Source organism: Erpetoichthys calabaricus, chromosome 8, assembly GCF_900747795.2.
Source record: "Erpetoichthys calabaricus chromosome 8, fErpCal1.3, whole genome shotgun sequence".
Lineage (NCBI taxonomy): Eukaryota > Metazoa > Chordata > Cladistia > Polypteriformes > Polypteridae > Erpetoichthys > Erpetoichthys calabaricus.
The window spans coordinates 163373535-163507420 of NC_041401.2; the positions used below are offsets into that span (position 1 = coordinate 163373535).

The window sequence follows — 133886 nt, forward strand, 5'->3', positions numbered from 1 at the left end:
TCTTTATTGCTTGCATTGGATTTGTACATTAAATAATTAAGATTACAAGACAGTAAACGTAACAACAAAAATCAGAAAATTGCATGATCCCTGTTATGTTCTTTCATGGATCTGCTATTGGAATCCAAAATTTTGTGTTTTAAATTAACCTGCCCAATCCCTAGTAGATCTGGCTAAAGAAAATGAATGTTTTAACAAAAGGAATTCGTTTTCAAAATCTTACACATAAGATATGCTAAGGATAGGTTTTGTTCATTTTGTGAAAACGAGGAGGGATCTGTAACACATTTATTTGGTACCTGTATATAGCATGTACAAAAAATGTTTGGTTAGATGTTCAAAAATAAATGTATCACAAAATCTTAATACTGGTATTACGTTTAAAGAGAGGGGTATTTTATTATTTTTAAGGTTACATTTATTTTTAATTAATCTATTTCCTTATAATAGGTGTAAATAGAATTCCAATTCGGGCTAAATAAAATAATCTGAAGCATAGGTTAACAGGGAGGAGATCTGGAGGTCTGCAGCCAGATTCTACTTGTGCCCATTGGAGTCAATGCCACCTATCTAGACCCACTTGAATTAACTCCACCTACTTGGAGCTCCATCATGGAGGATCCGGGCTGCAGACATTATTTTCTAAAACATTCAGAACAGTTGATATTTGTAAAAATTGTACATTTGCACTGATTTCTTAATACGTCTGGCAATATGTATTATGTAATAATCGTCATATTTTGTGGCTTTGTATTTTTCACATTTGTATGAATTAATGAACTCTAATATCGTATTTTAAAATCTATTAAAGCTAGACTCTATTGAGGGTCAGGAAGATCCGGGAGTCTCCCCTAAATCAGTGTCTTCTCCCGGACCTCCGCAAGCGATTCACAATCTCCTGGAAATCCATCTTCTTGACAATTATTTTAGCAATACCTATGTACAAAAAAAAAAAAAAAGTAATCTTCAGCAATTCCACTATGTCTTTCTCTCGGGGAGTGAAACCATTCGAGTGCGATTGCGTCCAGCATTTTAAAGACGCTTTGTAATGTTTACGACACGCACTACACGTGTGCTTCCTACAATGTTCGTGTACTGGTCACGAAGAAATGGATTTCAATTGCGCATCAGACTGCACAAAGGTTTACCCTTACTTTATACGTTTTAAAAAATAACGTGACATTAGCTCGTTGTACCGTGTCTAAAAGCGACTTTTCCATGGATTAAACGATTGCAGCAGATGAGGTGAGTGAGGGTGACATAAGCTGCCAGGTCGTTACAAAATATGTACTGTACATAAGAGGTAGTTACTTAAATGTGTGTGAATGGGCAGATTGCAGGTATACTTCACAGATGACTGAAATCAAATTAATTCTGCTTTCTTGCTAAAACGATTACTGGGAGAAATAGAAAAACAATAAATGTAATAGTATAAAAATAATCCACTAAGCATTATGAATAAAAAGTGCAGTGAAATTTTGTGAAATGTCTGATTATTTTGCATTTCATCAGAGAGCGCATCATGAAGCAAAGCGCAGGGAGGGCAGTAAGAACAGTTCGATATGTTTCTTAACAACACGGCAGTAGGAAAATCTCAAATTAAAACTGTGCATCAAGCCCTGCAAACAGGTCCACCATTCTACAGGGAAAACTCGGGGGTTTATGGCAGGATTGGCACTCCAGCCACTGTAAAAAAAGGAAAAAAAAGTGTGGTGCTAAGGTGTCACCAGTTAAAAAGAAAGTTAAAAAAGAACGTTAATTGTGGTATGATGAAGAAGTGATTTATTTATTTATACTCTCCTCCCCACCAGAAAACCTCCCTGAATTCAGTTTTTCAAGGTTGAAATACATATTTTAAAAAATAACTGAAGTGCATTTCGCACAATAGTGTTTAACATGTGTGCACGTGTAAATGTGTAGGCAAACTGCAGGGGCTTATTTAAAAATAATCCAGCGTGGTTTAATATAATAAAAGCAAAGAATCCCGTTGCTTTTTCAAGGTAAACAAACACTTTTTTATTACCGCGTTTATAGGACTATAAAGAAATAAAAATACATGATTCGTTTCATTGATTTGAACAATCAGCTGTCAGATTTGCATATTATTATTATTATTATTATTATTATTATTATTATTATTATTATTGTTATTAATAGAATTAATAATAATTCTCTCAAATAATGAGAGAAAGGCTTCATGTTCATGCTCTGAATATAATTGACAGATATGCAGTTGTCCATCCAAAAATCCATCAACTGGCTTATTCTGTGAGAAATTTGTTATACTGTATTAAATTTGGCACAAACTTTATAAACTCCTTCTTTACACAAACAACCATAGATGCTTGGACTAAATGACCAAGCAGTGTGGTAGAGATTAGGAGTTTAGGGACTTTTAAAGTCCTATTAATGCTGGAGGGCATGCATCGTTGGGCTGAATGGCCCTAATTGTTCAAATGTTCAGCGACACAGGGTTGGGGTGTCAATTCCAGTTGCGCTGAATGTGATTTAGGAACTAACTTTAGTTGGGCTAACAGGCTCAGACAAATCCACATCAGAATTGGCTTTATAATACATTTGGTGGAAGTGAATTGGGTTTTAACTATGGATGATGTGCAATTACAATAAAAGTAAAACCTATAGTATTTTCGATTTACTACAAATATTCCTGAAACTGCCTGTGCAAAAGGCTAGAGCAAACAGAACTTCATCCTATACATAACTCCAAGCTGCAGGATCACAATGTAACTTAATAAGATCAAAGCCAAGCACAGGCTGTATCTATCAAACATAAGCACACAAGTTCAAACATGAAGAAATCCTAATGGTCAACACAGTGCAACGGGCAATCACAAAACATGTAAATAAAATAAAAAGTAAACACAGGCTTAAAAACACAAGAATGACACTTCTTTAACTTACATGCAGCTAAGCTGGCAGCACCTTCATGATTTCTAGTCAGAGTGGATGTTAATCCTAACGACTTCAGTTGCTGATCTCATTGCCGGAGGATGTCAGATTACACAACATTTTATTGCAGATATTGACTAATTATGCGACTCCATGAAAACGTCCCAGCACAACTTCATATTTTCTAAGTATTGACAACTTGTCCCAATTTGTGACAGCCACCTACTGACTGATGTGAATGCTTTCCAGGAATGTGAGTTCAACCTTAAATATGGCGGATCTCCAGACCCATTTCCATTTTGTCATGGTATGAACAACATGATTTATTAGACAGACGAATGTTTGTTCTGTTTGCTCAATCTAAAACACCCTGATTCCCAATTTCTTGTGGCTGCATTCTGTTTACCGTTCTGGGTGGGCATTCATTTGTTGTCAGCCCTCATACACACAGACCCACCACAGTGACTTACAACAAAACTGAACCAGTTTGATTTAGTCAGGGCAAACTGCAGACTCGTCTGACTGGAGACATCAAAGTTCATGACTGGTGGTCACAGGAGCTGTGGAAGAATAATTTTAGGGTAATATAGCATTCATCTTAAAGAAATAGCATAAAGAGTTAATAAATATGGGAAACCAAATAAAGGTCAAGTGAACAACAAAATGTACACTGAAATATAAGATTTGGTGTAGGAAAAATACTGAGATGGTCAAGTAAATAAAGAATGTACCAGAAGAAAGGTTGATGCAATATACAAAATGTACTGAAGGATGACTAACAAATTAGCAGATGTACTATAAGCAAAGAGAATGGACAATTGTTATATGCAAAGAAATTTCAAGGGTGGTGGCGCAACTCATAAGAAGAAGAACCTGAATATAATATAACAGACTTTTATTTTGTATAAATCATTTGAGTGTAAACCAACCAGAGTAAAATGTATGCATTGATTGACACTATGTAAATTAAACTGTTTATAAAATGAGCCTCTATACTTTATTTCTGTGATCATTTTGACCGTGCTGTAACAGACTGCTTTTGAAGAATGCACCCTCCAAGCCATTTTGCCTAGGACTAATTAAAAGATACAATGAACAGCATTTCTTCTGCCTGATTACTGATTTGTCTTGTTAGATGATGTTTCTTTCTTTAATAAGATGTTAAATTTCTACCACAAAGCATGCCACAACTGCCCCTAGCTTTCAAAGACCATGTAAATGAGATCTGCAAGTGTAAATCAGTGTAAAAAGTTTGTCGAAAGTCATAGTGGCAGGCTCATGTGTGTGTGTGTGTATGTAAGAAAAAGCTGAAAACCAATGAGTGCCCACCTGAATATGAAATGCATATAATGTGTAAAGAAGGAGTCTGGAATTTAAAACTACACAAACAGAAAAGAAGTTTGCCTGATGTTTGTTGTACCATCCCATAATGGAAAAAAGATGACTGTGACAGAGCTTGCCACACCTGTAGAATTTGCGTACAGGCATCTGCACTTACAGGCTGAATGTTAATTGACTGTTTGAACACAATTAACTTGCAATACTTTGGAAAATTGAAAGTTTGCTGAAATGTTGTCAAAGAGTTGTGTAATTTGTCATCCTACGAGGTTCCTAGTTTTGTAATCTGACATTTTCAAAGAAATGAGATCCAGCAACTGTAGTTATTACATTTAACATCCTTTCTAACTAGAAATCGTGCAATTTACCAACAGCCTAATATGCAGTTGGCTTAATATTTAGCTATCAAAACAATCTTCTAACATAAAAGTAAAACTGCACAAAGGAAGGCAGATATTAAATCAGTGAACTAGACTCAAGAAAAGCTTCATTGATAAGTCTGAAAGTTGCCTTTCTTCTTCACTTGTTCCTACTTTCTGTCACATTTTACAATTCTCGACAAACCGTTGCTTTATTTTATTAAGAGACAGAAGAATGGCCTAGAAATTCAGACAACATTGGTAGTAAGTAGCCCTAAAAAGGACTGCTGGCTATTGCATAGCTGAAACCATAATTTCCTTCCCCATCTGCCCTCCAGCACTGCTGCCACCACTCAGTATTCCACTGCTCCATCCATACAGCTCTAATCTTCTCTTTAATGCTGATCTGCCATAGTACATTAATATTGCCAGCAATGCCTCAAACCGCTCACATGGGTTTAGAGGCGACACCTTCTGCACTCATTTTCCATGAGCCAATCCAAGCCAAGATCCCTTCCTGAGAATCCATGGCAGCCATGCCACACAAGCCAATCAAATGAATCAGACAAGAGGGTCTCATAATTGCTGTTCTTGAAGGGCTTGATCCCTCAGCCCTCTTGAGCATCACCACAAAAGCCAGACTTATTACTGACTGCTCCACTTGACTCTGCACCTTCTGATACCCTACAAAGACCTGATCAACATCTGTCTCAGGCTGGGCCTACTGACTTTACAAAATATATATGTTAAGAAAAGGAGTCTCTCGCATGATAAAAGAACGTACGAGGCCTCCAAAAATAACAATGAAGCAGGTCAGGACCTTCAGTGGACAGTGCAAAAGGTTTTCACCAGAGTCCAGCTAGTCCACAAACTGCTAGATGCATGACTCTAGCCTAGCAGTCCTCAAAATGTGAGAACTTCAAAATGCTCTTAAAAATCAGAAATATATAGAAATTCCTCAGAAGAGGTAGAAAACCGACAGATACTGAGCAATAAAAAAATAAGCATAGGTCGGCAAATTTTCTTTTTTCTATAAGATCACCTAATTTCACTCAAATCAATCGAAGGGTTTTTGAGATTTTGAGAGATTTTTCTGTTGTGAGGATGGATACTTACTGCTTGAGATGTACCACACTGCCAAATTACAGCTTTCTAACTAAACAAGAATTTTTTTTTTTATTTTGATAAGTGAGTGAGTTAGTGAACGTGTCAGTCAGTAAATTTTGTATTTGTATATATACATTATGCATTTTATTTTATTTATTGATTATTTAATTTTAAGTCTTTGGACTTTGATTTCCAGATTAATGTATTTGGATTTTGTTGTGGATTACCTTTCAGGCAAATCCTTTTGTCCCCTTTTATTTATTTGTTTGTTTGTTTTTCTTTTTTGTGCATTTTGTTATATTTTTTGAGAGTTGTAATTAATTTTTTTTTATAAAGATTATTTTGTTATGCATTTCTTTACAGGCCAGGGGTTTACAGTAATACCCTCCCTTATTTGGCATTTGGATTATATTTTGGGACATTCTATAGTTTTGAACTTTTGAAGCCAAAGCAAACAGATGTAGTTGCATTTGTCTGGTTTCCAAAACATCCACGGCTTCTGCAATGAGTGTGACTCATTGATGTGTATGTGTCTTCATTTTGAAAGTTTTTGTAAAAATTCAAAACAAAACAGTTTATACAACAATAAAGAGAAAAATCTGTATTATCAAATAACAGTTCTTATATACAGTAAGATGTTTCTATTCAAGGCTTGTATATCACATGTTTCTTTGAGTTTCTCCTCTAAATTCTTTATATAAAATACAATTACTGTATATGTTCATGCATCAAACTTGCAGATGCGATACCTGAACTTTCAGAAAACCATACGCCATTGTTACCTCAGTGAAAACAAGGCGGATCATAGTTATGTTTCTAGCTACGTAAAGACTTTCTCAAATACTGGAGTTCAGATAAAGGTGAGCCCCAAGGAAGTTCCATTACAAGTTAGCTTTAGGGATTAAACAGAAACATCCATTATCTATTTAGTTCTGAGAAACTCACATTCTAAACAAATTAAGCAATCTGTCATGAGCATTTTAAAATTAACATTAAACATTCTAAAATTGTCTCTTACAACAAAATTTGTTCTATTATTAGTATTATTGTAAATGTAAATGGTTAACATGAGTATGTCTTTTTTTTAGAATTTCTGTTGAGATTAGGCCAAGGTGGCATGAGGCCTTCGAAACACCCAGAGAGGCAGGTTAGAATCCCACCAGTCTTCCCAGTGGAGGTTGACCAAAAAAGGAAGCCTAACTTCCACGTTTGTGGCTGTCTTTGGTCTATAACAGGCAAAAATGTGCTTCATTCTAAAAGTTAAAAACTGTAATGTTTCAAATACACTGAAAATGCTCCAAAAAGGAGAGGATCTCTGTCAGCTACTAGCCTGTATACAGCTAAGCCACAAGAAATCTTTATAAAGGAGGAGGTATTGAATGAAAAGGAAAAATACAACAAAGGTTCAAAAGAGCAATAAATAATCTAAACCTAAAAGGCAATCTAAGGCAAATGAGTTCCAAATCAAAGTTCACAAGATAATCCAAGTTGAGAACCAAAGCAAAAGTCAAAGAAAACAATGATACTCACAAGAACTACCAAAATCCAATTAGAACATATTTAAATGAATCATTGAGGGACTTCACTTCCCAGCCTGCCTTTATAGGGCTGGGGTGGTGCCTTAACTGTAATGGACAGGTGGCCCTCCTCTTGGGGATACACTAAAAAATTACAAGGAATGCGAGAGAATTGCATGACACACATAACTACTAAATGGTAACCAAATAGAATAATAGAATAAAATGCCTAATTAAACAAATCATAAATGAATTAAACAATATTATAAAAAATAATGGAAAACAATCAGCTATAATAAAAAAAGAACACAGGAAATAAAAAGAAGCACTTTAAACATGAGCTAGGGAGGAGTCTTGACTTGGCCATAACAATTGTATGAATGTACACTGTAAAGCAATAGTACTGTTTTTCTGTACTTGTGAATTGTGACATGATCCTAATGCCTAAGTAAGTGTACCATATAATTCTGTGCAGCTGTGCATTTTCCTTTGCTTTTTTAATTTTATTTCATTGAAAAAAGTGTCTAATTCCCTGTTTCTATAGAGTTATAGAACAGACATTGGTTTAAATAGTAAGGGAAAACTTGTATTGATGGAACCCACCATAAATAGGTCTATAGGGTCCTTATTATCACATGTACAGTGAAATTTTTGCATTAATGTGCTAATCAACATGTGACCAATCGTTGTTCTCCAGCACCACGATTAGTGAGTAGAACTACCTTACTTCAAAACATTTGTCTTCCTTATCTGAAAGGACATGTGTAACTGGCTTCAGTTTGCACAGCTGGTGTCCCTGTGGTGAACCATCTTCATTTGTCACCAGAGATGTAAACCTCAGGTCTTTATTGCAGAGAAGAGCAGAAAACAGCCACCTTAGCTCTGTCAAAAGAGAGCTCACGTGGTTAACTGGGATTTGGATCGCAAGTGTGTGTGTTCTGTGCAGCAAACTCATTCCACTTAAGATCAGCTGCATACGTACAGTTCATTTATAAGAAAGAAAAGTAAATTTCACATGGAAAAAGAAAACAAATTGAAAGAAAAGAAAACAAGAAAACACAAAGCCTTGACCAGTGGACCTTCATAAATAGAAAGTGCTGATTAGAATGTTAAGAAGGAACAGTACATAAAGGGGTTGCACTGGTTAAGTGGTCAACTGTGGCAAATAATGAACAGAAGGGCAAAAGCCTACTGTGTTTTATTGAACTCAAAATATTCAAGGAACTAAAAAAAATATATTCATCTCACTTACAGAAAGTGCATTACTTTTCCTACAAAAATTAAAATGCACTACAGCAAAGGTCTCCAAAGTCAGTCCTGGACTGCCACTGTGGCCAAAGGCTTTCATTCTCTTTTCTTAATTAGTGACCAGTTTTTGATGCTAATTACCTCTTTTGCCTTAATTTTAATTGACTGTCTACTTAAGATTAGATCCTATAATTATTTTTTTTCCTTAATTAGCAACGAAACAATAATGAGATAAAAAATGAGCCAACAAATGACCAGCTAACCTCTGTCCATCATACAATATCTGAAAATTAACAAAGGTGAAGGACCCAGTAATGCTGATTTGCACAGATTCATAAAACCTTTTGATGGTGCTCTTTAAAAAATAAAATAAAATCAACAGTTTGCTGTGGCAGAATGAGAGAGCCAACAGACCATGGAACTAAATAATGGGGTTAATTAGTAACAAGAACTGGCTTCTAATTAAGAAACTGGTTGGAGTGAAATTGGTCGGAATTTGAGGCCCCACCTTAACTGGTCATCTGTTGGATTGCTTCACATCTCAGTTCTGTTTGGATGCCATTTAATGAAAACATGAAGCAACTCAAAGGAATGAGTCTTCAAAAACAATTTAATTAAAATAAAGGGAAAAGAGATCAATTAGCAGCAAAAACTGATAGAAAAGGTTAGAATGAATACCTGCAGCTACAGTAGTGCTCGAGGATTGGAATTGGAGACCCTTGCAATACAGCATCCTCTGAGCTATTAGAAAATGCTTGAAAATGATTTCAAAGATAGGCAGAGGTTGGCTTCCAATAAAGAAACTGAAAAAAGGGTCTACATCGTTTTACTGGAGCAAATCTGTGAAACACAAACCTGTTATTTCCAGGACTATTCCCTCTTTGGGACTGCCTGAAAAAAGTGATTTCAAGATTTGGGGAGGGGAAAAAACTTGGTATTTTTTGGATAATTTTAAATTTTGTTAATCGTTTTTCACTGTAAGTACTTATGTAATAATTTCAGGCAATATGATTTTTTACAAAAATCACATTCATGTTTCTTCTTCTAAAGCTTTTCCTACTTTCATATGGGGTCTCTATATTTTAGTAGCCTCCTCCATTGTCGTCTGTTGTACACTTCTTGACTGATACCCTTTAGTCCCTTAGATCCTCCTTCACACAGTCCACATTTATGCCATTGGAGTAAAAACCTGTTAGGTCTCATGTTTAAGGTGACACAATGAACTAATGGTGGCACTACGTGTCCAGATCTCCAGTGCACTAAATACTGCATAATCATTTTTTCTGTCTTCCTATTGTCATACACGCAGGCATGGGGAGTATCTCACAGCTATGGAGAAGGGAAACACCAGGGGCCTCATGTATAAACGGTGCGTACGCACAGAAATGTTGCGTACGAACCTTTCCACACTCAAATCGCGATGTATAAAACCTAAACTTGGCGTAAAGCCACGCACATTTCCACGGTAACTCATACCTTGGCGTACGCAATTTCTCCGCTCGGTTTTACAGACTGGCGGCACCCAGCGTCAAAGCAGTGCTACTGTTCCTGTGTGGTTACTCTTTCTTAGATCCACATCCACGGCGGCCGCTTTATCAAATACACTGAAATTAACCGCATATCATTCATAAATTTAATGCATCTGATTGTAATTAACCTGTAACAATATAATGGTCCACAGAATGGTCAAACTACTGTTCCTGTGTGCTCATCCTTTCTTTCTTAGCTCCACATTCCTGACGCGGCTTTATAAATACACTGAAATTAACTGCATATTGTTTATTAGTGTAATGCATCTGATTGTAATTAACCTGTAGCAATATAATGGGCCAGGGAATAGCCATAGTATTCCAAATACCATAACTGCTTTTGCGTTGTTACGCTCACTGCATCTTGTTCTTCTTTTTGCTGCTCCCGTTAAGGGTTGCCACTGCGGATCATCTTTTTCCATATTACTCTCACTGCACCACTCGAAGTATTTATATCACTGTATCTGAGTGTGAATCACAGCAGCAGATGATCGGAAAGAGAATTATCGGTATACAGTTTCAAGTACACACTACCTCAACCACGGCAAAAAGCGTCAAAGCCTTTCCTGTACGGACCTCGTGTTTCAGAAACAGTTTCATCCCAAGAACTATAAACGCACTCAATCAGTCCATCAAGTGCTCCTTGTAGAACTGTTTGTACTTATAAGTACAATCACCTCACTGTATACTTACACTACAGTTATAATATTGCACAACCTGTGCTACTTTATAAAGTGCGTATGATGACAATATCATTTTTAAGATGAAATGCAGCAAAATATGTTGCTTATAGTATACAGATAAAACTTTAACTTCATTTAAATAATCTGTATTGTTAATAATTAAACATGTGAGGACACGGTGCCGCAGCGTATAGCTAGTTCAAGGATAGCTCCTGCCTTGCGCTGTATTCTTGCTGGTGCTGACGCGACACTGGAAGGATAGACGAACAGAATAATTAAACATGTACTACGAAGATATTTCAATGTTCCTTAAAAGTTTTGAAGAATCGGCGTTCTAAGCTTACAAATGGCTTAACGTCTATTACAGAGATGATTGTGTGGCGATTGGAGAAAGAAAAGTATAGACAGGAATTGGAGGTTAGTACGTTTGAAAGAGACAGTACTTCTGTAATAAATTATTTCATCGAAGGTCGCACATGGCGCAGCAAGCCTCTTGTGTGAGATATGAACAATCACTGCGCCACCGTGTTCCCATGTTTAATAACATGCTTTCATTCCTATCATCATGAAAATGATATCACGTATACATCTCAGTATTTTAATTATTCAGAGAGCTGTAATATCTCGCATGTAATGCATTCTGTGTCCTGTCGGAGAAAGAGAAAGAACGGAAGCACGTAGTGATTCACACACATAGAGCACATAGAAGATCAAACACAGAACAAAGCATTTAACATGCTACTTGAGAAACTAGTAAAATAAACGATTTTAAGATGAAGTTTATGATGTTCTACTTTAATGGCAAAATAAACTACGTGATTAAAGTGGAAATTTCGAGATTAAAGTTGACATTTCGTGCTTTTTTCACACTGTGTGCCTATGTTTTTTGTTTGTACCCTAATATGCTTTCATATGACACTCAGACGGTGGGCTACGACTTGCCTTTTCACGGCGACTTTGATATGTGATTTCTTTTTTATTTCGGGCACTGTGCGACTTTGTGAATTTGATCTTTCGAGTTTTTCCGACACTCTGTCACTCGATCAACTTTCTTTTGTTGATTATACCACTGTTTAAACCAACAAATAGTATGTTTTTCCTTTGCCTCCACTTGGTATTCACTGAAATTCTTATATTTTCCCCTGTGCTTTTCCCATTGTCTTTTCACAGAAGGCTATTTATATTGATTTGCATATTCAAAGAGGCGTAATTCTGGGAGGAGTTGGGGCGGGACAGAAGGCGCGTGCATGTGCGCTACTTTTCACGCTGATCGGGATTTATGTAGTGGAAGAACGTGAAAGTATGCGTGCACACAGATTCCTGCATCTGGATTTTTCTGTGCGTACGCACAATCCCGCTTTTGTGCTTACGCCATGTTATAGTGTGAGTTCTACGCACGGCGTTATACATGAGGCCCCAGGAGAAGAGTACAGGTATCGCACAGTTGTTAACACAGTTGCAGCTTCTGCCCATAAAGTGGAGGAGAAGTCCTGGTGGCATAACCTGATGCCACTTCTGCCTCATTGTTGCTAGCCCCACCCGTTTTGGTCCCATGGATTTACAGTATAAACCAGCCCACCATCAGAAGTCGCCATTCATTGTGAACCTGGCTTTGATGAAGGACAGAGCTCCAACCAAGGACACTTAAATCAGTCTCTTCAGATCCTGTTTTTTTCATTCTCCTTCTCTTTGCTTTGCAAACCTTGGGCAATGAACAGGGTTTCTGTGAACCCTCAACCCTTTTCCAGTTTGTTTGTTTGTGGGTTTTTTTCTCTTAAAACATCACACAATACTCCAGGACGATAAAGTGAAAACAAGAATTTAGGAATTGTTACAAATTTATTAAAAATAAAAATCTGAAATATCCCATTCACACTTGCATTCAGGCCATTTTTTATGAAACTTGACATTTTGCTCAGGTGCATCCCATTCTGTTGGTCATCACTAAGTTGTTTCTGCACCTTGTTTGGAGTCCACCTGTGGTTAATGCAGTTATTGGACATGATTAAGAAAGTCACACAGTTGACAGTATGTATCAGAGCAAAAACTAAGCCTTGAATTGAAGGAATTGTCTGCAGAGCTTGGAGTCAGAATTGGATTGAGGCACAGATCTGGGGAAGGCTACAAGAAAACTGGAAGAATAAATGTTTCCCAAAACCACAGCAGCTTATATAATTCTGAACTGGAATAAGTTTGGAACAACCATGACTCTACCTTGAGCAACTAGAGGAGAAGGGCCATGGTGAGAAAGATGACCAAGCTCCTGTTGGTTACTCTGGCTGAGCTGATGGGAAAAGCTTCCAAAAGGACAACCACCATTGTATCACTCTGCCAGTCTGGGTTTTTTGGAAGAGTGGCCAGATGACACATAAAAGCCCGGTTGAAGTTTGCAAAATGGCAACTAAAGAACTCAAAGACTATGAGAAACAAGATTCTCTGGACTGATGAAACCAAGATTGAACTGTTTAGCCTCAGTTCTAAGTGTCATGTCTGGAGGAACCCAGTCACCACTCATTACCTGTGTAATATCATCCCAATGGTGAATCATCATGGTGGCAGATTCATGCTGTGGGGTTGTTTTTCAGTAGCAGGGACTAAAGACTAGACACTGTTGAAGGAAAACTGAACAGAACAAAGTACAGACATATCCTTAATGAAGATCTGCTCCAGAGTGCTCTGGACCTCAGACTAGGCCAGAGGTTCACCTTCCAACAGGACAATGATCCTAGGCTCAAAGTAAAGACAACATGGGACTGGCTTAAGTAAACTCTGAGAACATCCTTGAGTGGCCTGACAAGAGACCAGACTTAATTTTTATCAAAGCTCTCCAGAGAGAGTCTTGAAAATAGCTGTCCACTGACAGTCTCCATCCAGCCTGACAGAGTTTGAGAGGATCTTCAGTGATGAATGGAAGAAAATCCCCAAATCCAGAAGCATGAAGTTTGTTTCATCAGACCCAAGAAGACTCCAAGCTGGAATCACCGCCAAAGATACCTCAATGAAATACTGAGTTAGATATCTGAACACCTTTGTGTATGGGATATCTCAGATTTTTAGTTTTAATAAATTTGCAAAAATGCCATTCATTCTTAACTGAGTGTAGTATGATAAGAGAAAACAGAATTTAAAAGATTTTAGCACAAGACTGCAACATATAAAAATGTGTTAAAGTGAAGGGGTCGGAATCCTTTCTGAAGGTGCTTTATAGTGACTGCTGTTGTATTGTGCTATCGACACATGTCTTTGGGAGACATGCAAGTAAGAATTTCACTGTACTGTGTGACATGACAGTTAAACTGAACTTAAAATTAAATTATTTTATGGGACAATATTTACTAGATGTTCAAAACACAAAGGCAAATTTAATAACTTTAATAAATATAATAATCATAAACAGGATTTTGATTTTTTTCTTAATTTAAGTGGAGAATCATCTTTGGATGCTAGATGCTAGATAATTGTACATTTAGTATCTTCTCAGAAATATATTTGACCATGTTCCTTGTTTTTTTGCTAGTCCAGTCCATAATTTGGATTTGTTCTGAGACTCTGAAAGTCTCATCTGTTAGAGCAGGGATCTTAAACTACAGTCCTGGAGGGACATAGTGGCTACAGGTTTTCATTCTAACCCTTTTCTTAATTAGTGACTTGTTTTTGCTGCTAATTAACTGTTTTTGAATTAATTTTAATCAACTTGCTCTTGAAGACTTAGACCCAATAATTGTTTTGTTTTCCTTAATAGCAGCCAAACAATAACGAGATACGAAATTAACCAAAACAGGACCAGCAAACTGTGACCATCATACAATAAAAAAATAAAAAGGGTGGAGGTCTCAGGAAGGTTGATTTGATCAGGTCCCAAAAACATTTTTACAGTGCTCTTAGAAAAGTAAAGAAAAAATCAACAATTTTAGAAATGTATGCCATTGCACAATGTGAGCAGCAATAAGCCATGGAATTAAAGTATGGGTTTAATTAACAACAAGACTTGGTGCCTAATTAAGCAACTGGTTGGAGTGAAATTGGCTGGAGTTTGGGGACCTGACTTCTGTTGGCTTCCTCACTTCACATTTCATTTATGTTTAAGGAAAGAAATCAAGAAATTCAGAGGAATGATAATTACTTCCAAAAACAGGTTGCTAATTAAGAAAAGGGTTGGAATGAAAACCTGCAGCCACTTTGGCCCTCCAGGACTGGAGTTTGAGATCCCTGTGTTAGAGTATACTGTACATTTCAGCAATGTAGCACAATGATTTGAGCTGCTGCCACCACAGCCTTGCGTTCAGTTCAAAGTCTGTGAGTTGTTGTTTTTGATTTTTTTCTTTTTTTGTTCTGATTACTTTAATTTCATTGTACACCCCAAAGATAAACAATGAAGATTAACCACCACAGTCTAAATACTGACAATCCATATTAAAATAGAAGAGAAATAAGATGAATTAAGAGAACATCCATTACTAAGAGGATTAATTACAAAAACAGTTGTCATGAAGTGATTAGTGATGTACAGCATATGCTCAGCTTAGTCATTAGAACTTGAACTTTATTGCCAGCCAACAAAGTTGCTAGGAATTTCTTTTGTTGTTATATCTAAAGTAAATAACATAACAAGGTGCATAGAATTAAACAACATAATATACAGTGCATCCGGAAAGTATTCACAGCGCATCCCTTTTTCCACATTTTGTTAAGTTACAGCCTTATTCCAAAATGGATTAAATTCATTTTTTCCCTCAGAATACTACACACAACACCCCATAATGACAACATGAAAAAAGTTTACTTGAGATTTATTCAAATTTATTAAAAATAAAAAAATTGAGAAAGCACATGTACATAAGTATTCACAGCCTTTGCCATGAAGCTCAAAATTGAGCTCAGGTGCATCCTGTTTCCCCTGATCATCCTTGAGATGTTTCTGCAGCTTAATTGGAGTCCACCTGTGGTAAATTCAGTTGACTGGACATGATTTGGAAAGGCACACACCTGTCTATATAAGGTCCTACAGTTGACAGTTCATGTCAGAGCACAAACCAAGCATGAAGTCAAAGGAATTGTCTGTAGACCTCTGAGACAGGATTGTCTCGAGGCACAAATCTGGGGAAGGCTACAGAAAAATTTCTGCTGCTTTGAAGGTCCCAATGAGCACAGTGGCCTCCATCATCCGTAAGTGGAAGGAGTGCCTTCCGTCTGGCCACTCTACCATACAGGCCTGATTGGTGGATTGCTGCAGAGATGGTTGTTTTTCTGGAAGGTTCTCCTTTCTCCACAGAGGACCTCTGGAGCTCTGACAGACTGACCATCGGGTTCTTGGTCACCTCCCTGACTAAGGCCCTTCTCCCCTGATCACTCAGTTTAGATGGCCAGCCAGCTCTAGGAAGATTCCTGGTGGTTTCAAACTTCTTCCACTTACGGATGATGGAGGTCACTGTGTTCATTGGGACCTTCAAAACAGCAGAAATTTTTCTGTAACCTTCCCCAGATTTGTGCCTCAAGACAATCCTGTCTTGGAGGTCTACAGACAATTCCTTTGACTTCATGCTTGGTTTGTGCTCTGACATGAACTGTCAACTGTGGGACCTTATATACTGTATACTACATGACACCATCACCACCACATTACATACAGTAAACACAGATGTGTAAAACAATACACTAAAGTATAACTGCACTCCCACCCAGTAATATGTCAGGTAAGTCCTATATAAATAAACATAATTTATATTGAATTGAGGAGAATGGAAATCAGGAAGAGGAATAAGTTAGATGTTTTGTTTAACCAGGGTGACTGTTTCCGTGTCTAGTAGTTCTTGTTGCTAATGACCAGTTAACATGTCCTTGATATTAATAACCGAAAGAGCTTGTTGCCTGGGTGTGTGTAGTCAATTCCTGACCTGTGATGTATACAGGACCTCAATGGAGTCTAATTTCAGTCCCACAATCTTTTCTACTGTCTGAATAACACGCTGCTGCCTTGCAGCTCCACTGATCTGGGTTCAATTTCTTTGTCCTTTCTCTGTCTGGATAGCAATTGCTGACTCTCACTCTGTCCATATGGGTTTTCCCAGGAAGCACTTCTTTATACAAAGAGTTGTGGGATTCTGGAATAAACTACTGAGACATCTAGTTGAAGCAGAAACCTTCACATCCTTTAAGAAGCCGCTGGATGAGATGTTGGGACAGCTTAGCTGTTAACTAAACAACCTGGCTTGATGGACTGAATGGTCTCCTCTCATTTTCAGATTTCTTATGTTTCTCCAGTACTAGGGTGTTGTACCGTGTTAACCATTATGAATGTAGTGAGAAGTCAACTAAAAAAGATTGCAATATGCAAGCTTTTGAGACAACTCAGGCCCCAAAATGTAATCTCTTGCCTGAAGAATGGGTCTGAGTTGCCTCAAAAGCTTGCATATTGTAATCTTTTTTAGTTAGCCAATAAAATGTGTCATTTTACTTGATTTCTAATTATGTTTCTCCAGATACTCAAGTTGATGTTAGTTATGCTTGATGTGTTGGAATAAAAAATGCAATGCATTTTATTACAACATGCATTGCAAAATACATCCCAATAGATGTTGCACTGCAAACATTAACACTAAGGGCTATACTGATTTCTTAGATTTCAACCCATCTTAGACAGGTAGCACTGCTAGTTGTTAATAATTTGTCTGTAGTCAAGAAACTGTTAAACAATTGTAATTATTGCGTTTGATAAGGTAATTTTATAAAGATATGAGAAGCCATTGGTGCACTAATATAATGTTTATGTTTGGAGGTTAGTAAACTTGTTAAACGTTTTATGTAACCAGTCTTCTGTTTCTTTAATTTGTGACTGAAATTGATTAATTATGGACCATAAATGATAAGATGTTTTGGATATCACTTATGCAGTATGCCCAATGTTCTTACTCAACTTTATTTGTATTTGGAAATCAAATAGCTGACTATACATCTACATTCAAAAGAATAAATCAATGAACTGAACTGTATTAATTATACCACATCATTCCATTCAATCAAATAGTTTTGATTTAATATATACAGATGGCTTTATGTCAGCACAATGTGTGATTGTTGGTAGAACTAAGCTCAAACATACAGTAAGTACTCCATTTGTTTGGCTTTTATTGATCAGAACTGATGTATTTTTGTTAGCCTAAGCACATTTATTTTACCCACATGTTGATGACGTTAGAGATTTCAAAAAAACTTATTTCCTATACAATTTATTGAAAGTTATCCAGAGATGATGAGTATAATTAATATTCAAATTATATATACTGCATCAGTACAAACAATTAAGAATATGGAAAACATTTTTAATTTTTTTTGAATGACTGCTGTTTTGTGTTAACTGAATATTACTACATCATGTTATATAGATGGCAAGAAAAAGGATACTTTTGTGATGTAGCGTGGGCAACAAACTTACCTGTGTACACTCTTAATGGGTCTTTAATGGCCTTTTTTAATTCTTTACTTGGTTGTGTGGAACTACTGCTTCACAAAGCACCATTTCTTTCTGGGAAGGGTTCTTTGCATATGGCATTGGTTCTTTATGCTTTGAAAAAATGTCCTTATATGTATAAAAAATGAAATCCTGAATGTATGGTACGCTACCTAGCAGGACACTAACAGACTAAAGAAACTCTAACCTGTTATTGTATGCAGCAAGAATCCTTGTAAAATCTGGACTTATTGGTATTTCACAAATAACGGAATTCGGAAAAAATCAATTTACGATAAGTCTTTTAACTTTTATTCCAACTGTACAAAGGTGTGGAGATCCCATGGACCACAATGGAACAAAAGCAGCGGATCTTTAGACAAACATCCGCCACAGGATAGTCACGTTACGTACACAAAGTATTTGTTTTAAGTTACATCAGCTTAATTTAACTGTGCACAGTGGAAAAGGGAATATGTTTTGAATATTAAACTAGTGTTAATTTTCTGTATGATTAACCTAAAATAGGTGAATAATGACAATGTTCACTGAGGCTGTAACGCTTATATCAAAATATAATAATTTAATAGTTTTAATAGTTTTATTTCAACATGATTAAATTCTGTTAATGTGTCTTCTAAGAAATTATGTCAACGTATATAGAAAAAGCTAGGTAAAATCAACACACATTATTATATTATTTTAACTTACTTTGGGTACTGTACACAACCCGTTAGCTAATGTTTAAGTATCGAAGGTGACTATTCATAACATATTACTTATAAATTTAGGGTAGGGTAAACATAGAGTCTACCTGTTGCAATCTTTCGTTTAATAGCAAATGAACATTTCATATGCGAATTAATTTTCCCTCGTGTGCAGCTTTATTCTCCTTATTTAATTGCCTCCGCCCAGTGCTGAGCCGCTGTACACATGGAGCCTGAGGCTCTGAGGTTTTCTGTGAATTCTGCGCCGTCCAATCAGCTATCCGTTCTTCGCCGGGACACACTCTGCGTGTCTGCGCGGCCGACTTGGGGGAACCGATTTAGGAACAACTTCATTTCCACCATGTCGCGCCTAGTTGCCTTGTTGCTCCTCGCTTTGCCGGCGATTGCCCCCCAACAATCTGCGGAGCCACCGCTGGAGCCCTACGACCAGCTCTATGATCGTGGGGTAGAGGCGTACTACCGGGGCGACTGGAAGTCCGTCATTCTGAACATCGAGCGGGCGCTGCGAAATAAGGGGGCAATCCGCCGGGCAAGAGCTGAATGTCGTCTCAGCTGCGCCAACCAGACTCAATTCGGGGAGCCACTGCCGGACTTTGGTGTGCCTCTGCCTGGCCAGGGGCCGGTTCACGATCTGGCCTTTTTCGATAAAATCCTCCGAAGGGCCGACTGTTTGCAAAATTGTGAGTCGGGGAAACTTGGAGAATTGTCGATGCATAAAGTGAGCGAAGAGACTGAACTGGAATTCCAGAAGAGGAGTCCGTACAACTACCTACAAGTGGCGTATTTCAAGGTAAAATTGTTCAGTAAGTTGTGCGGCTGAGCTCTCGGTGGGGTTTCTCCTCAGAATGTGTGGTGGGACAAGGGATCGGCTGTGGCGTCCCGAATGTGTGGCAAGAGGTACGTGTGCGAACGATCATTTCGCTATAAAGTGTCATTGTGCCATATATATGGAAACAACTCAACCTAATTTCATGTGACTTCATTCATACATATTTGAATGCCATATTGACGATTACTGAATCGTAATTTGTATACAAAAAGTTTGACCCATAGATTTTCGCATTACAGTATGGCAGGGAAGTGCGAGCATAGTGAAGGCTCTCAGAGTTCTGTGATGCACGAACTCAATCCATCCGTTTTCTATTCCACTAAGTCAGTGCAAGACACTTTCTAGTAGCATCATATGCAAACCTGGATACCTTTTCACTTTTTCCTGCATTGTTAGCTAATGTACGCGACGGTTCAGTACGTACGAACTGAGCGAAATGAGCATTGCTGGACCAGTTTGGGTTTTAACCAAAGGGGATGCTCTAATAACCAGCGGGAAGCCCATCTTGACTTTAAGTGGTGGACATAACATATCTAATTTCTGGAAACAGAAGTAACAGACCCCCAGTATTGCACATGTACTTACAATTTGCGATGGCAAGAAGCTGCCGGTGGAGGCGTTGAAGTGATCGGGTAACACCCCAGCCCCCCGCTGCAAGACTTGTTGCCACGTAGTCTGCACGTATGACTTCAGGGAGTAACTGTACATTTAGAAAAGATAAAAATAGTGTTTTTAACCTCTTGCTACTGCTTAAAACCGCTGAAACGAAAGCTGAACTTCTTAATCTGTAGTGGATCTCGCATAACGTCCGAAAGTTTCAAAAGCGCCTAACACGAAGAGGGTAGCCTATATCGGGAAGCCCAAAGACACCAGAAGAAAGCACAGACGAAGCTGCACAGCATTTGCCTTTTGCCGGGACGTGTACACGAATGACTAATGGAAGTTAACAGTACTGTCTAATTGGGAAATCAAACATATTGTGCCAGTGCCGGAGTATTTTAACACGTAGTAACTATATCCACGGACCAGTTCTATTAAACTTTATTTGCTATTGTTATGCCATACTGTGATGCAGTAGTCAAAATGACTGAAATATACAGTATAATAGTAGACAGAATTAATGTTTAAATGTCGAGCACCTGCTTTTGAAATGTATATAGAAGGCACAAGTGGTGGAAGGTCCAGGTCATCATCAGATCTGAGTTTGCCTGAAGGGCATTGGATCCCCCAGTAATTTATTTTCTGTGAAAACTCTGTTATTTGTAGTTTTGTGTTACTTCTCGCAGCTGTGAATTATTCATATCTCAATTAAAATGTTAACAAGACTTTATAATGTCATGATCTGTTTATGTTAATCACTGAGATTTCTTGTGCTTTACTGTGTGTTTAACATAATTTGTATATAGAAATGTTGCATAGTTTAATAATTTATTTTTAATGCATTGTAGTTGTATACAGTATATGTTTTAGAATTCTGTGAGAATTCAATTGGGAAATAAGTAATCAACCTGATTAAGCTGCAGCAGATCTCCTCTCTGCTATTAGATCGATAAGCTTGACAAGGCTGTGGCGGCAGCACACACCTTCTTTGTGGCAAACCCCACGCACATGGAAATGAAGCAGAACCTGGAATACTACAGGATGATGGCCGGCGTGCAGGAGGCTGACTTCAAGGATCTGGAGGCAAAAGCACACATGGTAAGGAGATGTGCGACATGAATGGCTTTAATGTCCTTTTCGTTATCATTATCTGCTACCACCCTAAGACTGCATTAGACGCCCACTTGTTATTAATTGCACTTAATCATATATCACATTACACGACTTTTCAAGCGATTTTCAGTTGTAGCCTTAATTTACATAGTTGGTGGTGCACTCTGTGAAGCTTGTCATTTAATGTTGAATGCCCAGTGACTGAGACCAACTGGTTTGCAACTCACTACAATAAATGATCCTAGAGCTCTCAGGTTGTGCATGCAGGAGAGCTGACAACCAATGAATACTCATCCAGGAGTATAATTCATGGAATGTATGAGGAATAAGTAAGCTTGCAAACTGATGAAAGGCTCATCTTTCTGGTGTCTCATGTTTTGGAAAAAAGAAAAAATACCAGTTAACCCTTCGTACAGTGCCGGCTCCGTCAGATAGCATGGGGGCTTTGGACCTCACAAACGGAAGAGAAGCTCGTCTGCCAGACATCTCATGTTTTATATTCCACAACAGAATGGAAAATGAAATAAAGGGTTGAGATTACAGCTGAAATCATTGTAGCTGACAACCCTTCGTACAGCACCAGCTCTGTCAGGCAGCATGGTTTTGACTGTCAGAAAAATGGGCGAGCACAACTGTGTTGAACATGTATAGGCACTGGCTGGTGGCCACAATGTTTCTGATGCCTGTGTATGTCTTTGTTTTGGTATCAAACAGGGGCCCAGCATATTACTTTGCCTGGGGGCCTATGAAGCTTTTAAGGCAGCCCTGATGCTGGTAGCATGCGATCGCTAAATGTGACATCAGTAGGCTTGCTTTGCGATTTTCTTTTTTAGATCTTTTATTGAATGTATTGAAACCACATTACATTCCATACAATCAAGTCAAACTTAACAAAACTAAATACGAATCAACTCCATGAGAAAGAGAGGAAGGCCAAAAACCAGAGCAAAACTGTTAAGAGTAGTAAAGAGAGAAAGGAGTCTTTTCTCCCAATATAAATGCTTATTCTAAAATGTTATTGATTAGGTCCTGCCAGGTTTTAAAAAAAAGTTTTGAAAGGATTCTCTAAGTGAGAATTAGATTTTTTCCAGTTTCAAATAGTATTTAACATCAGTTACCCACTGACTTAAAAGAGGTGGGATAGGATTCTTCCAGTTGAGCAGGATAAGTCTGTTTGTCCGTCTCCACTTTAAGCTCATCTAGGAGTCCACCAAACACAGCTATTAATGGATTTGAGTGATTGTGACACCAAGACTGGCTTATAGGCATTTAAACATTTTCGCCCAGAATAATTTTACTTTGCACACACCATGTGGCCCAGTGAAGTTGGGGCTCGATTGCAAAGTTTGCAGGTTGTATCTTGCCCTGGAAACATTTTGGACAATTTTAAACGAGATAGATGTGCTCGATAAAAGATTTTAAATTGAGCGATTGAATGTTTTGCACATTTGAAGATCCCTGTGATTTTCAGTTATTTAAATTGACATGGTCCGGTGACAAGATCAGCAGTCTCGGTCGGCTAATCTGACATACCACATGGCTGAAAGTTGCATAATGTGATTTTACAGTCCAGTTGTACTATGGTGTTCATCCTCTATTATGGGTTGGGACATTATTAATGCAAAGAGGGCAGAAAATTACATTACAACAGTCAAGATGTAGTTCTGCCCATTCCTATGTCTCTTAAAATAATTTCATGTTGAAGGCAGTGCTATGATCATAATCTTGACAATACCAAAATGAAGGTAAATAGTTTTGTGAGTGAGCTATACTAAAGCACGTTAACACAGATTGCAAATTAAAATCAAGTATGGATGGCAAGATAGCATTCTTTGTTCCTTGTAGGTTAGTACACAGTAACACAGATTGCAATTAATATTAGTAATTCTTACCCAGGGACACTGTATAAATTAACTAGAGATCAAAAACAATGTGTTTTATTATATGGGAATAAAATTAACCATCAAAAATAGGTCATGTCATTTTCTAACCAGCTTAATCCAGACCAGAGTCACAGAGAGGCTGGAGCTTATCCCAGCTAGCATAGGGTACAAGGCAGGAGCAAACCCTGGAAAAGGCGACAATCCATAGCAGGATAAACACACACACGCACACGCACACACACATCTACACACCAGGTCCAGTTTTGTGTTGTTCATCTATCCTGCATATCTTTGGACAGTGGGAGGAACCTGGAGCACCCATTTTGATCCCACACAGACACGAGGAGAACAGGCAGACTCCACACAGGGAAGATTGTGATGCAAACCCTGGTCTCTTGACTGTGAGACAGCAGTGGTACCAATGGTGCCACCACGCCTCCCATACAGAAACAGATGCCTCATGATATTCAGTGAAGAATGAAATGTTAATTTACATTTGTGTATTCAGGGAATAGCACCTAATCCTGTACAGATGACAGCAGTCAAAGCTCCTGATGTTGACACGTTTTAGCATTGAGATAATTTACTAAATCGCTTACAAAACACCACTAGTAGGTGCCTCCCAGCCAATTGCTGTGAGCCTGACAGAGAATCGCGTCTGTTCAATGGGGTGATAAAAGTATGGTCAGGTGTTCTCACCTATGCCCTAGTTTATGGCTCTGTAATTTAACGGAGTGTGTACTACAATGGTGAATTCCTATGGTAAATTTATTTCCACCATTATGTTACCTTTATTTTGAGAGGAGCTACTTCATGTAAAATATGTTTCAGAGTTGTAGCTGTTTTAGAAGCTTACATACACTATTATTTATTTTAGCTAAGTAGCAACATATCAGTGAGCCATAAAGTACTGTTATTGTTTAGATGTTGTAGCATATTTATTGTCAAAAGTAGAAGCTCGTTGATATTAGATGACAAGGCCACAAGTTTCAGTCAAAGATAAGATGATTAGTATAATGCATAGTACAGCAATGAGAGCTCTAGGATCATTTAATTACTGCAAAAACACACCTAGTCAAATGGGGATCGAAAATAAATTGTGGAGGTTGTTCAAATTTCTTTCTATTCATATTGTGGAGGGTGCCGGAATGACAGGTCTCAAAAATAAAAGTTGGGGCGCAAACTGCATTGTCCCATTTAATTTAACAAAAAAGTTTAAACAAAAATAAATACCTCTTGGTGTTTAGGTGTCTCACTTCCCCTCATCTGCTGCATTTGTGAAGACATGTTAGTAAAAGCATAGGAGACATGCTTAGATAGATAGATAGATAGATAGATAGATAGATAGATAGATAGATAGATAGATAGATAGATAGATAGATAGATAGATAGATAGATAGATAGATAGATAACTTTATTAATCCTAAGGGGAAATTCACATACTCCAGCAGCAGCATACCGATACAAAAAACGATATTAAATTAAAGAGTAATAAAAATGCAGGTAAAAACTGACAATAACTTTGTATAATGTTAATGTTTACCCCCCACCGGGTGGAATTGAAGAGTCACATAGTTCGGGGGAGGAACGATCTCCTCAGTCTGTCAGTGGAGCAGGACAGTGACAGCAGTCTGTCGCTGAAGCTGCTCCTCTGTCTGGAGATGACACTGTTTAGTGGATGCAGTGGATTCTCCATAATTGATAGGTGCCTGCTGAGTGCCCGTCTCTCTGCTACAGATGTCAAGCTGTCCAGCTCCATGCCAACAATAGAGCCTGCCTTCCTCACCAGTTTGTCCAGGCATGAGGCGTACTTCTTCTTAATGCTGCCTCCCCAGCACACCACCGTGTAGAAGAGAGCGCTCGCCACAACCGTCTGATAGAACATCTGCAGCATCTTATTGCAGATGTTGAAGGATGCCAGTCTTCTAAGGATGTATAGCCGGCTCTGTCCTCTCTTGCACATAGAATCAGTATTGGCAGTCCAGTCCAATTTATCATCCAGCTGCACTCCCAGATATTTATAGATCTGCACCCTCTGCACACAGTCACCTCTGACGATCACGGGGTCCATGAGGGGTCTGGGCCTCCTAAAATCCACCACCAGCTCCTTAGTTTTGCTGGTGTTCAGGTGTAGAGTCACCTTCAAAGATGGCATGTATAAAACTGGACAGGAGGTGAGAGAAGTGCCTCGAAAATATTAACAGAGTCTGAGAAGCAGGCTTTACGGGAACACACTCAAGAAAAGGAGTGTCGGTAAAGAGGCATTGACATACACGTGAATGCAGAGGGAAGGCGCTGAAGGTACACGAGGGGAAAGAGGTAGCAAAACATGTTTTAATTATGCTGTTACCTGTCTGTGACAGATGCTATGGCTAGTTTTGTAAGTTAAAAAAAAAATGAGTGTCGAAGAAATGGAATTTTTCCTGCTCAAGTGTGCCACCCACCTCCACCTTACTCTGCTCATTCGAAGACAGAGGAAATCTGTATTCCATTCTTTCCACCAGTTCCTTGCCAGCAGCTACTCATCAGGGCTGACTGGGAGATGCGTCTGAAGTGCTCTCTAAGTGCGGTGTCTGCACGTGCCAATAACTCCCCCACCGCCACTAGCTGAGCTTCTTTTATGTCGTCTTCTCCAAGTGGGGCAATGTCATCATTGCTTCACCACACCAGGGTCTGCATGAGTTTTACATGTTCTCCTGGTGTTTACAGATTGATTGGTAGATTTAGAACCAGTAGCCAGAGAAATAGTTGAAATGACAAACCTGAAGTCTGAAGCTCGACAGACAGAAGAACATCAAGGAATTAAAGCAACAAAGGAAAAAAAAAGAAAAAACGTACATTGAGAACAAAAAGAATTTTGTGACTCAAAAAAAATGAAAGGATCACTGCTTAAGTACCCAATTTTTCACACCAAATTAACCAATAACTAATACACATTTGTTTGTGCTTTTTTTTTCTTTATCCACTGAGAAATGGTACATGTTGTCAGTGCAGCCATACTTAACCCAGAAATAATTTATTTGACCCCCAGTCACACAAAGGATTTTACTAATTGGGACCGCTGAAACCGCCAGACAAAGACAGATCACATGACATGCGGGTTCTGATTCCGTGCATTTTGCAGTGCGGAAATATTTAATGAAAAACAATAATGAATTTAAAAACCTTACAAATCATAACAGTAAAAGGATGTAGTGCAACCAAAACAGCAAGCAGTTGGTGGGAGTGGTGGCCCATGAATTTGGCCATGGAATTTGGGGAATTTTAAAATAGATGCCAGATTAGCAAAGTAATTGGATTATAGGGAGGTGGATTAGTGAAGGACCCCCTGCATTATGTTGCAATTGGTGGCTTTTGATCTTTCTCTCTAATTCTTTATCATTTACGTCAGGTTTACACTTTTGGCTTTGTTATTTATTACAGTACCTTTTGTAAAGTTCTTTTACTCAAGATCTTTCCCTTTGCAAGTATTTCTTTATATACTTTGTTTTTTTCATTCCTTATTTTTTCATTCTTCATAAGCTTCTGTTTCTTATCGGTTTTTGCTTTATACTCAATTATTGCTAAATAAATATATCTAACTGAAACATTTATTGGTGTTTGGGGGCATTTTTTATATAGTTTTGGCCTTCCTTCTCATCTTTTCAGATGAGATTTATTATCATAGCATTCTGAAAAAACCCACTCAATCCAGTTCCTACATCATTAAAAAAATAAATTGAAGAGCCTCTCCCGTTAGACGAGTAGCAATCCCAGTAGAAGCAATAAAATGATCATGCAGGGAAACGGAGAAGGGATGTGAGGAGTCCATAGGGCCTCATCTGTTATCATGTATAAAGAGTAAAAAGGCAAGACAGATTATTCATGACTAGCATAACAAAATCCTGCTAGCAGATTTGTAGTCTATAGAAAGAGAAGTCCTAAACTTCCAAGCTTGCTATTCTGCTTCATCGATTCCTGATATATAGCTACTTTAAAACCTTTGCTAGTGTTCTATTCCCTAATGTTACTTACAGCTGCTCCCATCTTCACAATTTTTTGATGAGCCCACCTCCTAGGGCAGCTTTAATACTAAGACCTTGGTATCAGTCAGAAATGCTTGACTAGTCCACCAGCCTCCTAAGTCAGTCCTTGTGCTTCTTCTAGCCGTGTTGGTTGTCACAGGTGGCAGACCCCATTTACGAATGATGCATGCCTATTTCTGAACCATTGCATGGTTTCCCTCTTGACTTTCCTGTTCCATTTTCAGGAAGCATTCAAGGAAGGTGTGGCATTTTACACAAATGATGAATTTCTGGAGGCAATTCCACATTTGGAGGCAGCAGTAGAGGAGTACTTCAGTGCAGACCAGGAGTGCCGCTCCTTATGTGAGGGGGCCTATGACTATGATGGTTACAATTACTTGGAGTACAATGCTGACCTCTTTCAGGCCATAACAGGTGAGCCAAAATGCATGTTGTCTTAAGGTCATTGTTGACCCTGAGCTGTTACATATTCACTTGTTTTCCTTTCTGCCCACTTAGATCACTACACCCAAGTGCTAAACTGTAAACAGAGCTGTGCTGTGGAGCTTGCCAGCAGACCTGGTCAAGAAAAACACATCGAGGACTTTCTGCCTGGTCACTTCAATTATCTGCAGTTTGCCTACTACAACAGTGAGTCCCATTTGGGTGTCCAGGTAGCTGTGTGATGTGCTTCATCATTGTCACAACCTTTTTAATTTTTTGGATAAAGTGTTTATTGAAAGTCACAAAAAGCTAACATGGTAAAAAATAGAAATAAATTTACCTTAACAAATTAACAACCCAATGACCTGCATTCCACACTCCTCCAACCAAAAGCCCAAACCAGCTCTGCAGGATCCAAAGTTCTAAATGACCATGAAAGAAAAGTCTGTGTGGATCAAAAAGTCATCAACAGCACTGTATCAACTTCATCAAGGAGGTAAAAAGTTGAAGATTAGGGCTGGAGTCATGATCAAGAGCCAACCACAGATGCACTGCATATATCATTTCTGACCATTTATCAATGTAGAGGCCAGAATCAGATTTATAAAACTTGCATATGCATTAAAAGAGGCTTGAACTGTGCATATTCAACTTTCACAGCAAAAGTCAGATTTATAAAAGTAAACTTGGCGGGAGAACTTGCAAATATCTTATGGCAGCTTTAACGAATATGTATGCAACATTTCAAGGAAAGTGTAAAATGACGACACCTATGATAAAGTAGGTGAATGCAGCCAAACCAGGTAAATACCGACTCACATATATAATGAATCATATCACCAAACTGTTTTTATAATGTGTGTTGATGTGACAGACATATTAAACCTCAAATATGATGAATATATTGTAACATAAAGACTCTATTTTAGTTTGCTTTAAAGAGGGTCAATGCTGCGTATTTGCACTGAAGAACTTACTTGGGTTTTCCTTAGTTTATATTTGCTACCTGTTGTCACTTCTCAGGTTGTCAATGATTGCATTAAGTAAAAACACAGACGTGATTCACTCCCTGTGTACAGAAAGCCCTAAATCACATACCCTACAGCATATTCATAGCATAATTCTTTGAGACAGCATAGTTTGTTTTGCACTGCTTGAAAACTATGCAAATATACATACAGTACAGCTAGTCATCAACTTACGACCTATGAGTCTTATGACCATTCGACTTACGATCACTACCATGTCTCATGGGCAAACAACAGTTTTTGCCACGCCAGCTTCATATGCCGTGACTCGTTCATCTTGACCTCAGTTTATTACCTGTGGTAATAAATATTACAAGCCATATGAAACAGAGCAGAGGAAATTAGGAGCCCACTTATTTTAAAGTGACATTACATTGTATAAGAATAAAAAGGAAGAGGAAGGTATAGTGAAGGAAGAGTTTAGTTATTGGAATGCTTTATAGCCAATGTTATCAAATATGTCATCCAGAGTATGAATACCCTACAAGCCCAGGGCTGGAAAATAATGGCTTCATCTCCAGTGCATAGCATCAGGTTAACCATTGCCATATCTTGAGCTTTTGAGCTCCTAGGGTAGGAACAGTGATGAAGACCTTCTTTTCTCCTTCTGTCTGATTTGACAAGGCTGGACATTTGCATTTTATTCTTTTGTAGATGAAAACTATAAGAAGGCAATCGAGAATGCTAAGACGTATCTTCTGTTCCACCCCAGAGATGAAGTGATGAATCAGAACCTGGCTTACTATTCAGCTGTGCTAGGAGAGGAGATTGCTGCCAACATTTCGGCCAGAAAGGTGGGGGAAATTGCAAGACTTGACATTGTGTGGAAGGAGAAGTGGAGAGCAAGTGTTTATCACAGGAGCGAGAAAGCCAGTAGTGATGACTTCTGTCTTCCTCTGTTTTCCGCAGAATGTGGAGATGTATATTCGACAGTCTCTCTTGGAGAAAGAACTTTTGTTCTATGCATATGACGTCTTCGGCATCACATTTGTTGATCCAGTGAGTCATTAATTTTTTTTTGTCTGTCTTCCACCTGTCATAAAAAAATGTCACCCGAGGGCTGCAAATTTGACACCAAATTGTTGCATACAGAAAGTGGAAAGGGAAGGGAAACTTATGGTATCAGAGGTGCATGTTATCACTACTTTTGGATGTGTCTCATGGTAGACAGGTTAATAATATGTAAGATAGTTCTAATAATGTATTAAGTGGAAGAGATTTTGGGGAATTCTGTCTTGTTCTCTTTCTTTCTTATCTGAGTCCAGTTGAGTGCCCAACGAGTCTCATGGCAGCCCATACATGACTAGTTTTGAGGCTGAAAAAATTATGTTGGGCAGCTCTGGTTAGAGAGGAGAAGGAAAATTAGGTTAGGATAGGAAGAAATATAAAATAGAAGATAACATTTTTGTTAACCTTTTAAGACTTGTAGTGATGCTAGGAATGTAAAAGGTTATGCAGAAGCCAACAGTGTATTTTCTCTTTTAATTAGGACACATGGACCCCTGAAGAAATAATGCCACAGAGACTTCGAGAAAAACAGAAGTAAGAATTTCCAGATTTAAAGTCTGTTGGTATGAGCAGTAATGGCTTTAGTATGCCATACTCTAAGCCTCTGTATTGTTCTCAACCGTAAGGTTTAGCCATCTACTATGTGACTTCTGGTTCCCTGGTGAAAATGGAGGCATATGGAAAGCGATGTTGCTTAGTTGATGAGCTTTATTTCTTGGTATTCCTAAATCATGTCTGTTTTGGTATTTACCAGGATTTTGCTATGTATATTCTTGTTTAAACCTTTCCCGTAAAACAAAGATCCTTTACTCCAAAATCAGTCATTCCAGAGATGAAAATGGTAATAATCCAGACACATGAGAAACTGAAACCAAAGGGATAATCTGTCACTGAGAGTTTGATCAGTAGTGCAGGTTTCCACTTGGAAACATACCTATAGGGGCGTTTTGGGTAAAGAGGCTGTTGGTATTATGATCTCCGAAATGTATATATTTTTGTGATTGTTTTAGTGATTATTTGGAATTGTTAGATCTCTAGTATTGAGTTTTGAGAAACAAAGAATCTGAGGTTATTTTTTGTGTTTGTTCTCCTAACAAAGTTGAATTTTTGTTTACTGTCTTCTGTGATGCCATTTTGTTTTCGCCACAGGCACTGAGCATTGTGCTGGCTGTTGCCATTAAAACCCATCTTGGAATTCCCGACACACACTCTTTGTTAATGTCAAACAAGCAATGGTGTGAAGTTCAGTCTAATTAATTCTGGGGTATCTGAGTTTGATGACTTATAACCCTTTACTTAGCAACTAACTATCAACTTTTCTTTTGAATTCTTGGTTTTGAAACTCTGTTCGTTTTTTTGACTCTGTGTTTTGATTGCCTTTTGGGCTCTGACAAAAGATTCTTTCTGAGTCCTGGACTTGATATTTGGTGCGTATTTTAGTTTTCACACCTTCTGGTCATTTTAATTTTTTGACCTCTGACTCTCTTAAGCAGAACAATCAAGTCATGCACTGATTTTACGAAATTTCCATTTACATTTAATCACTAAAGAGACACTTTTGTGCAAAGCGAATTACAAAAGAGGTCAACATAATTGAGTAAACCTCAGTCTGGGAGACTGTTTAGAAATAAATGTTAAAGGAGAATGTTTCGAAATTAACCATCACGTACAAAGAGCTCTAAACCAGACTAGTTAAATCTTTCCTTAGGGACAAAGACCTATCATCAAAGCCATAATCAATTAGGCAGATATTCGCTTGCAAAAAGTGTAACCCCAACAAATATCATGATGTGGATTATTAGGGAGTGGGACTGTGGATGACTAACAGGTCTAACCAATCATTCAGTCATTCAAAAAAATGAATCAGAGTTTGTTATTGATGTTCAGAATGTGTTGGACACCAGTCTGACCCATCATGTTTTATCTTTTAATCAATATAAGTTTTTAATTTCTTCTTTGAAATATTTCATCATTAGTAAGGTTTTTCACGAGTGGAGCCATGAAGTTAACAGTAAACAAAGCTTGTTATAGGATGTTTTAGACACTTTTCAGCATGTGTTGCGATGACATTGGCTTTGTTAAAGAGGACAGTGTTCTTGCAATTGGACTTTAAGGCCACTTATTGATATACATTAACTTCTAGAGAATACCATTGGTCTTGAATGATCGGTCTCCTTTCGCCTTTTGATTCTGATTAGGATTTTGGTTTTGACAAAATATCTTGCAACATTCCATCCATCAGATACTTGCCTGTTCCTGATAATACTGTTGAAAAAAATGTCCCCATAACTCATCTTTGTTGCAGACAAATTCTAATTTGATTTGACTTCACCTCCAGTCCATTATGAATACAAATGATTAGATATTCTGACACTGGCAAGTGGCTACTTGTCTCATTGGATTAGCACATGTAAGTAAGACTTTCACTGTACTCTGCACACGTGACAATAAAGATCCTATGAACATTGCCTCCAGACCTGACCACTGGACCTTGTACTATAGCCATTTGTTTAAGACCAGGCCCAAAACTTGAAAGCATTTTGATGTGTTCTCAGAGGCCACCAGATGGCAAAAGTGGCAAAGTGTTTCAAATCCAGAAGCTTACCTTTTACCCAGTCCCAGAGGTCAGAAGTATGAGTGCAAGAGTAGCGGAGACAAGGGTGTGTTTTGTGGCACCATTGCATCGTCCTGTATAAGAGAGGTTGGGAGCACGCGCTGATGGCCACATTACTGCACCCACCACACAACGAACTTAAGGCTTGGACCCGAGTGCAGTGGGTGACACCTCAGCACCACACCGGAACAGTATGTACTGTAGTTATACAGTAAGATGATGACGTATTGCATTAGTTTATCTATACATTGGATTGATGATTTGTTTTATATATTTGTGTTTTGTGCAATATATTTTTACTACTGCTGTATATGTTGTGATGGTGGTGATATGTATGGATGTAACACCAAAAGAAATTCCTAACAACTGTGTTACCTGGCAATAACAAATAAACCAAAATAACCTGAGACAAATACAAATAAATAAGTCTAGTGTTAGGGGAAAGTGAAACAAGACAGTATTATGACTGTTGCTTTGAGTAATTTTAAGTACATTTTAGGGTATTGTTTTGGAATCTAGATTGTTTTGGAAGTTGTTTTATTTAACTAGTGATTTAAAATTTATTCTTTATATTGTTTTGGTTGGTATTTGATGAAGTCCTCTAATGTTATGTCACCCTGGTCACTGTGGATGCTATGGTGAGGTTGTGCACTGCTCAGTTCCTTAATGGATGCCAGGCAAAGGTGAGGCTGTTTTGTTTAAACTCCATCTTAAAATTAATGAAATAAATGACAAATATGAATTTTTTTAAGAACTTGAAGTTTCAAACTTCAGGTTCTTGTCCTGCCCTTTTTACCAAAGTTTGAAGGATTGTCTGGACCCTCAATATTTTTTGGTTTTAATTTCTTAATCGTCAAGTTCTTCCATTCCTTTAATGTACAAAAAATATTTTTTTGATTGTTGTATTGTATTACCTACGATAACACGAAAAATTCCAACTAACCACTTAGGTTCTTTTCTTAATGGTGGATAGGAAGAAATGTCAAAACCGGCTATGTAACTGTTACCTGTAACCTGTCTCACTGTCCTTATTGTCCCCCAGGGACCTCTAATGGCAGGCTGATTGCTGACTGGGACTGTCTTTTACTTTCACTTCTTTGCTTCAGTCCAGTTCACAATCAAAAGAGAACTTCACAAAGCATCCTTTGTAGAACACAGCTAGAAAAGGAATGACAATCCAACACTCAGCAGTGCTAATAATCAATAATCAAACAGAGGCATTGAGATTAATCTTTTACTTAAGAGCTACATTTATTTGCTTAGTAATCAATTGCAGCTAATATAAGCCATACTAGTATTATACAACCTGGGAGGGTTCATGCAGCCTTCATTCAGTCCCAGATGGCAGTTTCTTAGTTATTGATTATAATTCCTTAATCGAAAGATGAAAAGAAAGATTTTTTACCAGATACAGAGCTTGTTGAAAAATGTCCAGCAGCTAAGCAGGAAGCAGAAAAGGCAGCCACTCTCATCCCTTCTCCCCCAAAGTGAATGCCTGGCTTTCTTTGGCTAGAAGAGCAGGCAGATTCTTAAAACACAGTAATGTTACAAAGACATTATCACTGTCACATTGTGGGAATCACAAGTTACATTAAGCTGCAAACAGACTAGCTGCACAAAACATCCCCCATACAACTGCCACACGTCATCACCATAGTTTTGTAATTCTCCAGTTTATTCACATTTTGGTGAATAAATGTAATGTGACTCGGGCAACTCTTCTCAACTTAGGGGTTGATCCTTCTTTCTCTTTTACTTACCACAAGGGTGAGATTTCTTTTTTAACTCTTTGAAGTAATGTTGATGTGGATTTAGCTGGCATCAAGGCAGGAAGGACCTTCTTGCTTACTTACCTTCAAAAAAGAGCATCATTTTCCAGTCTGATCACTTTTCAAAGGGTATGAGGAGGACAATGTGGTGCCATCACTCCCTTCTACCAAGAGAAAGAACACGTTCTGTAATTCAGTCGTGTTCTGAGGTGGCTGGGGATTGGGGTTTTGTTTTCTGTCACTGTTACTGGTTATGTTTTGTATTGGCAAACCCAGAAGGAGCAGTAGTCTGTCAGTATAATGCCAGAAAATGAAAATTTACATAAGTTGTGCCATATTGGACAAAAGGATGTAGAAGATGCCTGAAACCAGTATATACTGCAATATATACCTGCAGAAGAAAAAACATTGATTTCAGTGTTTCAGTTTTCTGATGAATGTTGTCCTCCTTTCTTGACTTTACCCACAATTATAGTTCATGGCATGTCTGATAAAGTTAACAAGAGAAGAACAGATAATCTGTGTTTTATTCTTTTCTAATTAATGCTGTATGAAGCAACTTTGGATTTGAGAAAGGTGCTATATAAATATATCTTATGACATAAAAGTTTTTTTTTTAATTTTTATGATTTTTTTGTAATCATTCCATACAAATACAAATTTTACAAAAAATAGGATTGAAAACAAATCAACCCCCACCCCTGAGAAAGAGAGCATGGCCAACGGAATAAAACTTAAAGCTAGTAAAAATAAATAAATTGATGAGTTTAATAGGCAGATAAATGAGGAGAATCTGCTTCCTCAGTGCTTTAAGAGCTTATTCTAAAATATTATTGACTAGCAAAATACCCGCGCTTCGCAGCGGAGAAGTAGTGTGTTAAAGAGGTTATGTAAACATATATATACATATACATATATATACATATCTACATATACACATATCTACATATACATATATATACATACATATACACATCCACATATACATATACAAATTTACACATCTACATATATATATACACATATATATACATATGTACATATATAAATATAGACATACATATATACATACATACATACATTCACATATATATATATACTAGCAAAATACCCGCGCTTCGCAGCGGAGAAGTAGTGTGTTAAAGAGGTTATGAAAAAGTAAAGGAAACATTTTAAAAATAACGTAACATGATTGTCAATGTAATTGTGTTGTCATTGTTATGAGTGTTGCTGTCATATATATATACATATACACATATACACACACATATACACACATATACAGATATATTATATATACATATACACATATATTTTTTATATATATATATATATATATATATATATATATATATATATATATATATATATATATATATATATATATATATATATATATATATACACATACATACATACATACATACATATACACACATAGATGCACTTACAATAACATAGAAATCAATATAAACAACATTAACATCATTATCATATGAGAATATGAAGTAATATATAAGAAGCACATTTCATATAAATATAAATAATTAAACAGTAAAATCTTCTTGTATAATTTGCTACCGTGGCTTTTCGTTGGTCTGTCCAGGATATTTAAATCACCTGTAGCTTGCAAACTGTTTCACCTATTGACTTGAAATGTGGTACACATATAATACGTCACGTCTGCTATCCGCTTTATGGGTGATGATTGTATTACTCTTTTTATGTTTATTTTATTTTAGAATCAACTCCTATCTGCGCACACCAGGGCGGCCGTGGGCAGATGCGTATGGTGTATTCACTCCATGTTATCGTGCATTGCGCTGTCACTGGTATTTTGATAAAAGAATTTGAACAATATATAAGAAGCGTATAAATGATTAAACAGTAAAACATTAACTTTTAAGAAGTAAAATTACATTGAGTACTACTGAAGTGCCTTCGGGTATACCTCATTTTTTCTTTGCCCATTACATGCTTAAATGTATACATTTTTTGGTGTACCTACCCGAGAACACGCGACATATAACCGACCGTGGGAGAAGCATGGATTTTAAAGAAGCGTTGAGTTCATCTGCTGGTCTCCCTCGTGGAATAACTGGTAATGTTTCACTAAAATCTACAGCGAGTAAAACGACATTACCTCCTTTTTTTTTTGTACGATCTCTGAGATGTTGCTTTTTTCGGTTGAAGGCTTCATAAGCTCTTTTATGTTCCATGGTGTACTTAATAAGTACTAATTATCCCAAACCATCATCTTTGAATGTTGCAAGACTTTCGCCTTGTATGTAGATCGGGGTAATTACATTCATTGCATTCCTAGTCTGAATCACAATCTGATTGTATGGGTGGTTACCTGGCACTGTAGGGTTGCCACCCGTCCTTTAAAATACGGAATCGTGCCGCGTTTGACAATGAAATTGCGCGTCCCGTTTTGAATCAATACTGGACGGGATTTATCCCGTATTTTTGTAATCATTTTTTTTTTAAAGCAGCGTCTCATGCAAATCATCCCACACGCATTTTATGAAGATGCCTCCTTTCCTACTTTTGATTGGGTAATACTTGATGTCATCGTTAGTTTGATTGGTGTTTTTAACTGTCCAGTGAGGAGGGCGTGTCTTTTAAGTACAGTCTGCAAAGTGTTGGCACTGAGATGTGGCGTCAGCGCCATACTTGAAGCCCCTAACGTTGCGGTCAGCAAGTCGGCTAACATCCGCCATGTGCCGTCTTTCAGTTGCGAGAAGCAGATCATAGAATGGTTGAAACTGTTGCCCCTAACGTTGCGCCACGGCGTGTGGTTCGTTTATACCTCGTGTCTTCTCATTAAACTTTTATCTCGCGAATATGTTATTGCAATCCGCAGCGGGAGCGTTTCTATAAACTTTATTTAAACTTACGTTTTACACCGTGGTTTGTTTCCCTTATGAACATGCTTGTATGCTTAACTCGCTCCGTTCTCAATTGTTTAATTAATTTTTTGCTCTTCGCTGTTTGCGGCTGTTCCTCCATTTCCCCCTACTTCGTTCTTTTATCTCGCGAATATGTTATTGCAATCCTTAACGGGAGCGTTTCAATAAACTGATTGAAAATAGTTTTGCATTTACCTTTTTAGTAAAAGGCGAGCTTTCAAGCCTGAGAAATCACCCCGTAAATGCACACATTTAATTGGACATGTGTTAATATGTATGGTTACACAGTATTAAAAGACAGTGAACAACGTCAGTTACCTTTGTTCCCGCGTTTGATAAAAGGTGAGCTTTTAAGCCTGAGAAATCACCCCGTAAATGCACACGTTTAATTGGACATGTGTTAATATGTATGCTTACACAGTATTAAAAGACAGTCAAAAATTAACGTCATTTACCTTCGTTCCCGCGTGCGACTCGTGCTGTAAATCTCTTCCTTGTTTTTAGTTCACGTGATTACGTAGGAGGCATGATGACGCGATACGTGACTCCGCCTCCTCCATTACAGTGTATGGACAAAAATATGTTCCAGTTATGACCATTACGCTTTGAATTTCGAAATGAAACCTGCCTAACTTTTGTAAGTAAGCTGTAAGGAATGAGCCTGCCAAATTTCAGCCTTCTACCTACACGGGAAGTTGGAGAATTAGTGATGAGTCAGTCAGTCAGTGAGTGAGTCAGTCAGTGAGGGCTTTGCCTTTTATTAGTATAGACTAGCAAAATACCCACGCTTCGCAGCGGAGAAGTAGTGTGTTAAAGAGGTTATGAAAAAGTAAAGGAAACATTTTAAAAATAACGTAACATGATTGTCAATGTAATTGTGTTGTCATTGTTATGAGTGTTGCTGTCATATATATATACATATACACATATACACACACATATACACACATATACAGATATATTATATATACATATACACATATATTTTTTATATATATATTTTTATATATATATATATATATATATATATATATATATATATATATATATATATATATATATATATATATACATATATATTTATACATAAAAATATATATACACATACATACATACATACATACATATACACACATAGATGCACTTACAATAACATAGAAATCAATATAAACAACATTAACATCATTATCATATGAGAATATGAAGTAATATATAAGAAGCACATTTCATATAAATATAAATTATTAAACAGTAAAATCTTCTTCTATAATTTGCTACCGTGGCTTTTCGTTGGTCTGTCCAGGATTTTAAATCACCTGTAGCTTGGAAACCGTTTCACCTATTGACTTGAAATCTGGTACACATATAATACGTCACGTCTGCTATCCGCTTTATTGGTGATGATTGTATTACTCTTTTTATGTTTATTTTATTTTAGAATCAACTCCTATCTGCGCACACCAGGGCGGCCGTGGGCAGATGCGTATGGTGTATTCACTCCATGTTATCGTGCATTGCGCTGTCACTGGTATTTTGATAAAAGAATTTGAACAATATATAAGAAGCGTATAAATTATTAAACAGTAAAACATTAACATTTAAGAAGTAAAGTTACATTGAGTACTACTGCAGTGCCTTCGGGTATACCTCATTTTTTGTTTGCCCATTACATGCTTAAATGTATAAATTTTTTGGTGTACCTACCCGAGAACACGCGACATATAACCGACCGTGGGAGAAGCATGGATTTTAAACACGCGTTGAGTTCATCTGCTGGTCTACCTTGTGGAATAACAGGTAATGTTTGACTAAAATCTACAGCGAGTAAAACGACATTACCTCGTTTTTTTTTTTTACGATCTCTGAGATCTTGCTTTTTTCGGTTCAAGGCTTCATAAGCTCTTTTATGTTCCATGGTGTACTTAATAAGTACTAATTATCCCAAACCATCATCTTTGAATGTTGCAAGACTTTCGCCTTGTATGTAGATCGGGGTAATTACATTCATTGCATTCCTAGTCTGAATCACAATCTGATTGTATGGGTGGTTACCTGGCACTGTAGGGTTGCCACCCGTCCTTTAAAATACGGAATCGTGCCGCGTTTGAGAATGAAATTGCGTGTCCCGTTTTGAATCAATACTGGACGGGATTTATCCCGTATTTTTGTAATCATTTTTTTTTTAAAGCAGCGTCTCATGCAAATCATCCCACACGCATTTTATGAAGATGCCTCCTTTCCTACTTTTGATTGGGTAATACTTGATGTCATCGTTAGTTTGATTGGTGTTTTTAACTGTCCAGTGAGGAGGGCGTGTCTTTTAAGTACAGTCTGCAAAGTGTTGGCACTGAGATGTGGCGTCAGCGCCATACTTGAAGCCCCTAACGTTGCGGTCAGCAAGTCGGCTAACATCCGCCATGTGCCGTCTTTCAGTTGCGAGAAGCAGATCATAGAATGGTTGAAACTGTTGCCCCTAACGTTGCGCCACGGCGTGTGGTTCGTTTATACCTCGTGTCTTCTCATTAAACTTTTATCTCGCGAATATGTTATTGCAATCCGCAGCGGGAGCGTTTCTATAAACTTTATTTAAACTTATGTTTTACACCGTGGTTTGTTTCCCTTATGAACATGCTTGTATGCTTAACTCGCTCCGTTCTCAATTGTTTAATTAATTTTTTGCTCTTCGCTGTTTGCGGCTGTTCCTCCATTTCCCCCTACTTCGTTCTTTTATCTCGCGAATATGTTATTGCAATCCTTAACGGGAGCGTTTCAATAAACTGATTGAAAATAGTTTTGCATTTACCTTTTTAGTAAAAGGCGAGCTTTTAAGCCTGAGAAATCACCCCGTAAATGCACACGTTTAATTGGACATGTGTTAATATGTATGGTTACACAGTATTAAAAGACAGTGAACAACGTCAGTTACCTTTGTTCCCGCGTTTGATAAAAGGTGAGCTTTTAAGCCTGAGAAATCACCCCGTAAATGCACACGTTTAATTGGACATGTGTTAATATGTATGCTTACACAGTATTAAAAGACAGTCAAAAATTAACGTCATTTACCTTCGTTCCCGCGTGCGACTCGTGCTGTAAATCTCTTCCTTGTTTTTAGTTCACGTGATTACGTAGGAGGCGTGATGACGCGATACGTGACTCCGCCTCCTCCATTACAGTGTATGGACAAAAAATATGTTCCAGTTATGACCATTACGCTTTGAATTTCGAAATGAAACCTGCCTAACTTTTGTAAGTAAGCTGTAAGGAATGAGCCTGCCAAATTTCAGCCTTCTACCTACACGGGAAGTTGGAGAATTAGTGATGAGTCAGTCAGTCAGTGAGTGAGTCAGTCAGTGAGGGCTTTGCCTTTTATTAGTATAGACTAGCAAAATACCCGCGCTTTGCAGCGGAGAAGTAGTGTGTTAAAGAGGTTATGAAAAAGTAAAGGAAACATTTTAAAAATAACGTAACATGATTGTCAATGTAATTGTGTTGTCATTGTTATGAGTGTTGCTGTCATATATATATACATATACACATATACACACACATATACACACATATACAGATATATTATATATACATATACACATATATTTTTTATATATATATTTTTATATATATATATATATATATATATATATATATATATATATATATATACACATACATACATACATACATACATACATACATACATATACACACATAGATGCACTTACAATAACATAGAAATCAATATAAACAACATTAACATCATTATCATATGAGAATATGAAGTCATATATAAGAAGCACATTTCATATAAATATAAATTATTAAACAGTAAAATCTTCTTCTATAATTTGCTACCGTGGCTTTTCGTTGGTCTGTCCAGGATTTTAAATCACCTGTAGCTTGGAAACCGTTTCACCTATTGACTTGAAATCTGGTACACATATAATACGTCACGTCTGCTATCCGCTTTATTGGTGATGATTGTATTACTCTTTTTATGTTTATTTTATTTTAGAATCAACTCCTATCTGCGCACACCAGGGCGGCCGTGGGCAGATGCGTATGGTGTATTCACTCCATGTTATCGTGCATTGCGCTGTCACTGGTATTTTGATAAAAGAATTTGAACAATATATAAGAAGCGTATAAATGATTAAACAGTAAAACATTAACATTTAAGAAGTAAAGTTACATTGAGTACTACTGCAGTGCCTTCGGGTATACCTCATTTTTTGTTTGCCCATTACATGCTTAAATGTATAAATTTTTTGGTGTACCTACCCGAGAACACGTGACATATAACCGACCGTGGGAGAAGCATGGATTTTAAACACGCGTTGAGTTCATCTGCTGGTCTACCTTGTGGAATAACTGGTAATGTTTGACTAAAATCTACAGCGAGTAAAACGACATTACCTCGTTTTTTTTTTTTACGATCTCTGAGATCTTGCTTTTTTCGGTTCAAGGCTTCATAAGCTCTTTTATGTTCCATGGTGTACTTAATAAGTACTAATTATCCCAAACCATCATCTTTGAATGTTGCAAGACTTTCGCCTTGTATGTAGATCTGGGTAATTACATTCATTGCATTCCTAGTCTGAATCACAATCTGATTGTATGGGTGGTTACCTGGCACTGTAGGGTTGCCACCCATCCTTTAAAATACGGAATCGTGCCGCGTTTGAGAATGAAATTGCGTGTCCCGTTTTGAATCAATACTGGACGGGATCTATCCCGTATTTTTTTTATCATTTTTTTTTTAAAGCAGCGTCTCATGCAAATCATCCCACACGCATTTTATGAAGATGCCTCCTTTCCTACTTTTGATTGGGTAATACTTGATGTCATCGTTAGTTTGATTGGTGTTTTTAACTGTCCAGTGAGGAGGGCGTGTCTTTTAAGTACAGTCTGCAAAGTGTTGGCACTGAGATGTGGCATCAGCGCCATAGTTGAAGCCCCTAATGTTGCGGTCAGCAAGTCGGCAAACATCCGCCATGTGCCGTCTTTCAGTTGTGAGAAGCAGATCATAGAATGGTTGAAATTGTTGCCCCTAACGTTGCGCCACGGCGTGTGGTTCGTTTATACCTCGTGTGTTCTCATTAAACTTTTATCTCGCGAATATGTTATTGCAATCCGCAGCGGGAGCGTTTCTATAAACTTAATTTAAACTTACGTTTTACACCGTGCTTTCTTTCCCTTATGAACATGCTTGTATGCTTAACTCGCTCCGTTCTCAATTGTTTAATTAATTTTTTGCTCTTAGCTGTTCGTGGCTCTTCCTCCATTTCCCCCTACTTCGTTCTTTTATCTCGCGAATATGTTATTGCAATCCTTAACGGGAGCGTTTCAATAAACTGATTGAAAATAGTTTTGCATTTACCTTTTTAGTAAAAGGCGAGCTTTTAAGCCTGAGAAATCACCCCGTAAATGCACACGTTTAATTGCACATGTGTTAATATGTATGGTTACACAGTATTAAAAGACAGTGAACAACGTCAGTTACCTTTGTTCCCGCGTTTGATAAAAGGTGAGCTTTTAAGCCTGAGAAATCACCCCGTAAATGCACACGTTTAATTGCACATGTGTTAATATGTATGCTTACACAGTATTAAAAGACAGTCAAAAATTAACGTCATTTACCTTCGTTCCCGCGTGTGACTCGTGCTGTAAATCTCTTCCTTGTTTTTAGTTCACGTGATTAGGTAGGAGGCGTGATGACGCGATACGTGACTCCGCCTCCTCCATTACAGTGTATGGACAAAAAATATGTTCCAGTTATGACCATTACGCTTTGAATTTTGAAATGAAACCTGCCTAACTTTTGTAAGTAAGCTGTAAGGAATGAGCCTGCCAAATTTCAGCCTTCCACCTACACGGGAAGTTGGAGAATTAGTGATGAGTGAGTCAGTGAGTCAGTCAGTCAGTCAGTGAGGGCTTTGCCTTTTATTATTATAGATTAGATCCTGCCAGGTTTTGAAAACGTTCTGCACAGATCCTCTAACTGAGAATTTGATTTTTTCCAATTTCAAATAATATAAAACATCAGTTACCCACTGACTTAAAAGAGGAGAGTAAGGATTCTTCCAGTTTAGCAAAATAAGTCTTCGTGCCAATAATGTAGTAAAGGCAATCACAGTCTGTTTGTCCTTCTCCACTTTAAGCCCATCTGGAAGAACACCAAACACAGCTGTTAATGGGTTAGGAGGGATTGGGACACCAAGGCTGTCTGAAAGACACTTAAAAATTTTTGTCCAGAATGATGTTAATTTGGTGCAGGCCCAAAACATGTGACCCAGTGATGCTGGAACTTGATTGCAGCGTTCACAGGTTGGATCTTGCCCTGGAAACATTTTGGACAATTTTAAGTGAGATAGATGTGCTCGATATATAATTTTGAGTTGAATAATTGTATGCTTTGCACATATGGAGCTCGAATGAATTCTCTGCATTGCTACCTTCCACTCCTTTTCTGATATGTTGAGTGAGAGATCCTTTTCCCATTGTCCTCTTGGATCTTTGATAGGGAGGGACTGTAAAATTATTTTATATATTGCAGAAATGCTGTCTGTTGTGACATAAAAGTTTGATACATACAGTATATCCGGCTAATTAAAAATTTGCCTGATCCACAAAAAGCCATCAGAATGTTTAAAAACGATTTATTATTTTATATCTCTGAATTTGTTTTTGCAATGAATAATTAAAAGAGAATCAAAAGGAGAGGTGAAGAGTGAGTGAAGGAATAAGAGAATAAAAAAGATGACCAATGCCATGTTAGTGGAGATGCTGATGCTTAATAGCAAGCTTAGTGAGAAATGACAATGTTTTGAAATGGTGCGGCTAATTATTTAGATGTTGGGAGATGTCAGAGGGCCTGTTTTAACTCAAAACAAAATCAAATAGCTTGATGTAGATGGTTAAGAGGAGGCTAATTCAACCTTGTAATGTGACTCGGGCAACTCTTCTCACAGGGCAGAGAGGGAGACGGCTGCAAGGATCACAGAGGAAATAGGCAACCTGATGAAGGAGATTGAGACCCTGGTGGAAGAGAAGAACAAAGATTCTTCAGAAATGACCAAGCTCATCCGGGAAGGTAAAGGGATTCTTGAGAATCATTAGCAGACTTGATCAGATTGAGTTAATGAGACCTTGTTCTCCCTGGCCCTGGGTCCTTCATTGTGGTGGTGACTGCATATGTCAAAATGTAGCAAAGGAAATACAGATTAGTTCACGAGCTACCTCATGCCAGAAAGCAAACTCAGTATCTAAGAGACCAAGGTTTAATCCATATCAGGCACTAGAAATGTACAAAAATGAAAATTGTGACTGGGTCGGGGGTAGCCTTTGCTGTATAAAACCAGGCCGGAGTGGCACAAGTGTACAGCTCTACCCTAATAATGTCTTGGTAAGAGGCAGGATCACAGCACCATAAATCCAGAAAGTGGAAGGACCTTACATTCATGTCAAAGGGTGAAGTCAAAGGAGGTGGATGTTTTAATGAAGTTTTAAAAACACAAAATGAGTTCCCCTCAAAGTGCCGAAATGAAGAAAACTGCCTTCATCAGAGGTTCAATGATCTTGTATTTCCACTTCCCTTTATTTTACTGCACTAAATAAACTCTCTTGCCAGGTTTTCCTGACCTGGTTAGATTTCAACAGCTTCTTTTTTTCCCTTTTTGTTTTCCAGGAGGAAGCATACTGTTTGACAACATTGTCATCACAAACACCTCCAAGACACTCAATGGGTCTCAGAGAGTGGTGTTGGATAATGTGGTAACAGAAGATGAATGCCGAGAGCTCCACCAGCTGTCCAACGTGAGTCCTTGTGTGTAGCGTAATAGCTTGAGAGACCTGACAAGCCAAGGCAAGAGTGGCCAAAAATCCTGGGAGGTTTACTAACTTGAAACTACAAATATTGGGCTGATTTGAACTACCTAATATTGCCTACCATGGGGGTTTAAAAGTCTAGGTTTATTGAGTAAAAGACTGCCAGTCTCAGGATTGGAGCTACAAATGCTGAAGTAGCCTGGACCAGTCAAAGTTGCCAGTCCTAAAGGTGGTGTTTCAGATTCTAGAGCAGGGGTCCCTAACTCCTGTCCTGGAGGACCCCAGTGGCTACAGGTTTTCATTCAATCCCTTTTCTTAACTAGTGACCTGTTTTTGCTGCTAATTAACTTCATTTGAATTCATTTTAATTGAGTTGTTTTTTTTAATATTTGTTCCCCCTGATTTTCTTCATTGTTCCTCTGAATTGCTTCATTTCTTTTCTTAAATGGCTCCCAAACAGAAATGAAATTGTGAAGTGAGTGAGCCAACAGAAGACCAACTAAGTCAGGGCCTCAAACTCCAACCAATTACACTCCAACCAGATCCTTAATTAGTTGTCAATTCTTGTTGGTTAATAAACCCATTCTTTAATTCCATAGCTTGCTTCTCTCATTGTTCCATAGCATACATTTTCAAAACTGTTGATTTTCTCTTTTCTAAGAGCACTGTTAAAATGTTTTGGGGACCTGAGCAGATCAACATTCCTGAGACCGTCACCTTTCTTTCTTTTCAGATATTGCATGATGGACACAGTTTGCAAGTCATGTTTTGGTTCATTTTGTATCTCATTATTGTTTGGCTGCTAATTAACGATAAAAAACAATTAAGGGGTCTGAATCTTCAAGAGCAATTCAAATAAAATTAATTCTAAAGAAGTTAATTAGCAGCAAAAACAGGTCACTAATTAAGAAAAGGGTTAGAATGAAAACCTGCATCCTCTGTGGCCCCCCAGGACTGGAGTTGAGGACCCATGTTCTAGAGTTACCAAGATCACACTTGTTGATCTCAGGACTGAGACCCTGGGAGTGCTGAGTTCAGGGTGAAGCTTTGAATTTAGGGATAGCTGTGACCGTCTAGTATTGCCAATCTCACAGGCACTACAGTGAAATCTGGGGATAAAGTGGTCATCCTGGTCACATGGCTCAGCCATGCAGATTGAAATTTAGACCAATGAAATACAGTATGTAACTTCTTATTCTTAACAAAGTATTCTTATACATGACTGATAGATAATCGAGTACAACAGGTGCTTAGTAGACAATGGTATCGATTGCTAGGGGGCGACAGTGTATCTCGTTTAAGTATCCTAATATAAGGCATTAAACAACTTAGAAAATGTATGCCTAGCACAACATTCAGGTGTATTCAATGACTAGTTAACTGATTTAAGTTGGAGCATTTTACATTTTTTACTTACTTCATCAAAGACTCAAAACAGTGAGTCAAATTCAAAAATAATAGTGATAATAGAATGCAATTACATGAATTAGTAGACTACATTAAATGCATTCTTTTTAGAAGAACTTTACAATTGTTGAAACATAACCCAAAAAGACTTGTGGTGGCTTAATAGTTTTCTTAGACAGCAGTGACATAAAAATAATTTTATATCCTATTGTTAATTGTTGGCTGTGTAGGATCTGTGACTAAATGTACAGTGATCCCTCGCTATATCGCGCTTCGCCTTTCGCGGCTTCACTCTATCACGGATTTTATATGTAAGCATATTTAAATATATATCGCGGATTTTTTGCTGGTTCGCGGATTTCTGCGGACAATGGGTCTTTTAATTTCTGGTACATGCTTCCTCAGTTGGTTTGCCCAGTTGATTTCATACAAGGGATGCTATTGGCAGATGGCTGAGAAGCTACCCAGCTTACTTTTCTCTCTCTCTCTCTTGCGCTGACTTTCTCTGATCCTGACGTAGGGGGATTGAGCAGGGGGGCTGTTCGCACACCTAGACGATACGGACGCTCGTCTAAAAATACTGAAAGATTATCTTCACGTTGTTCCCTTCTGTGCAGCTACTTCGTGAAGCGACATGCTGCACGGTGCTTCCCATACTTAAAAGCTCGAAGGGCACGTATTGATTTTTGACTGTTTGTTTTTCTCTGTCTCTCTCTCTCTCTCTCTCTCTCTCTGCTCCTGACTGAGGGGGTGTGAGCTGACGCCTTCAACAGCTTTGTACCGGCGGTGCTTCACATATTTAAAAGCCAAACAGCCCTATTGATTTGTTCCTATTGATTTGTTTGCTTTCCTGTGTAGAGAAAAGCCAAGCAAAATGACACCTTTTATTGGCTAACTAAAAAGATTACAATATGCAAGCTTTCGAGGCAACTCAGGCCCCTTCTTCAGGCAAGATCCTCTCTCTTTCTGACAGTCTGTGCTCCTGACACGCACTCCTTTGAAGAGGAAGATATGTTTGCATTCTTTTAATTGTGAGACAGAACTGTCATTTCTGTCTTGTCATGGAGCACAGTTTAAACTTTTGAAAAAGAGATAAATGTTTGTTTGCAGTGTTTGAATAACGTTCCTGTCTCTATACAACCTCCTGTGTTTCTGCGCAAATCTGTGACCCAAGCATGACAATATAAAAATAACCATATAAACATATGGTTTCTACTTCGCGGATTTTCTTATTTCGCGGGTGGCTCTGGAACGCAACCCCCGCGATGGAGGAGGGATTACTGTACTTCAAATTTCTGAAATATAGTATATTTGAAAGCCTTACCTGATAGATAGTTAAAATCACTGTTGAAGTCTCAAGGTAAATTTGCTGGCTGCTTTTATTAAGTTATATTTATTTAATTACTAGTCATTTAGCCCGTTACAATAACGGGCGCTAGAACAGTAGTGCATAAACATTAGTAAGAACAGTCTATATTAAATGGCAAGGGACTTTGACCTCATTCTTTTTGTTGGTCGTATTTTTCTTTCTTTCAGCTTTTCTTTTGTTGATGTTTACTTGCTGAGCTGACCATTCTTCGTGGGCTGCCGCTGTGTATTGTGTGTCTTTAATTTTCTGTGACAGTAATACTGGCTTGTACGTCCGCTGGCTTGTATGTCCGTAATATACCTTTAATTTTCTCTGGCGGTAATACAGGCGTGTGCATTGGTAATATGCCTTTAATCTCCTCTGACAGTAATACTGGCTTGTATGTGGCTGTAACATGCGTCACTGAATTGTGTACTGTTAATTTCCTCTCGCAGTAATACTGGTTTGTATTTCCGTAAAACGCCTCTAACTTTCTCTGACAGTATTATCGCGCATCGCACCGTGCCCCGTGCATGCGCACTTCACCAGAACCCCTCTGCATGCGCACTTCACCAGAAGACACACACACACGGACACCTGGATGCACAAAGGGATTTTATTAAAGAGGATAAAGCTTGCATAGGCACAAAAGAGGCTCGAAATATATGCATGCTACTTCCCACACAAACGTCAGGATTTATAAAATTAAAGTGGCCGGGGAAACATACTGTACGTATATTTACAGCAACCCTGACCCATGAGTATGCAATATTTCAGATAAACTGGAAAATAACAACACCCTTAGTAAAGTAGAGAAATTCAGTCAAACCAGCAAAATGACAACTCGCATGCATAATAATTCATTTTGCTGAGTTGTTATTATAATGTGCGTTGATGTGACAAATATTACACCTCAAAAACAGTGAATAAGATGTAGACACTTGTTCCCTTTAAAGTTTTTTCACTGAAGAACTTATTTGTTTTTTTTTTGTCAGTTTTGACTACCTGTTGTTGCTTCTCAGGGAACTGCGTGATCACTCCATCATGCCAGCTGTGCTGGAAGCCAATATCCGACCAGTGAGGCACAGCATCCAGTTTTCATATGGTGTGGGTATACACAAAAAAAACAAGTTTTTGCCAACAGAAAGAGTTGTTTTGCAGCAGTGTCAGGTTCTCTTAATGTAATCAAAGCCATATACTGCACTCATATTGTAATAAGGGCACCTAGCGAGAATGAAGCACTTACATTTCATTATTGCACAAGTCATCCAAGATGTGACTGGCAAACATGTCTCCATGACCTCAATCCCTGATTCTTTTATTTTGAGGCAAAGTAGCTTCGACACACGTGATGGTGCTGTAACTGGTGTCTGGCTTGTTGGTACGCTATCTGGCTGAACCCTGAACCCTTGATATGGCTTTTACTATCCATTGTAACATGAGTGGCTTCCCGCTCAGACAATGCTGCCTTACAGAGGAGAGACACTATAATGCCACTCATGTTCTTGCGCTCTCAGTTGAAGAAGATAGACTGATGCTCTTGAATGTAGTTGGTGGGGTCTTGATACATCAGGAGGGAGCCGCTCTACCAGCCAGGGAAGTCTTGCAGCACCATGACTGCATATGTATGAGGCTGATTAGCATGCTCCATAGTTGTTTAATGGCATGTTTACACGTGCATGTGATATATAAATGATAAATTATGTAAAAATGTGCATACACCAGGTTTTATAAATCTGATTTAATTTTTTTTTTTTGGTTAATACATTTTCCTAGTTTTTTGGCATACATATATTTTCACACTCAAATCCATTCAAAGTTTTATAAATTAGTCTCCTGGTCTGAAGCTTTATTGATGAATGATGACACCAGAAAAATAATGTGTAGGTAATGCAGCTGTGTGGTTCTTGCTAGTGTAACATAAATACTGAGGACTTACTTGTTCATGCTGTGTTAACATAGTGGACTTGCATAATTCCTTTCCCCTTACGTTCAATTCTATTTTTTTTTTAATTAACTCAAGTAACAGAAGAACTGCGCTTATGTGCAAGCAGCTTGTGTGCACCTATTCAAGTGTTTTACCAACTTGTTATAAGGATCGGTTTTGTCGACAGCAGTGGCTGTCGGATAAATAAAAAAGGAAATATACAATTATACAAGTTGAAGTAACCTCTCTAAAGGTAGACTTGAAATCGTAAACTAATCTATAAAAGAAGTTGCCCAGACTGTTTTAAAACAGATGAGTTTGCAAATTTGCCAGCATTTTTCAGTGGGAGAAAAAATCTCAAACGATTGAGCAGTGCACTCTATTCAAGATGTCCATCCATACATCCATTATCCAACCCAATATATCCTAACACAAGGTCCCGGGGGTCTGCTGGAGCCAATCCCAGCCAGCACAGGGCGCAAGGCAGAAACAAACCCTGGGCAGGGCCCCAGCCCACCGCATGGCACACACACCAAGCACACACTAGGGACAATTTAGGATCGCTAATGCACCTAACCTGCATGTCTTTGGACTGTGGGAGGAAACTGGAGTACCCGGAGGAAACCCATGCAGACACGGGGAGAACATGCAAACTCCACGCAGGGAGGACCCGGAAAGCGAAACCAGGTCACCTTACTGCAAGGCAACAGCTCTACCGCTGCGCCACCATCCCACCCCTATTCAAGATGTCTCAATGAAAATTAAACTTTCCCAACAAATGTCTTTGGAGTATAAGAGTGGTAAACCAACAAAATCAATCAACTGGAAGCGGAGTTGTTTCACATGGACGGACAGACAGACAGACATTATGATTGCAGTAGGTACTCTTTGTGTTACACGACAATGTCAAATCCTGGAATGAATACAGGAATAGTCAGGGGTCTTGGGCAGCTTCATAGTAGGGGAATCTTATATGGACTTGTGAATAAAAGTGAGAAGGCTGTTCACACCAAATAAAGAAAAGTGTTGTGGTGTATCATAATAAATGTTGCCTTTGATCTGTTTCAGTGCTCATCACTTTCTACAAAATAAAATGCTGTGTACTGAAAACATGTTAGCACACTCTTTGTTCTTTCTCCGGGTGCTTTGCTAACTTGAATTATTTTCTTCTCTTTCTTCTTTTATAGGCAACTGCATTAAAGGGGGATGGCTACAGGGGCAAACCATCCCCTCACACACCCAGCGAGAGCTTCCAGGGTGTCACTGTCCTCAAAGCCCTAAAGGCAGGTATCTGTGTTAAAGTGCCCTTTAAACCTTGATGTGTTGGTGCAGATGTGAGAGTCAATTTTCTGTTCTTTTTCTAGCTTGCTCAGGAGGGTAAAGTACCCATGAAAAGTGCCCAGATGTACTTTGACATTAGCGAGAAGGTCCGAAAGGTCGTGGAGTCCTACTTCCGCCTGGAGACACCACTTTATTTCTCTTACACGCACCTTGTGTGCCGCTCAGCTATAGCAGGTAAGTTAGACATATCCATCTTCTTCTTTTGGCTGCTCCCGTTAGAGGTTGCCACAGAGGATCATCTTCTTCCATATCTTTCTGTCCTCTGCATCTTGCTGTGTTACACCCATCACTTGCACCACATCCATAAACCTTCGCTTAGGCCTTCATCTTTTCATCTTCCCTGGCAGCTCTATCCTTATCATCCCTCTCTCAATATACCCAGCATTTCTCCTCTGCACATGTCCAAACCAACGCAATCTGACCTCTCTGACTTTGTCTCCCAACCGTCCAACCAGAGCTGACCCTGTAATGTACTCATTTCTAATCCTATCCATCCTTGTCACACCCAATGCAAATCTTAGCATCTTTAACTCTGCCACCTCCAGCTCTGTCTCCTGCTTTCTGGTCAGTGCCACTGTCTTCAAACCATATGACATAGCTGGTCTCACTACCATCCTGTAGACCTTCCCTTTCACTCTTGCTGATACCCGTCTGTCACAAATTACTCCTGACACTCTTCTCCACCCATTCCACCCTGCCTGCACTCTCTTTTTCACCTCTCTTCCACAATCCCCATTACTCTGTACTGTTGATCCCAAGTATTTAAACTCATCCACCTTCACCATCTCTACTCCCTGCATCCTCACCATTCCACTGACCTCCCTCATTTACACACATGTATTCTGTCTTGTTCCTACTGACCTTCATTCCTCTCCTCTTTGGAGCATATCTGTACCTCTCCAGGGTCTCCTCAACCTGCTCCCTACTATTGCTACAGATCACAATGTCATCAGCAAACATCATAGTCCACGGGGACTCTTGTCTAATCTCATCTGTCAACCTGTCCATCACCATTGTAAATAAGAAAGGGCTCAGAGCCGATCCCTGGTGTAATCCTACCTCCACCTTGAATGCATCCGTCACTCCTACCGCAGACTTCACTACTGTCACTCTTCCCTCGTACATATCCTGTACAACTCTTACGTACTTCTCTGCCACTCCCGACTTCCTCATACAATACCACAGCTCCTCTCTAGTCACCCTGTCGTATGCTTTCTCCAGGTCCACAAAGACGCAGTGCAACTCCTTCTGGCCTTCTCTAAACTTCTCCATCAACATCCTCAGAGCAAACATTGCATCTGTGGTGCTCTTTCTTGGCATGAAAACATACTGCTGCTCACTAATCATCACCTCACTTCTTAACCTAGCTTCCACTACTCTTTCCCATAACTTCATGCTGTGGCTCATCAATTTTATTCACCTGTAGTTACTGCAGTCCTGCACATCCCCCTTATTCTTAAATATCGGCACCAGTACACTTCTTCTCCACTCCTCAGGCATCCTCTCACTTTCCATTAAACAATCTGGTTAAAAACTCCGCTGCCATCTCTCCTAAACACCTCCATGCTTCCATAGGTATGTCATCTGGACCAACAGCTTTTCCATTCTTCATCCTCTTCATAGCTGTTCTTACTTCCTCCTTGCTAATCCGTTGCACTTCCTGATTCACTATCTCCACATCATCCAATCTCTTCTCTCTAAAATTATCTACATCTTATTATGTGATATCATCTACTGTTAAATTCTGCTCCGCACTTCTAAAAATTTTTTTTATTGAGGATTTGTTCTGTTCTGTGTATTGTATTGTATTGTATTGTATTGACCCCCTTCTTTTGACACCCACTGCATGCCCAACCTACCTGAAAAGGGGTCTCTCTTTGAACTGCCTTTCCTAAGGTTTCTTCCATTTTTTCTCTACTAGGTTTTTTTTGGGGAGTTTTTCCTTGTCTTCTTAGAGAGTCAAGGCTGGGGGGGCTGTCAAGAGACAGGGCCTGTTAAAGCCCATTGCGGCACTTCCTGTGTGATTTTGGGCTATACAAAAATAAACTGTATTGTATTGTATTGTATTGTATTCTCTCTCTCATTCTCTTCATTCATCAGCCTCTCAAAGTACTCTTTCCATCTGCTCAACACACCCTCCTCGCTTGTGAGTATGTTTCCATCTTTATCCTTTATCACCCTAACCTGCTACACATCTTTCCCAGCTCGGTCCCTGTGTCTAGCCAATCGGTACAGGTCCTTTTCTCCCTCCTTAGTGTCCAACCTCTCATACAACTCATCACACGCCTTTTCTTTAACCTTTGCCACCTCTCTCTTCACCTTGCGCCTTATCTCCTTGTACTCTTGTCTACTTTCTGCATCTCTCTGACTATCCCACTTTTTCTTTGCCATCCTCTTCCTCTGTATACTCTCCTGTATTTCCTCATTCCACCACTAGGCTTCCTTTTCCTCCTTCCTCTTTCCAGATGTCACGCCAAGCACCCTTCTTGCTGTCACCCTTACTACATCTGCTGTAGTTTCCCAACTGTCTGGTAAACTCTTCACTGCCACCCAGTGCCTGTCTCACCTCCTCCCTAAACTCAACCTTGCAGTCTTCCTTTTTCAACTTCCACCATTTGATCCTTGGCTCTGCCCTCACTCTTATCCTCTTCTTGATTTCCAATGTCATCCTACAGACCACCAACCTATGCTGCTTAACTTCACTTTCCCCTGCCACCACTTTGCAGTCTTCCAGCTCCTTCAGATCAACTCTTCTGCATAGGATGCAATCTACCTGTGTGCATCTTCCTCCACTCTTGTACGTAACCCTATGTTCCTCCCTCTTCTTAAAATACGTATTCACCATACGTTCTCCATCCTTTTGGCAAAATCCACTAACCTCTGACCTTCTTCATTCCTGTCCCTGACACCATACCTACCCATCACCTCCTCATCTCCACTGTTCCCTTCACCAACATGCCCATTGAAATCCGCTCCAATCAGCACTTTCTCTCCCTTGGGTACACTGTTCATCACATATCCATACACACAGAAATTTAGCATCTGGTGGAGTCCTAAGACCAGCCCAGAAAAGCCGAGGGGAGAAACCTGGCATTGAAGGCCCATTTAAACAAACCCGACCCTGCAGCACTGGGGCATAGGAAATCTTACAAACATTTGAGACCCCTCAAACATTCCCAAATAGGCTGGTATTTCCATCATGTGCTCCAATTCATGGCTGTTATGTGCATGCTCAAGTTATCATTAGATCTAAAAGAGGCCGGGAAATGACTGTTACGGCACCTGATAATGTTGTGTAAAATGTACTAAACCAAATGGCAAGTTGAAGGTAAAACCAGAAAGGGTTTGTCTTGAAACAATGCCAGAGTCTAAAACCAAAACAAACCTATTGACTTGGGTGTTGAAGGTAAGCTACCGAGAACTGCAATAAAGAGCTTCTTTATCCACCGAAGGATAACTCTGTGTATAAATGCTACAGTATACATACGTAACCAACATTATGTCATTGATGCCACAGGACTGATCACATGACAGAGTGACATTGCCATAAATGTAACACAGTGTTAAGAAATATTAACATTGTTAAAAAATAACAGGGAGTACAAAATGAATAACAGTACTAAGGCAGCAGTAGTGGTAACCATTGTGCTACCATGCTTCCTGCACCTGGATACACAATTATAAAAATAAAGAAATCATGTACATTTTATCTTCATGTTGCAGACTCCACTTAAAATATGTGTATGGAATCATCTGTTGCATCTCTTCACAAATTATTATTCCCAAATCTCCCTCTTATTCTCCACATCTGACCCAGTTGCAAGTAGTTTACTTGCTAGGCCACTCAGAGACATGAATTTGAATGTGGTCATTTCAGAAAATGTACACCATGCAGAACACTCAGCCGTGAAGTCCATGATCCTCTCTGTTTTGCTTTGCTTTAGGACTTTGTGATGGGCCAAGTCCACAAGAACACACTCAAGCATATCCATTCATTTTCAACTCCTCTTAATCTTTAGAGTCATCTATCACAGCAGTATTGGGCACACACTAGAATTAAACTTGGATAGGATCTCCATCTGTTGAGGGGCACATTTAAGTACACCCTACACACACTATCTATCACCTTGGGCTGATTAATCTAGCAGTCACACATCATTGGAATAAGTTAGAAAAATTGGAAATCCAGAGGAAAACCCTTACAGAAAAGAGGAAGAGCACGGGAATTCATTAAGCAAGTGAAAGAATAAAGGACTAGTTTTGAGGACATTGTTTTAAAAAATGACTAAGAAACAAATGACACATTTCCATGGCTGAGATGGGAGGACCTGACCAGAGGACAACAGCTTACGATATCTAAAATAATTTAGAACAACTTTTCTGACCTACTGAAATGAAAGTTGAATGCTTTGTTGTGAATGGGATTTGCTGTGCCTGGCAGCTTGTCAGCTGTGTAATGTCATCCTTACAGTGAAGCATAAATGTGGCCAAATTGTGTTTATAAAGATGCTTTTGAGTGGTAATGAGGTGAGGTTGCTTGTCATGATAGATTGTGTGATGTGTAAAGACAGAGCCATTAAGATCCTTGAGAAAAAGGAAGTGGATAGAAAAAAAAAAATCACGAAAATGATTTTCAATTTGTTTTTAATTCATTCCAACAGATGGAATGTCACAAACATTTGTAGTAATGCATATTATTACAACAGATGTTTGTGATGAGCTACCTGTTGGAATGACAAATGCAGTGCATTTTATTACTACATGTATTGCATAATGCATTCCAAACGTTAACACTGAGGAGTATGTATGTTGATTACTTAGATTTCAATCTCGTCTTGTACTAGCTGTGTTACCCGTCTATTTATTTCATATTGGAGCAATGGAAGGTTAAGTGACTTGTTCAGGTCATCCAATAGGCTGGCAATGGGACTTGAAACAGGAACCTCCACTGTCGTAGGTACTACACCACACTGTCTGGCACTGCCCGCACAAGACACATTTTCAAATGAATCTTCACCCACAATTACTCACAAAGGGCCAATTAGCCATACTATCTCACACAGATGCATGGAGAATATGGTAGCTACATGTTGGCAGTTCCCTGAAGCTGTGAGCCTTGACTTTTTCCATTATACCACCAGAACATCTCAGGTTTTTATTATTGTTCTTTTTTAAGTATGGCTGAGCTCAATCTGAATGCACCATCACTAAAGAAAATGTGCAGAACTGGCTTGGTTTTAGGAAGTCACAGGTAACTGAATCCTGCACTATTCCTGTAGTTCATTATAGGATGTGCTTTGAGAAACTTAAAATTCTGCCGGAGAATTGTGTAGACAAATTAGATGAATTTAGCCCTGGATGGCAGCAAATCCCATCAATTTGTGATCAAATCCACTTAATTCAGTTCAAGGTGGTGAAGGCAGAGGCATCAGATGCAAGCCATGAGCCATGGGGCGCTAGTCCATTTCAGATCAGCTCACGTACACTTAACTCCATTGGGCCCTTGAGCAAGGCCCTTAATCTGCAATTGCTTCATCCTGGGTATGACATTAATCTGCATCCACTCCTGCAAGCAGGTCCTCTGACTTGGGGGTTGGTGGCAGGATTAGCACTCTCAGCCACCATAAAATCCCTCACACTGTTCCACTGCTTCACTCAGGTCCCAATTCAGGTGGTTCATTGTGTGGTGGGTCCGACAACGCGCAATCAGCGCATGCTCGCAACCTCCTCCTTCTTCTCATTTACATTGCCATGCACATTTCACTGGACTAATTTAGAGAGAAAAACCAGAGACTAAACTCCCACAAACTTGAGAAGATCATGCACAGTAAAAGCACCGGTTATAAAGTGAAGATTTAACTTCTCTAATTTTGCTGTTTGAAGCCCCAGTACACGTTTACGCGGCTTAGCCACAAGTAGATGCTTAGGGTCTAGCCTGTCCAGTAGATACTACAGTGCAAGGAGGTGTAAACAGCATTTTTGAGTACAGTAATCCCTCCTCGATCGCGGGGGTTGCGTTCCAGAACCCCCCGCAAAAGGTGAAAATCCGCGAAGTAGAAACCATATGTTTATATGGTTATTTTTATATTGTCATGCTTAGGTCACAGATTTGCACAGAAACACAGGAGGTTGTAGAGAGACAGGAACTTTATTCAAACACTGGAAACAAACATTTGTCTCTTTTTCAAAAGTTTAAACTGTGCTCCATGACAAGACAGAGATGACAGTTCTGTCTCACAATTAAAAGAATGCAAACATATCTTCCTCTTCAAAGGAGTGCGCGTCAGGAGCAGAGAATGTCAGAGAGATAGAGAAAAGCAAACAAATCAATAGGGCTGTTTGGCTTTTAAGTATGCGAAGCACCGCCGTATAAAGCAGTTGCAATGAAGGCAGCAGCTCACACCCCCTCCGTCAGGAGCAGAGAATGTCAGAGAGAGAGAGAGAGAGAGAGACAGATAAAAACAAACAATCAAAAATCAATACGTGCCCTTCGAGCTTTTAAGTATGCGAAGCACTGTGCAGCATGTCGCTTCACGAAGCAGCTGCACAGAAGGGAGCAACGTGAAGGTAATCTTTCAGCATTTTTAGATGAGCGTCCATATCATCTAGGTGTGCGCAGGAGCAGATAATGTCAGAGCAAGAGAGAGAGAGAGAGAGAAGTAAGTTGGGTAGCTTCTCAGCCATCTGCCAATAGCGTCCCTTGTATGAAATCAACTGTGCAAACCAACTGAGGAAGCATGTACCATAAATTAAAAGACCCATTGTCCGCAGAAATCCGCGAACCAGTAAAAAATCCGCGATATATATTTAAATATGCTTACATATAAAATCCTCGATAGAGTGAAGCCGTGAAAGGCGAAGCGCGATATAGCGAGGGATTACTGTAATAAGATAACATAAGGAAGGAGACGACATACTGTAAGTAGAAAATTTCAGCATGGGCCTTCAATAATGTAACACACTAATCCCATTGTTGCTCCTGCTTGGATATTCCCCGTTTGAAGACTGCATTTTCTTAGTAGTTCACTCTACTCCATAACTGCGGATATGCATCAGAAAACTTTTTTGCATCAGTTGCTGGTGAATCTGGTTGAGCAAACTGACTGCTCACATGGCAGCACATTTTCCCAGTTTCGATGAATCTTGACGTTTTAGGCCTTCCTGAGTCCAAAAATACCATTTTTGAAACTATGTCTGTCTGTGTGTAAACATGATAACTCGAAAACGCTTTAACTGAGGTCAATGAGATTTTGTACACCTGCTTTATATCAAAAATAAGAAATCCTATCAACTTTTCGCTGAAGTGGAACTTTACCTGAACACATTTCAGATTTTTTCAACTATACTAAACTATATTATTCATATTTTGTGCAGATACTAGAAATAACGAAATAAAAAGTAGATATGAAATTTCACTTTCGTGAGTTTTCAAGTAAACTATGTTTATAATTACATTTACTGTAGATGATTCAAATTTTGCATAGATATTTATAATGATAAAAAGCAAACAGATGTAAAATTTGAGAAAAATTATGCAATTGGAAGTGGTATTTTATTTAAACAACCATCCAAATTTTTTGTATCATGGAAATATATATGTGTACACGATATTAAAAACTGTATTCGATACAGCGTATATTCTTTTTATAACTATTATTAATTTTATTTTAATTTATACATCATCAGTTTAATAACGTGTAAACATTGAACATGCTATGTAAATATAAAGATGTAATGGGAAAAATAAGCTGCTACGTCTCCGTTGTGTTCCTGGTAATACATTTAATTTTCTGATTTTGTTTTTTTTTTTTTTCCGCCATTATTATTATGATTAAATGTAGCTACAGTAAATGCAGTTTTACCTATAGCAATTTATTGCAACAAATATTATATAAAACTAACACTTTTTCTGTGTTGTTAGGTGACTATGACTCTTTTTACTTTGCACGTAATCTAGGTAATGCATATGTAATCATGAAAACATTCCACCACTGTTTTCAATTTCCCTACGTGCGAAAATATCATCTCTATATATAATAAAGTCCAACATCTGACTACATCGCTCTAAGTATCATAGTTCACTTGCAGTGCCGATTTATTTCCTCGATTGCCGAGAGACATGCAGCGGGCCTAGGGGAGAGGGACGGGGCCCTACTCCCTCACGTGCCAGCCTTGGGACGTGTCTTACATCCGCTTAGTTAGCGAAAGAGAGAACTTCTTCACGGATTTAGATCGGGTTTTTTTCTGGACTTTCCTGTTGATTTAGCGACTTTTATCATTGTTCTAACAATCATAGTTCACTTGCAGGAGTGATATATTCGCACTAATCCTAGACAGAGGCTGCGGGCCAAGGAGAGGGGGAAGCGTGACGTCAGGAGTGGGGAGCCAGGCAGGGCCCCCCTCACTCACGCACCAGCCTCCGTTCAAACCGCTCTATTTCTCACCATGTTTTGGAATGGACATTGCCTCTGCTTAGCTAGCGATACTTGTTTGTTTATTGATTTTTAAAGTTTGTCCTGTTTCACCACTACGTGGGCAATGCCGTGGGGGACAGATAGTTTTAATATAAAATTTGATTATAAATAGAGATAAATGATTGTGTATCAATATTTTCAATTAGTTAGAAACAAAGAGATATGATATTTTAGAAATATTGCAAAACTGAAAGTGGTTCTGATGACCTTTTCCTCTATCTCAGTATATGAGACATTTGAGGGGAGCACACTTCCGATTTTTTAAAACCAGCATTAAGCCAATAACATAAAGCGTCTCAGCTGGAGGAATTGACCAGTGACTGACAGCTGCTCCATATCTGACAGATATCTGACTGTGGGTACAGCCTCAGAGTCTTGCAGAAGGACTTGTGCCAGCCTGACATGTTCTGTTGCTTGTGTTTCAGAGAAGCAGGAGGGAAGGGAGGACCTCAGCCATCCAGTGCATGTGGACAACTGCATGCTGCAGTCGGAAGCCCTAGAGTGCATTAAGGAGCCTCCTGCCTATACCCACAGGGACTACAGGTAGTGCCAGGCTAGCTTTTCTTTTCTGTTCTACACACATAAATGGGCTCAAGAAATGGCCAGTTTTAATGAAATGTGTCACTGTGCTTCATTAGAATGAGGTAATTGCTCTTTTCCACAAATTTACAAAAAAATGGTAAATCAGATGGGCCACATGCAGCACTCTGAACTTTTATCATTGCTTTGAACCTTGGTTCTGAATCCGCATAGGGCAGGATGTGTGGTGTCACCCTGCAGTCTCCATGTACTTCAGCAGAAAGGAATTGATTTTTGGAATTGTGAAAGTGTATTTTATTTATCTGGTGGACTTATATGTAGTAATAGGTTCAAAACCAGCATATTAGGTATGGTTAGAATTCCCATCATTTAAATGGATATTTTACTGATAAGTTAATATTACTGAGGTTACATAATTCAGTTAATTTACAGTGATTGTACATAATGAAGGCAGTTTATACATATTTTTAAAAGTTTTATTTGTGTAAGCCCTGCCTATTACACAATTGTCTCAAAATTAAAAGGTCCACCAGAGATGGTTTGAGGGCAGAAAGACCACATAAACTATCTTGACAAGTCAGAAATAAGAATTAACATAATGGATGGTCTTGCTTGTTTACTTTAAATAGGCAATGTGTAAGCTAAAAGGAATCAAGAGAGAGAAGTCAAAGGCAGTACCATGGGACTGGAGCAGAGTCTGCTGTTCTTTCATCTGCAGCACCATGCCACCTCATTTAAAGGCCATTAACTTATTTAATGTTGTGAGTTTTACAGCTGAGTAATTTCTTTTCAATTTATTATGTTCATACTCATACTATACCCATACTCATAATAACCTTCATTCGTTTTAATTTTAATAAAGATTGTTGGGCAAAAGATTTCATCGTCCTTCAACATCTGCAATAAGATGCTGCTGCTGGAGTATGTGAATTTGCCCTTGGATTTAATAAAGTATCTATCTATCTATCTATCTATCTATCTATCTATCTATCTATCTATCTATCTATCTATCTATCTATCTATCTATCTATCTATCTATCTATCTATCTATCTATCTATCTATCTATCTATCTATCTATCTATCTATCTATCTATCTATCTATCTATCTATCTATCTATCTATCACCCACGTGCCCCATGTTGACCATAAAACAAGCAAAACCCTTCATCCACATGCTGACATAATGTTCTGGTTGGCACACCCATGCAAACGAGCAGCCTCCTTTCAACCTAACATGGTCTAGCTTTAGCCATGCTTCTAGGTCAGGTGCTTACTACCAAGATTTCTTGTATTTGTGCCCAGTCTATGGTAGATTTGACATTGCAATCATCTCTCCACTCTTCCCAGCATTCCCTCAGATCTAATGTCATTATTGACTATTTTATTCTTACAGCGAAGAACAGCTCAATTACAATTAAACCCAACTGACTTAATGAGTCATGAAATCAGGGCACACAGAGCACAGATCTCCTTAATGCTGTGATCCATTTGAAGTGTGAAGTCAGAATTTTCAATTAGAATGCCCCCTCAAGTTGGATTTCCGACTCAGGGCTGGTCTGTCGTGTTTGAGTTTATCCGACTTCAGATTGTGAAGTCAATCCAAAATGACCACGACTACAGTGAAAGCTGTAGTATTATACTGTTTATTAGCACTTCGGTCTATTTGTGTCTCGTTAAATCAGTTGTACACACAGTACCACCCAAATTCTATCTGTGGACACACTGCTAAATTGATTTGATATGAGAAATACCACGAACTGCATTGTTATCAACATTCTGTTGACTCCAACGGTGCAAGTACAACGAAGGTTTTCCTGGATGCATCCATATTGGTTTTCTGAATGTTTTACTAGAACGTGGTCAACTTGGGTGTGACGTCATTCCCAACACCTTTCGTGGTAAATGGAACACAACATAAGACAAGATGAGGATCAGTTTGTTCAACTACTCTCTCTGCACCAGAGCATCTCAGGCAGTTTTTGTCTATTAATAAAATTCCTGACCTGCTATGACTCTTTTCAGAGAAAGAAGGTACTGTACTTCTGAAAAAAAGTAATGTCACAAATGCAAATATATATTCAGTATTTGGCCAAAAGTATGTGGGCACCCTTCCAAATTATCGAGTTCAGTTGTTTCACCCACTCCCATTGTCAGCAGGTGCACAAAATGAAGCACATAGCCATGCAGTGTCCAGTGACAAACACTGGCAATAGAATGGGTCATACCAAAGAGTCTCAGTGACTTTAAATGTGGCACTGCCATAGGATGCCACCTATGCCACAAGTCAGTGTGTGAAATTGCCTGTCTGCTAGATCCACCCATGTTAACTAAGTGCTATTATTGTGGAGTGGAACTGTTTAGGAGTATGACCACCAAACCTCAGACACAATTGTACCCAACACAGTCTCGAGTTGAAATAAAGTATTTTATTACAAATATATCGCCAAATGTGCAGAAGCAACCAACCACAATTACAATCAAAGTGTCTATTTCTCTCCTTCCACTCCTTTTGTTGAGTGTTACATACTGCCTTACAGCTCTGACTCCTACCGGTAAGACAGCGGGCTCCTTTTAAGCTGGACCCTGAAATGCTTTTGGTGCCACAGTGTGTTCTCTTGGAAGCAGTTCCAGGTTATTTGGAAACCAGGGAGGTCCTCCCTCGACAGAGCCCCCTAACAGCACCCAGGTACCCCGACAGAACTACACTTCTAGACTCTGATTCACATGTATCTCTGCACATGTCCAAACTGGGATGCCTTGGGACAACAACAACAACATTTATTTCTATAGCACATTTTCATACAAATGATGTAGCTCAAAGTGCTTTACAAGATGAAGAAAAAAAAAATAAAAATAAGATTAGGCAATACTAAGTAACAATGAATAAATTATGGTTCGACAGCCAGGAGGACAGAAGAAACAAAAAAATTATCCAGAGGGCTGGAGTAAAAAACTAAATCTGCAGGGGTTCCGAGGCCACGAGACCACACAGCCTCCACTGGGACAACCACTGCCACCTGTTGTAGGGGGGATGGAACTTCTCCTGGGTTCTGGCTTCCAGAGGTCCATCCATTATGTGCTTCTATCTGGCCAAGAAGCTGTTCCCTCATCCAGCCGGTGTGCCTGTCTGTCCTTACAGGAGCAACAACAGCTCAGCCATGAAGTAGCAGACCACAGAAACTTGGAGTGGGGTCTCTGAGTGTTGAAGCGCATAGCGTTTGAAGATCGCCGTCCTCTGTTGCATCACTCACAACAGAGCTCCGAGCAGCCTCTGTTAGCAACATGAGCACAAGAATTGTGCGTTGGGAGATTCGTGAAGTGGGCTTCCATGGCGGAACAGCTGAACACAAACCTAAGATCACACAATGTCAAGTGTCGGCGGGAGTGGTGTAAAGCACTCTGCCAACAGGAGTGAAGAATCAAGTTTCACTGTCTGGCAATGTGATGGATAAATCTGGGTTTGGTAGATGCCAGGAGAATGCTACCTGCAGGGATTGCCTAGTGCCTACTATAAAGTTTGGAGGAGGAGAGGTAATGGTCTAGGGCTGATTTTCAGGGTTGGGGCTAAGCCCCTTGGTTTCAGTGAAGTGTATGTTATGACATACAAAGACAATTTATGCAGTTATGCCCTTCCAACTTTGTGGAAACAGTTTGAAGGACAGTAATAATAATAATAATAATAATAATACATTTTATTTAATAGGCACCTTTCTTAGCACTCAAGGTCACCTTACAATGAAATTAAACAACATTAGTTAAACAAAACAAAGAGAATGATACATTAAAAAGCAATAATTAGCAAACAAACAAAGATAATTGGCAGTAACAGTGTAAAATTCACAATTGGTATACAGTTTGAAAAGATACGTTTTGAGGACAGTTTTAAAATGTGATATTGAATCAAGCTGACGAATATAAGAGGGAAGAGAATTCCAGAGTCGAGGAGCACTATGAGAGACGCTCAAGCTCCCATATAACTGAGTTTGATGTGTGGTACAGAAAGTAGAGCTGCAGATGAGGATCTGAGTGAGCGAGAGGGAGTGTAAGTCTGTAGGAGGCCAGTGAGGTAGGGGAGAGCAAGGTTGTGGAGAGCTTTAAATGTTCAGAGCAGTATTGTATTCTGTAGTTAACTTGGAGCCAGTGAAGTTGAGAGAGAATAGGTGTAATATGTTCAGTGGATTTAGAAAAGCAGGTTATTATCCTGGCAGCAGAATTTCGAAGAAGTTGTAAGCGATGGATACGTTTTTGTGGGATGCCAGATAGAATAGCATTACAGTAATCTATACGTGAGGTGACTAGGGCATTAACCAATACTTTACTACCCTGTGCACAGAGCCAGGTTCTTAAAAACAAGATTTGATGACTTTGGGGTTCAGGAACTCAAATGAGCTGCACAGAGTCCTCAACAATATTGAACACCTTTAGGATGAACTGGAACACCCATTGTAAGCAGGGTCTTCTTATCTAACATCAGCACCTAACCTCATAAATTATCTTTTGGCTGAAAAAACACGTATTCCCACAGACACACTCCTAAGTATTGTGAAGAACTTCCCAGAAGTGTGCCCATAGCTGCAAGAGTGAGGTTAACTCCATATTGATGATCATGGTTTGGGGATAGGATGTCCAACATGGTCATATAGGTGCAAAGGTCAGATGTCCACAAACATTTAGTCATATAGTGTATGTGCAGTGCACCTTGTGCAGTGAATTAGAATGGATTTGCAAATATTGTTTTAGGAGAACTCGGATACGGTGGCGCTATATTGCATTCCTTAAGCCCCAAGTCTCAGGGGGAAAATTTAGAGTAAGTCATTTGAATTTGATTCTCTGGGTTCTGCTGTTATGTATATGTTGCTGAATGACTGTAAAAATGATAGCAAATGTCTGGTTGCACCATTTTACCTTGCTTTAGTTCATCAGAATTGAATTTGACACACATGCGTTGGAGTCACCGTACGTCGAGTCAAATCACTCCAACAGATTTGGGTCATGGCTGAACTTAGAGCACAGTATGAGGACTGGATCTGTCGTGGATGACTGCCATGGCATTAATACCCTTGATTGTCTTCAGTCTGTTTGTTTACTGTGGATGAATGTTGCTGCATTTCAGATGGGTGATTGTTTTTTTGTTTTTGCAGTGCTATTCTTTACCTGAATAATGAATTTGAGGGAGGAGAATTCATCTTTACAGAGCTGGATGCCAAAACTATAACTGTAAGTCATTTCTAAATTGGGTTATGGGGCTCCATTTTGTGGTTAAACATAACCTGGTAGTCCTCACCTATTTGTAGTGTACTCTTTGGTTAAACAAAGTGCACAGAAGTAGCAGCTTAATTTGCATGAAAACTGACATGATGCATGAAAAAGTATTTTACAAAAAAAGAACTAAGAAATTATTTATTTATTTATCTGCATTTTAATCTGAATGGATCTATGCATAGAGGACATCGGTTTCGGGTGGAGCCCTCTTGGTTGCTGATACAAGTGGCCATTGTTGTAATTGCGTTAGATTTTTAATGTTTTTACTTGTTTTTGAAACAGGCTTATACAGAGATTTATATGGTTTTCTTGTTTTTTTGGGGCTCTTTCTGGTTTTAATTTTTTTCCCCAAATTTGATCAACATTTACATATTTGGCTGACACCTTTATCTAAGGTGAAACATTTAAGATACAACTGGTGTCACAAAAATCAAAAAAAGCCACTGAAAGGTATGGGGCAGCCACCCGTGTATTATTCCCTCGCTGCAAAATGGTTTTAAAGTCATTTGTGCTGATGTGTACAGATTGGAGTCCAGAACAGAACTGAAGGGATGGGGGAAAGGTGGCAGCTTTAAAGGCCAGTATAGAAAGTGACCTCAAAGGGGCAGGAACTGGAAGGGTCTTCATGCATAGGCTCGCACCCAGAAGTGACATCAAAGGGGCCAGAACCAGGAATGACGTCATCAGGGCGAGGTGGAATTTCCCATGAACGGTCTACAGAAAAGTGAGAAAAAAAAAGTCAGTGCACTCCGCTACCTCCCAGTCTGGCTCGGAATTACTCTCATTCAAGCCTTTTAGCTGCCTTCCATGTGCACGTGTGGGACACTGGTTATATTTCTTTTGTTTCTCCAATTGGAGCACATATTGTCAGTACAACAACAACATTTTATTCTATTGCACATTTTCACATAACAATGTAACTAGGGAATTCCCGAATGAAACTGCTGTAATTCCCGGTAAAATGGGAACGGCCAAGCTCGCATGTATAGCGTGTAAAAGTGTAAAAATCGATCAAGAAATAACAGAGTTATAGTTGAAAATAATGAAGGTGGCGCCATTGCTGCAGCTTGCACTTCATCAGGCAACAGCTTTGAACAGCAACTTGAAATTGCAGTGCGTCAGTCTGTTGCATCTGCATTATCTGTGCCAAGAAACTTGCCATCACAGAATGATGACAAGAAACTGGATGCAAGCGCGGGCGTTGTTTAGAACAAGTGTATCAGTATCTGATGACTGTGCCACCTACTTCAGTGGAGGCAGAGTGTGCTTTCTCAGTGGCTGGCGTACTCTGCATGAAGGTGCGCTCTCGCCTGGATGACCGCACGCTGAACACGTTGTGCATTCTATGCTCTTACTACCGCAACTAAAGATACATGTACTTATATGACAGCATGAACTGCTTGTAGATAAGGTTAGTCTTTTATTCGTGTCAACATATTGCAGTAGTTTTATTAAAATAAATGTCGGTCGTTCACGTGTGAGATGCCCGTGCACTGTGTCACCCCCGGGAGCCCGGGCTTCCCAGGAATGACATGCGGGATTCCCGAATTCCCGGGAATCGATAAACCCGTCCAGGAATGAATTCCCTAAATGTAACTCAAAATATTTTACAAGATGGCACAAAGATTGTTATATGAAATTAAAAACGAAAAAAGATTAGGCAATAATATTAAGGAATAAGTAAAAAAGGAAAAGATAAAGTCAGATGGCCGGGAGGACAGAAGAAAACAAAAAAAAAAAAAACCTCCAGTCAGGCTGGAGAAAAAAAAATAAAATCCACAGGGGGTTCAAGGACAAAAAGACCACCCAGCCACTAGAGGGAAATCTACCTAACATAAATGGTCATAAATCAGTCTTCGGTTTCAGGCTTCACATGATAATATTTGATGATGACACTCCAGTATACCTACAGCAATACATCCAGCATGATTCACCAAGGGGGCCCCACTCTGCTCTTTGAACTTATATATTAACAACAGCTAGAGACTCTGGAGACTTGAAGCAAGGAGGAAGGTACTCAATTGTGCTGCAGAGCAGGGTGGCTGCTGTAAGGCTTGGGGTGATTTGAGGAGTTTTCCGTTGTTTGCTTTGTTACCGTTTTGTAATGGTGCTACTGGGAAATGAAACTTCAACTCCCACCAGTCCCTGCAGTGGCTGTGATTGGTTGTCTGTTGAGGGTTCAGGGGCTGCTGGGGACAAGGAGGCCAGCGTGACATTTAAAAGTAGGCCAGTTCTACAGAGGAGAAAAAGTCTTTTGTGTTTCGTGTCTGGAGTTGCCTGTCTGTTTGCCTTCCCGTTTTGATACTTGTGGATTGTTGTTTTGTCCTGAATCATCTCCTGTTTTGGGTGTATGGACTGCCTAGTGTCTTCCTGCTGCATGAGAACTGTCTGAGGATTTGTTGTAGTCCTGCAAAGAAAGGAGTGCGCCTGATCCCAATCACACGTCATCATCTCATCAGGAAATACCGGTTGGACTTACCTTTACATTCATATATAGAGTGCTGATCTCTGGACTATCTACCTCCATCATTTCATCAGTTGCCATTTTCATGGACTTCATAGTGTATGGTTTTTGTTAGTGGTTTGTTATTGTTGAATTTGTGTTTATTGTATATTGCCATAGGGGGAACTGGAGTGGGATCATTGTAGTTTGCATATATTTAATTTATTACTGGTTAATACATTCTGCCATTTCTGTTTTATTACCGGTTGTTTTTTTGTGTCTGTAAGGGAATGTGTGTGATTTGGGCCAAGGCTGGGTACGTTCCTGGGATCTCCACCGAAAAAATAAATAAATCACAGTTATATCAACGGTGTGAATCTTAGCTGGATTTTTTAGTCCACTACAGTTTTAATACCTTTACTTAGTTCTGAAAATGGTATCGATACCAAATGATTGATTGGTTTACCTGTTCAGTCGTTTTTGACTTTCAGCAAGTCTGTGGACCGGCTTTCTATGCGTTTTTGTGTTTTGAGCAGAATCCCTTAGCTACTGCAGATTCATGCTTGTGTTATTGTTGATGATATCTATTCAGCTTGTTTGTTATAGTGGTTTTCTTGTTCTGCTGACTTTTTGTAGAATAGATTCCTTTCTCAAAACCATTGCCATGCATCTCCTGTCCAAAATAAGTCTGTCTTAGCTTGGTGATCTTTTCTTCCAGAGTGATGTCTGTCTCGATGCAACTCTGTTTGTAACTTTGCTGTCGAAAGAATGCAAGCCAGCCTTCTCCAGTACCGTAATTCAAATGGATTGATCTGTCGTATGTCTGCTGTTTTCAAAGTCCAGATTTTACAGTCATACTGTACATTAGCAATGGGGAACACGATGGCATGGATAAGTCTGCATTTAGCTGTGTGACTGGTGTCTTTGTTTTCTAGATTTTGTCCATGCTCATCATCGTGCTTTAACCCAAGGCTATGCCTTATTCGCCATTTTGGTTGATTTTGAGTTCCCAGGAAAATAAATAAACTCCCCCAAACACGCCTCTCTAATATGGGTGCGAACATAAAAAGTTACACATCTGCATACACGGCCTTACTGATCTCCCATGCTGGTTTTCATGCAAACGGAACTGTCTTCTTGGTGCAATTATTTGGCTTTTTTATTTTAACATTACTTTAATGCTCTATTAATGGAAGACGCAATTTTTTTTAGTCTTTGTTTCTATTTTGGTGATAAAACACCCTTCTGTTCTTTCTGCTCACCCCATCCTCATTGTAAGCTGTAAGAACAGACAAGGTATTTTTAAAATTAATAAAAAAAGCATTTCACTCTAGAATGAAATTTTACAGTGCATCCGGAAAGTATTCACAGCACATCACTTTTTCCACATCTTGTTATGTTACAGCCTTATTCCAAAATGGATTAAATTCATTTTTTTCCTCAGAATTCTACACATAACACCCCATAATGACAACGTGAAAAAAGTTTACTTGAGATTTTTGCAAATTTATTAAAAATAAAAAAACTGAGAAATCCCATCCCATTTGACTTGAAAAATACCAAACTTATCCTTTAATAGCACTCAATGCCTTGCTAATGCAATGTTGGTTTTGACTTTTAGGCTGAAGTTTCTCCCAAATGTGGACGGGTTGTGAGCTTTGGAGCAGGGAAGGAGAACCCTCATGGGGTGAAGGCAGTTACTAAAGGACAGCGGTGCGCCGTGGCAATCTGGTTCACACTGGACCCCCGACACAAAGAAAAGGTATAGCTAACTGAAATTGTCCTCCTCCACTGGGTGGTGGGATAGCAGCACTGAGAGCTGTGCCGTTTACTTCTACTCTGCTTCTTCCTCTTTCTGCCTCTCTGTCCCAAAACATCCACCTTCTTTTTCTTGTCGCAGCTGCATTGTATGCATTATACTTCTGGGTGAGCTCTCATTGGCTGTCAGCTTTTGCACACACGTGTGTCTTCCCATACAACTTAAAGACAAAGTCAGACCAGTTTGATTTACCTGGGATGAGTCACAAACCAGTCTGACTTTATGGCTAGGGATGTCAAATAACAAAAATGGTGGTTACAAGTGCGTTCTGCATTATGTAGATTATAGAGATAAGGGCTATGATGGAAATGGCTATGAAGGAAATTCACTCGAAAAGTTGTGTAAAGTAACAAAAATACTTCAAAATACTATATATAATATTAATATATGTGCAGTAGTTTGGTGGACAAAGTGCATTTTATAAGATCAAGTAGGAGGGCTTCTATGATAACTGACTTGTATGGATATTTGTTGGAGCAGTAGAGGATGGGTGATTAAAGGGTGTAACAAAGGCGCTATACTAGCGCCTGACCCGACACAGACAGACACAGGAGGCACACTGATAAAACAAATAAATGGTTTATTTTTCTTTTCTTCTGCCTGTGGGTAACACCTTCCTTGTTCCCACAGGCACAACACAGTCCCAACACAAGCGCAATACCACACAATATTTTTATCCTTGTCTTTTTCTCCTCCACTCCTCCTCAGCAAGCTTCGTCCTCTTCCTCCTGACTCTGGCCACCGGAGTAGTGGCTGCTGGCTCCTTTTATAATGCACCCGGAAGGGCTCCAGGTGCTTGATGACTTCATTTCCGTCAGCACTTCCGGGTGTGGCAGAAGGACTGCCCATAAGGGCTCAGCAACTCCAGCTGCAGTACCCCCTGGCAGCACCTGCGGATCCCAACAGGGCTGCACCAAACTCCAACTCACATGAAGCCCTGCAGGAGTCCGAGGCACCGCTGCAGACCAGGGGGTTGCCATCTAGCGTACCTGGGGAGGTAACGTACCGGCCACGCTTGTTCCCCTGGTTCTCCCAGCCTGGAGGCACGCTACAAGGGCAATAATCCATTGTGTAATTTGTGAGCTGAGAAATGAATTTATTCAAATATAGTAAAGCGATGATTAGGATTCTACAAGGAAATCTGTTATATTTTTGAAGATGGTGTCTCAGCAAAAAGGTCCGGTTAAATGAGATCCCAGGACAGTTGAGGGATGAGGTGAACAGGTGTACCAAAAGACTCACATTAACAAAAAAATTGACATTTGAAACGGGCTATTTGTGAAAGGTAGAGTTGCTTTCAAGGGAAAACGGGATGTCTGGTGTAATGTCTTAGTCCCCACAGCTTGGCATCTTCCTGTACCTGGGATATTGATAGCCATTAAATCGAGGATGGACTAGTGCAATGAGGACACCCAAACAATAAAATCGGTGCAACAAAATCTTAAGTCATTCTTGAGGCAGATTGAAGACTTAGTGCCAGCTTAAGTAAAATATTGAGGAAAACGTACTAAGTAATTGCAACACAAACACTGAATCAGTTTTAAAACGAAAAGAAGAGAAGAAGCGGGCCGCTAGGATAGAGAAAAGAAGAGCTGCTCAGGAAGCAGCAAGTGCATCAACCTCTGAGCAAACGAATGCTAAACGTACAGAGAAAGAGAATGAAAACTAAGAATGCTCAAGTCAAGTGTATTCACTGTACATTATCGTGAAGTGGTAAATAAATAATTCAAAGAAACGTTAAAATCAAGGTCAAAACATGTAGATAAAGTCAAGATACTTTTCATTCTTCCTCACACAAGATGCCATTAAGTCCAGTCCTCCATTAAACGAGTTGCGTCCCAGCCACCGCAGCTGGTCCTCACTGGGACACCCAAAGCCGAGCTCTGTCATCTCACCACAATTCTTAAACGTCCATAGGATGATCCCCAAAGCCCTTTGACTGCTCCTGCTCCCTGAATACTCAGCAGACGTGACCCTCACCTTAAGTACCATTCCCCTGACTCCCTGTCGGGCCACCTCCACCTTGACCACCTTGCATCCCGTCAGCAGCTCTGGCTCACTCTCTCAATCCTCGTCCAGGCATTTTATCAACTACTGTATCTTTCTTGATTTTTCTCCCTTCTTTCTTTTCTAATCTTGTCTCTCTGTTCATCCTCTATCCTACTCAGACTCTTTATATACTTTGTGGGTGCAGTTGCTTTTAGTACTGACACTTGATGTGTCGACGAATGAACTGGCTGAGCTGTCCGCGTTTGCACATGAATATGCAATCAGTCAATTTCCTCATTAAACACTCCAGAGCCACACGGCTTTCCATTGGCACACAACCACACCCATAAGCCCGAGCCAGAATTTTTTATTTAAAAACTCTATTCTACCACGGAACCCGTAACTCACTTTACCACACCTGGGCACAGGAGAAGTAAGATAGACCCATAGTATTAAATGCAAGTACACATAAAAGGGAAGAGCAGTACCAAAGAGAGCATCCATTGTGATAGTGTCAAGATGTATCTAGGCAAAAAGAATAAAGGGGTGACCACAAATTAGTAAGATGTGGTTATTAGGAGTTGGTACACGTGTCATTATGGTTTAAGGACCCGACTACATTCCTGTTTTGTGCTTTATGTTCATTGCATGTGCTGCAATGGGTCCAATGTGAAATCCACAGGTCCTGAGATTCAAGTTGGCACAAACAATTGTATTTCATTTATGAGCGGGGGAATCCCAGATGGAGGGACAGAGGGGAATACCCAGCCCTAAAGGTGGCACATAAGCCTGGTGATAAATCTTTAGTGGGATTCCAGTGCCACATCTGTTGTGGATTACTTTGTTTTGATCCTGATCTTTTGCCATTTGCTGCCACTGTGATGGAAAATGGCATTGCCATTTGTCAGCCTTTCAGTCAAAACAAAGAATGTGTTTGTCAGCAAGGACACCAAACAGTGACATCTGGTAGGTAACATGACTCCCTACAGCATCTCATATAGCAAGAACTCAACTGTTAATGGACAAGTGCAGCACCATTTGTAAGTTGACATGACCCTTTCTGTTCATTGAAAGGCCCATCACCGTGATCGATGATGAAACAATTAATCACTGACAAGGAAAGGGACATAACCTTCCAAATACACACACACACACACACACACCTCAATCCCACCTTGACACTAGGCTTTAGGCAAATAAGGTTGGCAGTATTTAAATGCTGAAGATGTACACGTTCTGTTTGACACAAGCCTGGATATTCATCAGGATTGGCATGGGTGTGATCTAGTCAAAAAAATTGCAGACATTCAGCTGCCCTTGGCTTTTCATAGAAAATAATCTGGAAATCGTACAAGTGCCTGCTATATATTGTTACAGTAAAGGAAATTGCTAATTTTAACACGGTATGTATCAGAATGTCTTCGATATTATTAAGGATACATTACTGTGCCCAAGGATTATTGTGAACAAAATAACCAGGCAATCAAAAGGGGAGCCAAAAGATGTGGTCAGAACCAGGAAGAGAGACCTGTAAAGATTATACACATGACACCACTAGTCCTGAAGATCAGGGTGTCACATCTAGTGGGCTTGTGTCTCAGTGGACAGGGCCTGTAGAAAGTATTCACCCCTTGGAAAGGTTCACATTTTATTGTTATACAAGTATTAATTTAGACCATTTTGAAGAGACCTGTTTCCACTTTGACATTAAGGAGTCGTCTTCTGATCATTTACAAAAAGCCAAATTAAATTCATTGTTGTATGACAATAAAATGCAGTGTTGGGGGTAACGTGTTGAAAGTAATGATTGTTACATTGTGTGGACCAACGGGGTGCGTACAGCCACCCTAACCAGACACAGACGAGCAGGACACACGTTTCTCCACACAGCACACTGTTAAAAGATCAGACTCACCACACTCGTAAAGGTTTGGGGCAGCCACCTGTGTATTGTCCCTGGCTGCAGTGGATTTGAAAAGTTAACAGAAGTGTCTTTGATGGAGTCCAAAAGTGAACTAATTGAGGTTTGAGAAGATGGCAGTTTTAAATGGAAAGACCGGAAGTGAGGAAGGAGAACAGGAAGTGACCTAGGCGCCGGAACCGGAAGTGGTGTCGTCCTAGGTGCCAGAAGTGGCATCTTCAATGATGTGTCAGACAGATTTTCCTGCGGCTGGTCTGTAGAGCTAACAGGAGAGGGTTTAGTGCACCCCGCTACCTCCTGGCCTGGCGTTCTTCTACTCGCACGTGCATGACAACACCTTCTTTGCTCCCCACAAGAGCACAGTGTCCACAAGACCAAAGCACAGTCTTTTTCTTTTATTTCTTCTCTCTCTCTCTATCTCTCCCTCCTCCACTCCTCCCTCACAAGCTTCATCCACCTCCTCCTGACTCGAATGGAGTGAGGCGACTCCTTTTATTCAGGTCCTTGGAGTGTTCCAGGTGCCTCCTCAGCGTTACCTAGAATCACTCCCAGGTGTGGTGGAAGTCCACTGTAGGGCTCTGCTGCTCCCCCAGTGGCCCCCACGGAACCTAACAGGGCTGCACCCAACTCCAACTCCCAGCGTGCCCTGGGGGAATCTGAGGTGCCCTAGGAGGGCTGCCCTGTAGTGCCCCAGGGGAGGTAGTGCCTCACAGATTCTCTCTCTCCGGGTCCTTCCATCCAGCAGGCGTCCTGGCTGGGTAAAGGCTGAGGCCGCCAATCACAGTAGTCGTATTACTTTTTAAAGTCACCCAACACAATACTTATTTAATTGAAGTGAAAAAATCTGCATTACTAAAACCAAAACATATATGCATTACTGTGTTACTATGGAAAAATAAAAAAAAAGATTTTTCATAGTTGGTGATTGTTTTCACAAAGACGTTGCCTGCTGCTGCTGGTGTAACACTATGTATGTGCGCACTCCGGCTGTCTGGTGACAACTTGTGAGAAGGAGTCTGAGCATGTGCATAGTGTGCAATCAAGTGACAAGAACTGACCAAAAGTTATAAGTGTACCTTTAATCCTGCATGCGCTGAGGAGTAAATTTAATATGTCCAGTTAAGTGTTATGGGGAGCCAGTGATTATCACAGAAACATTGGGTTTAAGACAAGAAACATCCGTGTTGAATGGTACACCAGTTCTTTGCAGGGCACAGTAGCACAAGCATGCAGAGAAGTGTGTGCTGCTGTGTGCAATCCAGGAATTGAAACGTACTAATAAAGTGTCAGTATAGACAAATAGATAAAACTTTATTTGTTCCCGAGGAAAATTAGACTTTTACAGTGGCCAATCCCAATCCCCCAACACAGGGCGCAAGGCAGGAACAAATCCCAGGCAGGGTGCCAGCCCACCACAGGACACACACACACACACACACACCCCAAGCACAATTTAGAATCGCCAATCCACCTAACCTGCATGTCTTTGGACTGCTGGAGGAAACCGGAGCACCCAGAGGAAACCCACGCAGACACGAGGAGAACATGCAAACTCCACACAGGGAGGACCCAGGAAGCGAACCCAGGTCTCCTTACTGCGAGGCAGCAGTGCCACCACTGCGCCACTGTGCCGTCCCCCCCGTTAAGTAGTTCTCTCATGGAAAGTGGATAGACAGACAGATGTTTGATTTTATATATACATATATATACTGTATATAGAGATAAGTAACTATATGTTTTTTTATTTTATTTTTTTTTGTAAGTAATGAATAATGTAACTAAGTTACTTTTAAAAGTATCATTCCCATCAGTGGTAAAATGTAGAAACCTCCAAAGATGTGAATGCTTTCTATGGGCACCGTATGAAAAGGGCCACAATGGATTAGATTAGATAAACTTTATTAATCTCATGGGGAAATGCAGATGCATACAGCAGCAAAAACATAAACATCAAGGATGTTTCCACAGCTTCCACTGTGTATGGGGTTCACCCTGTGATTTTCCTGAGAGGTTTCATCAGGTATTATGCATCTTTTGAGGTCAGGTTTCTTCCCAGGGGGACTGCAGCATAGAGCACCACAATGGCTACTATGAACTGATAGAGCATTTCCAGAAGTTTGCTGCATACACCAAAACACCTGAGCCTCCTTGGCAAGTTCAGTCATCACTGGACCTTATTGTGTAGAGCCACTGTGCTGTCAGACCAGTCCAGTTTGCTGTTTATGTGAATCCCCAGGTACTTGTAGCTCTTCACCATTTCCATGTCCTCCCCTGGATGGTGACTGGTCTCTGAGGCTCCTTGGCACACCAGAAGTCCACCACTAGTTCTTTTGTCTTGCTGATGTTAAGCTGCAGGTTGTTGTCCCTGCACCACATGACGAAGTCTGCAACTTTCCTGTACTCTGACTCGTCTCCATTAATGCAGCTTATAATGCACAAGCCATCTTAAAATGTCTGTCAATGATGATCGCTGGTATTGTACTGGAAGTCTAGTGTGAGAAGATAAACATAATGAGAGACAGGACAGCTCCCTGAGGTATTGCAGTCTTACACACCACCATTTCTGACACACAGTCCCTCAGCCTCACAAAGTGCTGTCTGTTGGTCAGGTAGTCCGTGATAAAGGGCATCAAAATGCAAAGCCCACTGGGAAAATAAAACAACATTATCCTGATTGTGGTGTCGACTTTGTCCAAGTGGGAGTCAGCTATGTGGAGCATGTAGATGAGAGCATCCTCAACACAGATATGTGTCTGATAGGCAAACTTCAGAGGATCCACATGCTCTGAACCCAGGGGTCACTGCTGTTTTATTATAATGAACAGTTAGGCTGGGATAGGCTGCCTCTCAAAGTCTACCACACCAGCCCTGAAATGGATTGAGTTGGTCTGAGAAACTTGCGTTATGTTCATAACAGCACTTGAAGAGACAGGATACAGATATGTGAAGTGAGACTTGTAACGACATCTTGATACAACAGGCGAGTTTTAAGCCCACCTATTCAGTTCTCAAGAAACCTCATTGAGGAAAGAATTTCATTTAAGAGTTCAGTTAGGGCTGAGTGAGTTAACTTTCTGTCTGTCCATTTAATGCTATTCTACGCATTCCCAAAGTCGGAGTCGATCCGTGAAACATCAGAGTTAAGGCCAGACTGCTGGGCCATCCACATTCACTCATGAAGCACTAATGTGGAGTTACCATAACAACTAAGGGGCACATGTTTGGGATGTGGGAGGCGAATGTCAGCTGATTCGCCCAAGGTAATCCTGGGAGAGTGTGAATTCTGCACAGGAAAGGCTTTCAGTGGATTTCAGATTTCTACTTAAGAGTAGAGTGTCTGTTTGAGCTGATCTGGACTGAGAAAACCCCTTGCACCTCATGCATCTTTGTTGTTACTCTGGACCGCTCATATGACCACGTACCCTTAACCGACTCTGCACCTGAGCTTTTCACTCTTTGTCTCAATCTCTCTCTCTGCCCACATAGGCCTGTAGTTTATAAAAGCAAAGTGTTATGAAGTGTGTGGGACAAGCAACTGGAGATGGATAAAATTGTTTTCTTCTACCACCAGGAGAGAATCCAGGCAGAAGAGTTGCTCACCATGCTTTTTAGTCCAGTGGATGCTGAATTTCAGGGAACTGAAAAAGAGGGCACCAGCTTGGTTGAGGAATCAAAAGATGAAATCCCTAAACCAGATGGACCTGGCAACACCTCACATATGAAGACAGAGAATCAGGCGCAGGGACCAGACAGTCCGGACTCGAAGGCAGCAGCAAATTCACCCCTGGACTCAAAACATGGAAAGGAAGAATTGTAATGCACACAACTGCATTCTTTTGCACAAGATTAAAAATTTCAATTTTGTTATATTTTTTATTGATGTGGGCTAATAAAATATTTTGTGGGGTAAGTTAGCACTGTGATTTAATCCTACCTCAAGCTGTGTGGCTCTGGCACAATAATCTTTAAGAAATAGTTTTGACTTGAAAAGTCTTGTTGACTCTCCGTTGCCAGATGCTTTCTTTTTTACTTTCTCATTTACGAAGTATAGGAAAAGTATTGTAATCGTCCAAAAATTCAATCTTAAGATTTTGATGAATCTCAACGTTTTAGACCTCCCTGAGCCCAATTTACTTTCTCGTAGGGAAAGTCTTGTAATCGTCCAGATATTTAATTTTGAGATTTTGATGAATCTTGACATTTTAGACCTCCCTGAGTCCAAAAATGCCATTTTTGGAATTATGTCTGTGTGCGCGTGTATGTGAACATGATAACTTGAGTACGCTTTCCCTTAGGTCAGGAGTGTCCAAGTCCAGTCCTGGGGGGCCGAGTGGCTGCAGGGTTTCATTCTAACCCTTTTTCCTAAACAGCGATCAGTTTCACTGCTAATTAACTCCTTTTCCCTTCATTTTAATAGCCCTGATTTTAAGGATTCAGTCCTCTGAATTGATTTGTTTCTTAATTAAATGGCAGCCAAACAGAAATGAGAGGTGAAACAAGCCAACAGATGACCAGCTAAGTCAGGGCTTCAAACCCCAACCAGTTTTTTAATGAGATGCCAATTCTCGCTGTTGATTAAAGCCATTATTGAATATGAGTTGTTGCTGCTCTCATTCTGCCACGGCAGACTGTCGATTTTCTGTCACCTTCAAGATGTTTTGGTGACCTGAGCAAACTAACATGACAGACCTTCACCCTTCTTTATTTTCAGGTTAGCTGGTCATGTGGCGGCTTGTTTTGTGTCTCATTATTGTTTGGCTGCTCATTAAGAAAAAAGAAAACGAAGGCAAAACAATTTAATCAGCAGCAAAAATGTCTCAGTAAGTAATTAAGAAGATGCTTAGAATGAAAATCTGCTGCCACTGCGGCCCACCAGGACCAGAGTCGGACACCCCTGACTTAGAGAGACAGGTTAGGAGCACGCACTGATATAGCACATTGCTGCACCCACCACATGACAAACCAACTCAGGAACCCAGATTAGGACCCAAGTGCAGCCATGTGGTGGGTGACACCTCAGCACCACACTGGTTCAGATGGAATGGAACAGTGTGAGGTTTTTTATGGTGTCTGGAGTGCCAATAGATCAACCAAATTTTGCATGCAAGTATTAGGTACAAAACGTAGATTTCTATCAACTTTTGAGTTATTTCCAGTAACCGGCAGTGGTAATTTTTCATTCATGCAGCTGCAGAGACCAATTTATTCAACTTTACTTTTATAGTAATTGTTAAATATATTTTTTGATTTGATTTGTAATTGATGGTTCTTATTGTGCATAATATAAAAATGTAATCATTGTCTTGCGGTTTACTCCTCAAATATCCACCCCCATATCTGAGAATACGAGAAAGTCTAGGGGACTCCTGAATTTTTCTAACATGGTTGTAGAGAAAAGCCAAGCAAAATGACACCTTTTATTGGCTAACTAGAAAGATTACAATATGCAAGCTTTCGAGGCAACTCAGGCCCCTTCTTCAGGCAAGATGAAGAAGGGGCCTGAGTTGCCTCGAAAGCTTGCATATTGTAATCTTTCTAGTTAGCCAATAAAATGTGTCATTTTGCTTGGCTTTTCTCTACATTCATAATGGCTAACACGGTACAACACCCTAGTACTTCTAACATGGTTAAAAACCACATGCTTGGGTTGTCTTTTACAAGCAGCACTGACCTCTAGTGGCCGGAAGCTGCTATAACATGCAGCTATGATAGCATTAAGAACTTAAGAAATCTGACAAATGAATGGGAACCTTTAAGTTCATCCAGCTTGTTTGTTTAGCTAATAGCTAAGTTATCCAAATATCTCATCCAGATTATTCTTAAAGGCTGTCGAGGTTTCTACTGTAGATAGTTCATTCCAGATCCCCACAACTCTTTAAGTAAAGAAGTGTTTCCTGGCTTGAGTCCTAAATTTACTTCCCCTTAACTTCCACTGGTGTCTTAAGTTGAAAGAATATCTGTGGATGTACTTCATCAATGCTCTTTGAGAGTTCTGAAGTCCTGGATTACCTCCCCATGCAGACTCTTCTGCTCTAGACTAAGCAGGTTTAATTCTCTGAGTCTATCAGAGTAGGACGTGTCCTTCAGTCCTGGGATGACCTGGTGGCTCTCCTCTGCACAGCTTCAAGTACTGCTGTCTTTCTTGTGACCAGAACTGTGCATGAAACTCCAGATGTGGTTTCACTTGGGTGTTGTATAGAACAAGCATAGTGTCCCTTGATTTATATTCAACACTTTTTTCAACAAGACTTTACATTTTATTTGACTTTATCATTACTTCTGGACATTGCTTAAATGATGAAAATGTTATATCAACATAAAATCCTAAATCCCTTTTAGAGGTTACTTCCTGTCAGACAGTGTCTCCCATCTTGTATTTATAACTGATGTTCCTTTTGCCAACACATAGCACTTTGCACTCTTCTATGTTTGTTGTGATGTGATATTTTGCATACAAGTTGATAAATATTTTGTATGACTTTATTTGTAACTTAGGCAAAACTAAGTCAGGAAAGTGAATTTTACGACAGAGTTGGGGGAAGTGCTTGAAACAAGTTTGGTAAATGTTTCTCTGCTAAAGTCTCTCTCTCAACCCCCTGCAGGAAAGCCAGGCTGCCTAACTGCCAAGCTTTACTTTAACATATGGTTTTGGGGGATGGCAGGTGTGAAGGTGTTCTATCCCCCCCATTGGTCTGAAGTATGGCTGCTTGGACCTGGCTTGTATCAGAAGCCTTTAAGTACCATGACGCCCTATTGGCTCTAGGGGTTGGACAGAAAATCTATAAATTTGCTCACTCCCTCACTCTCGCCATATTGAGACAGGCTTGCGGCCTGTTCTGAAGAAAGCTGACCACCAATGATGCCTTAACTAGAGACATTTAGTTTAAGTAACTAACAAGTCTGTGTGCCTCCTGAAGCTATATGACACCATTTATCAGGTTGTATGGTTGCCAATATTCAAATGTACTTTGCATATTGTTATTATTTATGAATATTACCAATAATACATTGTTTAAATTGTAACTTAACTCCTGCTTGTCTTTTACTACACCTAACTGCCTGAGGTTATAGATGTCGGAGATAAGGTGATGAGAAGTTATATACTACAATACCTTATAAACAGTAGAAAGTTTGTGAGATTTTAGGCATTCTGACAAAGGCTACATATTAATAATACAAAAGGGGAAAGTAGAGCAATATATTACTCTACCAAGACAAAACAACATTAAATTACATTTTTCAAGTGTTTGCCCACTATTGAAGGCTTTTCAGATCCCATTGATTTTTTTTTGTTGCCTCCTCAGTGTTTGCCATTCCTTCAATTTTAGGAGCATCTGCAAATTTTGCAAGTTTACTAACTCCACCGGAATCCATGTCATCAATATAAATCAGAAAACGTGAACAGTCCACTGACAGACCCCTGAGGGACTGCACTGGTGACCTCACTCCACATGGAACATTCGCCTCTTATTTGTACTCTTTGTTCCTGCCGCTTATCCAACTTGAGATCCAGTTTTATAGCTTGCCTCTGATAACTGCAGCTTTTAGTTTCAGAATTAATCTATTGTTTGGGACAACTGTAACAAAGAAATCCTGCAGTACATTCTGTCAGTGCTGGGGTTCAAAATTTTGCATGGTTCAAGGGGGCTTAAGGCAAATGTAGCAATCATGAATGTGAGGAATCCACCTTTGAACAACTTAAGTTGAAAATGGCCAATGACTTACAAAGATTTAGGCCAAAATTATGTGGGATGCTTCAATGTATGGCAAGCTAAAGCCCTTCATGAATATGGCCATCCCTTATATTCTTTTATACTGAACCTGTGTTGCATGAATGCAAGAAGGGAGTGAAGAACACATTGAATTGAAACACAAGTAACACACCACCTATTGAGTGGCCAGGATACGTATGTGAGAATCACTCGCTGCTTCTCAGACCTTCTCTTCTGTTATCACATGTCCAGCCTCCCAGTCAGGTCAGGTCAGGTTAGGGAGCATGCACTGGTACAGCACATTGCCGCACCCACCACATGACGAAACAGCTCGGGATGCTGATTGACAGCCCCCCAGGCAAACACACAGTCCAGTCCCACCCTCTGGAAATTACCCTCTATCTGCCAGAGGTAGGTGTTATGTGGGTGTCCCCTTGGCCTGGTCCAACCACTCGGGTCCTCAACAATTTGGATTCCTCTGGGAATCACGTCATGCGGCCATAGTGCCATAACTGATGCTTCCTCACAATGCAGGTAATGTGCCTCATTCGGGACTCCATGAGCAACTTCTCATTCAACACAATGTTAAACCAGCGGTACCCAAGGATTCTCTGTAGAGACACAGTACAAAAGGAGTCCAGTCTTCGTCTCAGGTTACTGGATAGCGTCCATGTCTTGCAACCATATAGCAAGACAGGAAGCACCAGAACTCTAAAGACTTGGACTTTCATCCTTTTTCAGAGTTATCAGGACCCTTTTCCAGCAACTTCATGACCCCCCATGCTCTCCCAATCCATCTACTGACTTCATAGGAAGAGTCAGCAGAGACATGAATGTCACTAATGAGGTAAGTAAACCTCTCGACAAGGTAGATATATACAAATTATTTTGCTGTGGTGTCTTCTAGTGGTTGCAGCTAAAAAAATACGTACTACTGTGCCCCAGTATGCACTTTTCTCCAAATAGGAAAAATGTCTTGATGGACTTGTGCATCATCATCATCATTGTCATAATAAATCTGACATGTTATTTATATAGAGCCTCTGTTATGCTCAGACTGGACAGGGAGAATATTTAAAGTACACACAAGTAAAGGAGGGAATGGAAGTTCAACTCATTACTGTGTATCTGTGAGGCTACTGGGCACAGAAAATCTCACTTTCTTCTCAGAGTCATCAGATTCTGTTCATTTAAACAAATGACTTCTTTGTTTTTATTTTGAAATCATCAAGGTAACCATTCTGAGGGCTTGTTATTACATTTCAATCAAGTCGTCGTAATGAGCGCCCACTGTGCAAATTATCAGGAATAGCTGCACACCTGCTTATCCCTGCAATTATCTAATCAGCCAATCATGTGGCAGCAGCACATTGCATATCATCTTGCAGATGTGGATCAGGAGCTTCAGTTCACATCAAGCACCAGAATGGGGAAAAATTGTTGGTGCCAGACAGGCTGGTTTGAGTATTTCTCCAGCGATTTCCACATATACAGTAACTCAGCATTGTGCAGAAAACAAAAAAAACATCCAGTGAGTAGAAGTTCTTCAGATGGAAACAACTTGTTGATGAGATGGGTCAGAGGAGAACAGCCAGACTGGTTTGAGTTGACAGAAAGGCATAACTCACATACTGTAAGCACGAACAGGAAAACATCTCGAAATGAACAACACGTCGATCCTTGAGGCGGATGAACTGAAACAGCAGAAGACCTTGTCGGGATCCATTCCTGTCAGAGAAGAACAGAGAGATGGAAGTGCAGTGGGCACAGGCTCGCCAAAACTGGACAGTTGAAGACTGGAAAAATGTATCCTGGACTGATAATTCTCGATTTCTGCTGACAGATAGTAGAGTCAGAACGTGGCACCGACAGCATGAATCCATGCACCCAACGTGCTTTGTGTCAACAGTCGAGGCTGGTGGTGGTGGTGTAATGGTGTGGGGAATATTTTCCTGGCACACTTTGGACCCATTAATACCAACCAAATCATCTCTTGAATGCCAAAGCCTCTTTGAGTATTTTTGCTGATCATGTAACACCCGTCATGGTCGCAATTTACCAATCTTCTAAGGGTTACTTCTAGCATGTTAATGCACCATGTCACTAAACAAAAGTCAACTCAAACTGGTTTCATTAACACAATAATGAGTTCAGTGTTCTTCAGTGGCCTTCCCAGTCACCAGATCTGAATCCCTTGGGATGTGGTAGAACAGGAGATTCACACTATAAATGTGCAACTGACAAATGTCCAGAAATTGGGTGATGCAATCATGTCAACATGGACCAGAATCTCAAAGGAAAGTTTCCAACATTTTGTGGAATCCATGCCACAAAGACCTGGGGCTGTTCTGAGAGCAAAAGAAGGCCTTACCGAGTATTAGTAAAGTATAGTGGTCTTAAGAATTTACTATGTTGGTGTATTTTTTGCACACAAGACAGGCTTGCTTCATGTGACAGCCTGCACCCATCAGTACTTCAAATAGACACAAGATGGCAGCATCACATTTCTCAAGTTCCCAGTCTTTCTACCACAAGGCAGCTGAAGATCTGAGTAGAGTGAGATGTGGTATGTGGCCAGAGAGCAGATGAGACTAAGGGACACAGCCAAGTGGGCCAAGACCATTCCCACTCAAAGCCAAGATAGCCCCTCACCCAGTGAAAGCTTTGCCACATACTTGAGACCGAAGGAGGCATTTCATTGTGAGTTATGCATAAAAATCCATTTAACTGCAGGAATTCTGTTTTGCATACATGGCGAGGCAGTGGATTAACACATGATGAGTTGGCAGAAGGCCACTCTGTGTTTCCTACAATCCCAGCATCTCAGCAGACAATTGTAGACAAACATACCCCCCCCCCCCCCTGAAAAAAGAGGCCAGCATCCTAACTCTGTAAACATGAATATCACTGGAAGCTCAGGGGTCCCCAACTCCGGTCCTGGAGGGCCCCAGTGGCTACAGGTTTTCATACTAACCCTTTTCTTAATTAGTTCACTGTTTTTGCTGCCAATTAACTTCTTTTGAATTCATTTTAATTGACTTGTTTTTTAAGATTTGTTCCCCTGAATTTCTTCATTGTTCCTCTGAATTGCTTCATTTCTTTCCTTAAACAGAAATGAAATGAGAAGCGAGTGAGCCAACAGAAGACCAACTAAGTCAGGGCCTCAAACTCAAACCAATTTCACTCCAACCAGTTAATTAGGAGCGGAGTCTTGTTGTTAATTAAACCCGTTCTTTATTTCCATGGCTTGCTGCTGTTCTCATTGTGCAATGGCATACACTTACAAAATTGTTGATTCTCTCCTTTCTAAGAGCACTGTTCAAATGTTTTGGGGACCTGAGCAGACCAACATTCCTGAGACCTGATATTGTATAATTGACAGAGTTTGCTGGTCCTGTTTTGGCTCATTTTGTGTCTCATGATTGTTTGGCTGCTAATTAAGGAAAAAGAAACAATTAAGGGGTCTGAGTCTTCAAGAGCAAGTCAAATAAAACAAATTCAAAAGAAGTTCATTAGCAACAAAAACAGGTCACTAATTAATAAAAGGGTTAGAATGAAAACCTGCAGCCACTGGGGACCTCCAGGACTCAGGGATGTGCGGTCAGAGGACCTGTCCTCATAAAAAGTAAAAAAACTAATAATGATAACATTAAATAAATGTGTCCACTGGTTTGTGCTATAAATTTGTTTTCTGTATGATTCCAAAAATTCTGATAATTTTTATAATTAAAATCGCTGTATTGGTGCGTTTCCTGTTCATACAGGGGAGAAACGTGAGGAGGTGCAGCAACGACGAGCCTCACCTCACACACGGGGTTAATGCATGCAGTTGGTGCGTGACTGTTGCTGTCTCTCTGTATGTCGCCAATATAACGTTTGCAGACACTGGTGTAAAAGCTTTAACAAACAACTAAATATTTCAATTACGGTCAAAACTGAAATCTGTTTTTTGTCTGCTTCGGCGACGCGGTTCAATGACCCGGTGCGCGCGCCTCGCCCTCCCCGCCCCGGCGGGTGCAGGTGTCACTATATATATATATATAGTGACAGTTTTAAAGGTCCCCGTGACCCCTTGAACCCTCAGACCAGACGTCAGACACCAGATAAAAGTCCAAAATGAGTATTTATTATAATAAAGTGCACAAAGCACCCTCTTCTCCACAATACTCAAACACAATCAATAAACAATAATCCTCCTCACTCCCAGACACGTTGCCACACTTCCACCCAGCTCATCTCATCATCTGGGAATTTGCCATAGTCTTTTTATATTCCTTGACCCGGAAGTGTTTCCAATCCCTCAGTCCATGTGATCTCCTATCACTTGCGGGTCAGATAAAAATCCTCTTCTTCATCCCGGAAGCACATCATTTCCCTTGTCGCTTTGCCTATGACGTACTTCCAGGTTATAAGGCATGTAGAATTCCCTGTGCCTCCCTACAGCGTCTCCTGGAGGTCCCCATGGTATCCAGCAGGGCTGGTTGTAAAAACTACAAGGTCCATGAGGCCCTGCTGGAATTCGGGGAACCTCTATGCTGCAGGGAGAGCTCCATCTGGCGGCCTGGGGGTGTTGGCCGGGATGACAGGCCGGTCATCCCTCACAATATATATATATATATATATATATATATATATATATATCCTGTCACGCTTGGGTCACAGATTTGCACAGAAACACAGGAGATTGTAGAGACAGGAACTTTATTCAAACACTTTAAACGAACATGTCTCTTTCAAAAGCAAAACGAACTCCGTGTGAAGACAGAGGTGACAGTTCCTTCTCTCAGTTAAAAGAATGCAAAAACATCTTCCTCATCATAGGGTCAGGACCAGGACCCCCAACAGGAGCAGAGGATATCTGGAGGAGGAGAGAAAAACAAAGCAAAGAGCCAAAAAGGACAGGTTCTGTTCAGGCTTTTAAGTATGCGAAGCATATCACGTGAGAGAGCAGCACCACCATTCCAGCAAGTAAGGGAGACAAGGGCAGGTAAATTGTATTTACAGTAATCCCTCGCTATATCGCGCTTCGCCTTTCGCAGCTTCACTCTATTGCGGATTTTATATGTAAGCATATTTAAATATATATCACAGATTTTTTTGCTGGTTCGCGGATTTCTGCGGACAATGGGTCTTTTAATTTCTGGTACATGCTTCCTCAGTTGGTTTGCCCAGTTGATTTCATACAAGGGACGCTATTGGCAGATGGCTGAGAAGCTACCCAACTTACTTTTCTCTCACTCTCTCTTGCGCTGACTTTCTCTGATCCTGACGTAGGGGGATTTAGCAGGGGGGCTGTTCGCACACCTAGATGATACGGACACTCGTCTAAAAATGCTGAAAGATTACCTTCACGTTGCTACCTTCTGTGCAGCTGCTTCGTGAAGTGACATGCTGCACGGTGCTTCGCATACTTAAAAGCTCGAAGGGCATGTATTGATTTTTGATTGTTTGTTTTTCTCTGTCTCTCTTTCTCTGCTCCTGACGGAGGGGGTGTGAGCTGCCGCCTTCAACAGCTTTGTGCCGCGGTGCTTCGCATACTTAAAAGCCAAACAGCCCTATTGATTTGTTTGCTTTCCTCTCTCTTTCTGACAGTCTCTGCTCCTGACGCGCACTCCTTTGAAGAGGAAGATATGTTTGCATTCTTTTAATTGTGAGACGGAACTGTCATCTCTGTCTTGTCATGGAGCACAGTTTAAACTTTTGAAAAAGAGACAAATGTTTGTTTGCAGTGTTTGAATAACGTTCCTGTCTCTCTACAACCTCCTGTGTTTCTGTGCAAATCTGTGACCCAAGCATGGCAATATAAAAATAACCATATAAACATATGGTTTCTACTTCGTGGATTTTCACCTTTCGCGGGGGGGTCTGGAACGCAACCCCCACGATGGAGGAGGGATTACTGTATTCCCATTGTATCAGCATATATATATATATATATATATATATATATATATATATATATTGTGGGGAACAGCCCAGAGGCAGACATCATTTTGTCACCCAACACACGTTTATTTACAGTCTATTATGTACAGTCTTAAATGCCACACAACCCCAAACTCCCCCAAAGTCCAGGCCAACCTCGATGCCTCACTCTTCAGGCCACCTCCGTGTCTCCTCCTGAGACCTTATCCGACTGCTTTTCCGACTCCAGCCTCCTTGTGTAGGGAGGCGGCCCCTTTTATTAGCACCCGGATGTGCTCCAGGTGTGTTCCGGCAATCTCCCACAAACACGCCCCAGTGTTGCGGAATTGCCGGCTGTGTCCCCACTGGTCTTCCCCCAAGCACTTCCTGGTGTGGCGGAAGTGCTGGGGTCCAGGGTCCTCCAGGCATGGGGGCGCCCCCTGGCGGTGACCAAAGAAACCAGGGCGGTCACCCCCTCGTGGTCTGGAGGAGGCATAAACCCTCCTCCTGTCTTCCTGGGCGTCCCGGCTGGGTGCCAAACCCAGTGCCACAATATATATATATATATATATATATATATATATATATATATATATATATATATATACTAGGGTGATCCCCCTGCTTGCTTCGCTCTTCAACCCCCCCAACCTGTGCTATGCGCCAGCCACTTTGCATCTCTGCCACTCGCGTTGTGAAGAGGGGGGCTGAACGCACCCCAAGAAGATGTGGTCGCTCCTCTGAAACCCCATCTTAAACGGTGATACAATGAGAAACAAATACAGTTTTTTTTTTACCTCCTCTTTGCTCGATCAGCTGCTGGCTTGCTGCTGCTGCCGTGCTGCGTGATCTGCATCTCGTACGGCGCTTCGACCATTTAAAAGCCTGTACAGCAGCTGTCCTACACTTTGTCTTTTATTTCCGGCCCTGGGCGTGGTTAGATCTCTTGGCACAAAGTCTTGTCTCGCGGGACATGAGTTCTTCATATGTTTTAGTTTATAATTTAAACACGGAATAAGAATTTGAAAATCTAACAACATCACAATAAAGTTTGATAAAATTCTGAAAAGAATGATGCCAAACATATATATGTAGGTTTTAACATAAGCCGATTTAAAGTGTGACATAAAACGTGACATAAAAACATGACATAAAATCGTTGCACAAAATCATTGCACTTTTAGGCTTAGGATTTTATGTATAGAGAGAGTAGATATATATATATATATATATATATATATATATATATATATATATATATATATATATAGATATATATATATATATATATATATATATATATATATATATATATATATATATATATATAGATATATATATATATATAAGTATATATATATATATATTCTTTTTGGGTTCTGCTTACTTTATCTGTTGGCTATGACAGAGTAGGACATGAGAAGTAGCTATGAAACGTTTAACACCCACTCCCAAAATGAATGACATCATGATTTTATTGTACCCTGAGCCACAAAATGGCACTCAGGAAGGCATTTTGTATTTTTCTTGGGAATTATTTTGATGTATAAATCAGTGTTTTACTTCATCTGTGTGATAATAATAATAATATTCAAACTAGTAAAAAAAGAAGATGAATAAGACGGTGAACATAAGGTATGGTATTGTGCTAAACTATAAATGTTGCCACTTTTCATCATCATCAAAAATAATGCGGTTTGCATCCATGAGCACCAGTCTGTTGATACTGTGGTACAGCTTGTGATTCACACACTCTTGTTGCATTGATCTTTATGTGTGTGCCATCAATCATACCAACAACTCCAGGAAAACCCAGTGATTTGCATGAATGTAGCCTGCTTTGATGTTACCTCATGTGGAGTGGTGAGGAATACTGCAAATCTGTGTTTTGTGTTGTAAGGGCATACATAATTTGATGTAATATTATAAAAATGGTGGGTTGTGACATACCCAAATCATCTCAGTAGCAAAGCTGCATTTTCCCTGTGGCCAAATAAACGTAACAATATCAACACTTTCATTATGACTTGACAGCGCATGGAGTGGTCACGTGAGGTACAAGATGTTGTAATGAATATTGATTTCACTATCTCTTTTCACAAATTCATTGTTGTCCAGCGTTTCTAAAACATTCCACTGTTCCTGGAATGTGCATGCCAGTCTCTGCCTGAACGCCATCTTCCAGCAGCTCCTAGCAAGTTAGGGCAGCTCACAAACTCGCTCTCCTAAATCCTGCTGAAGTTAGGGGCAGATTTCTAAATTAGAAAAATGTATATAATGCTATTATTACTCTTGCTCTTTTGTATAACTCTAATCTTTGTGCCAGTTAGCACCGTTTTCCTGCTGTGAGATGCTTGATAAATACAGGCACTGATCTTTGTCTTCTTTTCCTCTGTCTCACCATATTATAGTGAATAATACACTTGAATCATCATTCCAAGTGTTTTGTGTTTGTCCCCCTGAGCAGACTGGGCACTCCTGTTTCTAATAGATGCAGGCCTTTAGTGCCTGTCCTCCTACAGCTGGCTGTTGTGTGGGAGCTGCTCAGGAGTGACCATACTACAGTGGGTCACTTGACTGACACACCAAACAAAGACATGCAATTGTTACGAGTCTGCATTCGAATTTAATGACTCCCTCTGGGAGCCAACTGGATGTGTTTGGAATTTCTAACAAGTGTGCCTTCCAGAGCTGACTACCAGCTAGCCATTGTAAACATTTAGACCTTCAAAAATGGCTAAAAGGCCGATAATTACTACAACAATAGGAACATCCAAAGAGCTGTCTCATATTTGGGCTTGTCGGTCTCTGGATGAACAGGTCTGTTAAAACAACAACAAGTAGGAGGAGCAATGAGACTGCTAATACCCAGAAGCAGGTGCTCAAGCAAATTAGGAAGGTCAGCCATAATGGCTTCCAGGGCACCTCACCCTCCAAAAAAAAATTTTCAGGCTTGTGAGTAATCAGTGTATAATATTCCAGAGGCTAAGAATGCAAAGTATAGAAGATTCTAGAAGTGTTGGAGACCCTACATGGGAGTGATATTTTGAAAAGACTGTAGGGACAACCCACATCTCAGGTCTGCTAAATGAGATGAGACAACCCAACTTTCCAACCAGCAGAAGATGGCTTACAGGTGAGAAGGTCCACTCTGACTCTTAAAATTGAGAGGTGAAACAAAGTCCTAGACACAAGTTCAGGAGAGAGCGACAAATGCCACCTTAGCATCCTTTTGATGTGACTTGTGAGTACCAGTCTGAGTGTGACTGACAGCTGAAAAGTGGCTTTAAGAAGGCAGCATCATAAAGTTGTGTAAAAGCCAGCCATACATCATAGGAAAAGATTAGGCATTTTTAAAAATGTTCATTGGAAAGCCAGGAAGTAAATGTAAAGGGGCTCTTTTGTTGGTGGCAAGTGGGGTAACTGCCCTAGGCCCCACGCCTAAGGGTGCCCCGCTTTTGAGGTCCGCATATCCCGTTCAAGTAGATTTGTCAAGTTATATTTTCTAGTATATATTGTGGCGACTGGCCCGGACACAGACAGGCGGGCACCGATGGTTCACCAACCAACACACGTTTAATTATATTTACAATATTTACAGTGCACACACAACCCCAAACTCCCCCAAAAGTCCAGGCATTCTCTCACTGCCTTCTTCACCGCCTCCAATCTTCTTTACTTCTTCTGTCCTTCTCCTCTCCCGACTCCAGCCATTGAATGTAGGGAGGTGGCCCCTTTTATAATCACCCGGACGTGCTCCAGGTGCCTCTCGATAATCTTCCACCAGCACTCCCCAGTGTGGCGGAAGTACCGGCCGCGCACCCAGAAGCACTCCAGGTGTCCCTGGTCGTCTTCCCCCCAGTGTGGCAGAAGTGCTGATGACCAGGGCTCTCCAGGCATTGGGACGCCACCCGGGTGGTGACCACGAGCCCCTATAGGGTTGAGCTTCCAAGCTCAGTTCCCGTGGTCCCCAAAGCAACCAGGGCAGTTGCCCCCTCGTGGTCTGGAGGAGGCGTAATCCCTCCTCCGGTCCTTCTGGGCATCCCTCTTCAATGTCACATTCCGTGCATGTACTTTAAAAACATTCCATAGTCCACCTTCATCGCCCGAAAAGGGTCGTCAGTATAATCCCTTCCTAAAATATGTATAACAACATTAGTCGCTGGGTTGGCGTCTATTTTGACTTGGGAACAACTGTTGGCTTGTTACTTATGACTCATTTGTGTCCGGAGAGCCTACCATCGTTTCTTAGTCGAGTCTTTGGTTCAGTTTGCTACAGTAGGCCTAAGGTATGTGATACCACCCTGGGATGAGAGAGGGCGCTATCACTAACAGTCTTTTCTCTTTATTCCCTCTCATTCTCAAAAAACTGTCCCTTGAGGGCAACAAAGCCAAAGAAGACCTGCCCCTTCGGATTCACTCAGTATAAAAGATGGCATCTCATTTTCGACTTGACTGTTATAAAGAGAGAGAGAAAGATAAGGAATGCGTCCTTTAAAAGAGCACTATTCTAGAGGAATTGTCCCAGCCAAAAAGCAACAATCGAGCATGGGTTTTATTTAATGTATTTCTGTTTTGTTGGAATTAAACAGGATTTTGCCCAGTTGCCATCTCAAGCATTTGGCTTTTGCCTTGCCTCATCGTTCAGCCAGCTACACTATCTATCTACAGTGCACTCCACAAACATTATAGAAGACACTCTATCTATCTATCTATCTATCTATCTATCTATCTATCTATCTATCTATCTATCTATCTATCTATCTATCTATCTATCTATCTATCTATCTATCTATCTATCTATCTATCTATCTATCTGTCTGTCTGTCTGTCTGTCTGTCTGTCTGTCTGTCTGTCTGTCTGTCTGTCTGTCTGTCTGTCTATGTAATAGTTTATGGGTACATAGTGATAGACTATGTCAGATATGTTATGTCCATTAGAGCCCAGTCATAGTTATCACATTATATATGTCCATGAATGCCCATTTGTGATACCTGCTGTGTAAGAACAGGGCGGTCAGTGATAGTACCATGCTCAAATGTGCATGAATGTCCTGTGATAGTGTCCATTATGTAAGTACATTGGTGACAATTTACAGAACTTATCAATATGTACATGAGTGCTCTGTGGTAATATTCCTGGTGTATGTACATGTGTGATATATTTATGGGAGCCAAGTGACAGTATCAATCACACATGTACGTGACTGCCCAATGAGAGTACTCAACACATTTGCCCAACTGATAATATCTGTTGTATGTGTACATGGACATCAAGGGGTAACATGTGACATGTAATGCAAGCCCATGAGGTGGAACCTATCTCATATGTGCTCTCCCTTGACATTATTAGACAGATGCCAAGTGACAGTACACATTGCTTATGTATACTGGTACCCAGTGATAATTCTTGCTTGTCTAAAGCTAGTATCCATGACATATATGCAAAGGTGCCAAGTAATAGTGTACACTGTGTATGTATGCGAGTGCCAAATCATGATATTACTCTCAGTTAGTTATCCTCAAAATAGTTGATCTTATTTATTTTCCCTCTTTTTGCACACCAGCTATATCCATAACAGAGTGAAGAAAGAAATAAGGTTCTCCACACTGATTGCTGCTAAAATATTATGAGCTGCTGATACTTTCATAGAGCAATAGGAAATCTGGAATTGTGCTGAGAAGTCATAGGGGAGCAGTGTAATCAGTCATCCCCTGAGAAACCAAGTTGTGTAATCTGACATCCTCATGGCCACGAGATCCAGCAGCTGCAGTCATTAAGTGTGAGATGCTCTCTGACTTGAAGTTGTGAAGCGTGATGCCAACCTAAGTGTTCCCTGCGATGAACTGATGCCCCATAGCAAGACTATCTTGCTCTTCATAAAAAGGCTCCATTGATAACAAAATTTGGGATTAAAATGCTCAGAGATCTTTATATAGGCAATATCTTTGCATCCTACGAACAATTACATATTCAAATTTAACTTTCCAGCTACACATTTCTTTCACTAGCTTCAAATTAGGAACTTTGTTAAACAGAACCTGCCCAATTGTCCTCATCTTGCACCCTTGCTGGAAAAAATATTGCTCAATTTCAAGGACTTAGACACCATCTCTGCAATATATAAAATTATTTTACAGTCCTTCCCTCTCAAAGATCCAAAAGGACAATGGGAAAAAGATCTCTTAATCAATATACCAGAAAGGGAGTGGAAAGTAGCAATGCAGAGACTTCACTCGAGCTCCATATGCGCAAAGTATACAATTATTCAACTCAAAGTTATATATCGAGCACATCTGTCTCGCCTAAAACTGTCCAAAATGTTTCCAGGGCAAAATCCAACCTGCGAACGCTGCAATCAAGTCCCAGCCTCACCGGGTCACATGTTTTGGGTCTGCACCAAATTAACATCATTTTGGACCAAAATTTCTAAGTGCCTTTCAGACAGCCTTGGTGTCCCAATCCCTCCTAATCCATTAACAGCTGTGTTTGGTGTTCTTCCAGATGGGTTTAAAGTGGAGAAGGACAAACAAACGGTGATTGCATTCACTACACTTTTGGCACGCAGACTTATTTTGCTAAACTGGAAGAATCCTTACTCTCCTCTTTTAAGTCAGTGGGAAACCGATGTTTTATACTATTTGAAATTGGCAAAAATCAAATATTCAGTTAGAGGATCTGTATAGAATTTTTTAAAAACCTGGAAGGATATAATCAATAAAATTTTACAATAAGCTCTTAAAGCACCAAGGAAGCAACTATCTCCGCATTTCTTTTTCTTCTCCATTCATCTATAATGGTCTATTAAACTCATCAATTTAGGTATGTTTACAAGCCTTAAGTTTTACCCCGTTGGCCATGCTCTATCTCTCGGGGGGTGGTCAACTTGTTTTTCAATCCTATTTTTTGTAAAAATTGCTCTATTTGTATGAATGATTACAATAAAATTAATGAAATTATTTAAAAAAAAAACTCCATTGATAAAGAGACAAATGATGGTATGGCACAATATAAAACTCTGACAACTGATACTCATTTCCCATTCTCACCTTCCTTTTCAGTTCATGGCAGCTCAGATCATTGCTTTAATATTCTGATTTGCCTGCACAGGATTCCCATTTGCAGTTTTATAAACCTTTACTGATGCCCACTAAAACCAAAGGTGTCCAGATGGCCTTTTATCTTATTCATTAATTTATACCAAAAACACACTTTATTTAAACCCTGTAGAGACAAAACATGAGTGTTGAACCAGGTGCGACAGATTTATATAATATCTTTAATGAAAGGATTTTAAAAATCATTTACTTTTATGTAGTGCCTTTTATATAGAATGGTATCACAGAGAACGTTCAGATTAGTCAGTCTTTCCAGCACACCTTATAGTAGGCAGAGCTGTCATGTGCCTATTTATTTCCCTGAACACCACCTTCTCTATATGAGGCTCCTAAGACTGTGGGGTCCCAAACTGTCTATTAGTCCACTGACGCTACAAACGCCCCAAATAGTAATCAAAGACAAATTGCTTTCCTGGTCAGGCTGTCTCTTGTATAGCAGCATCGAAAACAAATCAGAATTTCATAGATACATGACTTCTAACTGTGGATGGAGACTGATGAGTGGCTCACTGGTCAAAATAACAGGAATGTGCAACCGCTGAGGTCACAGAGGCTGATTGTAAGGACACAAAGAAAGCAGATGTTACCCGACGGTCACATAACGCACACTGTACACAGATTAGTGGCACTGACACATTCCTTCTTATCACTGCTATCCGTTAATTTGGATTATTATTTTTTTTAATTTAGGGGTTAAGGTTGCCAGAGTTTTAGATTTGCTCAAATTGAAATACAGTTAAGTGAGAACTGAGTGTAACTCTCAGTGACAGGAATTGAAGCACTAAGCTGACTAGCTTCTTGAGTTTCTGCCAAGCATGGCCACACATGGTGGTCCGCAGTGCCATCTCTATCGAGTTTGTGGGTGTTTTCAATCCAGCCCTCCTAGATAGTGTATAGGGTGCTCTACTATGGGAGGTGAACAGGTTTCTCGACTCTGCAATATTAATAATTGAGATGCCTGGTAAAATTTAAGGCTCCTGCTTTTGGCTTCTCCTATAAAATTCCCTTGGAGGTTAAGTGGATAAGCAGGATTGGCACTGCTCTAGTGGTGATGCCATTTATGGGGGTCTATAATGAAGTCAGGTCCTGCTTAATCCCACTCCTGTCTTTGTAATGAAAAGGCTTTTGGCCTTGACATTATGTTTTTTTCTTTCTTCAAAGTTTGAGGCATAGGCCAAAAGGAGACTGACTTCTTAGGTCAGCTCTGACTTTGTTCTGTGCTGTGCCACGCACCCGGACGCAGGAAGGCATTTAAAAGTGGAGAGGTGACGCTGCCAGGCACCAGCATGATGTCTCTTGTTATTTGTGAGACGCAGACTGCTCTGGTGCCTGGTGGAGTCGAGAAGCGGACTTTCTGCAGGGCCGGCAGTACAAGGAGCACTCGGCCGTGTGAGCCTGACAGGGATTTAAAAGACCCTCCTATGCTGTGGGGCCGCCAGTCGGGGGTGCAGCAGGAAGAACTTTAGTGTCTGAAAGTAAGGCAGACAAAGCATTCTATTACATGCATGTGCCAGCCACCATTAGGTTTGGAAGAAATGGAAGAAGCGGATTCCCACTTATAGGTGGGAGCCATCCCCAGCATATGTCCCAGGATGGAACTGGAGTAACATTGTTTTGATGGTCAGATGAGGACATGACAAAATAATATAACATTGTAGCAGCCTGGAGGAGGGGTTGGATGTAGACACAAATGTTGTTCTTGTTCTTCACTTGGGTGGCATAGTGCTGACTGTAGCTGCTTCACAGCCCCAGAGTCTGGGGTTCAACTTTCAGCCTGTGTGGAATTTTCTCTATGTCTATGTCTATGTGGAATTTCCTCTGGCATTCAAAGAAAGGTGTGTGTTAAGCTAAATGGTGATTCTAAATTAGCCTATGATAAGTGAGTGTAGGTGTGTATGTGTGTTTTGCAACAGACTGGCAACTAAGCAGATGCTGCTTGCCTCAATCTAAAAGTGAGGTGACAGTGGAGTAGTGCCATGTCTAGTGTATGATGACACCCTTATTACCATTTGGTAAAACAGAAACTTTTGTTGTCAGCTAAATGCAAGACTCATGTTCAATGTCCGCACGACCACGGTATGCTGCAGAATGGCTGTACCATGGCAACACAGCAGGAGATGGCTAAAGTCAAGCCATTCCCCTCCCTGGAAATGACTCTCAGAGCACAGGGCTGCCCAATAAAGATGTTGTCGAGAGTTGCCCTGGAAACAGCTGTCAACCTTAAGCTCTGGACCCAACAAACAAATGCAGGTGGTCCGATTTCAAAGAAAGAAGAGACTTGGGTGCAGTAGTAAAGGGAATGGGGAAATGGCCAGTTAGGCTGAATGATCTACTAGGGAAAACAAAATCACAGCAACACCTCAATACCTGACAAATCTGATGTGGACGTAAAATATGGTGGAGAGGCCAATGTCGGTCAAGATTTAATATTGCAAGCTAGAATCAAAACATGACCATCCATCCATCCATCCATCCATCCATCCATCCATCCATCCATCCATCCATCCATCCATCCATCCATCAGGCTTGTATATTTCCCAGTCTTGAAAATTCTAAATCTCCATTTGCTGGCTTTTCATTTGAAGACTACAGTTTGTCCAAAACAGTGCAGTTCCTTACAAAAACTTACAAATGCAATCATGTCACCCTAGTGTTATTATCCTTATAATGGCTTCCTATAAGATGCTTTTTCTGGTTTACAAAGATCTTAATGCGTAGGCCCGGTCTACATCCAGGAGCTTCTCACTGCACACACCCAGATACCACATAGGTGGTCCTTTGCTATGTTCTTTGCCTCCTCCTGTGAAAAATCTTCTACAAACTGTCAGGACTTCTGCAACACTGGCTGCTTTTAAAAGAAATTCAACGCTGGTTTGTACTGCAGGGTACTTGGTCGTACCAGTCATTAATTTGGACCCTTAATGTTTTATCAGTTCTTTCTAATCTATCAAATTGCAATTGTGTTCTTTTATGATTTTGCATTTCTGTGAAGCTTTTATTGTTATGTGTGCTATATAAATAAAATCTACTGTTAGTGTTATAGTCTGTATCAGTCCATACTTGCCTCATACTAGTAAAACATTTACAAAATATATGAACTGTGTGAACCTGCCTGGTGCGCTTACCTCGTGCTTGACGACTGTTCAGTCACACACTGTATTCTTCACTGCAGATGGAGGTTCAGATTCCTACATTTTGGTTTGCCCACCACCAGCAACAATTTAGAATGGCCAATAGTGACTGTTTCAAGCTGTGCACCAACTTAAAGTGGGTGCTGACAAACAGAAACCGACATTTGTCTTTAATTACAAATGAGTAAAGCACTGACTGTAACAGGACAATATATGCAAAAACATACAATCTATCTGTCTATGCAGCAAAATCTACTGGAGAGATTTTGCTAGCAATCAAATGTAAGACATAATCCATCCATCCATGTTCCAACCCGCTGAATCCGAACACAGGGTCACGGGGGTCTGCTAGAGCCAATCCCAGCCAACACAGGGCACAAGGCAGGAACCAATCCCGGGCAGGGTGCCAACCCACCACAATGTAAGACATAATTTGAAAAGAATTACACAGTATATTATATATAGTGGAGGATCAGCCTCAACACAGACGGACAGACCGACTCAGAAGTCCCAAAAGCACACAGCACAATGTACAAACCACCAAGCCAATAACTCAGTCCTTTTCTTTTCCTTCTTCACTGCCGCCTCCACTCCTCTCTCGCAAGCTCTGTCCTCTGCCACCAGACTCTGGCACCCTGAATGGAGTGAGGCTGCCTCTTTTATACTGCACCCAGAAGTGCTCCAGGTGCTCCCCGATCAACTGCCAGAAGTGCTGCAGACCAAGGCTCCGGAGCTGTCCAGGCGCCCCCTGTCGGTGGCCACGGGCCCCAACAGGGTTGAGCTTCTAAGCTCTAAGCCAGTGGCCTCGATACAAACCAGGGGGTCTGCCCTATCATATCGCGAGGGAGGTACTGCTGTGGGCATGTCCTCTCAGGCCTCTTCTCAGAAGGGCATCCTGACTGGGCAAGGACCCCGGCTGTCTGTCACAATATATATTGTGAACTGGGGGGCTGATCGCACCCCTACAAGTTAAAAAAAAAGACGCTGAAAGACTACCTTTACATTGCTCCCTTGCTGCTGAGCTTACTTGCGGCCTATCTATCGCGTGACCCGCGCGGTACTTCGCAGACTTATAAGTCCAAACAGCACCTATCAGTGTTCTGTTTTGTTTGTTTGTTTGCTTTTCTCTCTCTCTCAGACCTTCTCTGCTCCTGACGCACACTTCTTTGAAGAGGAAGATATGTTTGCATTCTTTTAATTGTGAGACGGTTTTAATTGTGAGACGGTTTTCTCATCTCCGTCTTGTTAAGGAGCACGTTTAAACTTTTGAAAAAGAGACATGTCTGTTTGCAGTGTTTGAATAAAGTTCCTGTCTCTACAATCGTCTGTGTTGCTGTGCAAATCTATGACCCAAGTGTGACAATATATGTAATTTTTGTCACTCTTGAGAGTCAGGGTCAAAGGTCATTATTGCAACACAGGGGTTATAAAAGAGTTGGAGGCCATTTTTCAGATTATGCGCAGTTGATGTGTAGGTGGTCTGTGTAATTGTGTGTCACAAAGCCAACATACATACCTTGTAAAGGAGAAAAAGTATTGTTGTGATAATGAAGTAGACAGACAGAGGCTCAACTGCTAACAAGGGGGGAATCAGAGTCAGAAGAACAGTATTCTATGTAATCAAACATCCTGGTGGGCGGTTCTAGCATAACTGCCATATTGAAGAAGATCACATCCGTGACTATCTTTACTAGCATAAAGACAGAAGATTACACTAATGACTTTACAAAGTTTCATTCAGAAAGAGTGACCACAGCATCACATACTGACACACAGACATCAAGAAATATTCAGGGACGACTCAAATTGTTGAAAAGATAAAGCTAACATTTGGAGCTCATCCCAATGTTTTCCTATGTACAGTAAATGGTCACATTCTGGACTCTGCGTTACACAAGAAAACTTAATGCACAGTTCTCTTCCAAGCATAGTTCCCTTACAATATTTAAATATACTGCAATATCCCTAAAAATGTGGCCAAATCCTTCAGTGAACTGCAAAAATGAAATCTAAACAAGTGAAAAGTTATTTATGTGAAGCCATTAAATCTTGTTTTCATTATTGTAAGATTTATTGATTTATCAAGAATTTTACATTTGAGATTATTTAATTTACTTTTAGTAATCTGATTTGTTGTGCTCTTATTTAGCAAAAAATTCCTGATTCATGTTTTCATTTTTTCCCCAAGTTTTGGCATATGCCAGTGATTCTCAAACTGTGGGGCAGGCTCCCCTAGGGGGGCACGAAGATGTGAAAATAAGAAAAATACATTTATTGAAACCAAAACAAATTAACTTAAACTACATTCTAATACTAGAAAAATAAATATACAGTTAGATAAATGTCGATAAAAGTTAAGTAGGTATAATAAAACATGCATCTATGATATATCATTAATTAAAAAAAAACAAATTGGTATTAGTGGGCGCCTTTCAAAAAAACCTCAGAGGGGCGATATTAAAACTGTTATGAAAACTCGGGTTGCAAATACTTAAAGGCTGAAAAACGCTGGCATATGCACTTTTTGCAGTGTATAATGTAACATATATGCAGTTCAAATAATATCTTAAATATGAAAACATATTTCCCTTTAAATATTTTCACAATAGTATTTTTAAATGTGTATAAGACATGTGTGTCCAGACCCAAGGTAGATTATTCATGCTTTATCTTTTTACCTGGAAAATTCTAAGGACAGTCTTCCCAATGATCCCAATGAATTTCTAAGTCCCTGTAACTCAAAGTAGTTGAAGAAGGTATGCACTGTAGGCTTCAGTTTACAACCTTATTATTTACTGTTTCTTGACTAACAATATGTTTATAATTTGTGTTCTGTCAAAGTGCACTTTGTTCTGGGTCTCAATATAAAAAATGTTTAAGAGATATCTATTGGAAGATATTTTCAGTGCCAGGTTAATATATTTTTAAATACTAGGGGGCTTTTCCCCCAGCTCGCGTATGGGGATGCGGATATACAATTTAGACAGATTGTTATTTTCATGGGAATTGTTACATATGCATAATAGAGCTAAGTGTTTTACATTGAGTAATTAACCATATTCTGCGGTGGGTTGGCACCCTGCCCAGGATTGTTTCCTGCCTTGTGCCCTGTGTTGGCTGGGATTGGCTCCAGCAGACCCCCGTGACCCTGTGTTCGGATTCAGCGGGTTGGTAAATGGATGGATGAATTAACCATATTAAAAAAGAGTAAAACGTAATAATTTGAAAGTGAATTATGTTTCATGTTGCATTAGAGGTATTCGTTGTGTTATACAGGTGCTGGTCATAAAATTAGAATATCATGACAAAATTGGTTTATTTCAGTAATTCCATTCAAAAAGTGAAACTTGTATATTAGATTCATTCATTACAGACAGACTGATGTATTTCAAATGTTTATTTCTTTTAATGTTGATGATTATAACTGACAACTAATGAAAGTCCCAAATTCAGTATCTCGGAAAATTAGAATATCAATTAAGACCAATGCAAAAAAAGGATTTTTAGAAATGTTGGCCAACTGAAAGGTATGAACATGAAAAGTATGAGCATTTACAGCACTCAATATTTAGTTGGGGCTCCTTTGGCCTGGATTACTGCAGCAATGCGGCGTGGCATGGAGTCGATCAGTCTGTGGCACTGCTCAGGTGTTATGAGAGCCCATGTTGCTCTGATAGTGGCCTTCAGCTCTTCTGAATTGTTGGGTCTGGCGTATTGCATCTTCCTCTTCACAATACCCCATAGATTTTCTATGGGGTTAAGGTCAGGCGAGTTTGCTGGCCAATCAAGAACAGGGATACCATGGTCCTTAAACCAGGTACTGGTAGCTTTGGCACTGTGTGCAGGTGCCAGGTCTTGTTGCAAAATGAAATCTGCATCTCCATAAAGTTCGTCAGCAGCTGGAAGCATGAAGTGCTCTAAAACTTCCTGGTAGATGGCTGTGTTGACCTTGGACCTCAGAAAACACAATGGACCAACACCAGCAGATGACATGGCACCCCAAACCATCACTGACTGTGGAAACTTTACACTGGACCTCACGCAACGTGAATTCTGTGCCTCTCCTCTCTTCCTCCAGACTCTGGGACCTTGCTTTCCAAAGGAAATGCAAAATTTACTTTCATCAGAGAACATAACTTTGGACCACTCAGCAACAGTCCAGTCCTTTTTGTCTTTAGCCCAGGCAAGACGCTTCTGACGCTGTCTCTTGTTCAAGAGAGGCTTGACACAAGGAATGCGACAGCTGAAACCCATGTCTTGCATACGTCTGTGCGTGGTGGTTCTTGAAGCACTGACTCCAACTGCAGTCCACTCTTTGTTAATCTCCCCCACATTTTTGAATGGGTTTTGTTCCACAATCCTCTCCAGGGTGCAGTTATCCCTATTGCTTGTACACTTTTTTCTACCACATCTTGTCCTTCCCTTCGCCTCTCTATTAATGTGCTTGGACACAGAGCTCTGTGAACAGCCAGCCTCTTTAGCAATGACCTTTTGTGTCTTGCCCTCCTTGTGCAAGGTGTCAATGGTCGTCTTTTGGACAACTGTCAAGTCAGCAGTCTTCCCCATGATTGTGTAGCCTACAGAACTAGACTGAGAGACCATTTACAGGCTTTTGCAGGTGTTTTGAGTTAATTAGCTGATTAGAGTGTGACAACAGGTGTCTTCAATATTGAACCTTTTCACAATATTCTAATTTTCCGAGATACTGAATTTGGGACTTTCATTAGCTGTCAGTTATAATCATCAACATTAAAAGAAATAAACATTTGAAATACATCAGTCTGTGTGTAATGAATGAATCTAATATACAAGTTTCACTTTTTGAATGGAATTACTGAAATAAATCAACTTTGTCATGATATTCTAATTTTATGACCAGCACCTGTACATTTTCGTTCTGTTTGACTTTAACACGCAAGTATATTTTAAACTTACACTTTTACTGTAAAAATTCAATAAAAACAATTTTTTAAATTACATTTTCGTCAATATCGCATTGAATTTTGATTCTGTGTTTGACAATGCAACATATAACTGCCTGTGACTGAATCTAATTTCTTTTTTGATATTAAATAAAACGACTTTTTGGAACGTTTGGCTCTGAGATTTGTAAATTGTCTTTACAAAAGCTATTCTAACAGGAAACTGTTAACATTTTAATGGCATATCAAGATCTCCTTTGTTGTCTAATGTTATCCGTGGAAGAGGTACTACATTGCAATTCTTGGATACATCTTTCTTTCCACAGTAATTTGTGCGGTGGAAGACCGGACAGTGTTAATGGTTGTAGATATTCTTCAGGATATTGTAAGTTGATGGTTTCATGTCCCGCATGATCACCACCAACTGTTTCAGTATAGTCTATTGATACGCATTTAACCAATTTGCTGTGTAACTGATCAACTTTTTTGGTGTTAATTCGTTTGACTTCATTGTTTCTCGATGCTAGGATTGCCCGTGTACTCATTTTTTCTGCTGATAACCCTTTGAGATGAAATTCTTCAGTAAGATTAGGACATAATATGTCTTCTTTAATTGGGAACTTAAAGTGAGGAAAACATTAAAATTTATAAGAGCTGAGAGAGCAGGAACTGTGTCTGACAAAAGCACCAACATGAATAAGAGGTGAGAGGACTGTGTGCGTGGTTGAATATGGATGAGAGGAGGGAGTGACTTGAAAAAATCTCATGGCCAAAGTATTGCTGGACTTGAAAAAACCTCTTCAAAAAAGTCTTGTGTCATCGCAGGATTTTTTTATATAATAGAGAAATAATCCCCAACGAACCCTCAACAAATTGGGCAACCTGAGACTGGCCCCTCTACTCTGCTGTTGGATAACTGACTTCCTTACTGATATTATACATTTTATATCTTTTTGTCTCAAGTTCTAGACTCAGAATCTCCATAGCATTGCATGTAAAACCTAATGCTCATCACCCTTTTAATCCATTACTTCCCCTGTTCACACTTCAAATATTATATATACTGATGACACCACTATAGCTGGACTAATTTCTGATGGGGAGGAAACAGCATAGGAGAATAAGTTGGAAAATCAGTTTGAATGGTGCAGGAGCAATTACTTGGTCATAAACATCATGAAGACAAAGGAGATCATTGTTAGATTTTAGAAGAACTCAGGAGGAAGACCATCTCCCAATCCACATTTATACATTATTAGTGTAATGTGTGTAGAATGTCAAATTCCATGGAGATTATGTAACCCAACACCTGACATGGTCCCTTAATATCTCATTCAAGGTGATAAAGGTCCAACAAAGACTCAGTTTTCTTAGGAAATACTAACATGGACAATTGCTTCAGAAATTCCTGGGGTACTTCTACCACAGCACCATGTAATAAATCCTCTCCCTTTGTGTCACTCTGTGGTACAGCAGCCGCATGACCACAGAGCAAAAGGATGGTGAAGGAGGCTCAGTGGATCATCTGGCCTGGTCTTCTGAATTTGGACAGTATCTATGTTAGCCAAATGTAGAAAAAGGCTAGCAACATTAGCTGAGATACAACACACTCCTGGGCATTTCCAATTCGATGTTCTACCTCCTGGTAAGCAGTGTTGGGTGATTTGATACAGCATAAAGATTGAAAAATTATCTCTTTCCTAAAGCTGTGGTCGATTTCACTCCACTTTCCTACTGCTGAGAACTGATTTGAAGTTTCCCTTGAACTTTTATTACACACACATATACACAAAGCCACTATGGCTGTCTCTCTTAATGAATTCATTAATTATTTTATTATTTATTGACAGTTATTATTTTATTGATCTTTTTATGTTTCGTTGATATATTGCTGCTTTTATGAGAGATGTCATGTCACATTTCTTTGTATGTAAGTATGTTGACAATAAAAATATCTATCTATCCCTAGAAAATGAAAGCACAGCTTTTCCCACCACATGTGTCACAATATATCCACATATTTGTGACTGCTTGGGGTGCTCCACCAAACAGAACACAAGTTCTTTAAACAGCTTTACCATCCCAACATATGAGAGGCCCTTCTTAAAGTCTCAGCTGAAAGCAAGATAGTTCAAAAGTCTCCAGAGTCCCCCAGCTATCCAAGCTGGACCCTAATATGAATACAGTTCAACAATTATTCCTTACCATGCCCACAGAAGCCTGTGTTCTGGTTAAGAGTTAAGTTTGCTCCGGTTGGCACACATTTGACCAGCCCTAGGTGGAGTCCCTTCCCTCTTAGACCCCCTGGCAGTGTGATCCCTGTACAGTCACTTTGCTTCGATTATGCCAGGAAACAGCCCTGGTGAGGAATGTCTAAATGATGTGGTGTAATTTAGGGGGGGGGGGGAGTGGTGGGGGGGGCGTGGGGGCTTGAGGGAGGGGGGGGGTTGGGCTTGGTGGAGGGGGGGGGGGGTGCTTCTCACCCTGAGGCTCTACTATAAACAAGGACGTTCCTCAGCTTTAAACAGCTCATCTTTTGCCCCTTGGAGCAGCTGCCAGTTACTTCACGATCTCATGGCGGCTTACCTCTGACATTGTGATGTTCATTATTGTCAAGCTCATCCATCAGTTCTTACCTTTGTGTAACAAACAGAAGCTGGATGCAGCTGTCATGGCAGATTACCAGTGCCATTGGAGGGGATGGACTTGAGCGATCTTGCAAGGGCCCACAGTGTAGGCAGAGAAAGAGACTGAAAATGAGGGATTAGGCTTGGGCTGCGCCAGGCTAATCCACCATTGTTTCAAATGCTCAGTTCCAGTCTTTGGCGGCATGCATAAATTCATGGACATTCCTTCAAAGTACAAAAAAACAACTTGGAGCAGCTTGGCATGCAGCACTTAGTGCCCCTTTTCCCAGTGCATTCCAAGCTTTGCTTTTCAGTCCCTTCTTTTTTCCACATAGAGGTTTTGACAGAAGCATGTTGAAGAGAAAACTAAACACTAAAGAGTAACATTTAACTGACCCAAATGCCAGTGATCCATTGACACCGAGAGGCTCACAAGATGTGAAATCAAATGTGTTCTCATTTATCTGATGTGTGTAACATACCATCACAAATTTTGACAAATGAGAGGAGACCACTCAGTCCTTCTAGCTTCTTTGTCTAACTAATAGCTAAGGTGTCCCAAAATCTCATCCAGATACCTCTTAATGATTGTCAAAGTTTCTCCTGCAACTTTGTTTATTGCAGATTCCCACAACTCTTCCTGGCTTCAGTCTTAGATGCACATCTCCTTAATTTCCACTGGCTTCTTCACATATGTGATTCACTGTTAAGATGGAAGAATTCTGCTGGATCTGCTTTATCCAAGTCTTTGTGAATTTTGAATTTGAAAATCTGGATTAGTTTACCACATAGTCTCAACAAGTTTAATTTGAACAAACAAACTCTGACAGTCCTACTTTTAAACTGAGCTTTTAAGGGTTTTAAATGGTCAAATATTAGCATGGCCACTGTCAAAAATAAAGAATGAATCTAAAAGTGATATTCTGTGTTACATTTACAATGAAGTGGACAGACACTCCATACTAAGGTTTAGCTGCTGATCAGATCTTTTTTTAAACTTTAATAGGCCATGCATTGCAGCCTAGTGGTTAAGGGGTTGGACCATAAACCCTAACTGTTCTGGCTCAGTTGGCACTGGGTGGCTCCAACTTGTAAAGTGTTCTAACTAGAAAAATGTGGAAAGTATTTTTTAATTACGGTAGGTTATTTTGTTTCTACTATTAGTATAATCGATGTGTAAGTGTACAGCTATTTTGGAAATTCTTTAGTATAATTTCTTTACCAACTGTATATACTCTGACAGTAAGATCTACCCTTTAAAATGCTACAAACACCATTGGTCTTCAATAATGGGTATGCATGCTATCACCACTTATTTGAAAAAAAGTAAAAGTAGAGAAAAAAATATCTTGTTTTTTGTACTGCTTCAAAATAGCAAGACTAGACATACGAGGGTGAGTCAAAAATTATCCGTACTTTATTTATATTAAAACTTCTGTTGGCAGCACTGTCTTCTCAGCACGAGGTCCCTGTCTCCCCAGTCCAGTGGGGCAGGCGGAGGGGGTGGTCCGCCTCGGGTGGCACATTTTTGGGGGTGGCATTATTGGCCAAAAGGCTCAGTACAATTTGTGAGTAAGCAGCAGGGTTTGGAAAAATATCACTCATGAATGAAAAAAGAAAATTTCTTTGATTTTTATCGACAAATGATTCAAAAATGATTTACAGACTGTCCTTTTGTGATGGCATCAGACACGGCAGTTGAAATTTATGAGGCAATAACAAAATAAACATAAGCAATACACAGATAATCATTTCTAGGAAGATAAACAACTAATTTACATTTTAGAATTTCGTTTTATCAATCCGAATGCGTTCTTGCTCTGCGCAGAAAACATCCCCACCTATCACTTGTACATTACGCTGGTTCTGGTTTTGGCAGCGTGATTATATTAAACTAATAATTAGAACATGGCTTATCAGTGCATCTATGCTATATTCTTATCTAGTTGATGCTTATAAATAATTATATTTGAAAAATTATTGCTTTTTCCCTATATATGAATAAATCTATGCAAAATTTATCTTAATTTTTCTCTATATGTCACTTAAATTTTCTATTTAAATAGATTAACCTATTCTGATATGTTGGAGGGTGGCAAATTGAAGCACCGTCCTGCCCCAAGCAGCACATGCTCAAGCTACACCACTGGAGTCCCCAGTCACTGCTTTGAATGTGTTACATCAGATCATTTGTAACTGCGTTGCGAGAAACAATGGCTACCCCACTTATGATTTGCACGAAAGAAGAGCAAAGGGCGGTGATTCAATTTTTGTGGTCTGAGGGTGTGTCTGGTGCCGATATTTATCAATGACTTTGTGCACAGTATGGAGAAAGTGTTTTGTTGCAAAAAAGTGTGTATGAATGGATAGAGAAGTTCAAGGAAGGTTGCACAAGAATCAGCCTTGAAGAAGGAGCTGGATGCCCGTCCATATCCACGACTGATGACAAAACTGAGCGTACACATGAAATGATTCTGTTGAATAGACGAGTGGCAGTAGAAGATGTGGCAAATCCTTTGCAAATCTGCCTATGCAATAATCCACGACAGACTTGGGTTTTGAAAAGTTTGTGTGAGATGGATGCCGAAACAACTCACAGAAGAGCACAAAAACAAGTGTTTGGATATCTGCATACAAAATTTGGACCAATACTCTAAGGAAGGTGAAATGCTCATTGAAGAGCTAAAGCCTAAAATGCAAAGGACTGTTATCCAAGGGCATTGTGTGTCTGCATGACAATGCACGTCTGCATAACGCTGCCAACACTATTGACTCTCTTCAAAAACTTTGATTTGAGGTGTTAAATCAACCTCCCTGTAGTCCTGATTTGCCCCACTGGACTATCACCTGTTTGGTCCCCTGAAAGAAGTCCTACAAGGATGAAGATTCATGTCTGATGAAGAGGTGAAGACAGAGGTGCATTCACAGCACAGCCTAAAACATTTCTTAATGAAGGAATATGAAAGCTTCTTGATAGATGGACAAAGTGCATTGAAAACCAGGGAGATTATGTCGAAAAATGATGTATTTGTCTTTTCTGAAAGTTGCTTAAAATAAATTCTACAGCTGGAATGTGGATAATTTTTGACTCACTCTCGTTTTACTTGGAGATAATTCATAACAATATTTTTTTCTGGGTGTTAGGATGTGTATTCCAACATGTATGGAAATAATAATATTCAAAGCGCATTTTTTGGTAAAAACTTTACTGAATGTTGCAACATAAGTATATTCTTGAGGTGTAAAAATTACCTTTATTATGATGGGTAGAACACGAATATTGAGCAAAATCAAAGTAGCAGAAAACGGACAAAAATGAGGCAGAGTTAAAAGGGTTAAGTAAAGTTCTGTATTTTCTTACGTTTTTGTTTATCATGGTGCTGAAGAGTGGCAAAGTGCTGCAAACTGGTCAGATGTGAGGGTAAGACAGTTTATGTAGCAATACTGCCACTATTACTACTAACACCATGATTGTACTTTGAAATGTAAAGTAATTTGTGATAGTGGTCATTAGAGCAAGATGCTAGGGACAATAAAAGATTTTTAGTGCTGAAATGGGAGAATGGGGGCTTTGTAACCTGCCGGAGACTCAATTAAAGGAATATGGTAAAGCCTGAATTTTAAACATGAAGTACTTAAATATTTGTAGATAGAGTTAAAATAGTCTGTTCATGCACAATCCTCATACAGTCTCACAGGAAAAATAGCCACGTCCAGATGTGCAAAGCTGATAGAGACACGTTCACACAGACTCACAGCTGGAATTGCTGCCAAAGGTACTACTTGAATGAAGTGAATACTTATGGAATCGGTTATTGTGTGTTGTATATTTAAAATTAATTTAGTCCACTTAGCAGAGATCTGTTTTCACTTCACCAATAAAGAGTCGTTTACATTTGATCAGTGTCAAAGATGGCAAATTAAAGCCACCACAATTGATTTAACACTACATAATAATAAAATGTGAAAACTTCCAAGGGGTGAATACAGGGTGAGTCAAAATTGTGTTAACATTTGAATGGCGGAAACAGTTTATTCACAAAGCATACTTCATATGTGCAAGATAATTTACAAGATTATCTCAACCTGTTCGTCATCATGTTCAATACACAAAACCCAATGAGCAACAGTACCATTTACAGCCCGGACACACATTTTCCTGGGAATAGATAACACCACAGTCCGTATTCTGTCCTTCAGGTCATTGATATCATGAACTTTCCTGCTATACACGCGCTCCTTCACCATACCTCATAATCAGAAATCACAGGGTGTCAAATCAGAGGAGTGTGGAGGCCATGGCAATGGTCCACCACGACCTATCAATCGAAAGGTGTGGTCGAGATAAAAATAATCCATTAGTGTTAACATAATTTTGACTCACTCTGTACTTTTTATAGGTACTGTAAATCTCTAAGGGATTGCGATAGAAAGGCACTTTATAAAGTGGAGAGCATCAACCCATACAGCGGTAAGATATGTCTAGGGAATTTAGAAAGAGAAGTAGATTTAAACCAAACTTCCCACTGGCCCACTTCCCTACGCTGCCTTCAAACCTCATCTTTACTGTGTAAGGTGATCTCAGAATCTTGGATCATTAGTTATCTGGTTGTTTGGACCCTTAAAAGAATGGGTAGCATATGAGAAAGTATTAGACAGACAGTAGTTTGTGTGTACCATGCAAGGGAGATTTTAGACAGATAACCTTCTACATAGCAAAAATACATAAGGTCCATATACAATGGACAGTGAAAACCAGGAGGTGATTCAGGCAATGAGAGCACCATTGTGACAGCTATTCTTCAAGTATGTTCAGTATTTTAATAAAAACCATTAAAAGCTGCAAGAACTGACACTTTACGTTTAAAAACTATTCAAGGAGTGGATGTAGAGGTGGTCCACATTAATGTCAGGTTGGACTGGTCTTGGAACAAAGAGGAACTATATAAGAAAAGGCAGAGAGGGCTCTTTTTCCTGAGGAGACTGTGTTCCTTTAATGTGGGAAGTGACATCCTTCACATCGTCTATAACTCTGTGATGGCCAGTTGTGATTTTCTATGCTGTGGTGTGCTGGGCTGGTAACATCACTTCAAGAAAGGCCCACCAAATCAACAAGCTAATTAAAAGGACAAGCTCAGTTATGGGACACACTCTGAACCCCATGTAGGTTGTAGTAAAGATGAGAATTAAAGTAAAACTGAGTGTCATTATGAACAATGCTACACATCCTCTCTCTGACACACTAGCACTGTGGACACTTGGCTAACAAATTATTCAGTAGAAGTGTGTCAAGAAATGCTCCTTTATACCAAAAGCAAAATGTCTGCATAATGTCTCGCTTTCTTTTGAAATTTCATGCTTTATTGTCATTCCAGTGTGCATTCAAACCAAAGTGTGTTTGTAAATTTATTTATTTAATTATCTGTCTGTCTATTTATGTATTTATTTATTTAAACAGCTTCTGTAAAAAGCCAAATTTCCAATTGGGGACAAATAAAGTTCTATCAATCACAATTTAATATTTATTATGATTATGTAAAAACTTGGAATAGAAAAATTCCAGAGTTATCCTTACAGAGTCCATGCTGTTTCCCTCTTAAAGCTGACAGCCTCATTGGCTACAAGGCTTTATCCGCAGTCACTAATTCATTTGTCTCGATTCCATAGTCACCTTTCTCTTTTTTCTGATAATGTTCATTTCTCCTACCGCTGTGTTGACAGCATGTCATTGACCACTGGCTACTACAGCTTATTATACCTGATAGTCAGACTGGATTGCTAGTCACACACGGGTACAAAGTCTCACATAGAACCCTATTTGATGCTCCAGATCAAGAACAGCTTATTAAAAAGAAGTACATGGACTGTCAGCTGACATGTCTGTTTCTCAGCTGCTTTCATGGAGATTGTGCACAGCTTGATAATCCTAGTTTCTGTCTATAAAGGAACGAGCAGTCCTTCTGCTGTGTTTAATGTGAAAAAGGACAATCCTGTTTAATAAAGGTAATGTCAATTCCAATTTATTTATATTGCACATTTAAAACAACATAGGAATGCTGTGGCCAAAGTGCTTTACAATAATAGAATAAAAGAAAACATACAAATAACATAAATAGCATAAATAGAAATAAAATATATGAAACATAAATAAAATGTAGACGACTCCTTTATGTGATGAGGTAAAGAGTTCCACAGGCGAGGAGCAGCAGCTGCAAATGCTCTGTCCCCCTTAGTTTTACACTTAGTGTGAGGGACAACAAGAAACAACTGACCAGAAGATCTAAGCACTCTAGATGGCTGGTGTAAAGCACTCAATTCAGATAAATAGGCAGGAGCAAGCCCATGTAAAGATTTAAAAACTAGCAACAAGATTTTAAAATCAATTCGAAAACTGATGGGCAACCAGTGTAAAGAAAGCTAATATTGGAGAAACAAATATTGGTGAAAAAAGATAAAAGCATGAATAGATTTCTCAAGATCCCTAGAAGATAAAAAAGGCTTGATCTTACCTAATAGACGAAGCTGGAAAAAGAAACTCTTGACTACAGAATTAACCTGTTTCTCAAAAGAGAGGTTACTGTCAAAGATAACACCAAGATTGCGGACTTGAGGTTTGCAAAAGACAGAGAAAGATCCAAGAAGTCCAAGACCAATTTGGGCTTTAGCAAGGCTCTTCAAGTTTAACAGAATGAATGAAGAAGGTTCCTCCTGTTTAATTAGGTAAGTGAAGAATGCTCCTCAGGGTTAATAAAAATCAACAAGGAAGGGGTTCATCAGGTTTAATACACTCAGTGAAGAAAGTTCATCATGTGTAATGAAGTCAATGAAGAAGAGTCATCATGCTTAATGAGGTTCCCCACTTTTAATAATCCAAATGAAGGAGGAGCTTCAAGTTTAATAAATTCAACGCTGAAGGCTTCCCATGTTTTATGAGGTCAGTGAAGAGGAGGTTGAAGACCAACTCTCATGTTCATAAATTCAGTAAGGAAGGATCCTTGTGTTTAGTGAGCTCAATGGGAAGGGCTCCTCAAATTTAACCAAGTGAATGGTAAAGACTCCTAATATTTGGTATAAGCAATGAAGGACCCATATTTTTACTGATCTCAAGGAAAGAGACATATTATATTTAATGAAATTATTGAAGAAAGACCTCTAGGATTATCAACTGAATAAAAAAGGAATCTTATCTCCCTATATATAAACTCCAATGTCTGTCTGTCTGTCTGTCTGCCTGTGTATCTGTTGCTTTCACAAGAGAACTACTTAATGGATTTAGATCGAGTTTTTTTCTATAATTTGCTTGAACATTCCTGTTGATTTTGCGACTTCTCTCATTGCGCTAGGTATTATACTTTGCTGGCAGGAACAATATATTCGCACTAATCCAAGACAGAGGCTGCAGGTTGAGGGGAAGGGGAAGCATGACATCAGGAGTGGGGAGCCGGGCAGAGCCGTCCTCACTGTTCTGTTTCACTACTATGCAGGCGGAGCGGCGGGGGGACAGCTAGTTCATAAGGAAATCTCCTCATGTTTAGTAAATACTATACAAAATGTTGAATGAGGTTAATGAAGAGTCCGAAAGTCCATGAAGTAGACCATTTTTAGTGTACTAAAGACTCATCTAAAAGTATGCAGTTGTTTTTGAGAAGTTACATGGTTAAAGAGTCCAACTCCGCTATGGTCACTACAAAAGGTGCTATGTATTAAAGAAAGCTTCAAATCATTCACAATACACATGATATAGTACTGCGCCTGAATAACAGAAAAAAACTTTCCAAATGACCTGGCAATTTTCCATGATAAGAGAAGTTTCCACGCTCAATTACTAATCAGCGCAGTATCAGTCGCCCATGAAGCGGCACCTGGTGTCAGTTAAGCTTGATTTTACTAAGTTATGGAAGCATAAATGAAAAAAAACCCGCCGACCCACATCAGTTTTACCCTTGGTTAAGGTGTTAATGGCATGCATAATGATGAGAAACTCACCATTAAAGTGCAAAGCTGGAGGAGGAGGTCACAGGTGAAAGAGCGCCTCTAGGGCATGGTTTCTGACGTACAGTAGGCACTTATATGTGACAGAAAAGCAGGAATCACTCCTCATAAGTTCACCACAAAAACAATAAAAAAGAAAACATACAGTACACTTACCATATCTGTAAGAAAACGATCACAGATTTTTTTATGTTTATTTCTCAATCATCAAACCAAACACATGTAGCTAACAGGTTCAAGAGATTTAAGAGTTAAACACGAGTAAAAGAAGAGAGATGGCATACATAACTGAGAAGCACTGTATGGGTTAGGGCAGTCTAACACCAGTGCCACATTGGCAGGTAAATGAGCATCAGACAGCAGTATATTGTTTGATCAAACAACCTTCAGTGTTCAGTTTTATGCAACACAGTTCACAAAGTACATCACAAGACTCTTTACAATAAAACAGCTTTTGTTTTTCGAGCTGAGTGTGCATTCTCTCTCTTTAGATACACACTTTCTGGGACGCTTGCGCTGCCATTAACAAACCAAGAATAAAAGAACAACAATAAATCACTGATGGTCACAGGGAATCATCAGATAGATAGATAGATAGATAGATAGATAGATAGATAGATAGATAGATAGATAGATAGATAGATAGATAGATAGATAGATAGATAGATAGATAGATAGATAGATAGATAGATAGATAGATAGATAGATAGATAGATAGATAGATAGATAGATAGATAGATAGATAGATACTATATTAATCTCAAGGGGAAATTCACAAATCAGAGAGGATTTGGAAAAGTCAGAGGAATGCCATGAGAAGAAGATTGGCAGACCATGTCATACACTGGTACAGTGACAAGGAGCCTCTGAAGAATGAAGAGAGAGAGTGCTGAAGAAAAAGTTAAGTGAAGGGAAGGAAGCTTAGAGCTAAAATAGAAAACAAAGAATAACAAAAAGATGTTTGGATGTGACAGGACGTAATTACTGGACTCAGGTAGTCCAGGGCTCAAGTGCTAGAATGGAACCTGAGCACAACTAACACCTAGAACGACATTTTTAATAGATTTTCCCTCTCACTGCCACCTTCTTCCAATGGCCAGTTATCAAGCAATAGCCTATCTCTATTACATCAATGCTGGTATTTCCAGTGATTAATCCACCTCTGACCATGAGTAAAGGCTGTCCATAACTGATGACCAGGTGAGGGGAGAACAGAGGATGCTACACACAGGAAAAGCCAGGGGACCAATAAAGTTGGTCATTGAGTTCTTAGGGCTTGTGCTGTCTAACTTTATGCTGTCCTCTGCTACCTGTTCAGGCTGTCACAAAGGCTCCAGAGAGTGCCATTGCTGTGGAAAATATCCTGTATTGCTCCATTTACAAAGAAGACAGGCACCTCTTCACTTAATGACTAAAGACCAGCGGCACTTACGTCTCACAACATGAAGACCTTCGGAAGACTGATCATGGATTATAGGAGTCCTCTAGTGGTAGACCACCTGGATTCACTGCACTTTCCTTAAAAGGGAAATACAGTATGTATGGAAAGACTCAACAAAGCTGGCAGCACTGTGAGGATTTTTTTTATTTATCCAGTGTCTTCAATACCATCTAGCCATCCCTTTTATGGGGTAAGCTCATAAATGTACAGGTGGATGGGCCTATGGTGTCTTGGATAATGAACTTTCTGTCCAGGAGACCATATTTCATGAGGCTTGAGGACTGTGTCTTTGATGTGGATCTGAGCAACACTGGAGCACCACAAGGACTGTCTTACTGTCTTAGACTAGTAGGATGAGACTAGTAGGAGAGAGATGCCCAGAGTAATTCCTTTCAATTACCAGACATCTCTACATTTCATTTTTTTTTTCTGACGATTTCAATAGTTTCTAGGACACCGGGCTTTTTACAGCATGGGCTTACACAGCTAGTAATATCATATCCGAAAACAGAAGTTCAAGGCTCTGTCATCTGCCAACATGAACAGCAGAGATTAAGTTTACATTTGAGTCATTACTCACAAGAACTTTTTGACTGTGTGCCACCTCCTCTGCCCACTCCATGTGACACATGGCAGGTATTAACGTCTTGCCTTGATTGTGTGTAGTTGATCAACACCTACATTAACTGACACAAAGATTCCTTCTTCGCTTCCACCTCTAAATTCTATAACTCCCTAACTCCTTCTGTGTTGTCAGATGTTTATAGTTTTCCCTTCATCAAGAAGCAGGTCCACCAACATACTAACAGATATGAAGATCATTCAGGGAAACAAATGTATCATGTTCAGAAAGCCAGAAGATGTAGATGGTCATATGCTAGTCAAGAAAACAGATGTACCAGCTCTTCCTTCTTCATATTTTTTGAAACCTTGGAAAATCCTGGAACCTTTTGAAGAAGGGTGCCACTGAATTTTCAATTTTTATTATTTTTTTACACATATTTTGGCAATACTGTACCAGTAAATGTGGAATTTAGGGTAAGGAGCTTTTACAAGTTAAAATTGACCAAATCTTTTCTAATGTCAAGCATTCTACGAAAAAAGCCTTAACAGACTATTAGAGTTTTACAACAAAAAGCAAGAAAAGTTTCTTTAGTCAGTCAGTCAGTCAGTCAGTCAGTCATATTCCAACTCACTACATCCTAACACAGAGTCACGGGGGTCTGCTGGAGCCAATCCCAGCCAACACAGGGCACAAGGCAGGAGCAAATCCCAGGCAGGGCACCAACCCACCGCAGGAAAAGTTTCTTTAGTTGTATAGTATTATGTTAATATGTTTCTTGTTAAAGGATAAGATGATATATTGATATTGTTTTTCTTTTAAATACACTGTAATAGCATATATTATCCATCCATTTTCCAACCCGCTGAATCCGAACACAGGGTCACGGGGGTCTGCTGGAGCCAATCCCAGCCAACACAGGGCACAAGGCAGGGAACCAATCCTGGGCAGGGTGCCAACCCACCGCAGAATAGCATATATTACTGATACCTAAACTGAAATTCTTAAATTCATGAGGCCCCAGTAAAACAGCCCAGATGTGGCCTCACAATTGCTATGGCCAGGCCTATCAGCATAAATTAGTGTGTGTGTGAGTAAAAAAGGCCTGGTATGCCGTCCAAAGTTTCTGTCTTATATCTGATGCTACCAGTGTAGGCCATGAAATTAATTAAGTGTTAGTCAATCTGTTCAAGAAGTATAATCAAGTTGAAAGAACATAATGACAGTCTCTGGGTCTTCCCTGCATTCACTCAGAGTACAGAACCATACGTCAAATCTACAGTACATACGGAATTGACTGACCATTAAAGTTGATCCATGACACTGGAGAGTCAGAGTTATAACAGGACAGAACATAAGAGTTGGGTTTAAAAATGATCAAATATAACAAGAATAGAGATAAAACGCAGAAAAATGCTTAGGTCACAACAGTGCCCATTGGTGAATTTCACTGATCAAAACTATTCAACACATATCCAAAACTTAAACTCATATCAAAGTGACACGTTTTCCAGTCTTCAATCATGGAGTATGTACATATGTGCCCTCATTTCTTGGACCTTAGGAGGTCTGCTGCTGTAGCCCATCTGCATCAAGATGCTAAAGCATTGTGCATTCAGAGAAACTCTTCTTCACACCACTGTTGTAAAAAGAAACAAACTGTTATTTCAGTAGATAGATAGATAGATAGATAGATAGATAGATAGATAGATAGATAGATAGATAGATAGATAGATAGATAGATAGATAGATAGATAGATAGATAGATAGATAGATAGATAGATAGATAGATAGATAGATAGATAGATAGATAGATAGATAGATAGATACTTTATTAATCCCAAGGGGAAATTCACATTCACACAGTAGCTTGGACACTTCCTGTCTTTCTAACTTGAGCTTTTTGATTAACAAGGTGTTTTTGCTCACAGAACTGCTGGCCACGGGATGTTTTCTTTATCGCACCATTCTATGTAAACTCTGCAGATTGTGGTGCACGAAGATCCCTGGAGGGCAAATGTTTTCACATGCTGGAACCACCACCTCTGGCATAACACAGTCAAAGTCTCACAGATCATGTGCTAGGCTCATTCGAATGTGTTTCTTACATCAATGAGCACGTGAATCTAATAAGATGGCTGCTGAGTGTACTGGCATAAAAGTCTATCCTTTATTTGGATGTGCTCTAGTCACAGCCCTGTGACACACCTCTTAGTCATGTAAAAATCTGAGTTACCTGCAACTTTGGTTTCTGTTGGATGACAAAATTTTATCAATCAATCAGAGCATTGGTAAAATGTAATCAAGCAGTGGCACTTAAAATGTTAATAAGAATGGGGTATAAAGAATACACATAAACAGTATATACATCTATATATATAATTCACTAAGTCCATGGCAAGCAAAATGCATGCAAGACAGAACCACGCCCGCCAACTCACAGAGCCCCGCCCACCAACAATTCACTAAGCAGCCGACCGTGGCACGCAAGACAGAGACCATGAGATATGCATGACAGAGCCATGCCCGCCCACTCACAGAGCCCCGCCCACCAACTCTAAGACCATGGGATACGCACAACAGAGCCCCGCCCGACAACTCTAACCCTCCTCCAGCGTCATGGGATACGCACGACAGAGCCTCATGTGCTAGCATGCAACACCTCACCAAACACCGCCTCAGTCACTTTCGTCTCTGCTACAGTCCACATGCACCTCTGAGCCACGTTGACTTTTCATTGTTCTTTTCGGCTCCAGCTGCTTTTCTATATATAATCCACCAAGTCACCCCACCATGGGATACGCACGCACGCAAGACAGAGCCCCGCCCGCCAACTCTAACCCTCCTCCCGCGTCATGGGATACGCACGACAGAGCCCCGCCCACCAACTCTAAGACCATGGGGTATGCACGACAGAGCGTTGTTCTTAGTCACAGAAGCATAGTCATAAAGTCTGCTCAACAAAATGCTGACTACATGAATAATTCTGGAGTTTATGGTGGCGAGGCAGAAATTGTGTCGATGTCCCAAATGCTTTCAGCTACTATCACCATTCACTTCTGAGATATCCCTGACCCCATCAGGGATGTGGTGTGCAGAAGAGTTTCTCTGAATGCACAATGCTTGAGCATCTTGATGCAGATGGGCTACAGTAGCAGACCTCCTAAGGTCCAAGAAATTTGCCTTTTACTTTTACACGCAGACAATTTCCTGTTAGATTGGCCTTCGCAATAACAATTAATAAGGCACAGGGCCAAACTTTCAAAAAGATATGCCTGTATCTGCCAAAACCAGTTTTCTGTCACGGACAATTGTATGTTGCTCTCTCTAGAGTTCCATCTTTTCATTCACTTACAGTCATATCCTCAAACCCACCCCATTTGGACAACTGTGTCTTTCCGGAAGTGTTCACCCATCAATAAATAATTATGTGGCGTATGCTACACTGCGAGTTGGCTAGTATACATATACATATACATATACATATACATATACATATACATATACATATACATATACATATACATATACATATACATATACATATACATATACATGGAGAGCCAAAAAGAAGTATCACATTTCAAATGTTTATTCTACAAAAACGTTACAAGATAAAATAAATTTCATTATGACACAAAAAAAGTGTATACAAAATAGATTTTTTTCACTGAGTTTTAAAAATGATATCTTCAAGGTGGTGGCCATCATTATCAATACACTCTTTGAGACGATTTTTGAATGATTTTGCAGCGAATGGCATCCTAGAGGGCTACTAGGTTTTGAGGTCGGTGTGTGTATACCTTCGACTTGAGATAGCCCCACAAGAAGAAATTGCACGGAGCGAGATCAGGCGAATGTGAAGGCCACCCGACATCACCGTGCAGGGAGATCAGCTTCCCCGGAAACATCTCCCGTAAAACTTGCTTGGATCTCCATGCCGTATGAGCTGTTGCTCAGTCCTGTTGAAACCAGGCATCCACCATATCCATTTCTTCTATTTGGGGCCACAATAAAGTTCTCAGGCAATTCCATGTAATGTTATGAAGTGACGGTGACTGTTGCTCCCTCCTCCTCAAAAAAGTAAGGGCCTACAGTGCCAAATTCTGCAACAGCGCACCCAACTGTAACACAGTCACTGTGCAGGGGTCTCTGGTGAAGATCAAGAGGGTTGGTTTCAGTCCAGTAGCAAAAGTTTTGCTTATTTACGCAACCATTCAAATGGAAATGCTGTTTGTTGCTGCACATGACGATGGCATCTCAATGAACCGTTTGCAGAATGTCCGCGCACAACTCCATACGGCTCTCCCAGTATCTCTCAGTGAATTCCTGCACTACCATCATGTTGTATGGATGAAAATTAAGGTCTTTATGCAAAATCCTCCTCAAAAACATGTTGGAAATGCCTAAGGCAGAAGCAGGTTTGCGCACTGAATGTCTAGGAGACTGCAAAATTGATGCCCTTACAGCTTGGATGTTTTCAGGCGTTCCTACAGTCCAAGGAGATTATCTGTTCAATGTTGTACCCATCTGTCTAAATTTAGCCACCCACTGAAGAATTGTTTTCTGATTTGGGACGTCAACATTAGGGGGAATGATGAAGTGTGTTCGGAAGGTGCGTTGTGTAGTGATGATGGATTTGTTGTTTTTGTAGACAGCGAAAGCATGGTGCGCACCGGACCAAGGCATGCTGTCAACTGAAAACTACAAGGGATCGCCTATCAAAGGACCCCCTCCAACTCACTCGGCTGCCTCTACCTCGCGCAATGACCTTGAGAAATATGGTATTTCATTTTGGCTCATCCTGTATATATATATTGTGATGAAATAAGCTCACCAAACAAAGTATAAAGGTTTGGAGATTAGCCCCTTGTAATAATTTTGCTGGTCAAGATGATAGATAATTCAATTTATCAGACATTCGACGACAGTTCTTGTTTCTGTCATCCTTTTATATAACACAATACAAAATGGCTACAGGAAATGATTAAAACAGGAAGTGATGTCATCAATGATGGCCGGTCGTGACGTCATCACTGGGGGGGACCGGAAGTGACGTCATCATTAATGGCCGGTGGTAACATCATCACTGGGGGACTGGAAGTGACATGGTAAACAGGAGCCGGAAGTGTTATGGATGTTGAAATACTTTCTGTATCTTTGTCTGTAATGACACTTATCTCAGGTAGTTCAGTATTTTTCTTCTTTATTTCTGTAAGGTCAGAAAGAAAGGCATTAATACCATCATACAACCCCCCATCTGATAACCATTCACTTACCTCTGGGCCTTTTGATTGCCTCCTAAGCGCACGTGTGTGACAATATATATATATATACACATACAACTTTTGTGGAAAATTGTGTGTGAGCACATTTCAGTTCTTCTGTTAAAAATATGCCATTATGGAACTAAAACAGTCTACATACAGTATCACATTCTTCACTTTTCAAAATTAATATGTTTTGTCACATCAATGCTCATTCATATAACTGCTCGGTGATATGAATTGTTATATCATTTAGCTGGTTTGGCTGCATTTCCCAAATATATCAAGGCTGTCGACAAAATATCTCATTATGTATATATAATTATTCTAAAATCCAAATATATCCAAAACACTGCTGAGCCCAAGCATTTCGGATTAGGAATAGTCAACCTGTATTTTGTTTATAAATCAGAAAATGTATGTTTTTCTCCATGGTAACCTAGATTTTCCCAAGACATTTCTTAACTGTGGGTATAAATTAAACTGATTTTAAACAAAGATCAGATGCCAAGGGTCACAAATGGAGCTACAGTACAAAACCAAACAGACAATGTCCTTTAGGAGAGAGGTGTGGTAGCAGCTGCTCTTTGCACTCCTTGTCCTCTGGAAAGTCGGCCACCTGATCAGGGCCTTCTAGTGCAATAGTCCATCCATCCATTATCCAACCTGCTATATCCTAACTACAGGGTCACGGGGGTCTGCTGGAGCCAATCCCAGCCAACACAGGGCGCAAGGCAGGAACAAACCCTGGGCAGGGCGCCAGCCCACCGCTGGGCATGCACACACACACACACACGCACACAAGCACACACTAGGGACAATTTAGAATCATCAATGCACCTGACCTGCCTGTCTTCGGACTGTGGGAGGAAACCGGAGTACCCGGAGGAAACTCATGCTGACACAGGGAGAACATGCAAACTCCACGCAGGGAGGACCCGGGAATTGAACAGAGCACTAATAAAGACGTTTAATATTGTGATATATGAGATAGTGGACATTCAGCTGATCTCACATCTTTCTGACTTAAGTTTGTAAGAGATTGCATTTGATTTTTAACTATTGCATCCCTAGAAAGCAAAAACACAGCTTAAACGTTCTCCCAGACAGAGTAATTTGAAATGAAACCAGCATGTGTGATGTACAATATTTAGCTGAATTAGTTCATGCTTTGCACAGGTTAAAGAACAATTAATCTAATCGATGGCTGAATACCCTTCCATACTTGAAATCTATTTGTCCCATTTCCATTGTTGTCTAACATAGAAATAAGCTGACAAAGTCTGGAAATACTGGCTATGTAGTATCATTACTAGCTAGTGTAGCTTCAGTAACAGATGATAATGAAAGATTTGGGAAATCTGACAGGTTTCTTTTGACAGTATACAGTGCTGTGAAAAAGTAAGTACACCTCACAAAAAGGAGGATGTGTTCTTCACATGTGAATATTTAATTTTTACTTCATCAATATCGATAGATACAGGTGATCTGACATTAAATTTTTGTTTTTGCAATCATTTATTAAGATCATAAGAGCATAAAACCATTCCGTCCATTAAGCTTGTTTGTTTAGCGAATAAGCTATATTATCCTAGTATCTCATCCAGGTACTTCTTAAAGGTTGTCAGTCTGCTTTAACTACTTAACATGGCTTGGTAGTTTCTTTCAGATTCCTACAACTATTTGCATAAAGAATTGATCCCAGGCTTCAGTCTTTAATGCACTTGCCCTTCATTTCCTCTGGTGTCCTTGAGTGTATGATTCACCCTTTAGCAGAAAGAATTCTGCTGGGTCTACTTTACCAATGCCTTTGAGAATGTTGAAGGCCTGCATTAGGTCTCCACACAATTTCCTCTGTTTGAGAATAAAGCAGGTTTAATTCTGAGTCTGGCAAAGTACAACATGTCCTTAAATCCTGAGAAGCACTTGGTTGCTCTACTCTGCACTGTTTCGATGCCCCTGTGCTAGGTGTTTTACTGTATACATGCATCTATATTCTTTTTTTCAGAGCAGAGGATTTATCCTGCCATACATTGCATGTAGAACAAAGTTGATTAGTCAGTTTTGGACAGTGACAGTTGACACATGCACTTTGAAATTAACCCAGGGGCAAGACCTTAGTGTAGATTTCTTGTTGTTAATTTGGACTAAGACTAAAGCACACCACAGGTTTCTGATGTTTGCACTGATATGGCAAAGCTATCCAAGATGTTCTTATCATTTGCATCTGTTTGGGGGTGTACCATAGTCTTATTTTAGGCAGTGACAAAGTTATGGCTGAACTAGCTTTTTCTGCCTACGGAAATTATGTTGATTTAAATAATACAGATGTGTGGAAAATGTGATTTTTAATGTTATTTTTAAAAATGAGATCATGTTTATTAATCAATAATGTTGAAATTATAGTCAAATATCCTTTCATCCAAAAATGCAAAAAGGATTAACCCTTTCATGCCGTGTACTTTTTATATTGTCATACATAGAAAAAGAAGACAGTTACGTAAAGATTATACATGAAGTGTGGCTACTCAGGGATGGGAAACATTATCTATATTGTGGTCTCTGAAAATCCTGAATCTTAGTGCATTCCATGAATTAAAGGCACATATGCTGATAAGGGAAGGTAAAATATGACTCTCTGTGTAGGAACAGCCTTAAATACAATCTAGGATTTTCTCCTGCATATTTTTATCAGTGTTCATAGAAATTAGTTCTGATGCCCTTCCAGTATGCAGTTTATTTATACGTGAAGCTTATTAAATGTTACGCTTTAGTGTTCCCTAGAGTATATATACAGATATTTTTGGAGATGTGCTACTTTCTATGAAAATGTCAACTACTGTAGAAATTAATTAGAGCAAAACATTTTCTGTTAGTAATTTTGTGTTTTTAGAAGTCAATTGTAAGTTGCATTAGTGACATTATACGTATCTGGATTTTTGTTACGGAGAATTTGAAAAATAATTTCAGGTTGTTACCATTTTTATTGTTATTTTGTTTATTTTACACTTTGCCATTTCATGCATTTTTATTGTTAACAATTGCTAACATGTCACTACCAAAAGTTACATTAAATGACATCGGGGGTTCACCACTATTTAAGATGGTGTCAAGCTATATTCTTTGTCCTGATTTCTGCATAAACAACTAATTTTGTGGCGTTCATTGAATTTCTTCCTGGTTTTTCTGGCTTTAGAATTTAGTTACAATTAACATTTCTGGTTAGTGAATTTATATTTGGTATTTGGTCTCTTTATTCGTGTTTTTTCTCCCTTTCCTACTCCAAAAAATATCTGCCAACAATGTGGTTACCAGCAGAGTTTGATAATACCTCTTAAATATTTCTAAAATAAAAGAGGAAATGACAATAGCAGGGTGGCACGGTGGCGCAATGGGTAGTGCTGCTGCCTCGCAGTTAGGAGACCTGGGTTTGCTTCCCAGGTCATCCCTGCGTAGAGTTTGCATGTTCTCCCCATGTCTGCATAGGTTTCCTCTGGGTAATCCTGTTTCCTCCCACAGTCCAAAGACATGCAGGTTAGGTGCATTGGCGATCCTAAATTGTCCCTAGTGTGTGTGTGTGTGCCCTGCAGTGGGCTGGCACCCTGCCCGGGGTTTGTTTCCTGTCTTGTGCTCTGTGTTGGCTGGCTCCAGCAGACCCCTGTGACCCTGTAATTAGGATATAGCAGGTTGGATAATGGATGGATAACAATAGCATTGTAGTTTGTAAGATGTAGGGAGTAGGTAATAGTTATTAGTAGTAAGCAACTAGTCAATTCCTGAGTCACCTATGATGCAAAGGCACAAAATGTCTTAAATATGTGTGTGCTCCATCAGTCCAGCAAACTGTAAATATTATTAACCCTTCTTGTTTCTTGTTATGATTCACCATCTGTGGTGGGTTGGCACCCTGCCCAGGATTGGTTCCTGCCTTGTGCCCTTTGTTGGCTGGGATTGGCTCCAGCAGACCCCCGTGACCCTGTGTTCGGATTCAGCGGGTTGGAAAATGGATGGATGGATGATTCACCATATTTCCACCTGTGAGAACCACAAGAAGGACATTCTGAAGAACTTTTACTCAAGATATGCCTTGTAAAATCTATCATAAGGGGCTCATGGATAATCTTATCCCATCCTACAGATGGCCAAGGAGGTTTATATGGTTATAATAATAATAATAATAATAATAATAATAATAATAATAATAATAATAATAATAAATTTTATTTATATAGTGCCTTTCCCATGAGCCATCAGGACTCTGGGAATTCTGCAAGAACTCACTCCAGATACCGAAGAGACTTGGCAAAGGTTTCTGGACTGGGCTGATAACCAAAGTTCTGCTGAGAGATAAACCCTTGCTGGGTAAAAATGAAAATAGTTATACAAACAAACAATCTCACTGAAACCAACAAAAACATATGGTTTAATGGGTTTTCAGTTTCTGGGGTGCTTTCTAGAGGTCATATTCTTTATAATTTTATATATCTATTTTCTGCATCCAATCTTAATACATAATTCGCCAGTCTCCTCACTCACTCACTCACTCACTCACTCACTCACTCACTCACTCACTCACTCACTCACTCACTCACTCACTCACTCACTCACTCACGTCCGTCCAAAGCCAAATGTGCAGTCGCCTTCTGCGCACGTCACCTTCTGCGCATGTCCGAAGCTGAATGCGTAGTCGCCTTCTGCGCAGCTGCCCGAAAAACCTTACGAGACCGACATCGCGGCAGGCGGCAGATTTACGGCCACGAAAATTCAAAGAGAAAGGCGACTTTGACCGACATCCAACCCCAACATTGCGGGAGGCGGCGGATTTATGGCCGCAAAAATTCAAAGAGAAAGGCGACTTCGATTAAAGCTCTAGAGGCCTGAAAGGCGATTTCGACTACAGTTCACATTCTGTGCACATTCTGCGCATGTCCGAAGCCTGAATGCGCAGTCGCCTTCTGCGCAGCTGCCCGAAAAACCTTACGAGACCGACATCGCGGCAGGCGGCGGATTTACTGCCGCGAAAATTCAAAGAGAAAGGCGACTTCAACCAACATCGCGGCAGGCGGCGGATTTACGGCCGCAAAAATTCAAAGAGAAAGGCGATTTTGATTAAAGCTCTAGAGGCCTGAAAGGCGATTTCGACTACAGCTCCAGGCCTAATTACGCATTCATTCAATACACCTATATCAGGTTTATGGTGCTTATACTTACTACTATTGCACTCGTGCCCGTTTCATCTTACATTGTCCAAACGGGCTCTTTGTCTAGTGCTTTATAAGTGCAAGGTAGAGAAACTGCAATGAAAACTGACACTGTTCTGTCAATACAGCATGCCTGGTTCACCATTTTTGGATAAGGAAATGAAATGTTGGCCCCAGAATAACCTGAATTCTGTTTAAGGTATATTGGATATCATTAAATAATTTAAACCTTTCTACAGGTAAACATTATGCAGACCTTGATTGTATCAGCAATGCAATTATAATGGTATAGACACCTAGTTTCAGAACTGCCCAGTTTGTTAGCAGACCTATTGACTGACCATAAGGATGGTACATTTGTAGTCTATTGGGGATGTTAAGTGTTCTTACAGGCTCAGGCCATCAGGGGGTTAAAAAGAATAAGCTGATTAACATTCATTGGGTTTCTAGGATTTTCTTGGTATGTACAATGCAATCATGTAGCACTACGAAGTTTAAATAATAAGTCACTTCTAGCTTTTATTGAAAATTCAACCTGTGGTTGACCTTATTAAACCACATTAATATTCTGATTACTAGCCTCTAATATCCTTATTGTATCCACTTCAAGTAAAGAACAACTGAGCATGATCCAATTCATTTGCCCAGCACCCTTCTATCCCTGTGTGTTTTAATGTCATCCATTGAGGCCTGTGGTTGAGTCTTTTTGGTCTATTCCCTGGCTGGATCTCGAAGTACATTTCATTATGTACAGTACTTATAAATATATATGCAACTTATAGTGTGTGCTGTTGCCTTAACCATATGCTGTCACCCTTCCTTAGGTTTAGATGGGTAATCAATTAAATTCAAATTAGGAATTGCTGCAATGGGATCAGCTGTGAGTCTAAAACTCTTCTAAGGTCTTAGCACTGACTTCAAATCCCACTTCTGCCACCAATACAGCAGACTACAAAGTCCTAGGACCAAGTCCTCTGCCATAGTGTGGGTTTGTAAGTGAATGTGCTATGCAATAGACTGGCACTGTCTGCAAAACTGGCTTCTGCCTTGTGCCTGGTAGTTCTGGTTTATGATCAAGATCACCATGACCATGTAATAGGAAAAAGAGTCTTGAAAAATATTCTATTTATTACAGTGCTTCCGGAAAGTATTCACAGCGCATCACTTTTTCTACATTTTGTTATGTTACAGCCTTATTCCAAAATGGATTAAATTCATTTTTTTCCTCAGAATTCTACACACAACACCCCATAATGACAATGTGAAAAAAGTTTACTTGAGATTTTTGCAAATTTATTAAAAATAAAAAATTGAGAAACCACATGTACATAAGTATTCATAGCCTTTGCCATGAAGCTCAAAATTGAGCTCAGGTGCATCCTGTTTCCCCTGATCATCCTTGAGATGTTTCTGCAGCTTAATTGGAGTCCACCTGTGGTAAATTCAGTTGATTGGACATGATTTGGAAAGGCACACACCTGTCTATATAAGGTCCCACAGTTGACAGTTCATGTCAGAGCACAAACCAAGCATGAAGTCAACAGAATTATCTGTAGACCTCCGAGACAGGATTGTCTTGAGGCACAAATCTGGGAAAGGTTACAGAAAAATTTCCGCTGCTGTAAAGGTCCCAATGAGCACAGTGGCCTCCATCATCTGTAAGTGGAAGAAGTTCGAAACCACCAGGACTCTTCCTAGAGCTGGCCGGCCATCTAAACTGAGTGATCAAGGGAGAAGGGCCTTAGTCAGGGAGGTGACCAAGAACCCGATGGTCACTCTGTCAGAGCTCCACAGGTCCTCTGTGGAGAGAGGAGAACCTTCCAGAAGGACAACCATCTCTGCAGCAATCCACCAATCAGGCCTGTATGGTAGAGTGGCCAGACGGAAGCCACTCCTTAGTAAAAGGCACATGGCAGCCCGCCTGGAGTTTGCCAAAAGGCACCTGAAGGACTCTCAGACCACGAGAAAGAAAATTCTCTGGTCTGATGAGACAAAGATTGAACTCTTTGGTGTAAATGCCAGGCGTCACGTTTGGAGGAAACCAGGCACCGCTCATCACCAGGCCAATACCATCCCTACAGTGAAGCATGGTGGTGGCAGCATCATGCTGTGGGGATGTTTTTCAGCGGCAGGAACTGGGAGACTAGTCAGGATAAAGGGAAAGATGACTGTAGCAAAGTACAGAGACATCCTGGATGAAAACCTGCTCCAGAGCGCTCTTGACCTCAGACTGGGGTGATGGTTTATCTTTCAGCAGGACAAAGACCCTAAGAACACAGCCAAGATATCAAAGGAGTGGCTTCAGGACAACTCTGTGAATGTCCTTGAGTGGCCCAGCCAGAGCCCAGACTTGAATCCAATTGAACTTCTCTGGAGAGATCTTAAAATGGATGTGCACCGACGCTTCCCATCCAACCTGATGGAGCTTGAGAGGTGCTGCAAAGAGGAATGGGCTAAACTGGCCAAGGATAGGTGTGCCAAGCTTGTGGCATCATATTCAAAAAGACTTGAGGCTGTAATTGCTGCCAAAGGTGCATCGACAAAGTATTGAGCAAAGGCTGTGAATACTTATGTACATGTGATTTCTCAGTTTTTTTATTTTTAATAAATTTGCAAAAACCTCAAGTAAACTTTTTTCACGTTGTCATTATGGGATGTTGTGTGTAGAATTCTGAGGAAAAAAATGAATTTAATCCATTTTGGAATAAGGCTGTAATATAACAAAAGGTGGAAAAAGTGATGCAAGCTGTGAATACTTTCTGGATGCACTGTAAGTCCCTAAATAATGCCGGGGGTATACCAGTGCTGTGATACTCCAGTTTTCCTTCCACATTCCCAAGGATATACAGATTAATTGACCTTGTGTGAGTATGTGTGTAAGTGAGTTCTGAAGTGAACTGGCACATTGTACAGGGCTATGACAGTTGTGTAGCAGTAAACAACAATTAGCCACAAGAGCTTTGGGACAAAAATTCCAAACAATGCCTTACATAGAATAGTTTGCACAAAGTGAGATCAAAAATGCATTCTCAATAACAGCCATAAACCTCATGAAACTGCCATCTGCGTTCTCAGTGATTAGCCTACCAATTCTTGCTAACCCTTTACCAACTCTGTTTGCAAGTCCATAACCCTCTGCATTTACAATTAAGAGAGTAAGCATTATTCTCTTTCATTAAGCTTTAAAGTCTAATGAAGAACCACTTGTGTTTTGTTTCTATTTTCATTCTTTGTCTATCCAAACCCCACAATGTAACAGCTTAGTAGACAACCATGCTGCCCTTCCATTCCATGAATGCAATAGTAGCAGCTCTGGATGCAACACAATGTCAAAGCACTGAGTCAGTAATAAAAAAGCCTTGACGTTATGTTTCAGGATCTTTGAAAGAAGCAGATGCATATTTGTGGCGGTCACCGCCTCGGCTCCTGAGTTCCCATGGCAACATCACTGTTCCGGACACTTCCATTGGTTTTGGCTTGAATGTCTTGGAGCCAATAAAAATGACTTTTCTCAGGCCTGGTGTGGAGTTGATTTACGTTTATTTTGTGTCTTTCTTTTCTTGTTATTGAAGACAGTGGCTTAACAAAGTCATTTATTGTGATTGAAGTGAGTAGGGCATGAAGAGCCCAAATCCACCCCTACTATTTATCATGCAGGCTTGATGGAAGGCTTGTTCAGTCAGAGGGGCAACAGTGAAAAGCTCCTCAGCTCAAATGTGAGCAGAAGCAAGTTAATAGTGTGCCTGAAAAGACTCTGTAAAATGATTTGTGGAATACAAGTTAAATTAAAGTTAACATTACAGCACATATTTCCATATTTGGTTCTGGTGGCCACTGTTGATACTGGATTTATTTGTGAATGCTTCTTAACTTTATCATAATGAATAGAAATCACCTCACCACTTCCCATTTAGGGCTCACTGTCATTTGGACTGGTGCCCATTGTTTGTTACTTGTTATTTTTAAATCAGTAACGGCGCACTGCACGATAACGTGCAGTGATTACACTTGACTTGAGCATTCATAGTTTTCATCCTCTTTCTCTGTACGTTTAGCATTCATTTGCTCAGAGGTTGATGTGCTTGCTGCTTCCTGAGCAGCTCTTCTTTTCTCCACCCTAGTGGCTCGCTTCTTCTCTTCTTCCATTGGCATCTTTTCACATTAAAACTGATTAAGTCAGTGTTTGTGTTGAAACTACTAGTACGTTTTCTTTAATTTTTCACCTAATCTGGCACTTAAGTCTTCAATCTGCCTCAAGAATGATTTAAGATATGAAGAAGTAGGGGAAGTGACGGAGAAGTGGTAGGGATGAGAACGGCGCCTGTACGCATGCACCATATGGCCGCCCTGCTACGTGCTGCCGAGATTTGATTCTACAATAAAATAAAATAAAAATATAAAGATGATAGCGGATAGCAGACATCACGTAGAATATCTGTAACGGTTTACGAGCTACAGGTGATTTAAAATCCTGGACAGACAAACCATACAACATTACCTGGTCTTTCTTTGAAGGATTGTGCTGAGGAGCTCAAGGATGTCCTTGCTGACATCTTCAACATCTCTCTGGACCAAGCTGTTGTTCCCACATGTTTTAAAGTCATAACCATAATTCCTGTCCCTAAGAAGCTCCTCCCATCTACCTATAATGACTATCGGCCCGTAGCACTGACTTCCACCATCATGAAATGCTTTGAGCGGCTGGTTATGCAGAGCATTAAGTCCGTTCTTCCCCCCTCCCATGACCCGTTTCAGTTTGCATATACTGTAGGTCAAACAGGTCCATAGAGGATGCCATTTCTGCAGCTCTCCATCCGGCCCTCACCCACCTGGACTCAAAGAACTCCTATGTGCGAATGTTGTTCTTAGATTTTAGTTCAGCATTCAACACAATCATTCCCCAGCAGCTAATACAAAAACTCAGCCATTTGGGACTCAAGACCTCTCTCTGCAACTGGGTGTTGGACTTTCTTACAGGGAGGCCACAAAATGTGCGGTTCGGCAATAACACCTCTAAGACCATCACGTTGGGCACAGGGGCCCCACAAGGGTGTGTGCTCAACCCATTGCACTTTACCCTGCATACCCACAACTGTGTACCAATCTACAGTTCCAATCACATTGTCAAGTTTGCGGATAATACAACTGTGGTCGGCCTCATCACCAACAATGACAAAGCCAACTACAGTAACAAGGTGAGCCAACTGTTCCAGTGGTGTAAAGACAACAATCTCTTCCTGAACGTGGGAAAGACCAAAGAGATTGTGGTCGATTTCAGGAGAGGCCATTCACAGCACCCCCCACTGGCCATCAACGGTGCAGCTGTGGAAAGGGTGAGTACCACCAAGTTTCTGGGGACGTACATCTCTGAGGACCTCTCCTGGTTAGATAACACCACATCACTGGTCAAGAAAGCTCATACCCGCCTCTACTTGCTACGCAAACTGAGGAGAGCACAAGTTCCATCCCCCATCGTGTGCTCTTTCTACCAGGGCACAATCGAGAGCATCCTCACCAGCTTCATCTCTGTGTGGTAAGGAAGCTGCACTGCCTCCTGTAGAAGGTCCCTGCAACGCATAGTGGATGAGGCCAGTGAGGTCATTGGTGCCCCACGGCCCTCCCTCAAGGATATTTTCCACACCCATCTCACCCGTGGAGCCATCAGCATTAGGAATTTGCCAGGCTAATACAGTGGAGCACTTCAAAAAACTGCTGAAAACACATTATTTTAACATGGCCTTCTCATAACTTCACTGTAATTTAATCCTGATACTCTGTATATCCAATTTATTATAATAACTGTTCATGGTGGCTCTAAAATCTGTACTAACCCCTACTCTCTCTTCTGTTTCTTTTTCTGTTTCTGTGTCCTTTTGGTGCGCCACCACCATCTACTCAAAGCACCGTGATGTTCCAACAGTAATGGATTAAAAGCCAGAAGTCTGCATGACCATCATCATCAAGTCCTTCCGTGAGAACCCTAAATACAAAGAGGACTACAGTACTGTATTACATTTATGTTAAGTAGAATGCCCAGAGGGCATTCCTGGCCTGGAACCCCTGCAGATTTTATTTTTTTCTCCAGCCGTCTGGAGTTTTTTTTTTGTTTTTTCTGTCCTCCCTGGCCATTGGACCTTACTCTTTTTCTATGTTAACTAATGTTGTCTTATTTTAATTTCTTATTTTGTCTTTTATTTTTCTTTTCTTCATTATGTAAAGCACTTTAAGCTACTTTTTTGTATGAAAATGTGCTATAGAAATAAATGTTGTTGTTGTTGGTGGTGACTCCTCCCACCCCTTACACTCCCTTTTTAGCCTCCTCCCCTCAGAGAAAAGGTACCATAGCCTCTGGGCCCGCTCCACAAAACTGTCTAACAGCTTCATCCACCAAGCTGTCAGGATACTGAACTCTGTCCACTACCTTCCATGCTTGCCCCCCGCCCCTGGACTGTAACAAGAGTCACTATCTACCAAGCACCCTACCTCAGCTGGTATTATATAAAGACTCAATATTACATCTGCTGCTAACTGTCTGTCTTTTTGTACATCTCATAAGCTACTCTATAATGCACCTTCTCATTTTTTACTGTAGTTGGCTTTTGCACTACTGACTATTGCACATTGTACGCAGGTCTACTTTGTAAGTTCTAATGTTATTTATCTTATATGTTATACTTTTATACTTTATATATATATACTAGACATTAAGCCTGTTACAATAACGGGCACTAGAACAGTAGTCCATAAACATTAGTAGGAACAGTCTATATTAAATGGCAAGGGACCTTTTACCTCATTGAATTGTTTCCGTAAAATGCCTGTAATTTTCTCTGACAGTAATACTGGCTTTGCTGTCCATAATATGCGTTTAATTTTCTGTCAAAACAGTGGGCAATCAGCAGATTTTCCCCAGCAACTGATGTAATGTGCGCGAAAATAAATCTACTTTTACTTCACCGGGCCAAGCTTCGTAATCGCAAATCTGACATCCTCAGAGTGAACACTTGCACAACAATGGGGAAGCTGGTCTCTGCGTCTCAGTACTCGATTGGATTTTTATTGTTTTCTGTTTTAGGTCTTACCTCATTTACCGAAATCCGATTGGATCTGCAGTGCAATATTTTATAGGTCCCACCCTCTCTGTCTTCTGTGACGCGTCAGGCGGCCTTTGAAGCATTGCACCATGCCCCGTGCATGCGCACTTCACCAGAAGACACACACATGGACACTGGACGCACACAGCGGTTTTATTAAAGAGGATATATATATATATTTTATTGTACTACGAAGATGAGAGAGAAACAGTATTTCGATTCTCCTGTATGTTCTGCGCATATAGTGAATTGACAATAAAAGGCTATTTGATTGATTGATTGAACAAACAGCCACAGTAGCATATTATATATAAAGATGATGGTGGTGAGGGATTAGCACTGCTGTCTTGCAGTTCCAGAGTCCTGGGTCCAAATGTACAGTAGGTCTGGCCAATGTCTACAATTTTTTTTTTTCAGGTGCTCTGCTTTTTGTCCAACATCCCAAAATATGCATGTTAGCAGTGGCTGAAGAGGAAAAAAGAAAAAAAACAGGAGGCGGTGCACTGAGTGTTTCTACTTCTTCAGTTGACAGGGGATGGGGGCACCCCTGATTCAAGATACAGGAGATACATTTTAGACTTGGAGACTTGCACATGCAGTATATAAAATTGAAGAACAAGAGATTTTAGGTTGAATGCCTTGCCCCCTTCATTGCAATTCCTATTAGATAGCAGTGGATAACACGTGCAGTATAAACAAGTTGTGAGAAATACTGCTGATCATTGACTGACTTGAAACACTGCTTCTATGTGGGGGAAAACTGCTGGCACTCCAAACAGCAAAATATACGTTGGAGAATTACCAGTACACTGCAAGCACTGGATATTATTTAACTCAGCACTATCAGCTGACCCCGTAAATGAAATAAAGTAAAAATACATGGCATGAATTAACCTGTGACAGCAACACACTTTTCAATTCATTTTTAAATACCTCTCCCAGTGCAGTGACTGGGACACTTCACTAGTCTTTTGCATATAATGCAAACATCGAAGACACAAATGCAAAAAAATGAGGAATAAATTAACCAATGAATAAGAAGTATGACAAAACAATAATATAGGAGGAATGCATCAGAATGCTCTAATGATAGTGATATTCAAATATGCTGGATGATCTGGTAAACTAAGAAGTGATATAGTAGGCGGATCATGAAAAAAAAATCAATTTTGAAGTTGCAAAAATAAAACAGAAATTTTCCTCACACGCTTCTCCTTTCAGTTTAATAATTATTATCAAAGTTTATGCAGCTTGCCTGATTACATCCCAGATTCCCTTTTTTTCCCACTCAGTTTGGGGGGTACTGGGCCAGAATTATTAGAGTCGGATGCTCCTTCTTACACAATCAAAAGATTTCTTATCACAAAAATGCTGCTCATTCCAACTCCTTCAGCTTCAATTTACTAGCCCACACCACCATCCATTGTTAGGATTTAATGGTGAGATAATGATTCTAAAATCTGTGTAATGAATGCCATAAGCTCTTGTTTTATGTGCTGCTGAAAGTAAAAAAAATGAAAGAAAGAAAGAAAGAAAGAAAGAAAGAAAGAAA

General features: G+C 39.9%; 1 protein-coding gene across 1 annotated transcript; it reads left to right on the top strand.

Annotated features, from left to right (window-relative positions):
• Positions 1-19126: 19126 nt before the first annotated feature.
• p3h1 (prolyl 3-hydroxylase 1) lies at positions 19127-77273 on the top strand. Its single transcript, XM_028807712.2, has 15 exons — positions 19127-19656; positions 21241-21393; positions 27541-27730; positions 27815-27946; positions 29422-29561; positions 29677-29766; positions 30257-30309; positions 44036-44157; positions 44752-44879; positions 50761-50856; positions 50938-51088; positions 59814-59931; positions 65071-65146; positions 69256-69396; positions 76935-77273. The coding sequence occupies exons 1-15, from the start codon at positions 19207-19209 to the stop codon at positions 77178-77180; spliced, it is 2286 nt and encodes a 761-aa protein (XP_028663545.2). The 5' UTR covers positions 19127-19206; the 3' UTR covers positions 77181-77273.
• The last annotated feature ends 56613 nt before the right edge of the window (positions 77274-133886 follow it).

What these genes read in the sequence shown, in the direction of transcription:
- p3h1 (XM_028807712.2), top strand. Translation starts at nt 19,207, where the DNA reads ATGTCGCGCCTAGTTGCCTTGTTGCTCCTCGCTTTGCCGGCGATTGCC. An exon ending in TACAAGTGGCGTATTTCAAG is followed by an intron (nt 19,657 to 21,240) that starts GTAAAATTGTTC and finishes CTCTGCTATTAG; the next exon opens with ATCGATAAGCTTGACAAGGC. An exon ending in GACCAAGCTCATCCGGGAAG is followed by an intron (nt 44,158 to 44,751) that starts GTAAAGGGATTC and finishes TTTGTTTTCCAG; the next exon opens with GAGGAAGCATACTGTTTGAC.